At 39.6% G+C, this 144,179-nt stretch overlaps 1 protein-coding gene and 1 non-coding gene across 2 annotated transcripts; one reads left to right on the top strand and one right to left on the bottom strand.

Moving 5' to 3' along the window:
* Nucleotides 1-23,884: 23,884 nt before the first annotated feature.
* Nucleotides 23,885-139,075, top strand: LOC124775070 (E3 ubiquitin-protein ligase RNF13). The gene is given in 10 exon segments (XM_047249873.1): nt 23,885-24,142; nt 32,144-32,455; nt 67,661-67,859; nt 94,990-95,096; nt 95,098-95,170; nt 95,173-95,201; nt 109,530-109,704; nt 119,485-119,687; nt 125,827-126,121; nt 137,422-139,075. Coding segments are annotated over 9 exon segments (1,350 nt in total). The 5' UTR covers nt 23,885-24,142; nt 32,144-32,293; the 3' UTR covers nt 137,529-139,075.
* Trnat-ugu lies at nt 65,126-65,199 on the bottom strand. The gene has a single exon. It is a non-coding gene; the product is annotated as a tRNA-Thr (tRNA).
* Nucleotides 139,076-144,179: the final 5,104 nt, after the last annotated feature.

The following is a 144,179-nucleotide window of genomic DNA, read 5'->3' as shown; positions in this document are numbered from 1 at the left end:
TGAAAGCAGACGGGGAGTGGCAGATCCCGTGCGACGACAGAGGCGCAGCTGATTGAGATGCCGACGCACCTCACCAGAGGCCCCCAAAACCAGATACATAGCGCGGCCGAGGCAGCGAAGAATGCGCCCTTCGAGCCAACGCCGTGAGCCTTGATAGTGGCGATAGTAGACAACGTCGCCTGAGGCAAAAGCAGGTGCTGCTGCTGCACAGGAACCTGATGCGGCGGATGTAGCAAAGACATCAAGGTTTGATGAGGGAGGCCGTGGAGCAACTCAGCCGGCGAGCTACCATCTCGGAACTGAGAGCGATACGAGGACAAAAAGAGCAATAACGCGTCCTCCCGAGAACGCGACTCTTTCAACTTCAACATCTGATACTTGAAAGTCCTGACCAATCGTTCAGCGGCACCGTTTGACTGTGGCGAAAACGGCGCGGACGTCAGATGTTGAATACCACTGGCCTTGCAGAATGACTGAAATTCTCCGGACATGAATTGTGGGCCATTGTCGGAAACAATAGTCTGTGGAAGACCTTCAATGCAAAAGATAGCAGATAACGCTTGGATGGTGGCAGATGACGTCGTGGAAGACATCCGGACAACGAAAGGAAAATTACTGAATGAATCTACCACAACCAACCATCGAGCATTCCAGAATGGACCAGCAAAATCGATGTGTAAGCGTTGCCAAGGGCAAGTGGCTTTTGGCCATGCAAAGAATTTCCGCGGTGGTGCTGATTGTTGTTCGGCACACACCATGCAAGAAGAGCACATATTCGTAATCGTGGCATCGATTCCGAACCAAGTACAGTGCTGGCGAGCAAGTTGTTTCATTCTCACTATACCCCAATGTCCTTGGTGGAGAAGCTGTAAGACAGAGGACTGTAACGAATGTGGAACCACGACCCTGGACTGATCATTATCAGAACGCAACAGCAAAACACCATGTCGAACAAAAAGGCTCTCCTTGTGAGCAAAAAATCGGCGAACCAACGGGTCCCTGATCCGTGACTTTGACAAGGGCCATTGCATAGCAACAAAACGCAGAATGGTAGCAAGGACAGGGTCGGCAGCTGTGGCTGTAGCAACACGACCAAAATCAATCGGAAACGATTCGACCACGTCAGTGGTTTCTGAATCCACTTGTCTATAGTAAATCAGGTCCTATTAGTGAACCAGACTGTGCCTTCCAACAGTGTTTCTCGTCTATGTGAAGAATTTGGAGACATTTTTGCACCGGGTCGTGGTTGCGCTAAGTACTATAAAGCACATTTGGAACTGAAAGTAAACGCGCAACCGAAATTTTTCAGAGCGCGCAATGTTCCCCACGCATTGCATGATGAGGTCGCAAAATCATTACACGATTTGGAATCACAAGGTGTAACTGAACGTGTGCAGGCTTCTCTCTGGGCATCACCCTTAGTAATTTTGCCAAAACCTTCAGGAAAATTGAGACTTTGTGTGGACTTCAAGGCAACAGTGAATCCACAACTAGTGATTGCAACTTTTCCTTTACCCTGCCCGGAAGATATTTTTAACAAACTGTGCCCAGGTAAATATTTTTCAAAGTTGGACCTAGCAGATGCGTACTTGCAAATACCGTTGGACGATGAATCCCAGCGCGTTTTGGTGGTTAACACGCATCTTGGGTTGTATCAATTCAAACGACTGCCATTCGGGTGTGCATCCGCCCCTGCATTGTTTCAGCAATATCTACAAACTGTTTGTGCGTCGGTCCCTAATGCAGCAAATTATCTGGACGATATTGTGATCTCTGGAAAGACAGAAGAAGAACATTTGGCCAATCTCAGAACATTATTTCAGGTCTTGCGACAAAATGGTCTTCGCTTGCGGAAGGACAAATGTGTGTTTTTTGCTCGTGATTTGCCATACCTGGGACATGTACTCAATGCCCAAGGCATAATCCCAGTCCCACGCACCTTCGTGCCATACAAGTCTTGCCTTCGCCGCAGAATTTGAAGCAGCTACAGAGTGTGCTGGGAAAAATAAATTACTATAACAGATATGTGCCGCATGCCTCTTCCATTTCAGCTCTGCTTCATCGTTTACGTCGTAAAGGTGTTCCGTTCGTCTGGACGACGGAATGCGAACGCGCCTTTCGCCAGTTGAAATCGGCGTTGCTTTCCAATAATTGCCTTACGTCATTCGATCCCCAGAAGCCCCTTTTGTTGATGGTGGATGTATCGGATTTCGGGATCAGTGCTGTGCTTGCGCACAAATATGGATCGCACTATCGCCCTATTGCCTTTGCGTCCAAATTGCTCTCGTCTGTGCAAAGAAATTATTCACAGATCGAGAAAGAAGCATTGGCTCTCGTATTTGGTGTTAAAAAGTTTCATGATTTCTTGTATGGTCGTCACTTTACCGTCATCACAGACCACAAACCTTTGACATCGCTTTTTCATCCGAACAAGCCTGTACCTCCACGTACAGCGCAGAAATTCATTCGCTGGTCTAATTTCCTCTCGCAGTACCGCTACGATACCTTGTATCGGTCCACTGCTAAGCACGGAAACGCCGATGCGTTGTCCCGTTTGCCTGTTGCTGAGGATAGAGCGTTCGATTCCTCCGAACTTGCTTGCATGTCACAATATCGTCCAGATAATTTGCTGCATTAGGGACCGACGCACAAATAGTTTGTAGATATTGCTGAAACAATGCAGGGGCGGATGCACACCCGAATGGCAGTCGTTTGAATTGATACAACCCAAGATGCGTGTTAACCACCAAAACGCGCTGGGATTCATCGTCCAACGGTATTTGCAAGTACGCATCTGCTAGGTCCAACTTTGAAAAATATTTACCTGGGCACAGTTTGTTAAAAATATCTTCCGGGCAGGGTAAAGGAAAAGTTGCAATCACTAGTTGTGGATTCACTGATGCCTTGAAGTCCACACAAAGTCTCAATTTTCCTGAAGGTTTTGGCAAAATTACTAAGGGTGATGCCCAGAGAGAAGCCTGCACACGTTCAGTTACACCTTGTGATTCCAAATCGTGTAATGATTTTGCGACCTCATCATGCAATGCGTGGGGAACATTGCGCGCTCTGAAAAATTTCGGTTGCGCGTTTACTTTCAGTTCCAAATGTGCTTTATAGTACTTAGCGCAACCACGACCCGGTGCAAAAATGTCTCCAAATTCTTCACATAGACGAGAAACACTGTTGGAAGGCACAGTCTGGTTCACTAATAGGACCTGATTTACTATAGACAAGTTAAACAACTGAAATAAATCGAAACCAAACAAGTTCACTGCAGAAGAAGAACGAAGGACATAAAATGACACAAGTTTTGTTTGTCCTTTGTATGTTGCAAGAAGGCTGCACTGTCCTAACACAGGGATCTCTTGACCTGAATAGCTAGTTAACTTAACATTTGCAGCACACAATGGAGGTGTGCCCAGCAGTTTGTAAGTGTCTTGATTGATCAGTGAAACAGCAGGCCCAGTATCGAGCTGGAATGGTATCACTTTGCCGTTAATGTCCAAGTCCACAAAAAGTTTATTGTCCTGCTGACGACAAGAGCGACTGTCTGGTAAAAAATCACTTGCGACTTGACGGGAGTTCCGGCGATGTCGACGCTCACTATTTGAGGGACGAACACAGTCACTGTTAGAGAGAGTGACACTGAGCGGAGTGGAATGAACTACATGAATTTCTATGGTTGAAGTTTCACGAGCCTTGAGTATCCTTGGTTCAACCTGGCGTGAAGCAAAGGGCCTGGAATGATTTTGAGCTTCCGATCTGAGCTTTTTCTGGCAAACACTCTAAACATGTCCTGTTTTATTACAATAAAAGCAAATAGCTTGGCGTGACGGGCAATTCTCACGTGAATGTCTAGTAGCGCACCATGGGCAGGATTTGAGCACTGCATTTGCTTGCTGGCGCGGCACATGTGGCTGATAGCCTGGCGGCAGCGGCGCGGCTGGGCGCGAGGTCTGTTTACTGCTCTGTGCAGCTCGCCTGGCGAGCCGGTTAACCTGACACACAGCTGGTGAAGTTTCAAATGATTCCTGAGCAAAGTCAAGTGTGTCCTGCTGATCCAATATGTCCATCACTTGTTGAAGGGAGGGATTGACTAGTTTCAAAATCTGTTCCCTTATATGAACATCCCCCCCATGAACCATGGACCTTGCCGTTGGTGGGGAGGCTTCTGTGCCTCAGCGATACAGATAGCCGTACCGTAGGTGCAACCACAACGGAGGGGTATCTGTTGAGAGGCCAGACAAACGTGTGGTTCCTGAAGAGGGGCAGCAGCCTTTTCAGTAGTTGCAAGGGCAATAGTCTGGATGATTGATTGATCTGGCCTTGTAACAATAACCAAAACGGCCTTGCTGTGCTGGTACTGCGAACGGCTGAAAGCAAAGGGAAACTACAGCCGTAATTTTTCCCGAGGGCATGCAGCTTTACTGTAAGATTACATGATGATGGCGTCCTCTTGGGTAAAATATTCCGGAGGTAAAATAGTCCCCCATTCGGATCTCCGGGCGGGGACTGCTCAAGAGGATGTCGTTATCAGGAGAAAGAAAACTGGCATTCTACGGATCGGAGCGTGGAATGTCAGATCCCTTAATCGGGCAGGTAGGTTAGAAAATTTAAAAAAGGAAATGGATAGGTTGAAGTTAGATATAGTGGGAATTAGTGAAGTTCGGTGGCAGGAGGAACAAGACTTCTGGTCAGGTGACTACAGGGTTATAAACACAAAGTCAAATAGGGGTAATGCAGGAGTAGGTTTAATAATGAATAGGAAAATAGGAATGCGGGTAAGCTACTACAAACAGCATAGTGAACGCATTATTGTGGCCAAGATAGATGCGAAGCCCACACCTACTACAGTAGTACAAGTTTATATGCCAACTAGCTCTGCAGATGACGAAGAAATTGAAGAAATGTATGATGAAATAAAAGAAATTATTCAGATTGTGAAGGGAGACGAAAATTTAATAGTCATGGGTGACTGGAATTCGAGTGTAGGAAAAGGGAGAGAAGGAAACATAGTAGGTGAATATGGATTGGGGGACAGAAATGAAAGAGGAAGCCGCCAGCCGCCTGGTAGAATTTTGCACAGAGCACAACATAATCATAACTAACACTTGGTTTAAGAATCATGAAAGAAGGTTGTATACATGGAAGAACCCTGGAGATACTAAAAGGTATCAGATAGATTATATAATGGTAAGACAGAGATTTAGGAACCAAGTTTTAAATTGTAAGACATTTCCAGAGGCAGATGTGGACTCTGACCACAATCTATTGGTTATGACCTGTAGATTAAAACTGAAGAAACTGCAAAAAGGTGGGAATTTAAGGAGATGGGACCTGGATAAACTAAAAGAACCAGAGGTTGTACAGAGATTCAGGGAGAGCATAAGGGAGCAATTGACAGGAATGGGGGAAATAAATACAGTAGAAGAAGAATGGGTAGCTTTGAGGGATGAAGTAGTGAAAGCAGCAGAGGATCAAGTAGGTAAAAAGACGAGGGCTAGTAGAAATCCTTGGGTAACAGAAGAAATATTGAATTTAATTGATGAAAGGAGAAAATATAAAAATGCAGTAAGTGAAACAGGCAAAAAGGGATACAAACGTCTCAAAAATGAGATCGACAGGAAGTGCAAAATGGCTAAGCAGGGATGGCTAGAGGACAAATGTAAGGATGTAGAGGCCTATCTCACTAGGGGTAAGATAGATACCGCCTACAGGAAAATTAAAGAGACCTTTGGAGAGAAGAGAACGACTTGTATGAATATCAAGAGCTCAGATGGAAACCCAGTTCTAAGAAAAGAAGGGAAAGCAGAAAGGTGGAAGGAGTATATAGAGGGTCTATACAAGGGCGATGTACTTGAGGACAATATTATGGTAATGGAAGAGGATGTAGATGAAGATGAAATGGGAGATTCAATACTGCGTGAAGAGTTTGACAGAGCACTGAAAGACCTGAGTCGAAACAAGACCCCCGGAGTAGACAATATTCCATTGGAACTACTGACGGCCGTGGGAGAGCCAGTCCTGACAAAACTCTACCATCTAGTGAGCAAGATGTATGAAACAGGCGAAATACCCTCAGACTTCAAGAAGAATATAATAATTCCAATCCCAAAGAAAGCAGGTGTTGACAGATGTGAAAATTACCGAACTATCAGTTTAATAAGTCACAGCTGCAAAATACTAACACGAATTCTTTACAGACGAATGGAAAAACTAGTAGAAGCCAACCTCAGGGAAGATCAGTTTGGATTCCGTAGAAACACTGGAACACGTGAGGCAATACTGACCTTACGACTTATCTTAGAAGAAAGATTAAGGAAAGGCAAACCTACGTTTCTAGCATTTGTAGACTTAGAGAAAGCTTTTGACAATGTTGACTGGAATACTCTCTTTCAAATTCTAAAGGTGGCAGGGGTAAAATACAGGGAGCGAAAGGCTATTTACAATTTGTACAGAAAACAGATGGCAGTTATAAGAGTCGAGGGACATGAAAGAGAAGCAGTGGTTGGGAAGGGAGTAAGACAGGGTTGTAGCCTCTCCCTGATGTTGTTCAATCTGTATATTGAGCAAGCAGTAAAGGAAACAAAAGAAAAATTCGGAGTAGGTGTTAAAATTCATGGAGAAGAAATAAAAACTTTGAGGTTCGCCGATGACATTGTAATTCTGTCAGAGACAGCAAAGGACTTGGAAGAGCAGTTGAATGGAATGGACAGTGTCTTGAAAGGAGGATATAAGATGAACATCAACAAAAGCAAAACAAGGATAATGGAATGTAGTCTAATTAAGTCGGGTGATGCTGAGGGAATTAGATTTGGAAATCAGGCACTTAAAGTAGTAAATGAGTTTTGCTATTTGGGGAGCAAAATAACGGATGATGGTCGAAGTAGAGAGGATATAAAATGTAGGCTGGCAATGGCAAGGAAAGCGTTTCTGAAGAAGAGAAATTTGTTAACATCCAGTATTGATTTAAGTGTCAGGAAGTCATTTCTGAAAGTATTCGTATGGAGTGTAGCCATGTATGGAAGTGAAACATGGACGATAAATAGTTTGGACAAGAAGAGGATAGAAGCTTTCGAAATGTGGTGCTACAGAAGAATGCTGAAGATTAGATGGGTAGATCACATAACTAATGAGGAAGTATTGAATAGGATTGGGGAGAAGAGAAGTTTGTGGCACAACTTGACCAGAAGAAGGGATCGGTTGGTAGGACATGTTCTGAGGCATCAAGGGATCACCAATTTAGTATTGGAGGGCAGCGTGGAGGGTAAAAATCGTAGAGGGAGACCAAGAGACGAATACACTAAGCAGATTCAGAAGGATGTAGGTTGCAGTAGGTACTGGGAGATGAAGGTGCTTGCACAGGATAGAGTAGCATGGAGAGCTGCATCAAACCAGTCTCAGGACTGAAGACCACAACAACAACAACATATGAACATCAGAAACGTTCTGTGCAATTGCATCACATACCATAGTATCTGAATAAGGTAGTCCACACTGACACACAAAAGCACAATCCCTAGTAAGGCCTTGCAAGGTTGCAACCCACTCCCGGTTAGTCTGACCTGCCGTACGTTTTGTACGAAAGAAGGTATACTGTTCCGCAACTACATTGTCTGAGTCTTTGAAATATGCATCTAATGCAGACAACATTTCTTCGTAGGACAGAGTTGCTACGTCGTGTCGGGGAAATAATTTGACTATCAAACGGTACGTGTTCACCCCGACTGATGATAACAAAAAAGGCTGCCGCTCGTTACTTTGAATTCTGTAGGCAGCGAGATGGAATCAAAATTGGAGTGACCATTCCGTCCAGCTATCCAGCGCAGCAGCAAAAGGTCTAAAAGTCGGTGCAACAGCGTGTTGTGGCTGCGTTAGCGGTGCAGCGGCGGCTGCCGCATCGTTTTGCGTTGAACGTTGACCCTGGACGAGCTGTCCAAGGGCCTGTGTCTGCTGATTCTGTAAGCGATAAAATTCGGACAGTACATCTGGAGATTGTGTCGAAGCCATTACACAAGTAAATCAGGGCAGTTTAGAGAAGAACGCGGTTTTGCCTCGTCGCCAATGTTGTGGTTGGCAAGAGAGCCAACACCGTTTTACTAAAGGAGGCCGAAATGTACGCGTTTTAGCTCACGGAGGCTGGCGTCATGTCTGGAACATGACAAGGAAATTAGAATTTAGAAAAACGGACGTAGCTGGTGGAATACTTATCTTTAATCCATTAATGATGAATGTCGGTCTTGACGGTACATGATTCACAATATCAATAGTAACTGATAATGGTGCCTGCTAGGTCGTAGCAAATGATGTAGCTGAAGGCTATGCTAAACTATTATCTCGGCAAATGAGAACGTAAGTAGGCAGTGAACCATCGCTAGCCAAGTCGGTTGTACAACTGGGGCGAGTGCTAGGAAGTCTCTCTAGACCTGCCATGTGGCGGCGCTCAGTCTGCAATCCACTGATAGTGGCGACACGCAGGTCCGACGTATACTACCAGACTGCTGCCGATTTAAAGGCTACCACCTAGCAAGTGTGGTATCTGGCGGTGACGCCACAGTCTTCTACTGTCATCGACTAGGATGAACTTGTCATCCTTCACGAGTTCATGTGTCTCCCCCGTCCTCCCCCCACCTACCCATGCAGTCTGAGAGAGAGAGAGAGAGCAACAAAGAGCTAAAAAAGAGAAAAAAGAGAGAAAGATACAGAAAGAGAAGAGAAGAGAGAGAGGCAAGAGATAGGCAGTGAATCTATGCACAGCATCTATTTACAGGGAACATGTGATTAAGAGTTTTAAAAATTCGGAAATTCGGGAATTAATGGAACAGAAGTGTGACTTGGAGTGTTATGCCTTCTTGTTTCTTTTTTTGTCACAATTTACAATAAAAGTACGATACAACACGACATTGTGCATCGTTTCGTCATTCTATAACAGATAAATGTTGTGTAGGTTTTGCTCACTATGCAACTGAAGTTAAATCTTCTACTTTGTGCAAAAATTTTAAATTTCTGAGGCTGCATTCAGGCTCACACACTCAGATATTTTCGGTAAATATTTGATCTCTCTTTATTCTTTTCCTAGCTAGTAAGATATAGTAGTGCCACAAGTTACTACTACAAACATCTTTATTTGAAACTATAGGTTTCGTTTTACCATCACTGTCATTCTTCTTACAATCAGTACATTTGTTGTTCTATGCTCCTTGAAATTTCACCAAAGTCCATTTTTTGTGAATAGTACCTTCTGTGCACTTTGGCGTTTTTATTAGGAACAAGCGTATTTCAGTCGTGATATAGACCTTCACTTCTTGTTGAAAGACACAGTGAGTAATCCACAAGATGCCATTATTATAAACATGAACATAACTCAGTCTGCCTGCACTTTTTCATTGCAGAACCATTGATTCGTATTTTATGTCGTTTGGTATAGGGATAGCTTGATTCCAAAGAAAGAAAATAGGCTACTCAAACAAATTAAATTATTAGGCAGAGGTGATAATAGTTGATGATAGTGAATCAAGACAGAAAAAATCTTTTTTCGCAATAAGAGCTATGTCAGACTGGAAAGTACAAAACTGTAGATCTCAAACAGATCTGCACAAAAGTCCATGAGAGGATATGCTTAACTTTTACGGTTCACCCATAAGAATTTTCGACTTTTAATTGGAGCTGGTGCAGTGTGTAGAGATTTTTGAGACCTATGTTACAATATGACATCAAATTATGTATTACATACTGATGAGGCTGTTTGTTGCTGTAGGCAAACTCATTACTTTATATAACAAAATACCTTCAAAAGACTCAACCTTTCATGAAACCCATGTCATGACAACTCTGATTAAAGTAAACTTGAAATAAATAAAACAATCTGCATTGAAATCTATGCATTAGTGTTGGTGCTATGATTCCATAGACACACAAAGATGTATAACATCTGATTTCAGGCAATGGGGCATGCTGTATTTCACCATTATTTACCATCATAACAATACTAGTGATATGCAAATGAAGCTTTGAGTATAAACTAAATGAATATATAAACAGACACTATTAATAATTGACAGACATAGCTAATTGAATACATAAATAAATAGACACTATTAATAAACGATAGAGGAATTTCATAAATGTTTTCAGGAGACATCCGGTTTATGTAACTGTGTATAGTTGTGCTTTGAACAGACCAAAAGATACAATTCTCAGATGCAGTCTGTAGAAGAGTATTACCGTCTGTCAATGTTCATACCTCCTGTAAATTATGAAGTCTGAACAACACAATTTTACTTATGAACGATATATTTTCTCAAGATACAGTTCTACTTCATAACTTGAAATGAAGTTCGGAGAAATTGTATATATAAACAACAATATTTCATAAATACTAAAGAATAACTATTTACAGTGAACGCTAAAGCATTTTTGCTTTTATCACAACACTTCCTCCCAAAGGAAAAATAAAAAATCAGCTAGATAAATAAATAACGAGTTACTGCTTGACTTCCTGCACACCTGTCTCTACATGAAGCAAATAAAGCGAACTCGCTCAGGTGGCTTTGTTAGGAGATTAGCCAAATGGTTTTTGCCATCTATACATTCCAATATAATTTCACCAGTCAGCAATTTTTCACGAACATAAAAGTGGTGGATCTCTATATGTTTTGATTGATGATGATATTCGGGATTTTTTGCTAGTTTTGATTTACTGATATTGTCATTATAAAGTGATGGAGGTTGTCACAGCATTTCAACTAATTCTCATAATAAAATACATGACCAAATTAATTCTTTTGCTCCATCACTTGCTACAATAATTTCTGCTTCAGTTGTAGATGTGAATACAATCTTCTGCAACTGACTTGTGCATGATATTGCCCCACCAGAGCATACAGCCAGTTGTTGAATGTCTTGTCCGCTTGTCCCCAGCGAAATCAGCGTCACAGTAAATTCTCAAATTTTCTTGTCTATCATAGACAATACCATAATGAAATGTATCTTTCAAAATTACTCGATTCCAGTCCTCAGTGGTTGGTTTTTACATACCGTGAGCCATCTTATTCACTGTGAAAGCTATCTCTGGACAAGTTGCTATTGAGAGTGCAAAAGAGGTCTAAATGCCACGTGATAGGGAACAGAGGGAGAAACTACTTTATCTTGATCATTTTCTTCATATCCAATGGGAGTTTAAATCGTTTTGGATTCTGCCATTCAAAATCATTCCAATATTTGCTTTGTGTACTTTTCTTGACTTATCTCAATCTCTCTATCTGCATTTTGCTTTATTTTTATGCCAAAGGAATTGTCATAAGTATCAAATTTATGTTATGAAGTTACAGAAAGCTGTAACTTCTTCTTTGTTATTGGCAACAGTTAGACCATCATCAGTGTAAATTGCTACATAAAGTCCGTTTCCATAGTACATATGATAAAACATACAAGGACCAGCAGCACTGTTTTGAAAACCCGCTTTATTCATGACTCCCAAAAAATGTGCGGAAGTAAAAAAAGGAAGGAGATGGCACTATAGACTTACGCTGTAAGCTTTTTTTAAGCCAGAGTGGATGGGGCCTGCCGCCATCTTAAATAGCTAAAAACATTACCAGATTACTGTTTCCAATTGCTTTTTGTTCATTATTTCTGTCATGTGCACACAACAGCTGTTTTAAATACCAAAAATTACAGTGCTTACATGAATAACATACTGTAAGGAAGGCAAAGTTGAATATTTTTCTGTTCCTGAATGCGTATTTGCTCTAGTAACACAACACATTTGGCCTCACTAATGTAACTTGTTGTTCTTGAGAAGGACGTGAAGTGAAAGGCATGCTTTCGTAATCCATTTAATTCCACATCTACTGTATTTTTATCGATAGTGAATGAAGATGAACTCCAAAACCAATATTTGTTTGCTTACTGGTACTGCTTCTTGACTGTTTCACTTTCAGCTTTCAACTAGTATGTACAACATTTTTAATGTTAACAGTTGTAAAAAGCTTACCTTTGTGTTGTTTGTCCTGGGAGTACACAACATTACATTAGAACTACTGATAGCCTTGGGAGAGCCAGCCTTGACAAAACTCTACCATCTGGTGAGCAAGATGTATGAGACAGGTGAAATACCCTCAGACTTCAAGAAGAATATAATAATTCCAATCCCAAAGAAAGCAGATGTTGACAGATGTGAAAATTACCAAACTATCAGTTTAATAAGCCATGGGTGCAAAATACTAACACGAATTCCTTACAGATGAATGGAGAAACTGGTAGAAGCCGATCGTGGGAAAGATCAGTTTGGATTCCATAGAAATATTGGAACACGTGAGGCAATACTGACCCCACGACTCATCTTAGAAAATAGATTAAGGAAAGGCAAATGTACATTTCTAGCATTTGTAGACTTAGAGAAAACTTTTGATAACGCTGACTGGTATACTCTCTTTCAAATTTTGGAGGTGGCAGGGGTAAAATACATGGAGCGAAAGGCTATTTACAATTTGTACAGAAACCAAGTGGCAGTTATAAGAGTCGAGGGGCATGAAAGTGAAGCAGTGGTTGGGAAAGGAGTGAGACAGGGTTGTAGCCTATCCCCAATGTTATTCAATCTGTATATTGAGCAAGCAGTAAAGGAAACAAAAGAAAAATTCGGAGTAGGAATTAAAATCCATGGAGAAGAAATAAAAACTTGGAGGTACTCCGATGACATTGTAATTCTGTCAGAGACAGCAAAGGACCTGGAAAAGCAGCTGAACGGAATGGACAGTGTCTTGAAAGGAGGATATAAGATGAATATCAACAAAAGCAAAACGAGGATAATGGAATGTAGCCGAATTAAATCGGGTGATGCTGAGGGAATTAGATTATGAAGTGAGATTATTAAAGTAGTAATTGAGTTTTGCTGTTTGGGGAGTAGAATAACTGATGATGGTCGAAGTAGAGAGGATATAAAATGTAGACTGGCAATGGGAAGGAAAGCGTTTCTGAAGAAGAGAAATTAGTTAACATCGGGATTAGATTTAAGTGTCAGGAAGTCGTTTCTGAAAGTATTTGTGTGGGGTGTAGACATGTATGAAAGTGAAGTGTGGACAATAAATACCTTAGATAAGAGGAGAATAGTTGCTTTCGAAATGTGGTGCTACAGAAGAATGCTGAAGATTAGATGGGTTGATCACACAACTAATGAGGAGGTATTGAATAGAATTGGGGAAAAGAGAAATTTGTGGCACAACTTGACTAGAAGAAGGTATCGCTCTTGGTATGATATAGTCTGAGACATCAAGGGATCACCCATTTAGTATTGGAGGGCAGTGTGAAGGTAAAAATCATAGAGGGAGACCAAGAGATGAATACACTAAACAGATTCAGAAGGATGTAGGTTGCAGTAGTTACTGGGAGATGAAGAAACTTGCACAGCATAGAATAGTATGGAGAGATGCGTCAAGGCAGTCTATGGACTGAAAATCACAGCAACAACAACATTCATATATTTTAATATATTATTCTACAAGCAAAACTAAAGAAGAAATCTCATATAAACATAGGTCCGCAAATTTTTACTTATGGAGCTACATTTAATAAAAATTTGGCCTGAAATTTAGTAACTTCGCTAATATGAAGCCATCGCAAAACTGGATAAGGTTAAAGTAAAACACGATTTCCACTTATTCTGTTATAATTGGTCTGGTCAATCTAATAAAACATGTCCCAGATGTGTATCTGCAGTAGTTTTCCAGAACATCAAGAGAAGCAAAGATTATTATACAAGTAAATTTGTTTACTTTCCATTAAGAATGTAGAAACGTTATATCATTGTTGGCAACCGTTAGTGACTTGTTTCAGTCTCTTTATTACCTTCCAACGAGTTAGTTTTCTGTATTGTTCGGTGAAGGAACATATTCGTTCGTATTATGAGTGGAATAGACGAAATTGAGAACAATCCTGTGAAACGGTAATGAGCAGCTAAATGCATTGAACTCGGTGGAGACATTTTTGAATATTTATTGTGAATGTATTGTGAAATTGTATGTACACTGTACAACTTCCTTAACAATGAGCTTTGTTTTTTCCAGTTTAACATGAATTCACGTTTACTATGGTATTAATAAAAGTAGACTATCTTTCATATTCATACAGTTTCATTTAACTTTATTACCACCACTTTTCCAAATTTAAATTCTCTACAACTTCTGTTGAAAACTTTGTGCAATTGTGTGGAATTTAAAAAACAAATTGGGCCAAGTAGTTAATAAATTAAAAATTTTGCGAAATTACAACTTTGCTTCTCTGGTTGTTCTGGATGACTATTGGAGATATACGTCTGGGGCATGTTTTATTAGATTCACCAGACCAATAACAATAAAATAAATTGTGCTTTACTTTAACCTCGTACAGTTTTGTTATGGCTTCATATTACAAAGTTGCTAAATCTCAGGCAAAATCTTTTATAAGCTATAACTCTGTAACTAAACATTTGCGGTCCTATGTTTATATGAACTTTTTTCTTTAGCTTTACTCGTAGAATAACATATTAAAATATTTGCATATCTTTGTGAATCACCCTGTACAGTACATATATGATCTATAGACACACCACACTTCCAAGATTTTAGATAGTGATTGTATACTTTGATCTAGGAATTTCAAAAAAGTAATTTTTCACACTCTGGAGTTATTTTCTGCATATAATTCGCAATTCGTACAGTACATTGTCTCTTTAAGTCATAAAGTTTATGTCGCTTGCTATTTGCATTACATATGAAGATCATTGACGTAGTCATCTACGAACATTGTGGGAAAGATGTAGGGGTTCCCAAATATTGCACACACACACACACACACACACACACACACACACACACACACACACACACACACACACACACACACACACACACTGCTACAGCAAATGAAACAGATTGTTGTTCTTGTAGTTCCAGAAGCTGTGAAAGTATGTCTGCAGAACAGCGTTTTGACTTTTTTCGATAACAAATAAAAACACATTTATTTATTTATTCATCCATAAACAAATTTCTTTGTATGGATTTCGTCATTATACATACATACATACCTTATTTTGTCACATAAGATAATGAAATATGAGCTATATATAATAAATTCATAATATATATATATATATATATATATATATATATATATATATATATATATATATATGTAGCAGGTGTTCAACAAGACAGTATAAATTTCACAATTTAATAAACCATGGAATAATGTAGATAGAGAGGTAAAAATTGACTCACATGCTTGGAATGACATGGGGTTTATTAGAACGAAAAAAAAAACGAAGTTCACAAAATGTCCATCAGGTGGCGCTGGACAGCAAAACGTCAGTGACTGTGCATGACAATCGTGTATAAAAGGAGCTGTAATGAGATAGAGAATCAGATGCGCCAGCAGTCACAGCATGTTAACATTATCTGAAAAGGCGCTTTTAGTGAAGCTGTATTATCAGAATGGGGAATGTGCTAGTTCAGCGTTACGATCCTATCGCCATAGGAAGGGGATTCAAAGGGGTAAAGGTCCGTTGACAAATGCAGCTTTGGCGAGAATGATTTCGAAGTTCGAAGGCAAAGGTTGTTTAGACGATAGTCCCCGTAGCGGCCGACCGAGCACAAGGCGTAATGCTGCTGAGACAGTTCAGGGAGAAATGGTGACTGTAGCGGGTTCGACTATGCACGGGGAAGTCAGCACTCATGCAGTTGCACGTCCCACCGGCATTCCATACACTACTGTTTGGTTGGTACTTAGGTGTACCCTCCAATGCTATAAGGTACAAAATCCATCGGCATCATGAACTGTTACCTCGCGATTTAGTGAAGCGGAGGGCATTTGCGGTGTGGGCGTTTCAAAAGATGGCGGAAGATGACGACTGGTTGAGTAACGTGTTGTGGACCGACGAAGCTCATTTCACGCTCCGAGGGTCTGTCAACGCCCACAACTATAGAATTTGGGCTACCGAAAATCCTAGAGCTGCCGTGGAAACTCCATTGCACGACGAGAAAGTCATGGTATGGGTTGTATTTAGCACATCTACTGGTATCGGGCCTTTTTTCTTCGAGGAAATGCGTGATTCTAGTTTTGTAACTGCTACCGTGACGGGTGAGAAGTATGCCGATATGTTACAGAATCGCATCATCCCCAGCCTGGCTGAAAAACACCTGCTGGAACATACGGTTTTTATGCAAGATAGCACTCCAGCCCATATTGCTAGACGCATGAAAGATCTCTTACACGCGTCATTTGCTGATGATCGTGTGCTCAGCCGCCACTTTCGTCATGCTTGGCCTCCCAGGTCCCCAGACCTCAGTCCATGCGATTGTTGGCATTGAGGTTACCTGAAGTTGCAAGTGTATTGTGATCGACCGCCATCTCTAGGGATGCTGAAAGACAACATCCGACGTCAATGCCTCACCATAACTCCGGACATGCTTTACAGTGCTGTTCACAACATTATTCCTCGACTACAGCTATTGTTGAGGAATGATGCTGGACATATTGAGCATATCCTGTAAAGAACATCATCTTTGCTTTGCCTTTCTTTGTTATGCTAATTATTGCTATTCTGATCAGATGAAGAGCCATCTGTCGGGCATCTTTTGCACTTTTGTATTTTTTTGGTTCTAATAAAACCCCATGTCATTCCAAGCATGTGTGTCAATTTGTACCTCTCTATCTACATTATTCCATGATTTATTTAGTTTTCAAATTTATACTAACTTTCTGATCACTTGATATATTACACACACAATTTATCATTGACTTACATAATGCAGAAGAACCTGCTTGAATCAAAAGAAATAGATCACAAGACTCCTCTAATACTTGAATGGGTAAATTGCAATCTAGAATGTCCACTTTATAATTGATTAACCTGATTATTTATTTATGCCAATTTTATGCTGCATGAATTCTCTAATCGAGTAAAAACTATTTTTTAATAAATATTCTTTAAGGAATGCTTTAAATTTACAGAGTTCCTTTGTGTTTTTTATTTCTTTTGGCAATTTACTGTATATCTTGACACCTTGGTAAAACATAGTGGTTTGGGTTTTAATTTTATTCATTCTGTCTAGGTACAAGCAATTACTGGTTTGGTGATCATGTATGCAGCTGTTTGCTAGATATTGCTCAATATTTTTGTGAACAAAAACTGTAGTTTGGAAGATATATTCACTTTGGATTGTCAGAATACCCCATTTTTGAAACAGCTCACTGCAGTGTGCTCTTTTGTAAATCTTGCTCATTATTCTGATAGCTCGTCTTTGCAGTCTCAACACATATTTCACATTTTGGGCATTTGCACCCCAGAATGTTATGCTGTAACTTATTATAGAATGTATGTGTGCAAAGTTTGTCATTCTCTGGCATGAACTATTGCACACAGTGACTAATATTCGTAAGGCATAGCATGCTGTGTTAATTTTTTTCCCAAGCATCCTAATATGTTCATCCCATTTTAATTGTTGATCAACATACATGCCCAAAAGTTTTGTGATGGCTACACACTATGTGGTTTCATTTTGGAACTCAACCTGTTTAAATTTGGCTCCCGAGACCGGATTTCGTAAACCGATTTCTGAGTACCGCTTCTTGGTGGGAACGTTAACACTACAAAATCGATTCTGGATATTCGCTTCTAGTTGCTTGTTTTCTAGTTCCTCAATCGATTTTCGCTCCCGTATCAACGCAACCGGTTTTGAAGCCTATTTGTATTGCCTTGTTTTCAGAATATTCGGTTGCTATGGACTTATCGTGCAGTGAAGGAGATGCAGAAATATTAAACTGAGAGTCAAGCCGACTACTTATAACATTTAAGGAATGACGGTTCTGTTAACTAAACTGGTTCAACTGTTTTCTAGGCGCCATATTTAACGGGACTAGAAAATCAGCTTCAGACCTTAATATGTAAGCACTGCAGTAAAAAGCTGTTTACGAAATTCGGTTTTCTCCTTTGGAAGACATTTCGCATGTAGGCGTAGTGTCTGAAATTGAATAGAGCACAGCACCAACTACTGCACAGTAACTGCAACAGAGTGTTCATGCTTCGAAGTATAGCCACCAGGGAGCAGTGATGGAAAGAAAGTAACAAACTAAAACCAAGTTGAACATTTTGTGGCATGACAAAAGTTGCGCCACTGAAACTGAGAGTTCATATATGCGACTGCATTATACCATAACTTGTGGTGACACATTTGTTGCGTATATGAACCGAACTTAAAGGTCTATCCGTATGCAGCAATCTTTCTGTGCAAATTTTAGTGTATGCAGTAGACGGCTTCAAATGTGCTAGGTTCACACGATACAAGTTCCAATCTACTTGTAACCTCCCCCCTCACTTATCGACATTAAAGACAGTGAAAAATTAAACCGTGTGTACCTAATGGAAATTTGGGAAAAGCAATCGTCACCGAAGTTAATCTATCGGTAAAGAGGGAGGAAAGGGTTACATCTAAATGAAAGGAAAAATGCAAATGAAACTGGTGGAAATCAATTTTGAAAAGGGGTAAAGTTAATAAAGAAAGTAAATGTGCGGCCGTTACGTTAACAATTAACTAGCGGTAATTAGATATTTGAGATTTGGGGAAAATCACGGTCGCCAGTCCTAAGGACAATTACTATAGTAACTGAAAAAGAAAGGTTATTACACATATAATTAGCACTAGAAGCGTGGCAACTGAAGGTTGACACGTGTAGTGTGAAAACTGAAAGTTTGTCAGAAGTAATAAATTTCGCTACACTCTGACTTAATTTAGCAAAAGAATTAATAAAACCGGAAAATCGAAAATTAATTTAGTGACTGAAGTTAATAGTGAGCTTTCTTTCTGAAGCACATCGAAATCCAGTAAAATACGGTTAGTCTTGGACTACCTCAACAATCATTTAAAGCAACTTGACTCTACGCAATTTAGAAACAAGATATTTAACTTTGAACTTGAATTAAATGATTCTGAACTATTAACAATAGTAAAATTTAGTACGTACCAAGCTGAGCTGCAGTCACAGGTAAGCTAAAATATGCTAACAAAACTTGCACTCTAAATTTGTGCTCGTGTAACCTAAATATTGTAGCCAGCTACTGAACTTTGAAATTAAAGCAGTGAAATCTAATCATATTATTTTAATGCTGGCGTTTGAATTTCAACGACACTCGGGTTCATTTCGGAAAAGGAAGGGACCCTGCTTGGCAATGCAATTGGGACAATGAGCAACAAAGGTTCATGCTAAGTTGCTGTAATTTTGCGAGGCAAATGGAACAATTTGAAAAGCTGAGGTCTGCCATACAGTTCTGAAACTTTACGTGCTTTTAGTCTTCCTTGTTGGTTGATTGAAGGTTTGAAGCCGTCGATCGAGGAGGTGGCGACAGTCACTCATTGTCGGCCGTTGCTGTTGCAGAAGCTGGATGTTGGCGCGCCTTCTTCTCGACACGGTCACCAGGCGAAACGGGCTCTTGATGTGCGCCAGCTAATGCTTCCCGTCCGCGACACCATGTCAGAAACTATCATCGCGAGTCGAGCGCAATTATATGCTGCCAAACCCCGAAAGCGCGGCAACTCGCGGGAGCGTCACACAACACCTGCTCCACTCGCTACTCCCGCCAGACTCTCACTGCCCCGCCCGCGCTCCACGCGGCAGAGTTCACACTCTCAAAGATCCTACACACTTTGATTCTTCACACGACCTATCGACGTAATCGTTCGATAGCAGTTTTCCCTAGGCAAGACCCAGCGTAAAAATACAAATGATATTTACGAAACAAACCAATTATACATCGACATGAGTGCATAAATATATATATACAAACAGTAAAACAATTACAATATATAAAGAGACAGAAATGTCATATCTTGAGGTAACAAAACAAGGAAAAAAAATAGTACAATAGATGGAAATATGAGGATATGCATTTCCGGCGTTACATACTGCTCACTCACCATCGGTCGATACAGAAAAAAAGTTTCAATGGAAAACGACTACCCCTCGTACAATAACCTCAATGTTTATTTCATTAATTAAAATTGGGGGAAATTCTATTACGGCCTGTTTTCGCAACTTGTGGCGCAAATAACAAAAACCAAACAAAACGCCCGAAACAGGGAGACAGATCAAAATGGTCTACATAATGGCTGCTTAAGCAAAGGTAATTTTCGAACATTAATTTACGTCATGAGCTGTTTGGCGAACTCGACGACTGGTGTAATTATTTGAGGATGAATTTAGAAACATATAATTATATTTTGACTTTCATAGCTCCTAATATAATACGGAAAAAAACTTGTACTCGGAGAGCAATTTCTCCACATGAGCTGCTAAGAGCGACGTTAAGATACCTGGCGATAAGAGCTACAATGATTTGGAATTTTCTGCTGCAGTTTCGAAACTAGCATGGAATGAAATCGTACCGATCACACATGAGCTGTTCATGTTGTCCTAAGGGTTGATTTCAAGAAGGCAAGTAAAGTAGTGTACCTCAATTCGTTTAAGGTACATATCATATTATTACAATTTTAGACGAGTTTGAGACTGAATAATGTTAAAAGTTATATACGTAGCCAATGAGCTACAATTCAGTTTGTTTCTAAGTCAAGTTTCCCAATTTCCTGTCTGACATTTACCAGAACTCTCGATGGGGATTCATAACGTATCTGGAATGTTTTACTCGTAGTATTGTGGTAATGAATTCTACAGTTCATCTCAAAATCACTCTTAGACTCGATTCTCACGGTGGGCAACGTCACGTCAACGTCAGTGACGTCTCACACCGTCAAAAATCCACTTGCATTCACAATGGACGGAACGTCAAGCGACGGCAAAACTTCAACCACGTTTTGGCGCGTTATTGGAAACTCGCAGAAGTGTTCACGAGAGAGGATGGCGGACATTATATTTAGTCTTGATGAACTTGCTACGATTGCAATTGCTTTAGATGACGAGGAAAGAGAGCGGAAACTGGCAAGACAATCAAAACGAACGTGGGTGAAGAAAATGATTTTGAAGAGAATGTGTGAAGGCGAATATCACACATTGTATAGAGAGCTGAAAGAAGAGGAGACGTCATTTTATAAATATTTACGAATGTCGAGAGAGTAATTTTTTAATTTGCTGCCTTTGATAAGCAGCAGCATCAAGAAAGCAGACACAAACATGCGCCATGCAATTTCTCCACGAGAAAAACTAATGCTTTGTTTGAGATGAGTCTGATGCTTCAACTTTACCAATTCCTTTGAGGGTTCCTATTCTGTACCTTTACGTATTTTATAGAACAGAATATTTATTGTAATACTGCACACTATCAACAAATTGATCTATAGGCTAAACATTCACAATTTATTGCCCCTTGTTATGCAGATCTAAATCTGCTACAGTCCATCCTGCATAAACTTTGGCACTTCAGAGAACCAACTGCACACTGTATATGAATGTGGAACATCGAACTTTTACTGCAGTTGTACTTAAATAAGCTGTATCCATCGAAATGTTGAGTGAGACTCAGTACCAGAAAGTATGTAAATAAATACTATACATAAGTAAACTACTAGCCAAAATGAATATGTGGTGTAGAATACTCATATTTGCTTCGGAATGGTAAGTATTACATATAAACATGGTCGAAATAAACTTTCACAACTCGCGAATAATTGTGAAATTGGAAAGGAGGAAGGCTCTAATCTCTGCTAAGTGTTTTCACCTCCTAATTGTGAGTACATACATAGATAAATAGATGCAGGTGCGATGTTATACATCTAAATACATTACATACAAAATAAATATAATCTGCAGTAGGCCTACAATATTCATAAAGTTATTTACCTGGGCGACCGATAACCAATCCAATTTTCTTCCATATTTCTTCTTTAAACAAAGTGTCGCTGTATTTTTTGCAGCTCATCTCATACAATTCCACATTTTGGCGAACAACTTCGATTAACTTCTCGTCGTTCATGTTTATATAAAAACACTATAACTAAAATCTCAGTAGATATTTTCGATGTGGAGAACACTGCCAGCAGAAGCAAACTCGTGCCATGCGAGCAGCCGCAAAACAGACAGAAAAGTAACAGCCAATCATAAGCAGTTCGCCAACCACGTGACCCCCACCGTCAACGTCAAACTACTCTTTCGAAGAATACCGGCCGGCAGGCAAACTGACGTTGACGCGACGTTGCCCACTGTGTGAACCTCGCCATTTGAAAGCATTGGATGAATATTTTGACGTCACGTGACCCGCGTTGACGTTAAAGTGACGTTGCCCATCGTGTGAATCGAGCCTTAATGTGGACTACTCGTTATAGTAGGAAGTAAAAGAAATGTAGAAATAACTATGTTTCTGAAGGCACTGTTCCAAAATCTTCCATTATCAGCTCAACACAATATTCTGACTGCACTTTCTTTAGAACAAATAGGGCCTACCTTTTTTGGCTACGATGTCACAACTCACATTAGATTACGGCTCAGGAGAGTACTGAGTGAAAGTGTGCCAAGTGTTCTCTGGCACCAAATCGAATAGATTTCATTTCTTTGCTTTTTTTGTCCACAATGCCTTTTTTTAATGTACCATTTGCCACTTTGTCAACCGATCCTAATTGCTCTGTTAGAGACTTACAAGCAGCAGCATTCTTATCCCTAATGCTGTAATCCCTGTATTTAATTTTCCTCAAACATGTATGAGTCCTATATATTTCGATAAACCCGGCGGTGAACCATCTTGAACGCTGACTTGTATCTACCACTGTAAAATTCACTCTTCACACAGACGATGAACGCCTGACTGAACAAACAACTGACTCAAACATATTGTAATGTCAGATCCGCTGTGATCTCCTGTCCATACGTTCCAACATGTCTGCGCGTATGTGATTTGAACCCACATCTCTCATCTGCGTAAATCTCCTGCTCACGCGCAAATGTTGACGTGTGCAGACAGAGCTTTGCGTGTGGACGGGTCTTAATCCATACGAATCTTCCTCCAGTCCTCAAATATTAATAGTTATCTTCTTGGTATGGCAGTTACCAGTATATCCCAATAAACAGTCTGCATAATTTTGCAGTGATTGCCGCTGACTTGGCTAATTGCCCAGTAAGAATGGGGGTCAGTTACGTATTGCTTAGAATATCACGGTCCTGTCAACTGGAGGTGTATTACGGCGTAAGATACGTGTGTACGCATTACTCAGCAACCTTCCAGAGTACAAAAAATGGTTCAAATGGCTCTGAGCACTATGGGACTTAACATCTATGGTCATCAGTCCCCTAGAACTACTTAAACCTAACTAACCTAAGGACATCACACAACACCCAGTCATCACGCTTCCAGAGTACATTCAAAGTCAAGTAGATAATGTAGTGGAGTTTAAGACTGGATTAAAGAACTTTGTTTTGAGTAACTTCTTCCACTCCAATGAGGAGTACCCTCACAGAAACTTAAATTTAATGTTGCTGGTTAACGTGTACCATTGTAATTCAGTAATATAATGTAATATCACCGGATTGCTCAATTAAATTAAATGTTCATCCCTGAATTGTTTCCATATCCCAGAGAGCACTCTCCGTTGGTTTCAAGAATTACGAGTAATGTAATATAATTTAATCATTTTTTGTGAGTAGCAACTCTCGGGCTTCCGCGTTAGCTCAAACAAAACGCCCGAAACAGCTCAATTCGATTACTTCGTTGATATTTTCTTAAAATACGTATGACAAATGACATTTCAGTGGCGTATTCACACTATTTTGCCATGGTAAGAATACATTTACATTTCGTGAGTAATTTCAGAACGAGAGTTCTGACAATGTATTTGTAGTACAAGTCTGATTCGATTGCAGACGATTTGCATCTAAGGGATGGTTGAGGTATTGTGTCAAATATAGTTCTGCAATGTATGATTTCAACCGTATAAGCACTGGCTACGGTCAGTCAGTCTTTCTTTGTTTAGAATTTAAATCTTTTATGTTTTTCACAAGATAGCTTGAAATTAACAAGCTCGATTAATCATACTGCTGAGTATCCAGGCGTCCATAATTAAATAACCGTCCGCAAACTACGCAGACATGCACTGCCTGCTGTGTTGTCTGTTTTGACAGGTGACAGGGGAATGGTTGCTGGGAAGTTCATACGATATAATCGACGAGGAAGCGAGTGAGTGGTATTTGTTTGCGGAAATTATGGTTTTTATTAGGCTATGTGACTAGAACTAGTACTGTATGTCAGCCAAAGACAGTCTTTATTTCGTGATCCAAGGTAGCTACGGAATTGAAATCTACGATTTGTTAGAAACGTCAAGTGATAAATGCCAATAAAGGTTTTCGGATACTTATTTAATGATATTCGTAAATAAATTGTGCCTCTGTGTCGCCAATATTGCTTTCGGTCTTTTATCGTGTTTGAAACAGCTTTAACCTTTAGGCATTTTGTTAACTTGAGGAAGCTGCGTGTAATTGTTTTGTAAAATACGATGTGCACTAATGTTGCAGTCACTTCGTATAGATGACGAACGAATTAAAAAAAAGTCTCCTACAAGGAATGTACCGTTTACCTTTACCTACACTTTTCATTTAAACTTTACTGTGGGAACAGTCATCAGACGTCTTCCGTACCGTAATAAGGTACTGTAGCGATAATGAAAGTGTTATTTTGCAGCAAGGCAGCCTTGTACCGAAAGTCTATACATACCGTGGTATACAGATAACAATTTAAAGATAATCTACACATAAATGAACAAACTAATTACTGTTACTATTGCTATTAGCTAAGGCACTGTCAAAATTTTACTTTGTCAGGAAAATAATACGTTACAGAGTCGCAGGAATGGATAGTTGAAATGTATGGCTACACTATGATTCACATTTAACACTTTCGGGAAGTATTTGTTTTCTTGAGTTTGGTCAAGTAACTTATTGTTAGCATTAAGTAAGAAGAAATTGCCGACACGGGCAAGGTGGATAAATCGCAGTGATCTGCAATGCCCCTGGACGTACTGGTTCAGAATTTACAGCCAGAAGAAATTTCAATAAATGAACTATCTAGTAAGGGCGATTAGGGCAGTGCACACATTATGCTCTATGTATTTGGCTGAGTTTGTTTCGGTACCCTATACCGTTCTCTGAAGAAATAGCATTCCATTTTTGTGATGTGGATCTTGAATTTTGATAGTCCATGTTGAGATGATAGGTAATAGGTTTATCATTCCATTTTGACTGATTTTCATATTCATCTGTAGCAGTATGAAATATCGTTCAAAAACTTGCATTACTTTAATTCAAATTGTATGTTGTTACCAAGAAAGGTGGCAGTGATTAATTCTGCTAGACTCGCATACAAAGAGAGCCAGGTTCAACTCCCCATCTGGTCATCCAAATTTAGGCTTTGTGTGGTTTTCCTAAAGCAGCTATGGTTTCTTTGAAATGGACGGGACTGATTCCTGTCCCCATATTCGTGCAATGTGACCTGATACTTCATCAAGTGCCCCTGTTGTTGACAGAAAAATAACTCAAGTCATCCTTCCTTTCTTTAAAAGTTCTCTTTAATGTACAATTCATACCTTGGAAAACAGTCACAGATAATTTCCATTGACATATCCCCATGGAAAGATGGTATATTATCTCAATATTGTGTCTTTAGGGTTATGCATGTGTGTCTTGTGTAATACAGTATTAGCAGCATCTTTATTAGCAGTATTTTTCCTCTTTGTCAGCCTCTGAGTCTTGATAAATCAAGCCAAAAACATCTTTTAGTGCATAACATCGATCATAAGTCAGCTGCCTAAATTTTTTGCTGACATGTTGAAACTCAATTGGAATGTTCATCTACAACAGTTATTACATTTTTCAGAAGGCCTTGAAACATTTTGTGACTTGTTAATTCAGTGAAGGTGAACTTCAAGTAGAACTCATTCAAAATGACTACATGAATTCTCTCTGAGCCATATTTGTAAGTTCAAAATAATTTTAATATGTGCTTATCTGTTGTGATGTGTATTTGGTATGCATTTATCAACTGTCATTGCATAAGGCAAAATATTACACAACACATGGAAGCTGTTGACTATAGAATAAAAAGAAGTAACAGATAGTCCAGGATACTGAAAAATGAAATGAGGCAATGGCATTTCCTGCCTTCACAGGCAGTGTTGTTACAACAATAGCTATAAGATTCCGTGTTGAATACACACTCACTGAATATACTCCAACATTCCCATTTAATGTATATTAACATGTTTGCTTTACTGGACTGTAATAGCTTTATCACTTTTCCATGTTTTTTTTTTTTTTTTTTTTTTTGCTCTTTAGTCATTGTTGTGTAAAATAAACATATGACATAGGTTCAAAGGTAACCTGACAGTTAAAGTAATTACTCTGTATTTGATTGCAGCCAACTGTGCTAACTAGCAGCTGAGGTAGCAGGGTAATATGAGAAAATGAAGCAGAAGGTGTGAGGAAACTACTTTTCTGATAAGTTGTTGCCATGATATATACCCTATAAATAGGCAGCGATCACATTAATATGACTGGACTGTGTGCAATCATGAAAAATAGCAAACCAAGAATGGAATTATGTGCTGCCTTTCACTTTACACTATCACCATGCAGTTGAAGTTAGTCTTGTGCTTCTTAACACTGAAGAACACCGTTTTGCTTTCTATTTTGTTTGTTACAGAAGAGATTTTCCTGCTATTTCAAATTAACTAGGCTTGTGAGAGACTATGGAATAATACCCCATTCAACAGCGAACTGCAGCGATCAGTTACAAAAATGTTGGAAGCAAACACAGGACTTACTAAAAGTTGACAAGTAAACACCATAATCTTCAGTCATTGTCACACCAAACATGGTTACCTGTCAAAATTGAACTTTCATTATCAATGGATTTGATATTATTCATTAGCTAGTAATGAAACTTTCCTTACCTGGATTTGAAAAACCACAACCCCTTTCTGAAAATGGATACTGCATTCTGGAGGCTTTGCCTGCTATGAATCATTCTCATTGGAGAGGGTGTCGTCTTTTTAAAACTTCTCATTTTCTGCACTTTACAATGGAGATTATCACTTGTGGACTTTCTCTTGTAACTTAGTGTAACAGTCTGTCTCTCTTCTTTTTGATTTAGTGCTCTCTTATCTTCATGAGTTTTAGCATTCAAATTAGTAATAGTAGTATTGGTGTACTGAATTTGTAGAAATGTGGAAACTTTGGGCCTCAAGTGCTTTGACTTTGATCCCTTCCAATCTCGGTGAACGAATAATTCTGTGCACAGCATCAGCGACATTGCCTTAGTATTGGTGCGTTGTGCTGTACAATTGTTCCTTCTTTGCAGTGAAGTAAGTCATAAAGCTAGTTTCGGTATTATTATTTTCTTCATATTACTATCATTATTGTAATCAACACTGATATCATGTTCCTCATTAGCAAGTTGTGCCCTTGTCATTATCTTCTTGCATGAGTCCTTACTTGCTTTTTATTTTGCATCACGTGCAGTTGATTATATTATCCATTATATCCAAGCACCATCTCCCATCATTCTGAGAACTTTGCAAATAATGGGGAAGTCTCTGATGCATTTCTATTGTGCATACTGCACATCTCACCACTCCAAACTTATGTAGGTTATCCTTAAAATACCCAAATTAAGGTGAATGCCAGATATATTTTTTAAAGCAAAGGGTATGACTGGTTTATTTCCCCATCATCCTTGGCCAATCAAAACTTTTGCTCCACCACTGTTGACCATGAAGTTGACAGGACCAGAGTGCGAAATCCTGCTCAGTTAGTTACATGTACTGTAAATCAGTAGCACAATTTCTATCAAAATGTTGTGAAATGGGTCAATTTACAGGCTATGTATACATGATTTGTTTGTGTGTAAGGCTGTATACCAGGCATTTGCATATTCTAAAATATCATACTGGTGCAAACTTTAAAAATTAACCCATTTCTATTTTTACCCAGATCACAAACAAAACCCAAATTTAACAACAAATTAAACTTCTTTCTGTATTGTGCTAGTGTTTAATTATTATTTACGTATGGAGTAGAAGATATTCCAGAAGATATGATTTCAGATTAGAATATTTGCCTTGTTAGTCGTTTTTTGTTATCAGAGGTATCAGTGGCTCCATTCTGAGACCCTGACAGCTTTAATAACAACTATCGGAGACAATTTTTTCTCCAAACTGATGATACTACTATTCCTGTAAAATTGCCTACTTCCTTTCTTCACTGCTCCAATTCATGAAAACTGTGGCAACAAATTTTCTTTCTGTCATACACTAATTTATGGCCCCTACTTCATTAAAGGCCATTAACTTAGTGTTGTAAGTGTGAATGAACCAGTTATGAATGGTGAAATTATAGACCCACAGGTCTCAACAGTCATTACCATGATTTGTGTTCGTTGTCAATTATTACAGCTCACAATCCTTCCTTCTTTCACATTGAAACCTTACTGAATGCTGTTATCGATTTTAAGAACACTATCGTTACAAAATTGAAATGGTTGCAGGTCAATAATGAAAAATACAGCCAAATTTAAAACAGTGACTATTTTAATGTTCTGTATAAGCTATAACACAACTTGAAACCTGTGGCTTTAACTACTATTACTCCACCTGTAAATGTGAGACAGTCCTGCATTTTTCCAAAAGACAAGCTTGAGAGAGAAGTGTCATATGTATTCAGTGATATTTTGTGCAGATTAGACACTTGTGGGACAGGCATTGACCCAGCTTTTCCTGAATGACAGTCCAATACCTGGACCAATATGCTACCTCATTCTTTATTTTGTTTGCATATAGTAATAACAATATATACCACACATATATCTAAAAGACTATGAATAACTTACATCGTAAACAAATTACATACATCTGCTTTAAATAGTTGCTGCTTATAGAATTTAATACAAAAAAGGAAGAGAAACAAAATCAACAGAAACTTTCTTGTATAAAAACACAAGTAAAAGCGGTATATTCACTGTCTTGATATAAATAAACTCAACAAATTTCGTAAGATGGTAGTTTCATTTCATTTCTAAATTACTTTTCCTGTAGTAAATCATATCTGAAATGTATGCGTTGTAGTGGATCTTCCTCGTGGTGTAAAACAGCAGCCTACAATACAGTGTGAAGAGAGTACATGATGTACAAGCATCTGTGTGTATGTCCTTGCAAACCAACCGCTTGACTAATATATTATATGACTGAGTGTTCTGAGGAGTAATGGGATCAGACATCAGCTCACCAAGAAAACTAAGGAATAGTCTACCACAGGGATCAGCTATTTCTCTATGTCTCTTCAGCTTGTACATAGCAGGCATGCTAAAAACATCAGGAAAGTTGGGTGATGCCTATGACTGCATCAACATGCAGCGCGGTGTAGTTTAATCGAACAGTCAGAAGAAATTCTAATGACAGGCGTCAACATAGTGGAAAAGTACTTTCGCAAATGGAGACACCAAACAAATCCAACTAAAATGGGGTGTCCTGTTTCTGCTTGAAAAATAAACTTGCAGAAGAAAATCAACAATCAGTATACTTATTCATAATAAAACACCAAAGTCTTGTGATAGAACTCTTATCTTTCAGAGAGCAACTAATAGGAAGAGCCAGAGAATGGAAAATAAGAAACAGCAGCAAAAAGCCATGAGAGAACATGTGAAGTATAGGCTTCCACGCTGTGCTTTTCTATGCTAGGTCTTGTCTCCTCAAACACTGATAATCCACCTACATCCATGGAAATAGGTGTCCAGCTAAATAACGCCACAAGAATGATTGCTGGGTTTATCAAATTGTCCTTCATACAATGGCTACTATTACAAAGCCACATTTTACCTTCTCAACAACATGTATTTTCTCTTGTGAACAAGCACAAAAACATCATGGATAATAGAAATCTACCAATCTATTGAGATATCAATCCTGCCATTCTCAACCTACAGTGCTCTAGACGACCTTCAGCAAAACCAGCAAGAGTTGCTGTAGATGATGTGTTCAACCATACAACCTCATGGACTGTATTGTAAAATAACAAATGCCATGTATAACCCAAGAACCACCAGGTTTTGACCTGCATTTGATGTGTTAGAAACCAACATGGCATCTGTGCATGTGTTTTTGTTATACAAATGAGATCAGCAACGATTCCGACTATGTTTGGAGAACCACAAATCCCAGAACAATGCTCCACAAGATTGTATGATGGTAGATCAGGAGAGTTCCTGTTGGCGAACCCAAAGTTGGTAGATTACGTATATGAATACCTTAGATGTTAGTTTATAATATTTTATTGTGTGCTAACTGTACCTGACCATGCATTGCTGTGGCTCAGTCTGCATCAGTGGAAAAGAAAGAAAGAAAGAGAGAGCACACATTTCTAATATGTATAGGAATTGGATATAAGTCCTAATATCTCTCTCTCTCTCTCTCTCTCTCTCTCTCTCTCTCTCTCTCTCTCTCTCTCTCTCTCTCTCCATTTCCTCTTGTCCACCCTCTCATTCAACCACCTTTTCCCCCTTTGTCTGTATTCTCCTCCCTCCTCTCTCCCCCTCTCCTCCTTCCCATTTTCTATGTCCGTTTCCTCCCACCCCACTGACCATCTCTGCTTCCTCGTCCCTCCGACCTTGATTCTTTTTTTACTGTTGTTACAAATTTGTTACCCCTTTTATTACATATATACCAGATTACATTCCAGTAGGTATATAAAAACATATGAGTATTCAAATGCAATGTTGCATCAAAATTTCAAAGCCGTCCATGAAGAACTTTCGGATATTTGAGATTTTGAAGAAATGAACATTTACGTTTGTGTTTTTACAAACTGTAAATGTTACTAATTGCAAATCTCCAAAAGTTTTTGACTGAATGCTGTGATATTTTGACACAGTGTTGCATTGGAATACACATATTTTTTATATACCTATTTTTTATGAATTTAACAGTGGGAACATGTTGATACAAAAAAATCTCAAAGACACACACACACAGATATATATTAGAGGGAAACATTCCACGTGGGAAAAATATATCTAAAAACAAAGATTCTGTAACTTACCAAACGAAAGCGTTGGTATGTTGATAGGAGACAATAAAAAACCACACAAATTTCAAGCTTTCGCAACCCAAGGTTGCTTCATCAGGAAAGAGGAAAGGAGAGGGAAAGACGAAAGGATGTGGGTTTTAAAGGAGAGGGTAAGGAGTCATTCCAATGCCAGGAGTCTGCCTGTGTGTGTGTGTGTGTGTGTGTGTGTGTGTGTGTGTGTGTGTGTGTGTGCGTGTGCGTGCTTTTTTCCCCCTAAGGTCTTTCCACCCCCGGGATTGGAATGACTCCTTACCCTCTCCCTTAAAACCCACATCTTTTCGTCTTTCCCTCTTTCCTGATGAAGCAACCTTGGGTTGCGAAAGCTTGAAATTTGTGTGTGTGTTTGTGTGTTTTTTATTGTCTCCTATCAACATACCAACACTTTCGTTTGGTAAGTTACAGAAAACAGAATTCAACATTGTGTCAAAATTGCAAAGTAGTCGGTCAAGAACTTTTGGAGATACATATATTTGACATTATGTTGCAACTTTCGTATACGTATATTTTTAATGTGTAAAAAAAGCTATATGGTAAATAAATAAAATTTTCAACACCATGTTGGCTCTCATGCAATATTTGCCTGTTGTGAGCAATGCAATGTCAACTGAGCCATGTAAATGTACCTTGTCATTTGACACTGTTATCCGCCAGTCTATTTTAAACTGCCCATCCATAAATTGATTTTAATATTTTGGAAAATCTTGATTTGTTTCAGTCCTCCAGTTTATAATTTATTTTGATTCTTAAATTTTGTCAGTATTGTTTATGAAAACATGATCATTGATTGCATGTCATCATTACATCCAGCTGGGAAACTTGTGCTTACTATTCATTAACAATTTGTTTTATGTGCAACGGACATTCATGCCACCAAAGTAAACATCTCACCTTACCCAGTATAGAAGCTGACGTGAAGTAATGAAGTCTTTAAACACACTTGAAATTAATTATGTGGGACAAAGGTTAACAAATGACTGGAAATCTTATGTGCTTATTTCGCGTAATGTCTGTTTCAAGTGACATTTATAAATGTCCTAAAATAATCATGTAATTTTTCATCTGGTTTCAGATATCTTACAGCTCTGTTGAGTTAATTGCGACCCATGTATAAATCACTGCACCAGTAGAAAGGAAGATAATACGTATAACTGATTGGAAGATAAGCATTTCTGTTGAAACTTATGACTGTGTTACTAGCCATCTGACTGTTTATGTCGCCATGCGATTATTCATTTTTCCACTGGTGGTGGCTCTGATAATTGCTCTGAATAGTACATATGCAGATGTCATTGTTTACTCAGTGGATTTGCCCCCTCCGATTGCTGAATTCCGGGATCTACCTGCGCGGTTTGGAGATGGAATTCCTTCTGATGGTCTGAAGGTACTGTATTAGAGTAGATTCCTTTTTGATACATAAATCTTAGCTTGTTCCTTTTGATGTAATATTTGGTTGTGTTGTTAGTCTGTAAATTTATTTCTTCTTTAAAGTGTTTCTCTCTCATTTGAGTAGCAGTTGCTTGTGTTGGTCATTTCACTGTCCTTGATGTTTAAGGGACATGACAATATAAGATAACCACTTTTACAAGGACTTATTTTGACAGGTAAATTGTAAAGCAAGTGCAAGCATTTACACAATTCTGCATGAGAAAAGTCGCTTATGAAAAGTTGATTGTTAAGTATTGTGTACAAGGTATTCTTGGAAGACATAATTGTATACTTTTCATTAGATCTACCATCTGTTAAATGCACTGGAAAAAGTATATAATATGTGATATGGCTTGCTCTTATGGGGACATTCTTCTCAAATCAGAAACATTTTAAAAGTAAAATATCAGGGAAACAATTTGCGTACTTGGCACTAGAAATAACAAACATTGACATCCCATGGCACAAGCTTGCAAATACAGGAAAGTGAGTGCTCTCAAAATTTTAGAATGTTTTCTCTCACTGTTCAATCCTTGCCATTTAAAAAATTGAAATAAAATTATATGTGCGGCTAACAAAAAAATCCATATTCTATGATATGGATAATGTTGATTTTAATATTTAAGATTATTCATGTGATGTGAATATCAATTTTAATACTTTGATTGCAGCTGTAACTTGCTATTACTGAGAAAGTCTGTTCTACTGTATGTGGTCAGTGGGAAATAAAGCATCGGAATCCCCCCATCCCATAAAATTTTAAAGTTTGGATTTTAGCATGAGAAATATTACGTTAAAATTAAAATCTTTAAAAATGTAAAGTTTGATAATAAATTAATGTATAAATAAGTAATAGGTAAAATACTACAACACTGACATTGACATATAAATGCATTTCATGAATAAAAACAAACAAAATACAGTTTATTAATAAGACTTTTCTAATGTGAGCAAAGACTAAAAATCATAAAAATGCGTTTTTACTTCATTTTTGCAATCCATACAGAACTAAGGAAACAAAGCAATGAAATATGTGAAATTTGCAGGAGAGAATTGCAAGAATATTTACTATTTACTGAAGGAATTTTACTGACCCTACACAAAGTAGTAAGCATAAATGTGGAGTAATGATCATTGACGTATTCCTTGAAGACCAAGATAAAAACATACAAAGTGAGACAATGCTGTAAAAATTAAAAAAAAAATAAATTAGTTCTTTGTGGCACACTTTTCACTTTGGTCTCATCCATCAGTGGTCTAGTGTTACAGCACTTTTGTTGTTTTCTGTACAATAGGCCACAAATTGAGTTCTACCATCAAAGTTTTCTCCTCACATTATCTTCTCTCTTTGTCAGTAGCTTAAGTTCAAGTACCAAGTACACATCTTCAGTATGCCTGCAAAGTACTGGAATTAACTTTTAATGTGCAGCAAATAGCAACTTTTGAATTAGCATATCAATTAATTCCTCCTCCTTAAGCAGATCATCAGCATTAGAATTTGTCTCAGAGCTTCTGAATAAATTCTGTGATAGTACCAACATTCTATATGCAGTTAACTGGGATTAATAAAGTAGATTCAACAGTAAACTGTTGGTTTTTTCCCCCCGTGGACCAATGTTTGTTCACTTCAGAAATCTTTTGTCTGTTCTGTAATATTTTGACATGGTGATACCCCAGTACACGCACCTTCTTTCGTGTGACTTATCCATGTGCATAATATAATTTGTGTGTGTCCATTCCTGTATGTGAGAAAACATTTGTAAATTTCTTAACAAATTCATCTGGTTGGAATACCGTTGATGAGTTCGAAGTCTTGAAATGGCCACAGTTCATACTGATGCCTGTTGTTGTGCTAGGTACCATAACAAAAAGTTATTTATTTTTGTTACACTTTTAGCTGTAGTTGAATTTGTGGGAATGTGGGAGTAGCCAGTGATGCATGCTCCATTTACTCCATGCAGTGGCGGTAAACGTTGGATATAAGATTTTTACTCTTTGACTGTTAGTTGACTTAGTTTTTCTTTTCTGAGTTGGAAAAATAAAGTATTTTGTGCAAAGCTGGATGTGGGCTTAATTTGTTGCCTACATAATTTGTGACCCCAGAAAAAAACAAGAAAAGCTCTTGCAACTTAATATTGTGCGGCTAACAAAATTCTGCAAGCATCAAATGACAAGATACGCCGGCTAAAGCAAGAGATCGAGCTTTTGGAGTTTGCAACGCCAAAGAATGATAGCAACAGAGAATCCATGAATTTGCAAACTCTGGTAGTAGCAGCCAATCCACGAGCATACTCACATGCTGAAGATTTTTCATGCATGAATGCACTTTTATAAACTCTGCCACTATTGCAATTAAGAGCACCTCTTTTCATACCTACGCAACCAGACATACGGTTTTCAATCACGGAGAACATCTTCGAGCTACCATGCATAACCAAAGACTGCAAAAAATTCACTCTCGCAATTAGCAACCTGGATCAGAGGGCAACAGCGATAGCATACGATATGTGTCCGCTGCTCCAAAAATCGTATACCACACTTAAAACAGCGTTGATCACTCGCTGCATGAAATTACCTGGACAGCGATATTCCTGGATGATGTATCAGGAGATACGTGGGGACAGAAGTCCATCTGAATTTTGGAGACATTAACCCACTGTAGTCAACGCAAGCGTGATATCCAATGAACTGTTACTGCGCGTCTGGCGACAGCAGCTTCCTCTTCAAGGTCAACTGACATTGATTGCATATGAAGGGCAGTCTCTTGACAAGCAACTGCAAATAGCTGACAGTGCTTTCACTACTCTACAGTCAATGCTCATAGTGTCCGTAGCAGCATCATCTGCCACCTCTGCAATGGAAGCCAATGATGACTCGTTGGAATAGTTAGAAGAATCGAAGTTAAGCTGTGTAGCCACAGGTTACAGACAAAAACCAGTTATCGCTGATGGGACCAGAAAACTGCAAGACATGATGGAAAATGTGGCAACGTAGCTACGTAACTTGGAACCGCAGGTGTCCACCAGTTCCACCAGTAACAAGAAGAGATCACACTCCAAATAGGATCAAGCTCACACCGTCAATTTTTGCTGGTATCACAGACGATTTGGGCCACAAGCTGCGAGATGCACAAAACCTTGTGAGTACCCAAATGATGAGAGCAGCCCACTCTAGGCACCACAGGCTGTGGCACTCATGAACGGCGCCATATACGAATCGGGAGCCAGGTGACAGTTGCAAGCAGCAACACACACAGTCAAGATAAGGCACTTGAAGGCTTCCTGTATGATATACCTTTATGCCACTCTGCAACACCCTGGGAGTGTAAGCTAACATTGCACAGATTACAAGTGGATGATAGATTCTCAGGCCTCAACTTCCTGAGATACACTGGCTCGGAAGTGAGTACCTTGCCGGCCCCAAGTTTTGTTAAGAAGGACATGTGTGAGCCTTTGAAATTGATAGCAGTCAACAATTCAAGTATAAACATGTATGGTTATAAAGAGTGCACAATAGATATTGGTTTAACTACCCGTTACAAGTGGAATTTTGTAGTGGCAGATATTTTACAGCCGATCTTAAGGCACAGATTTCTTGTCACATTTTGCACTCGCTGTGGACTTAACTCCCTTACTACCAGATCAAAAAGGGGCATGATAAAAGGTTTTTCGGTGCTGTGTGGAAGAGGCTGTTTCCGGAGTAGTCAGTAGCTCAGCTATACAGTCTCCCCAACAACAAGCCATAAAGACTCCAGTAGTTAAGCGTAATGCAGTGCTTTATGTACACACTCCAACACTTTCCTGGATGACAAGAGACAGTGCTATATTGGGTTGCATGACTCGCATGTCTCTTCCAGTTGACTTTTACGTCGTGCGTACAGCTGATCCTCTTCTTTGGGTCATCAGCTACGTCACCCTCACCGTTTAATTCTTCTCCGAAGACTGTATCAAGTTAAAGGGAGTAACATTAACCAACTCTCTATTCTTGAAATAATGTACTCGGAGAATCTTGTCAGTTGAACAATGGTATATTTTCAACTCTCATCTCAAAATAACAATTATTCTGTACAAACTCCAGCAAGCCAACTGGTTCCAAGATAAATGTCAGAATCGACTAAACACTCATACAATTACATACGATCTATCCCATGTAGAGCCAAGACATGAAGTAAGAGTTTCTATACAATACACGCTTCATCTGTCTCTGTAACAATCCTCATGACACCACAAACCACAGAACATTATACCAACACTCTTTGACTTTTTGGTATAAATTTCAAGGCGCTGCTGGTAACCACTTGTCGGGGCTGCTCTTCTGATGCAGCTCCTGGCTTCTCATGACAGCTGTCCCTCCTGCACACACAGAAATGTGTGGTGCAGTAAAAAGGCTCTCTCATGCTCGTCATTAAAATATCAGCTGTTCGAGACGGTGGAGAGCCAAGTGTTTCTAGTATTTACCCCGAAATTTTCGAAGCACTACGTATTCCTCCACTTAGCTCGAACACGCGATATTTTACACATATTCATCATGTACATTAATATCTATCACAACACTAATTTATATTTCAATCAATATATAATATATTTCTTTTAGTCCTCATGTACTTAATACCTAGATTTTCCTTTTCTTGTTTTTGTTCATTTCGACAATAACTATACGAGCATTTCACCTGATGTTGGAGTTAGTACTTTTACATCTAGGAGTCATGTGGACAACATTTTTGATTTCCAATCACAAACTCCAGGCGACATAGACTTTTGATTGCCTCATTCTTTAGTATAACTTTCTAAACTATCTTTTCTTTAGTACTTAACTGTCTCATTTCCTACAGTAACTTGCAGTCTGGGGGAGACTCTGGAGAAAAAAAATGAATGTGTTCTTTCCGACACTCATAACTCTTAATAGCGCTGTCGATGTAAAGAATCCAAACTTACCAGAATAATCCCTATAAAATTGTGTGGCTTCTGTCACGATACTGCCGTTCCCTTTACGCACAGTACCTATACTTTACCTCCAGGTTGATGTTATGGATGCACAACCTCATTCCATTTTGGTAGGCACGCCCCTTCCTTATTCCTATATTGTATGGTACAGGTCAATCCCCTTCTTGGTGTCCCTGCCCGCACTGTATACATCAGCCTCTCTTCGGTCTGCCTTGTTCTTCATTCAGTAAAAGCTGGGTGCACCCCCCCCCCTCCCCCCACCCCCTATCCTTTGTGAGTAGACTCCTATGCTTTCAGCAGACCTCATATTTATATATAAGTCAATATATCATACCTTTCTTTATTCTATACTTGTCCCACTATCCTACAAATCATCAGAACAAATATTCGACTGATATTCCTAAATAATTATCACCATTAGTTCCTCCCTGGCTTATGCTCATTAATTCTTCCTTAGTTTCTACTCTCATTCATTTCTCACATTTCCTTGTGTGATAGAGAACAGTCTCTGTTCTTACACCTATGTATGAATATATAAGAAGTGACAAAAAGAAAAAAAGGGACGATGCAGAACTGTCATATCAACCATACATATGTGCATCTACCCAGATGTACATATGTCTTTATTCCCCTTCATCCCTTGGCAGTTCTGACATTACTTTAGGTTTCTAGCCTGTAATTTTCATGTTTGTGTCTAAGTGTAATTTTGTGTGTATGTTGCTGTATGTTTATGCAGCCTGATTCTTCAGCCTACTTATTTGAAATAAGTTGAAGGTTATAGGAAACCATGGAGAATGAGGAGGACTTCAGCGATAGAAGTATATGCATATGGAAAGAGGGAAAGATAGACCGGTACTCAGATGAGAAGTAAGAAAGGAAAAAATAGAGATGGTTGCTAAGATCGAAGGAGAAAAAGAAGACAGGAAAACCCTTCCCATCCCCCTTCCCCAGGATCCCTACTTCACTGGTACTTGAATGAGAAGCTGGAGGAGGTATGATGTTAAGTGTCTCCTGCAGAATGGACATTCTCACCTTCACTTCTGAATCCCCTGAAGAAAAATCTTAGCAACTCCTACAGAACAGCAAATGGTGAAGAATCAGTCACACTTGTTTGCAAGGGTCGTCTGAAAGGTGTGTGTGTGTGTGTGTGTGTGTGTGTGTGTGTGTGTGTGTGTGTGTGTGCGCGGTGTTAGTCATGTCTTTATCTACACTACCCACCCCTTTAAAGATCAATACAAACCCTCCCATCTACATCACATCTCATAAAAGGTATAAATGTTCTACAAAAATAGAAAATTATACGCTCCGATGAGGTAGTTATTTCATTAGTCACCTCACATTATATTATTCTTAAATATAATATTCTATGCTGTTCATTCCATCTTAAATTCACTCTGTTTACATAATACCATCATATTATACCTTCTACCAGAATATTATTCTGTTCGTTCCATTTTATTTTTAGAGATCACTGTTTATTTGTGATTCTCTTAAATTAGTCACAATCTTGTAGTCATATTCGGTCACTTAAATACTAATATGATAGGATAGTTTAAGAGGTTATGAATAGATTACAGAATAATTGAAGATTTGAAGGGGATTCGGTGTAGGAAAACTAATGTGGAAGTAACACTGAAAACAACTTGGGAACTGACGGTCGTCACTCCACCCATTAACACAGAATGTTAACGGCCCTGAGGAATATACAACTTTAGGTCCTTGATGTTGTATTATCTCTTTTCTGATCCAGTTATAGGATCTACTAAAAATAGTGTCTAGGGATGGATTACTGTTAATGAAAGGTCTGCCATATTTCCGAAAAAATTTGTGTGTCTCTTTCTTCAGGGCTGAGCTAGAAGATGCTGCTTTACAAGAACTAGATACTCAACTTTATATTGTGGTTTGATAGCCTTCTCATTATGTTTGCTCACTCGTTGTTGTGCTCTAAGTATGTTCTTACAGACTATTTCCTGTTTAAGTTGAAAGTTGTGTACAGGTTGCTCCGGCCACACAAAACATCTAATAAGGGGTTCTCCTACAAAGGGTTTACCTATTACTTCCACAGGTGTTAGTCCAGTTGATATATGTGGTAATTCATTTAAAATAAGTTCTAAGTCTTTAACTTTCATCGTCCATGACGTATGTTTCTCGTGGCAGTAGGTGCGGCAAAGTTTTCCCATTTCTTTCATAACCCTCTCACACGGATTCGAAGGTGGGTTATAGTTGGATATTAATATTTGATGAATATCTTCCCAAACTAAAAATTCCTTAAACTCTTTACTAATAAACTGAGGACCATTATCAGTGAGAAACCGCCTTGGTTTTCCTACCTCCACAAAATATTGTTGTGTGCAGTGAATTACAGTTGGTGTATTTGCTTTCTTAATAGGGTATAACTTAACATACTTAGCACCACACTCTATGAGGACAAAAATATAAGCAAATCCTCCTTTTCCTTTTGGAATTGGTCCAAAGAAATTTGTAGCTGTTAGGTCATGTAACGCTTTTGGGAATAATTGGATACATTTTGTATTTAATGTGATTGATACTCTCTCTCACCTTTTGACAAATTTCACAAGTTTTAATGACAAATGCTATTCTATGTCCCCGCTTTTTAAAGTAATAGAACGTATTCATATTACCAATACATTTGTTTATACCAGTGTGTCAATACCCCGTATGAAGGTACCACACTAACTTGTCTTCTACTAAATTCGGTATGCATAAACACCAATGTTGGGTTGTCTTACTGTCTCTCCAAAACAAATTATGTCCTATAATCTTCCACTTTCCATCTTGATTAGGAGGCAATGACTTCCTAACACACATAGCAAACATATCTGTAAAATAAGGATCACGTTATTTGTTATTTTCTGAGCCAATTCTTTCACCTTGTTAAGTGGATATTCCAGCATTAAAAAATTAATCGCAAAAATTACGCCAGGTCCTTCCGTAAGCTTTAGTTCTTTCATGCCTACTGGTAGTCGAGACAAAGTGTCGGGTATAATATTATCGGAATCCTTTATATACTGTATTTTAATGCCATATTCTGGAAGAATCTACTATGTAGTAATAGACTATTCATTAAAAATGACAGAGCTTGGTGATCTGTATAGAATTTTTGTATACTCCATACTATGGCCAACAATTCTTTTTCTGTGGATGTATAATTCAATTCATGCTTGTTGAGACTCTGGCTAGCAGAAGCTATTGACCTATGGTCTATACTTTCCAAACCCCATTCGCCTTGGAAAATTTCTGTGACTATACCATAGTCTGATGCATCGGTTGAAATCTTGAATGGTTCACTCTTCACCGGATGCTGCAATATCGGTGATTCTGATAGTGCCCGCTTTACACTTTCAAATGCATTATGTGCCTCTTATCCCAACTCCGTGGTATTCCCTTCTGTAATAAACGCAAAAGTCGAGGGTCGTTTAACTCTTGACTTTGTATATAGCGTTTATAATACCCTGCAATTCCAAGAAATCCCTTCAATTGTCTTACGTTTCTGGGTGGGCCTCTATATGTTCTGGCTCAGGCTTAATTCCTTGTAAAGCTACAATATGTCCCAAGAATTTTAGCTCTTGCCTCGCAAAGTGTGATGTAGACAGTTTGATTGTAATACCTTTTTCTTTAACTCTTATTAGGGTCTTCCTCAAGGTCAAGCAATGCTCATCCCAAGTGGGTGAGATTATCAGTATATCATCTACATATATGATGAAATCCTTTAATAATTCTCTTCCTAACTCTTCATCCAGTGGGTGTATAAATACTGATACCGAGATATTTAGTCCAAATGGTAACACATTAAAATGATAGGATTTCCCATCAAATAGAAATGCAGTATATTTCTGTGAATCTGGATGTAACTGGATTTGCCAGTACCCAGCAGTCAGGTCCATCGAGCTAAAATACTGAGCTTTCTCAAATTTTGACAATAACTCATCATGTTAATAGGTCTATCTCTTTCAGTTTTTATATGTTTGTTTAGGGTGCGTGTGTCCAGTAATAACCGCACACCTCCTGTAGACTTTTTCACTACTACTAAAGGATTATGTATTACACTCATACTGCGTTCTATTATTTTATTGTCTATCATTTTATCTATCTCCTCCTTAACTGTTTCCTTTAAGCTTATCGGTATTGGGTAAGGTTTAAAACAGAATGGAGTATTATCTTTGATCTTAAATTTACATACATAATCAATAATACTACCTAGGCTATCGGAAAACACCATTTCATATTCTAGTAGAATCTTGGGTAAATCTGACTTTTGGTCATTTGTTAATGTTTGGGATTCGCAAACTTTGTTTTGTATGTCCACCCAGTGCAATGTATGACTTAAGTTTTCAACCTCTGGTGACAATTGTGTGGTCGCTGTTAATTTCAAATATTGAGCCTCTGTCATTTGTTTACTCATATTGTTGTCTGTCACAAACGGTACACAACACTAATAATCTACTTTTTCACAATAAAGCAAATTTTCCTCAAAATTTAACATGGCGTTAAAGTCTGATAGCCAGTCCAGGCCAAATAACACATCCCTGTTAATATTTTCTACTACCAGAAGTGTTTGATGGAGTGTAATACCGCCAATATTACAAATTACTTGGGCTTCATATCTGACAACCTTACTTTTAGTTCCAGTTGTACCGACTATATATACTCCTGTTACTTGTAGTATAGGTAAGTCATGCTTAGTTTTTAATGTGTTAAAGAAACCCTGAGAAATAAGTGACACTTTACTACCCAAATCTATAAAGATGTTAACTTCAAGATATTCTATTCTTCCAATTATAATTGGTCATGGATTAATGTTGTTATCGGTATGTTCTTCCAGTAACAACCATTCTTTGGTAGGTACTTTATGCATAAAAGTAACATATTTATTATAATTTAGGACCCCTAGTGTAATTCTACTACCTAGGCTCCGGGCCTGGTCCAGATCGCACTACCTTTTCCTCACTATTTGCAAGCACAGGTTGGTTACCAAATTGAGGTATGATGTTACTACTGTGGACTCTATTATTACTCAGTACAATCCTGCGACATAGCTGGGCCTATAGTTGAAGATGGATGTTTCTTTTGAAAATTTTCGTTACCATCATACCTCCTATGCTCACGTACTCTTGCTAAATTTGCCTTATATCTCTTAAATTACCACTACTATAATTATTTCTTTGGTAATTTTGTCTTTCATTTTGATGTATGCTCTCATTTCGGTTCGTATTTATGGCATCAAGTGCATCTACAAAGGATAATAATTCTTCTACCGTTTTCCATCCACTACACAATATATCCTTTCTGGCATAAATTGGTAAACGTCTTATAAGAATCCTAACGAACCCTTCTTCTTCCATGGGCTTATCTAAGTACTCCACCCTCATCAAATGCCAATCAAAATATTTTCTCATTGCACCCCAGGAACTATTGTAATATTTTGGGTCCCACAGATCCGATAGAAGTTTCTCCTGGGCAGTGGCTGACCAATACTTTTCTTTGAACTTTCTTCTGAAAGTCTGCCCAAGACGAAAAGTATTCCACTCTGAGGGTGCTCCCAAAAGATACCCCATGGCAAATTCAATCTTTTTTGTTTCTTCCCAAGACTTGGGTAATGCCTGGTTAAATCGCTTCAGGAAGTGAGTTGGGTGTACCTCCCCATCTGGTTTAAACTTAGGGAATTGCCTTGATAACCAGGAATTTGCTCCCCATTGTAGATCGGTTGTGACTTCACTGGTTAACACTACATTAGTAGAAGTCTTTCTGTTCCCTACTTGGTCCTGCATAAATTTGAATTCTTTCCATAACAACATTTCTCTTAGGGTCATAAAGTTCGCAGGATAGCTTTGTATACACGTTGTCAGAGTTTACTTTTGTTGCAACTTTTTTATTATCTCCTCTACCTGCTCCTCCGGACCGCTTATATTTATAGTGTATGAAGTTGCTAGTTTTCCCTTAAAATTTCTTTCCACATCATCAACTCGAGTGTTGATGCCTGTAATTTGCGACTGAACAATAGGGATCAGCTGTTTGTCCACCCTATCTTTTAAAGTATGCAGCCTTTGTTTTACCACGTCAAATGTAACATTACACACACTCTGAAATGATCCACATTTTTCACTGAATTCAGACTCTATATTGTTACAATTGTCTTCAATGTCAAATTCTAATTTCTGAGCCAACTTCTGAAATTGATCATCCTGATTTTGGCTCAGGTCATTAAACATTTGATTCATCTGGACAATTAAGGAATTACTTAATTCATCCTCTAAATCTAATCACAAATTCTCCACTTTTTCATTTAATACATCAAACTTAGAATCTAAAGCTTCACCCTGTGCTTCTAATCTTTCACTTAAAGTAGTACTTATTTCATTTCTCAAAGAGGCAATTTAAGTAGTTTAAGTTACACTCTGTGCTTCTTATTTTTCAATTGAAGTAGCACTCTGTGCTTCTAACTTAGCATCTAATCGAGTTAGAGCTTCACTCTGGGCTTTAATTAAATTTACTAATTCAGACAAATCAGGCCCTCCATTAGCAATTCTCATAGCCATGGCAGGTTCTGACATCTCTCCAACTGCTTGTATACTGTCCATGCTTCTATAGACTTTAGTCCTTGTGAGCATCTAATACAAATTTCATTTATACCAATTACACAATGAAAGTTCACCCCACAGTATTTTGTAATACTTCTTACTAGAGTAATAAAGTTTTTATTTCACACTCACCTGGCTTAGAATTCGAGGCTGTGTCAGTGAGCAGGTGTAGAATCAACACCGGTGAATAGCACAGGCGCCGGCAGTGTTGAACATTGGTTATGGTGTCAGTGAAAGGACATGAAGTCAGCAACGGTGAACGGCAGCCATTGCAGTCTGCAACGGTGTTGGGTTACTGTGTCGACGGCTGGTTACTGCGTCGGCGTCGTTGGCTGGTTACTGCTTCGATGTCAGAGGCTGGTTACTGTGTCGGCGTCAGCTGGTTACTGTGTGTGTGTGTGTGTGTGTGTGTGTGTGGGGGGGGGGGGGGGGGGAGAATTGCTTCCACCTCACACCCAAATCTATGTAATCGAACAATTCTCTATGCCTTCCTTTGTTTGGTGCTTATTAACTTTTCACCCTTTTTTCCTTTTAGGCAGAATCCAATTCTGCGTAACAGTTTCTTTGTCTTGTTATGCCTGGTTGCTGTGGCAACTCGAATATCTTCTTCCTGTTTTTGGCTTACAATTTCCCTTTTTCTTTGAGTCCTGGCACTTGGTCGCCACATTCTAATGCTTTCTTGGATAACGAGACAGTGCTGTGTTGGGTTGCATGACTCGCATGTCTCTTCCAGTTGACTCATACGTTGTGCGTGTAGCCAATCCTCTTCTTTGGGTCATCAGCTACATCACTCTCACTCTTTAATTCTTCTCCGAAGACTGCATCAAGTTAAAGGGAGTAATATTAATCAACTCTCTATTCTTGAAATAAATTGTGTACTTGTAGACTTTTGTCAGTAAAACAACAATATGGTTTCAACTCTCATCCCAAAGTAACAATTATCCTGTACAAACTCCAGCACACCAACTGGTTCCAAGATAAATGTCAGAATCGACTAAACACTCTTACAATTACATACGTTCTACCTCATGTAGAGCCAAGACATGAAGTAAGTCTATATGCAATACATGCTTCATCTGTCTGTCTGGCTCTGTAACAATCCTCATGACACCACAAGCCACAGAAAATTATACAAACACTCTTTGACTTTTAGATATAAATTCCAAGGCACTGCTGGTAACCACTTGTCTGGGCCGCTCGTCTGACATAGCTCCTGGCTTCTCATGACAGCTGTCCCTCCTGCACACACGGATATGTGTGCCACAGTAAAAGGCTCTCCCACCATCATCATTAAAATGTCGGGTGTTCGAGACAGTGGAGAGCCAATTGTTTCTAGAATTTACCCCGAAATTCTCAAAGCATTACAACACCATCCCAGGTCCACCAGTATCAAGATGCATCCACAGATTAATCCCAGACTGGAGACAAAAGCGATATTTGAGGAGATGCTCCAGGCTGGGGTAATTAGGAGGTCTTGACAGTTCTTAGGTGTCCCCTCTCCGCCTAGTTCGCAAGAAAGATGGCGTATGGTGTTCCTGTGGTGACTACTGCCGATTGAATATGAGAACAATCTTGGACAAGTACCCCATACCAAACACTCGAGAGTTTACCTACGTTCTAGCGGGTGCAAAAGTATCCTCAGTACTGGATTGTTGTAAGGCATACAATCAGATTCCTGTGGCACCAGCTGACGTGGCAAAGACGGCAGTGATCACACCCTTTGGGATTTTCAAATTTCTGTTTATGCCATTCCGACTCAAAAATGCGGCCCGATCCGGGCAAAGATTCATTGATGAAGTGCTCCTTTCTGTTATGCATATCTGGATGATATTTTGGTATTCTCAGAGGATATGCAGTCACATGATAAATATATTCAGGAGGTATGGCAGAGGCTCGATACATCTGGAGTAGTGTTAAATGAACGCAAATGCGTCAAGGGCAAAGTTTTCACGGCCATATAGTCTCAGCCGACGTATACAACCATTACCGAAGAAGATCGACATGCTGCGCAACCTACCCAAACCTACAGACTACAAACAACTTAGGCGTTATCTTGGTATGGTAAATTTTTACCAGGGTCATGTACCAATTACCAGCGAGATGCAGGCACTGCTTACGAATGCAGTGGCTGGCAAGAATACCACAGGAAAGCGAAAGCTGCAATAGACACCAGAAATGACCAAAGCTTTTTGGCAACTTACAAAGAAGCTTAGAGGATGCAGTGTTACTCGCGTACCCCATACCTGCAGCACCATTGAGTATTGTAGTAGATGCCAGGCAGATTGCAATTGGTGCAGCCTTGCAACAAAATGTCGATGGACATTGGTAACCTGTTAGTTTCTTCTCAAAGAAGCTGCAACTCCAACAGACCAAATGGAGTGCATATGACAGAGAGTTGTTGGCAATATATGAAAGCATCAGATATTTCTGTCTGTATGTTGAAGCCAGGCCAGCAACAATTTTCACTGATCATAAACCTATAGTGTCAGCTTTCAGCAACATCAGCGATAAGTGCTCACTGAGGCAATTCTGGCACTTAGAGTTTGTCAGTCAGTTCACCATGGATGTAAGGCACATCAGAGGTGTGGAGAATCTGGTTGCAGGTTACTTTTCTTGTGTTTGTGGTGTGACCAGCACAGTAAACTATGAAGAACTTGTGACATTACAGGAAGTGGATCTGGATCTACAGAAGTTATTGATGGACCACACAACAGGGTTACACTTACAGATGATACTCATGCCAGGAAGAAGGCTTAAGTTGTGGTGCAATATATCATGGCAGAAGCTGCGCCCATACATTCCACAACAGTTTTGTAAGGCGGCATGTGACAGTGTTCATGGCCTGGCACACCCAAGGGCAAATGCCACGATCAAGTTCTGACAGCACATTTCATCTGGCCATCAGTTAAAAAGAACGCCAGAGAATAGACTCGTGGATGCCTACAATGTCAGCACTGCAAAGTAGGACAACACATTCATGCGGAAATTGGGAATTTCACAGGATCACCACCAAGATTTGCCCATTTCCATCTGGACTTAGTGGGTCCGCTCCCAGTTTTGGGTGGCTATAAATACTTGCTATCAGTGGTAGACAGATGCACGAGATGGGCGGAGGCCATTACGATCACCGACATAGCAGCAGAAACGGTTGCAGAGGCTTTTGTCTCTCAATGGCTCGCTCGCTTTGGGTGAACCCTTCATACCACAACAGATCGAGGCCACCAGTTTGAGTCTAGTCTGTTCAACAAGCTTGCTAATTTGTGTGTGTTCCTGCACCACCAATACAACAAGCTACCATCCAGTGAGTAATGGTATGGTGGAGAGGTGGCACAGGACATTGGCGGCAGCTCTCATGTGCCAGAGAAGCTAGACAGAAGCATTACCATTGGTTCTCCTTGGATTATGGAACGCATACAAGATGGACATCGGTGCCTCAGTGGTGGAATTGGTGTATGGGGAACCATTGAGAATCCCAGCAGATTACCTAATGACTGCCGCATCACCAATGCCAACAAACCTCTCATCACTGATATGTGACATCCGTGAGCGTGAGGAAACAATGAGAAGGCCTACGGTATCTAGACATGGCGAGCGACCAGTTTTTGTGCATAAGGCAATGGCAGAATGTATACATGTCATGTTCTGCATAGATTCAGAGTGCCACTACAACCTCCATATACTGGACCTTATCAAATAGTACAACGCAACACCCATACTATGGACAGTTCACAGAATGACAAAGCCGTTAAGAGTGTCCATAGAGAGAGTAAAACTAATGTGGATCTTACCAGAACTGGAGTATAATGACAATCAACAGGATGAGGAGGACCAATGTTTGGAACTCACTATGCATGATATGGCAGAAGAACCCATAGCAAGAGGACATGAAACCACAATGCAACAGCCCACCCGGGTGCTCTGTGCTTTAAGGGGGAGGGGGAGGGGGTGTAGTTGAGTTAGATTTTCTTTTCTGAGTTGGAAAAATAAAGTATTTTGTGAAAAGCTGTATGTGGGTTTAATTTGTTGCCTACAAATTTATTTAAATACTGCAACAGCTGAATTTTTTACCAGCCCCTGATGCCTAGGTATTTGTGCCTTCATGTCTCAGATCTTATTTTCGAGCTTACCATGTCTAATGTGAAACTCTTGTATAAGCACTCTATGTCTTTTTCCTTTTCACTTTTGTAGTTTGCAATCCGTTTCTGATTAATTTCTCAATTATTTTGTTCTAGTTTTTTGATTAATTAGCCTGAGAATTTAAAATGATGAATCATTATTTGAACTATCCATTTCCAGTTCACAGCTGCTTACTGGATTGGTGAACTTTCTGGACTACTAGAGCAGTTTTGTTGATACCATTACCTTGAGTATTTTTTTTTATTGCAGCAGTTATCATCCCATTTTCCATACACTAATAGTAAGACAGTGGTGTTACTAACAGTTTCATTCAAGTTTATTACACTGAAATTCGTGTGTTGATGTTTCTTCTCACTATAGCCATGTTTTGCTGCTCAGTTCTGTTTATTTCTTGTCAGTGATGAATTTGAAACTAGCTTATTTGCATTTTTCCACCACACTCGCTGTATTAATGCTGCAATTGTGAATCAAATATCTCCAAAGATTGTGCTCGATCTCAAAGTCCTTTTATGGTCGCCTCATTGTGAGTTGCTATCTCTTTGTAAGTAGCTGCTTCATGTTTTGTGATGAGGATAATGATTCCTATTAACAAATCTATGATGTAACAGATTTGGGTTTATTATTTCTGCACATCATATTTATTTTCACGAAGACCAGAGACCATGTAAAATGGTCATGTGACTTAAATTTTACTTGACTTTTACCCAAAAAATGATAAATTTAGCACAGTAGCACAAATCATTTGCACTTTTTCAGTCATCAGTGTTCCTGCTCCATTTGTCATCTCTGTTCATTAAACCAACAACATCTGCACACGTGACAGTCACGTGTTTGGTGGAGAAAGTATTCAGTGCTGATTGTCCTGAACAATAGATGGGTATTTTGACAGAATCATGACGAAAATGTCAAAGTTGAAATCATGAGGTGAGAATTTATTCCTTAGAGTCTGATAACTGCAGTTCTCAGATTAGCTCATTTAGTTTATGTTGAGTGAGTTTACATGGGATTCTCAGATGTTTACTAAACACAAAGTAGTTGTTTGGTGATCTGGGTTGTGCAGTGCTTACATCTGTACTCATTACAGTATCTGCATTGTAATCACTGGAATTGTGGTTGTGTGAGAAGATAAGAATGATGGGTACAGGTCAGTTGTGGAGCATAGGTTGAACAGGAGATGGAAACTAATATTTTTCTTGCTGGCAAGTAGCATTTGTGAGGTATTATGGGGCTCAAGTTATGGGTTGTAACTAAACCAACTACATCACTAATGATCTTTCACCTTGATATTGTTCTTGAGCACTTTTACCTTATTGAAGATTTACAGTCACCTTCTTGTGTTTTCTTTGTGCAGTGAACCTGCTATGGCATGGCACTAATTGTGTTGTGGGACTTCTTCACTGCCTGGAGAGGGTTGAACAGTGTAAGAAAGCTCACATCTACTCCACCTCACTATGAAATGACATAACTGCCTTCTTAGGGAACTCTTCCGTATTTAGTTATATATGAGAATAACATTTACAATGTTAGGTGACAAATCATTAATTATACATAATAATGTATTTGAAGTGAGTGTCAGAACACAACTTAAGAGAATGACATGTCTCTTCAACTTCTTTCAACTGTGTGTGTTTATTTTTCCCATTCCCCAGCTTTTCCATTGACAGGAGAGGTGGTCGTTCTGTGTATTCCAAAACACCGTCAAGCTGTGACGCCAAATTATAAACGCAATCCCCACAGCAGGTGGAGACTCTTGACAGCATTGTGCCTTGCCGATGTCCTATGCTCAAGCTTTTCCCATTGTCTCAAGTTTTTCCCACTGTCTCTGCACAAACCAAAATCAAAGCATGCTCGGTGGGAAATTTCTACATGCTAAGCATCGAAACAATGGTTTTTCGTGAACATCTTTCATCTGATTTCGAGGAAGAGGTGGAACAGCCCTGTTGCACCACAGATCCCTTCCACCACCCCCCTTCCCCCTTCCACCACCACTAAGATCAAACGTTGGACAAAATAACTTACTTGACTAATTTGAGACTATTTATAATCTTCAGCTAATGATAAATTGTTTAAGTTACTAAATTAATGTCTCGTGAGGCTGAATTCAGTGTAATCTCTCCATATAGCAGAACACGTATGATCATTCATCTTAAGTCAGTCAGGTTTATGATTATTAGTTCCAACAACAGATTCGTCTCTTTTGATTATGTCTTTAGTACTTATCTATGCTTAAAGTGTCTTTTTACAAAGTTCATTTTTCTGCCCTCTCTACTGTAGCCATCTAACTACTTCATAATTTCATTGTTAGATTTTCACAGCAGAAAGTACACACATAAGAGATTTGTTCTAACTAGGCCCAATCATTAGTTCACTACTTTTGCTCAAAGCCCATTGGCTTTACACAGTTTTTAAGCCATCTTATATAACTGCACCAGGTTCTCAAATTTATTGAGATCTAAAATCTTTAAGTATTTATTTGCCATAAGGAATTATTCACTGACATTTCACTCTATGCTACTTTCCACAACTTTAAATCTCCATTTGCTGCAAGTCAGCGTGTAAGGGAATGAAAATTCAAAGAATCATTCATTGCCCAGGTAAGTCGTTTGCTTTTGATTGCTTTGGATAATACATCATGAGTGTGACTAACAGTCACATTACAGCTTCTTACCTCTGCAAGAACTGCACCCTCACCTTGTCCTTTGGGCAGATACTGTGTACATACATTATCACCTTAGTGCTGTGGGTGTCCCTTTCCATTACCCCTATACACAAAAGAAATGGTACAGGTCATTTCTTCTATGTACTCACCTGACCTAGGCATAGGCCAGCCCTTTTTCGGATCCGCCTATCCTTTACTCTCCAATATATACATAACAAGGTGCAGGTTGTTCCTTGTATGGAGACACGTAGGCATAAATTAGACCATCCCTTCTCTGGGTTCATACATCCTTTTACTCTCTCATACATACATAAAATTGAGCCTACCTCATCGTAAAAATTTGAAATAGTATGGACAGCTTATGACCCTTGCTTCTGTAACTTTCAGTGAAGGAGTTTCAACCTCATCCTAATGACTTTATCCAGCTATTTCAAATGGCAAATGGATATTTCCTGACTCCTTGATAACATTCTTTTACAATGTTGTGTGTTATCATAATATAAATGATCCCCACATTTATGTTGCGTTTAAAAAAAATGTTATCTTTGTTGTTATGTCTTATATCTGTTGGCTCTACCAGTGAAAACTGTTTGTAATTACCACTATTTGGCACAAATAAAAGAATGATTTTAGCGATAGAAGCATATGAATCTGGAAAGAGGCAAGATAGAATCTGTACTCCAGCTGGAGGAGAAAGAAAGAAAATATAAAAGTAAGTATGTTAGGACCAAAGAAATAAAGGCTATTAGATCCCCAAAGACAGGTTCTCATACCACCAACCACCCCTTCCCTGATCAGTTCTTCACCAAAATGTTGGAGTATGAAGTGTGGTTGGCATGCCCCAGAGAACGGACTTGTCCCAGTTTCACCTGTACATGCCCTGAAAATTTATCCTAGCAACATCCTTGTGGGTATCTAGTAGAGATTGGCTTCCCACATGTCAGTCATCAGTAGTAATTAGTCTTTTAATTGTCAGCCTGTAAGTCTGGTTGTTCACAGCACTTCGTCACTGTGAAACATATGTTTTGGATCATATGTAACTCTGTACATAACAGCTTACAGCACCTACCTGACAGATTATCTAACATCCCATATAAAAGATATAACAACAAATGAAAGCTAAAAAATCCTAATTACAAAACATGCAGATTACTTTTCACATACATATAGCTCATACTCATTATTTAATAATGTATATTCTTAATGCTTGAATAACAGGCTTCTCATGTTGCTTTAATTCTGTGAGATAGTGTAGTAAAAGAGGTGTACATTATAGACCCTAGGGTAGTAGAAGAGGAAGATGTTGCTCCATGGAAAACTAAATGTGAAATAATGAAGCAATTAACTCAGAACCTGATGGTCATCAACCTGTTCATTCAGCCGAGCTAGCAGATTATCCTGAGGGTTTAAATTTCTTTATCACATCAACATTATAAAATCCTCTTTTTTGCCCAGTTCTGGGATCCATCAAAAACACTGCTTTAGGATGTGGAACACCCACTCTTTCATTTGGTCCACAATATCTTGGAAAAATTTACTCGACTCTTTCTTTATGTTTATACTTTGATGATAATTCTTAACTAGTAGTAATTCATTTATATTAAATAAAGATATATTCACCTTTTGTTGTATTTGTTTACCTCTAATTTTGTCTGTCTAAGTAGACTGCCATCTACCATCTTCCGCAGTTTGTCTAATTCTACCTTTTTTATAGGTGGCCATTTGCATAATTTTAATATGAGATCTCCAACAAATTCGTATCTATAACTTCAACAGGCTATAGTCCTGTAGACACATGTGGTAGTTTGTTTGTTGATGACCACTTGAAACTTGGAAATCATTTGAGCCCAAGTTATATTTCTCAGAACAATATTTACTATACAGTTGTTCTATTTCTGTCATTATCCATTTACAGGGGTTTGACTGAGGATGATATTTTGAAATAGTCACATGTTTGATGCCTTCCCATGCTAGAAATTTTTTGCAACGGTTACTGGTGAATTCCAAAATAAAGCACCTTCACCTACCACCCACATAGACTTTTCTTCTTGTTGCTTTTCTTCAAAATATGGATCTATCTTTACATCTTATTGTATTTGAACAGGTAACCTTCTTACTTCATCATTAGTATTACTTAGAGCTAAGAAGTTGATGGAAAAAATAACTCCTGGTCCTCCAGTTCTCATTGTCTCATTCATGCTTAACGGTAGTCGTGACAAAGCATCTGGTTCTTATCTTCTGAACCGTTTACATAGTTAATGTCTGTTTAATATTCCTGAGGGAATAATACCCATTGTATTAGTTGGCTACGTAGTAACTTACTTTCCATAATGAAAGCTGTAACCTGATGATCTGTATGTTGATCTTAAGCATCCCAAATTAACATGTGAAGCTTTTGCATGCTCCATAGAATTGCTAACAACTCTTTGTCTGTAACTATATAATTGAGCTCATATTTATTTAAACTTCTGCTAGCAAAGGCTATGGTATTATGTTCCCCTGTCTCTGGATTCCATTCGCTATTGAACAGTTCACAAGCAACACCATATTTGGAAGCATCTGTTGCTAATTTAAATACTTTGTTAAGTACAGGGTGGTTTAATATGGGTGCTCCTGCTAGAGCATGCTTAATGTTTTGAAAAGCCTCCAGTGTCCCTTCATTCCATATTCTTTTGGCTTTAAGTTTTAAAAACAGTAGTCTGGGATTGTTCATAGGCTATACATAGTGATGGTAATACCAGGGTAACCCTAGGAAAGATCATAATTAATTTACAGTTTTTGTTCTGGACAGTCTTTAAATCATTCTTATTCCCACTGGATGTGGTATTATTTCCTGAATCCTGAATAAATGTCTTAAAAATATGAGTTCTTCACTTCCAAAATGTGATTTTGATAACTTAATTGTAATGCCTTTTTCATAAATCTTACGTTAAGTTTTCGTTAACGAAATACAGTGTTCTTCACATGTCTTGGACATTAATAAAATGTCATCTAAGTGAATAATTAACTCTTTGTAGTAACTCTTCACCTAAAGTGTCCTCTAGTGCTCATACAAATACTTAGACTGAAACCACAGCCCACATAGAATGGGAGCAATTTTCTACAATGCACTACCCTGTGTACTCAAGAAAGCAAATCTAAATATGCTAAAGAGTAGACTGAAGCAATTATTAATAGAGAAGTGTTGTTACTCTATAGAGGACTTTAAGTTGTAGTGCCATCTTGGAAAACATTGTATATAGACAATGTCTCTGATCTATCAGTGGTATGAAAGAATGTAATTATACACTGTATTATGTGTACTGTACTATTATAAATATTAGGTAAATTGTGTTACACTACAGAGGAATCTACTTGTAGTGCCCTTTTGAAAAATAGTGTGTAAACACATGTGTCTTATCCATATGATGTCATGAAAGAATGTAAATATTTTACTGTATATGTGTAATGTGAGCTAAATCTTCCTGACAATATCCAAAAACTTTTTGTTATATGGACAGAAAATAAATAAATAAATAAATAAATAAATTCAATCAAAAGGGCAATAATCAAAATTGATATGACTCACTATCAAACAAAAATTCTGTAAACTTCCATGAATTCTCATGTAGTTTTGCATGCCAGTAATCGGCAGTCAAATCCATTGACCTAAAATATGTCCCTTGCTCAAACGTAGCTAGTAATTCATCTATACATATAGATCTATCTCCTTGTTTATGCTTCTAATACCAAGAACACACTATCTATAGCTTCCTTTACCACAAGTAAGCAATTGTTATGTATGCCCAAACTTCTTTCTGTTTCACTATTTTCTGTCGTTTTGTTTATTTTCTCATTTACAGTAGGTCTTAAACTTATTGGAATAGGATACTGATCGCAAAAGAACAATTCACTGTCTTTTATATAAAATTGACAGACTGATCACTCCTGGTTTGTTGGAAAACTTACCAATACTTCAGAAAGATATTATACAAATTGTACCTTTTTCCTTCAGTCAGTAGAGTGGATTAGCTATGTAAGCCTTAATCTGACTAATTTTTTTAACTTAATTCATCAAAATCCATTGCTGTATCCTCATTGCTCATTACCTGTGCAGTAGCAACAAAATTCATTTTATCTGATAATATGCTTGTGTAATGTCTTACATGAAACTACGTAGCTGGAATCTCCATTGTTTGAGTATAATATCCGTACATCAAAGTCTAATTTCACTTTATATGTTAACAACCAATATGTAACCTTATTTACATATAAGAGTAACCTTGTCTTTTCCTTAATTAGCTTTTCTGTGTTTCCTGTTATTCCAGCAATATAGACTCCTGTCATGGGACAAGTACTCTTATTTGTAATTGTTTCCATGACATCTTGAGGTACCAAACAAATATCATTTCATGAATCCATGTTAATATCTTCATTTTTTCCACAATTTCCTACTAGTGAAGGTTTTGTCTGTTCTTCTTCTACAACCTTATCTTCTTCCAGCACCCATTCCCTTGTAGGAAGAGTCTGTGTAAAAGCATATAATTTTTTAGTATATGGGCCTATGACTGTGGTGTTATATCCTGGATTATGGCCCATGTTCGAGGATGTTACCCATTTTCTGTTACTATAAAAGGATAACTAATCCTTTCAGTGCTTTGTTTAAGAAAAGATGTTTTACTGTATTGTCAATGGTATTTGTGTTACTGGCTGCAAATTCCTGTGAATTATTATTTATTTGGATATTTCTCATTTTGTTACCTCCATTGTTGTCTCTTATCTATATGACGAAAGTTACTCCCCTTTTTCTTTTAAAACTTCGACAGATAATGATTTCCTTTGCTGTTTTTTACATGTTGATTTTCTCCTTGAGTGAAATCTCCCCTTTCATTATTTAGTGTACCTAGGCCTTCTATAAAGTTAACAGATTCTCTACATTAGTCCATCCCGTATACAATATTTCTTTCTGTACAAACTAATGAAATCTTGTAACCAGGACCTGTACTAAATATTTTTCCTCTACTGGGTTGTCCAAATATTTAGATAGTCAAATGCCACTCAATATCTCTTATAGCTATCCCATGTACTGTTATAATACTTATAATCTAGTAATTCCAGTTTTCATTTTTCATGTGTGCTCAGTGGCCAGTACTTTTTTATAAATTTGCCCTGGAAATCAACTCAAGATTTAAATTCTCCAGAAAGAGCAGTTCCCCATTCCACTGTGTCAGTGACTCAATGTAAAATCTATTTTCTTGGAATCTTCTCACTTCTTTGGTAGAGATTGAGAGAATATTCTTAAGAAATATATCTGATATACCTCACCATGTGGTTTAACGTTTGGATATTGCTTTGACCAATTCATCCCATGTCCCGTGTGCAATTCTTCTGTCAGATCATTTTATAATCCAGTGGTCTCTTTTCTAAGTTCCTGCTTTGTATTTTCTAACACTTCCCATAATTTTTGAAACTCCACTTTTGAAACACCTTCCAGTTTTCTACTGTATCACCAACAGAATTAGATGTTACACTAACAGAATTCCTGTAGTTGTCCTTCCAAACTAGTCAAAGCATTTACGTCACTACTTACATCAACCAATTCTGCACGACATTCTAATGCTTCTACCCGGTCTTGTGTATATGAGATTTGATCATTTAATGTCTTAAATCTGTTATTTACCTCTTTCAGCTGCTCTTTTGCCTCATTTTTACTAAATCACGTTATTTTACTATTTGTCTGCAACTCCTTGGGTAAACTAAGGTCATGCCCATGTTGGAAATTTTACTTAAGAGTATTCTTTTGTAGCTAATGCCTACCTTGTGTTTGTAAATTTGTAGTACTACTTGTTATTTCCTTCATTTGGGTTTTCGTACTGTATTATGATTCTTCTAGTTTCTTAAGATGTCTGACAGACTGCTATTCATTCTGCATATAGTGACAGTGGTACAGTGATAACACTACAGATACTTAAGAACACTGAAATCTTGTGATTTTGTTTTGATACCAGCACAAAAAAATCAGTAGAACTTATATCAACAACAACAAAATTTAGTTTGGAATCAGTTACAGCTCACTTAATCAGGCCCACTGCACACTGCTGCTAAATTGAGCACGGACAAAGTAATCTCGCAATCAGCCGTTGTACAGTTATCACATAGTTGCTCGACCAACTGCCATGTGTGAAGCAAAGCCGTGCAGCTGTTATGTTGGTAAGCTGCCGCAGAGTCATTCTTGGAGATTATTGCTTCACAGGTAGCCCTGGAATCAGCACACCGAAATCTTCTGATTTGCCGATGTAATATTTCTTGAGTAGCGTGTCAACAGTTATTTCAACATGTAAATAATTCTTGTTTTGACCCGGTTGCTATGGTCAGCTAATCTTATTTACTTCTTCTCTTCCTTGTACTCATATTTGACATTTGTAACATCAGGTGACAAACCTATTATTCCCCAGAACAACATATCTGAAGTGAATCTTAGAACGGAACATAAGAAAATGACATTTCTCCTAAACCTCTTTACTTTCAACTGCCCCCCCCCCCCCCCCCCCCCCCGCCCGCCCCGCCTTCCCTGCCCTCCAGCATTTGGATTGACATTGATGTTGCCAAAGTACAAACGCAACCCACACAGCAGGTTGACCCTCTTGACAATGGCACATGTTGCTGATACCCTGTGCTCATGGTTTTCCCATTGTCTCTGTACAAACCAGAATCAGCAGTGTAAGGAAAGGATGGATTGCAGCAGAGCTGGTAAACGATGTGGCTACTTTCACAGGTGGCCCAGCCTCTGATGAGGTATGATAAGCCTGTCAGAGGACTGGAATAGGAAGTGCCGAGTGGGTGGATTGGGCGGGTCTTGCACCTGGGTCTGATCCTTGTCACAAGGGATTGGGATTAGGAATGGCATAGGATGGACTAAGATGTGAAGGTTGCTTGGATGGCAGTAAGTAGCAATCCATCTTTTCCTTAAGTTGTCGATATTCCAACCTGGAGTTGCTATTGTTTCATCAAACCAAAATCAAAATGTGCACAATGCTAACTACCTAAACAATGCTTTTACACAAACTTCATTCATCTGATTGTGAGGAAGGGGTGGAACAACCTGTTACATCACAGTTGCTAATTGCCAGCCACAACAAGCAGCCACTACCCAGTGATGTTGAGCATTTACCTCAAAGAAATATTATTGGATAAGCACGCCTCTGTAACTCAGTGGTTAAGTACCAAACTGCAAATCCAAAGGTCTTGGGTTTGATCTCTTGTCATGTACAACTTCTTTAATCTCTGCCAATGTTTTTTGATGTGAAAAATGCTGAGTTGCACCATTGTTTGGAATCCCCTGTGGCCAGGGAAGTCAGTTCAAGGATTGGAAGAAGGTAGTTGCATGTAGGACCATGTTTAGTAAAGTTCTATGGTGTTCAAAACAATCTTCAGATTGATAACTGCTTTATTTTTTTTTTAACCAAAGTGTCTTCTGCCAGCAGGCCAACAAGCCATATATTGAAGATCATATCCTTTCTTGATTTGCACATTTTGAAAGATCTCCTTTGTGATTTCAGTCACATTTTCCCACGTGTATCGCAAACATATACATATCATAAACACATTTATGTAGCATCTTGCTCAAAAAGATGGGGAAAATTATCACAATGTAATGCTTAAGCAACCATTGTAGTAAATATATGTATCAAACTAACAACAGTTTGTAAATAATATGAAGAAATTCTGGTGAAAGAGACCACTATGACAGTACATGAAATAACAAATCACCGTAGCAATCTACTACAAAAGGCAATAAAATTGTAATGAAAATTGTTAACCATATATTTTGCTTCTGAAATACCTCTGAAACATACTACAGGCTGAAAACTATATTATAGTGGATAGTCACAATACTGATATTGCTGCTTATTTAACTGAAGGTGGCTGCTTTTTTAGAAATGTGATGCTGTATTCCATTGCATTTTAGATGTCCATTTTGGATGTCCACTGAACAGACTTGAACAGTGAATAATTAATGCGTTTTTTTCATTCTTATCAACATTTTGGTTTAATTGAACAAATTATGATCTTTTACAGATTGGACACTACATTGAACATAACTCTACACAGCAAAAACTGAACTCAACTTATGGCAACCAGTGCCACAGCAGCATTGATATATTTATAACAGTAAATATTTTATGCACTGTCCAGTCACATTAATGTGACCACCTGTCAAAAGCCTGAATAACCGCCTTTTGCAGTGCAGACCTCTGTGAGACATGTAGGAAGAGAGTCAAGTGAGTTTCTGGAAGATATTGGTAGGAATGTTGAGCCATGCTGTCGAGGCCAGTGTGGTAGGTTTCTCAGTTGAGGATCCGTGGGTCGAACAGCCTGATCGATATGGTCCCACAGACTGTTGATTGGGTTCAAATCTGAGGAGTTTTGTGGCCAGGGGAGACCAGTAAACTCATTCTGATGCTCTTCAAACTATGCGTGTACACTACAAACTGTGTGACACGTTGCATTGCCCTTTTGGCAGATGCCATCGTGCCAAGGAAATCAAACTGCATGTATGGGTGGACATGTTTCCAAAGGATAAATGCGTACTTGTGTTGATCCACTTGTGCATTCCATAATGATGATATCACCCATGAAATGTCGTAAAAATATTCCTCAGACCATAATGCACCCTCCTCTGGAGTGGATCCTTCCAAAGATGCTGCAGGGTGTTTGCTTTCAGATATTTCTTTCCAGTGTAGCATAAAATGTGAAGTAACTGAAAAATGTGAAGTAACCTGTCACAGTTCAGTGGAGATTCAGTTGCGGTATTGGTCTGTAAATTCTGACCTTCATCATCAACGAACCACAGTCATTGTGGGTGCATGAAACAGGCCACTGCTGTGGAGGCCCATGCGCAGCAACGTTTGCTGAACAGTCATTGAGGGGACACTGTTGGTAGCATGTCTGTTTGCCCATACACATCCCTGTGGCTGTCATTCAACCCTGGCGCACCACAGTCACCTCGGTGCCGGTTTTGGATAGTGTCATTTTGCCATCCCCACTATACTTTAACCATGGTGGCACACGAACAGCTACCAGACTTGCTGTTTCAGAAATGCTTCCATCCTTTGCCCAAAAGCAAATGATTGTGCCCTTTTGGACATCAGACAATCACTCCATTTTTGCATGACAACAGTGACTGCACTGTTATCTGCATCTCTCCACTGCTACCACTGCCACCTGTCTTCTCTGAGAGGATAATGCACATTGCCAGTGAACACAGGTGGTGGTCACATTAATGTGACTGGACCATGTAGAACATAGCTTAAGTTAATACATAATTAAATTAAAATGAAAATTTATCATGGAACGAGAAACTGAGTACATTATTTTGTTTTACGGAACGACGCAAAATAGTTGATTTTATAAATATTTTGATAAAACTTGATATTTTAATACAAACTTCAACAAATATGATTTTCTAAACGATTTTAAATAATACTGAATATCATACTAATTATAGAATTACAAATATTATTTTCGTATTTTGTAGATATCAGATAGAAGTTATGTTTCAAACAACAGGAAATCCAGGATGGAATAACAACAGTATTATGGAAAGTAAATATTACTACTCACCATATAGAGGAGATGTTGAGTTGCAGACAGACACAACAAAAGGACTGCCACAGATGTTGAACTTTTGGCCTAAAGGCCTCTTTCTAAAGTGGAGAACACACACACATTCGGGCAAGCACAACTGTCACATACATGACCACTGTCTGTGGCACTGAGGTCAGACCACAAGCAACTGCACCTGATGGGTGGTGGGGTAAAAGGGCAGTTGGAGCATGCAGAGGGAGGGATAGCAGGGTAGGAATAGGAAAAGGCAAAGTGCTGCTTGTGGTAACTTGTGTGAGCATGCAGGGACATGGTGGAGACGGGTAGGGCTGCTAGGTGTGGTTGGAAGGTTTGAGGAGGGTTGGGGAAAGGGGGGGGGGGGGAGTGATGGGAGCGGAAAAGTAGAGAAGAAGAGGAGGGAAAAAATAAAAACACTAATGGGTGCATTGGTGGAATAGAGGCTGTGTAGCACTAGAGAAGGAGCAGGGAGTAACGAAGATTGAGATCTGGGGTGGGGGGGTTATGGGAATGTAGGGTATTTTGCAGGGAGAGTTCCCACCTATGCAGTTCCAAAAAGTTGGTGTTCATAGGAAGGATCCAGATGCCACAGGCTCTGAAGCAGTCATTAAAATGAGGAACATTGTGTTGGGCTGCGTGCTCAGTGACTCGGTGGTCCAGCTGTCTCCTGGCCACAGTTTGTCAGCAGCCATTCATGTGGACAGACATTTTGTTGGCATGATGCCAACGTAGAGTGCAGCACAGTGGTTGCAGTTTAGTTTGTAGATCATGTGACTGTTTTCACATGTACCCTGCCTTTCATAGGATAGGTGATGCTTGTAACCAGACTGAACTAGGAGGTTGGGGGAATGTATATAGAGCAGGTCTTGCTTCTAGGCATATTGCAGGGATATGGACCACGAGGCAAGGGGTTGGGAGTGCGGGGGTGGAGAAGGTGTGTCTGTCTATGACTACATCTCTTCTGTTTGGTGAGTAGCAGTAATTGCTTTTCATAGTTACACATCTCTGAGTGACTAGCTTTTTCTGATATAGTGAAATATACTGTCTTTTTTGAGACATTGATTTTACATGATATTAGTTCTGCAGAAACAGTGGAAAAAGCATTCTTTTCTTAAACACATGTAACAACATACAATAACAACGTACAACAGATGACAAAAATCTAAACTGTATTAGTGAAGCACTCTCTAGTACAGAGAGCATCACTGTTGGTAGTTAGTCAGTTTCATGTTCCATGGATCATTTTCTTAATAAATGATGATGATTTGGTGTCAGTCATTTCATTTTCACATCACAAATTATCTTATAATGGCTACATGCTGATCATTTGCAAGTGGTTTTTTACATGAGTTATCATGTAACAAATATCCAATGTGCCTGCTTCAATTTATGTTTCTGCAGAGATGATGCGAGAAGTGCGAGCACTGGACATCAGCAAGGTGTGACGGTAGCAAGAGACTATTCACTCTGGAGATGGCATTTATATTTTGGTGTTGAGGCTTGATGGTGTTTTGGAAGGTGGGAAGAAGTGCTTCTGCTGACAACGTAAACTCCCAGAAACAGTCGGTAGAAGCTGTGGAGAAATGTCATTCTCTTAAGCACTGTTCTGAAATTCACTTAGGCTATTTTGTTCTACATAATGAGGGTTTTGTCACCGAATATTGTAAATATTGAACATGAGAACAACCAAACACAAAAGAGTTCTCTAAAAAGCATTTATATCATTTTGTAGTGAGTTGGTGTAAATGTGAGCTCTCCTACAGCCCTCAACTCTCTGAAGATGGAAACAAAGTCCCACTGCACAATTGATAGCAGTTCCACTGAATCAGCAACACACTAGAATGTGACCGTAAATCTTCAATAAGGCTTTAGTGCTCATGAACAACATTGAGGTAACAGGTGAATCGAGAAGTGAGAACTTAGTTACAGCCCATAACTAGGCACCCTTTTGTATTGTTTCAAAGAGTATTTTTGCTAGATGGGACAGATAAGCAGTTTTGAGAATTCCAGTTAGGAAATTCCTGGACATACGTAATACTAGTATGCTGGATGTAGAATAATTATGGGCAAAGTTTAAATGAATTGTAAATCACACCCTGGTGAAGTATATGCCAAGTAAGTGGTTTAGGGCAGGAAAGAACCACTATGATTTAATAACAAAATTAGAAAATTGCTGTGGAGTCAGAGAAGTTGTACTTTCAGTTCAAAAAAGAATGTGCAGATGACAACAGAAAAGTTAGTAGAAATTAGTGCATCTGTAAAAAGCATGCAACAACTACAACCATCATACCTTAGCAAAAGATCTTACTGAGAACCTGAGAAAAGTCTGGTCCTATGTAGAATGACTAAGCATATCAAAGACATCTATCCCTGTCTCTCATTGAACATTCCACTGTGGCAGTAGAATATAGAAACAGGATAGCTGGGGGTTTTGAATGTCATCTAACAAATTATTGATGCAGTAGGATCGTACAAACATACTGTCACTTGACCCTCAAACAGGCTGTTATATGGTGGACATAGTAATAAGCACCCCTGTTGAAACTGTGAAAACGTTTTTTTCAAAAAACTTTCTTCAACCACTTTGCTTCCTCTCAAGAGGGAAGTAGTCAATTAGCTGGTTGCTATCATCCACACCAGCCTTACTTTTTCATTACGATCCAGTATACAGGCATGTTTCATCTTCTCTGTCGTTTCCCGTTTTTTTCTGGCATTTACTTTGGACACAGTCATTTTCTGTCTTGCTGTCAAAGTAAATATAATCCTAGAGTTTTTTTCATGTAACAAGCAGCAAATGGTCTCATCTGCGAAACAAAAGTTGTTTTTTTTTCCAGCTTGTGGGCAATTAGATCTTACCAATTTTTTCCGTACTATACTCTTTAAGGTTGTTTCGAAAACAAATACAAAGGATATGGCAGACAACAATTGACACCCTTTGCAATGCATGTGATCCCTTGAGGCATGGTAGGCAGCAGCAGGGGAAATGTGAATGCTGCAAAGTAAGTAACACATAATGTTGTCTGAATTCTATTCCTGCCAGTAAGAGTGTTAGGTGCTCCCATCTGTGTCTTTTTAATAAAGGACCTTTATATAGATGCCAGATGGAAGACAAACATTGCAACACATTTACACAGCTGAGAAATGCCCGCCGAAAGTCCTAAATTGCTCGCGTTTTTATAGTATAATCCATGCAGTGTAGGATTAGGCATAGAGCTAGCTATAACTAACCCCTGCAGTTCCAAAACAAAACCTTCTTCATGGATTACTACACCAGGTAACCTCTATGAAGGCTATGAAATTCACTTGCAAAGTTTTGGCGGCATGCGCATGTGCAAGCACAAGCACAAGCACACGCACACACACATATGATTATACCATTTTGTCTCATTTGATCATCTGTAAAATATTCAGTGACATTATTACAATGATTGTGATGCTCACCAGCTCACAGCCTCACATCCAACACCGTTGTCATTTTAAAGGTTTTTTTGGGCATGGTATTGCGTCCCACAGTAACTGGTATTCAGAATTACTCATTACCCCAAACTGGCTTCATTTGAGAACACCTTACTGGTCCACTACTGTTGTTCCCAATTGCTGCTGCAGTCAATCAGTGGTGTACGGTTTGGGAATCAGTGGAACACGCTCAGTGTAATTCTAAGCTCTCCCTCTAAAAAATGATTCTGGGAAATGTGGGTGCTTCATGCAGTAGCAAGGTTTGAAGCAGTTTGTACAGAACTTGTGGACCTTTGATGATCTCTCTCTGTTGTCCCATATGTGACATCCACGAGGTGTGTTAAAAAGTAATCGGAATTTTGTAATTTTGTGTGTTGTACTAGTGCAGTTTGCACGTTGTTTTGTTGTTGTTTTTGGTAAACATCTCTGAAAAGTATCACATGTCTGAAAAGTATCTGTACAGTGTTAGCCATATAAAGTTCATAGTGTTTTGTCAGTTGTAAACAAGGGTTATGTGTGTTTTGGCAGTGTAGGTGATTATTTATTTTTTACTAGCTGTTCTTGGCCACGCGTTACTGTGGCTCAGTATGGTTAAATAGAAGAGAAAGAAAACAGAAAGCACACTTTTCTTAAATATATGGGAAGTGGAAGTACACCCTAATCTCCACCCCCTCCCCCTTGTCTCTTGTCATCTCCTCCACTCCCTCTCTTTGTCCATCACCTCCTCCTCCCTTTTTCTGTCCGTCTTCTCTTCCGTCCTCCCTCTCCATCTCCTCCTGCCCTCATCTGTCTGTTCATTTCCTCCAATCTGCTTTCTATATCCATTTCCTCCTATCCTCTGTCCATCTCCCCCCCCTCCCCTTTTCCCCTTTCTCTGACCTTGAGCTTTATTTATTGTTATTGCATTTTCAGATTCTGTATTAGTATTCTAACTGTAAGCAGATAAGCCATAAATACAACTTTCCTGTTTGCTATTAATGTTTCATTATTATATATTTTTATGTATGTATGTTTACATATTATAAATATTAAAAATATAAAGCCTATGTATCTTCAAATGTAATTAGAGTATTGTGTAAAAAATACTTTTTGAGATATTTGGTAATAATGTTTCTCCTTTATATATTACATATTTGTATACGAATTATATATATGAAATTACAGTGAAATGAACACCCTTAGCTGCTTACAAGTGTTGACATACGTCAACGGGGACCGATGAAAATGTGTGCCCCAACCGGGACTCGAACCCGGGATCTCCTGCTTACATGGCAGACGCTCTATCCATCTGAGCCACCGAGGACACAGGTTTTCGCGGGAGGCGTGCCAGAGATAAATCCCTGCAGTCGCGCTATCCTCTGTGTCCTCGGTGGCTCAGATGGATAAAGTGTCTGCCATGTAAGCGGGAGATACCGGGTTCGAGTCCCGGTCGGGACACACATTTTCATCGGTCCCCATTGACGTATGTCAATGCCTGTAAGCAGCTAAGGGTGTTCATTTCACTGTAATTTCATTCTAACGAGCTGCTTGGTCATCGATGGTATCTGTTCTTTCTGACATGTCCGAAAGAACAGATACCATCTTAATAAAATTATATATATATTAAAAAATAGGCATATAAAAACGCGCATATTCGAATGCATTGTTGTGTCATAATTTCGAAGCAAACAATGAAGAACGTGCAGAGATCTAAGATTTTGAACAGACGAAATTTGCGTATTTATATACAGTTCCCCTCCATTTATTACATATATATTTATGTATTGTATGAGGCATGCCAATAGGTGCATAAATCACACGTATAATAGATTGCAATGTTGTCAAGATGTCAAAGCTATTGGTGAAGAACTTTCAGAGATTTAAGATTTTTGAACGCATGAACATTTACATTTTTATTTATATAGATGATAAATGCTCATTTGTACAGAATTGTAAATCTCTGAAAGTTCTTCACCGTTTGCTTTGAAATTCTGACACCACAATGCATTTCGAATAGGCACGTGTTTTTATATACATGCTGGAGCCCCGTGTGTGTGTGTGTGTGTGTGTGTGTGTGTGTGTGTGTGTTTTATGAACTAGATGAAGTCGACAGTGATGCAGAACTCCTGACAAGTATAATAACAGGTGACGAAATGTGGGATTATGGAGACAATGTTGAAACTGTTCAGTTGTTCCTACAGAAGAATTCTGGATCACTAAGACCAGAGGAAAACATTAACAAGTGCTGTCAAATGTGAAAGTTATGCTCACTGTGTTCTGTGATTGTAAAGGCATGGTGCATCATGAGTTCTTGCCACAAGGCTTGAACAGTCAATAAGGAATAATACTTAAAAGTACAAAGTGGTTTGCATGAAGAACTGTGGAGAGAGAGAGAGAGAGAGAGAGAGAGAGAGAGAGAGAGAGAGAGAGAGAGAAAGTTCCAAATATGTGACAAAAGAATTCACGGATTTTGCAGAATAATAATGCATCTGCATCACACTTTGTTGCTTGTGTACTCTTTTCTGTCCACGAAAAAAGAAACCTTAAAGGGCCCTTGATTCACAACCATAGATGAGATTAAAAAATGTGTTTCTGAGAGTGAAAAGGTATCTGAAAGATTGGGTTTTAGAAGCCTTTATAGGATTGGAAAAAACACCAGCAAAAATGTAGAATATCTAATCAGTAGTAGTTTGAAAGGGGTTACATTGATATAAATGAATAAATATTTTTGCAAAAAAACAAAAATTCCTGTTATTTTTTGAACACATCTTGTGCAATGTACATACACAGCAATAGCACATTTGTTGTAATTCTTGTAGCACACTCAGCTGTGGGACACGTGGGCCCACCTCAAGCCTTCCACAGTTGTTGTAGCAGTCATCAAATAGGATTATTCACTGTATTCCGAATGTCACACAATTTGCTGTTTCTGCTTCTATTTCTGGAGTCACAGCATAAAGATTGCCTGCAGTAGATGATGCCTTATAAGTGAGATCCAATGCACTGTTGCTGATACCACAATAACAGTTCACATCTTTATTCTCTCTGTCATTAACTTCATACAGATTTTGTGCTGCTACGCTGCAATGAATGTTGTTTTTCCTTAGAAATTGTCAAATGTTGCATATTCATAGAAAAACTGCTTTTCTTTGAGTTTATTGTCAGATATCTGAGATTTTGGTGTAGGCTGTGGATAGTAATGTAATTATAAGAATATAGTTTACTCTCTTTGTTCCATTGCTTTTTTATTTTAAGCTGTGTTTCTGTACAGAGGTTTCTGTTATGCTGTCATCAGCCTTTATTTTCTGGTTTGGCATGTGTAGTTTTGCATCACTGGTATTGGGTGGTAATGGTTAAAGAAAACCACATCATGCTCAAATTTTACACATTTATTATGTTTCAGCTGGTTTTGTTTCTTGGAATGTCTTCAGGTTGTTGAGTTGTGGTGAAGCTTCAACATTACATATGACAAACCAGACCGGCTATGCTGTGACTTCAGCACAACTTGGAAACCTGAAGGTGTTCAAAGAAATGAAACAGCTCGTATCACAATAAATGTGTAAAATTACAGCTGAGATGGTTTTAAGTAATCAGTAACATTAATTTCAACTGTGGGTTCAACATGATCAAGAGTATTGAATTTATTGCACCACTTGGTGTTATTGTGTATCAGAGGCTGTTCTGTGTTAAAAATACTTAAACTGGGAGAGTATCTCTGGATAAGAAAAGTAAATGTAACAACAAATCAGTTTCTCTGTGGCAAGTGAAAATTTTTTCTGATGCAGGGAATGTTGGTCCTTGCTAATCCACTAAATGCATGCTCTCCCATTGAGCCACCGCCACAGGATTCCGATGGAGATCTCCTGGCTGTATGGATGGTGCTGATCAAAAGGGGTGATTGCACCTTTGAAAGCAAAGTTAGGAATGCACAGAATGCCAACTACAGTGCTGCAATAGTCCACAATGTAAATTCTAGTATTCTCGGTGAGTATTTCACTTGGATTCTATAAGAAATGAGAGAAGTGGAAGGTGAGTAATACGGAATTTGGTGAATTATTCTACTGGCAGAAAATGTTTTACACATTTCTTTATTTAGTGAAACACAAACATTTAAGAATATTAAATGCAATAAACGAAGAATTTTACTCCTGTCGCACACTCCATCTGTGGCATTGAGTCCTGTTCTACACTACAGTAAATCCCAATTATTGTTGAATATTTGTACAATATTATGTTGCATAAGTGTTCATTGCACAGATGTTCCTTCAGTGATAGGAGCATCACTTGCTTTTAAAATGAGACATCTAAAGAACTTACTAAATTTTTCATAATAGACCAACTTTGGTTACCTGCAATCCACTTCTTTATATATACTTCTCAACAGTTCTCTGATTCTCAGTAATTTGCTCACTGAGAGGTGGAACTAAGGACTTTTCTGTTTAATAAGAAATTTTGTTTGCAACACAGCCTGGAACATAGTGTGATATTCCTCAGTGCATGGCATGGCAGTAGATACAACAGTATAAGGACCTTGGAGAATCCAGATTGAGCATGAAAACTGATCTTTGATTTGTCTCTGTACCAGCCTAGGATAGTGAAGTGGTGTGCGTATTATACCAAAATCCATTTTTAATGCAGTACGATTGAAAAGAGGCACTAAATTTCCAGAGCCAGTGGCTACAGTTTGTTACTAGTTTTGGGGGGGGACTTGGCCGCAAAATAAATGTGCAGCAGTCAAGAAGGTGCTCCATTATGAACAAGGACATGACAGTTATCTGCATAACTAAGGTAGAGGAGAAACTTGAAAATGAAGCAATATTGGATACTGAAATTGCAGAATCATCTATCCAAAACAATGCATGTAGTGTTTCAAACCAGTGTGAAATGTATAATGTACATATTAAATAAATATTATCTCAATTAAAAAATAAGTTTGATGATGGGAAGAGCTAATATATAGAGTAAGTAAAAAAATAAGCTCACAGCTCTTCCTGATGTGAAAAATAACAAATGTTGTGAATGATAAAGTTCTCAAGACACTATTTATAAAGCATATTCACAAATCTGAAAAGAACAGTGAGGGTGTGTAGCAAAAATACCACCTAGACAGTAATGTTACGAAACATTGTCATAATACAATGTCTTAATTTTCCGAGTGGTATTTTTGCTGTACTTTCACCACTACAGCCAACAAGGAGTTGAGGATTGTGTCAGATGGAATGAGACGAGTAAGGTAATGTAGAGGGAAAGAACAGTGTGGAGGGAAACAAGGCAGACAGCTGGGAAGAAACAATAGCAAGGGAAGTGGGTAGGAATGTGGTACCAATGAGACCACCCTAGTTCAGGCAGGGAAAGTTGTGGGACATCCCGTGATGGAGGAATCTGTTGTAAGAGGGGTGGGGGTGGGGGTTGGAGTTAGGGTAAAAAGAAATAGAGGAGGATTGTGCAGAAAATAGATTAAAAGAATAAAGTAGAAGGCATAGAGAGAGAGGTGGAGCTGGGTTACATGGGAGTAAGGTCAGGATGATTGAAAGATGATAGGATGTATTGCAAGGACAATTCTCATCTGTATAACTCAAAGAAGCTTGTATTGGGAGGGAGGCAGTTGTGAAACAGGTATTGAATTCAGACCTGTTGAGGTATGCTTGGCAACAAGTTATGCTATTGAGTGATCAACTTTGCTCTTGCCCACTGTCGATATTGGCCATTCATTTGAGTGAATAACTAATTGGAGCTCGTGCCTACATAAAGTTTTGTGCAGTAGTTGTGGCAAAGATTCTCCTTGTTTGCCAACACCCAGTGAACTGATGTCAGTGACACTCTCAGTCCAGTAGCTTCCATTTGTGAGTTTAAGAAGTTTAGTAGTGCAAGTTGTTTTCATTTGAATTTTAGTATTAGCGTGGATAGGGAGTATGCTTGCTGTGTGTGGATGCAGAGGGAACTGGCTGCAGTTCACAAACAGCTGAAGACACTGTTGGCCACGGTCAGCAGTCTGCTGGCTGCTGCCTGGGGTTGTAGCAGTAGCAGTAGTAGAGAAACTGGAGTCTCACATGACACACTTAAAGTGTTGCTTGTTTTGCCCATCAGCTGTGCTGAGGGGGTACTTTCCAGTATGCACACCACACAGTAACTGCTGTAAGTGGACAAGTAGCTGCCCCTTCAGCAGGGTCCTAACAGGCATGGAGGGGGGGGGGGGGGGGGGGGAGGTACTAGTTGTCAGGACCGCCAGTGTTAGCCACATTCTCGAAACCTTTAGTGAAATACTGCCCAAGTCTGAAAAGAAGTCCAAACAGTATCATACCTAGAACGGATAGGGGTACTTTGGTTTGGAACTGAATGGAGTGCCTCAAGTTCAGTGTTGCACTACACAGTGGAAGCAGCTACTCAAAAAGCAGGGTGCATGTGAAGTGCACTATTTTTATTTTTAGGCTAAGCAAAAGTCTAGTGTCCTTTGATGCACACTCAGCAGTCAATATGAATAGAGATAAATCAGATTGCCTACAAAGACACTTAAAATGTCACTGCAAATTGCTGAAACATTCATGACAAAATCCTTGAATTTACCATCCTCCAAGAAAGTGGCCGTGTTCAAATTATACAAGGAACCGGTGGAACCAAGAGCTCGATGCAATTTTAAGTAGAAAGCTCCAAAATATTTAAAGATATCTAGAATGTATATGAAAAGAAATGTTAGATATCATAGAAGGGGATGTGATCATTGAAACCAGCAAAAATATTATGTCTATCAAAGTTGAAATTGAGTCTGTGGTGAAATTTATTGGTATGCAATTAACCGGTTTAGGTGAACACAAATTAATTGTTGGATATTTTCACTGATAATCTGATTCCACTGTAGCAGTTGTAGAATTGTTCAAAGGAAGTGTACACCCAGTAGTGTGGAAGTACCCCAAGCATGCAGTATTATTTGAATGAAACTTTAGCCTACTGTGTGCAGACTGGAATGTCTGTGGATTCATTGCAGGTGGTTTGGGCAATGTTGCAAAGTATTTTTGTGCACATTTTCCAAAAACTTTCTTGAGCAGTTAGTTTGACAACCTACAAACAATGGAAATAGTTTAGATCTTGTAGCTGTGAACAGGACTGACCTCAGCAATAGTGTCAGTTCCTTGCTTAGTAGCTAAGTAGCTTAACTTGACTGTCACACAAAATTCTGTACGGAGGTCATATAGGCATCCCTAGCTTTGATAAGCACCAGAAGAGTTGAAAACAAATGAGCCACACGGTCCAGAGGACTCCTAATTTGAATTTTACGGCTTAAGCCACTTACTTAGCTTGTAGACAGAGATTAATGATCGTGAGGTCACCACAGGAACAATGTTTATGGAAGTTCATAAATATGTCAAGAAGCCCAGGAGAATCTGAAAAGAGCAGGTAAGTAGATGTTAGTATCCTACTTAGCCAATGAAACAACGGAAACTTCACATACACACATACGCAACGTAGGAAAACATAAATTGCTACTTACCACAAAGAAGACATGTTAAGTTGCAGACAGGCACAATTAAAAGACAGTTACAAAAAACTTTGGCCACACACATAATCAGAAAAAGAGAAACAGAGAAACACACACGCAAGCATACCTCACGCGTAGATGACTGCCAACTCCAGCAGCTCAGGCCAGAATGCAAATTTGGAGGGGGTGGTGAAGGGTAAGAGACAGTAGTGTACGAGTGGGGGACAGAGGAATGCTGTCCAGTGGAATGTGCAGGGAGTAGAATGAAAACAGGTGCAGCATCAGGAGGTTGTGGGGCAGGGAGGTGGGAAAAAAAGGAGTGAAAAGGAGAGGAGTGGGGAAAGGTTTGTGACTGCATTGTCAGAGTGTAGCAAACAAAGAAGCTGGGAGATGAGAATGGGATGATAAGATGGAGGGGGTTGGAAACTGTTGGATGGAGGGTGTGGGGACAGTATGTTATATCACAGGGGGGTCACTTTTGCTCTTGGCATTGCCTGTTCATTCTGGTGAACAGCTGGTTGTTAGTCATAACAATATCAAAAGCTGTATAGTTGTTGCAGCAGAGCTGGTAAATGACATGGGTCCTTTTGTAGGTGGCCCAGCCCCTAATGGGGTTGAGTTTCCTGTGCCATTTCCCCTCATACCCCCAATCCTTCCACCATCCGCAAGAACCAGCTGTGAAGGATTGCTCCCTTCATCACCCAGTACCATTCTATACTGGAAAAACTGAACTACACCCTTCACCAGGGCTTTGATTACTTATCATCATGCCCTGAAATGAGGGTCATCCTACCCAAGATCCGTCCCACCCCTCCTAAAGTGGTGTACCATCACTCACCTGACCTCTACAACATTCTAGTCCATCCCTATGCCATTCCCAATCCCAACCCCTTGCCACTAGGATTATATCTCTCTGGAAGACTCGGGTGCAAGAACTGCCAAATCCACATGCCCAGCATTTCCTATTCCAGTCCTGTCACAGGTTCATCCTACCCCATCAGGGACCAGACCACCTGTGAGAGGAGCTATGTCATTTACCACCTCTGCTACATCCGTTGCACAGCTTTTTATATTGGTATGACTACCAACCAGTTGTCTACCAAGATGAATGGCCACTGCCAAACTGTGGCCAAGAGCAAAGTAGACCACCCTATGGCACATCATGCAGCTGAGCATAACTTGCTTGATTTCCATGTCTGCTTCACTACCCGGGCCATCTGGATATTCCCCTCCACAAACAGCTTTTCTGAACTGTGCAGATGGGCGTTATCCTTTCAACACATTCTCTACTCCCATACTTATCCTGGCCTCAACCTTTGATAACATACTGCCCCACACCCTCCACCCAATAGTTTCCACCACCCTCTGTTATATTGTCTCTTCCCCATTCTTGTCTCTCAGCCTCTTTGCTTGCCACCCTCTGACAACACACTCGTTCATCTTTCCCTGGTCCTCTCCTTTTCACTCCTTTTCTCCCCACCTCCCTGCCCCACAACTGCCTGATGCCGCATCTGTTGGCACACTATGCCAGATGGTGTTCCTCTGTCCTCCCGCCCCCACCCATACACTCTTATTCCCTCCCCGTCTGTGCTTCCTCCAGATTGTTGCTGCCATACCACTTGATGTTTCCCTTCGTTGCTCTTCTCTATAGCATTAATTTTCTCATAGTCCTATCGTTTTCTTCTTTCCTTTGTTTATTCACTGACTTCCAAACTGTATATACTTCCGAGCTACACTGAATACGTGATTGTCTGTGCACAACACTGGCTTTATGGTGGCACAGGTTGTTGCAGCATCTGGTGCCCCAGATTCTTTCCTCCAGTAATTATAAATATACTTATTCTTATTGTTCCCACTTCATCCCTCATCCTGACATACCTTAGCATCTTATTTTCCACACCTCCCTGTGCTATACCAATTTTTGATCCTCTTGCTAACCCCATTCCCCACCCCCCTGTCATATCTTATCACCACACACACACACACACACACACACACACACACACACACACACACACACTTACATATTTCATCTGTTCCTTTTCCACCACGTTACTGTACATTTTTAACATATTTGTGCATATTTTTATGTAGTTTCACATAGTTTTTTACTATTTGTGTGTATTTTTGCATATCTGTGCATTCTTTTGCATACCTGTGCATGTTTGTACATGTCTTTATGTATCTGTTACATGTCTTTCCTCTTATCCAGTTTCTCTCACAACCATCAACACCTATTTTGCTCCACAGTGGACCCCTGCTCCACCTTCCTGTACCAGTTTAGAAAACTATCCCTTTCCCTGGCTAAAACACAGTCCCACATCCTATTTCTTAAATGCTGCCTAAACCATGGAATCCTCCCAAAAAGCCTAACCATAAAAATTTCTTTTTGTGGGTCCCATGCTGCCTTTCAAAATGACCTTTACCTTTTCAGATTCCACCAATCCCTGGCCCTCACAAGCCTGGAATTACAAAAACACATCTCAATGACTCAGGTACCCCAGAACCATCTATCCTTCCACTGCAAGAGGATACTTCTGTGGAATCCCTGCTCCCTACATCACATCTCTGGAATTAAGTCATTTGCTCTCCAGTGCCTGGAGAAGCATTCCAGACACCAGCTCCAATAGTTATTGAACCTGCTAACATCTTACTGCCCTCTTGGGACACCACTATCCAACCCTTATTCTACTCGCAGTGTTACTCCTTGCCTTCAGTCCTGTGCGAAGGCACTGTCTTTAGCTGTTCACATAATTTAACCATGCTGGACTTGTCAAAGACTACTCTCCTTCTCCTGATCCTTGCAATGGGAGCACTTATTTGTTGCCAGTCCCTCCAACGAAAACCTACCTAATTCCTACATTGAAACCTCCTTCTCCCAGTTCATACCACCATCCAACCATGATCCTTCCCCCCCTCCAACCTAACCACCCACTGGTCACCTTCAAGGAATTCCATGCCTCTAGCTCAACCTCACCATCCTTCCCCAGGTCTCTTCCTCAGAATACCAACCTTTTGGCAGAAGAAAGAATAGCCATGCACAACCTCAAAGCAAGTCCTGACCTAGTCATCCTACCTGAAGACAAAGGTTGTTATGAACTGCAGTGAATACGTGGCAGAAGGCCTCCACAAATTATCTGATTCCTCCACATATAAACTCTGCCACAGTGATCCCAACCCAGAAGTCCAACACAACCTCCAGTCCCCTGCTTAAAGCCCTAGGCCCTTCCCATAACCTCTCTCCTGAATCCATTTTAGTCCCCACCCCTATAACGTACCACACACCTGCTTTCTACATGCTCCCCAAAATCCACAAACCCAGCATCCTGGATTCCTCAGTGTCTGATTATTGTGCCCTGTGAAAGAATTTTGGTCCTTATTGACAAACACCTCCAACCAGTTGCCCACAATCTAGTCTCCCACATCAATGATACCAACCATTCCTTCACCAACTCCCCACCATCCCCGCCCCTTTTCTTTCTGGATCACTATTCATCATTGTTGATGTCAGCTCCCTGTAAACTAACATCTGGATGCCCATGACCTTGCTGCTATTGAACACTATTTTTCCCCAACATTCTTCAGACTCCAGACCCACTACCTCATTCCTCATACACCTTACCAACTTTATGCTAACCCACAACTACTTCTTCTTTGAATGGAAGGTATAAAAACAAATCTACAGCTCATCCATGGAAACCTGCATGTCACCTGTATGTGTTCCATCTAGAGGCGGCCTCCCTAGCCTCTCAAAATGTCAAACCCTTAGTCTGGATCAGGTTCATTGAGGATATCTTCATTATCGGGACTCAGGTTCAAGACAACCTATCTTAATTCCTTCACAGTCTCAACACATTTTCTCCCATCCGTTTCACTTGGTTCAACTCAACCCAGTGTGCCACCTTCCTAGGTGTTTGCCTCACTCTCTCTGATGGCTTCATCCACACCTCTATCCATATTAAACTCACCAACCACAAACAGTGCCTGCATTTTGACAGTTGTCATCTCTGCACAACAAAAAATCCCTACCATACAGCCTGGTCACACAGGGACAATGTATCTCCAGTGACAAGAAGTGCCTTGGTCGGTACGCTGAGGGTCTCACCAAGTCCTTCACAGACAGGCACTGTCCCCCAGACCTAGTCCACAAACAGATCTCCTGTGCAATTTCCCCTCACATCACCAAATCCTCCCACCACCCCCAAGAACAGACCACAAAAGAATGCTGTCTTCATCACCCAGTACAGGCCCTTACTGGAACAACTGAACCACATCGTTCACCAGAACTTTGGTTACCTATCATTGTGCTTTGAAATGAGGGGCATCCTACTTGAGATCCTCTCCACCCCTCCTAAAATGGTCCATCCAATCTCCACAACATCGTATCCCATCTCTATGCCACTACCAGCCCTTTGTCACAAGGATCATATCCCTGTTGAAGACCCAGGTGCAAGACCTGACCAATCCAACTACCCAGCACTATGTACTACAGTCCTGTCACAGTTTTTATTCTACCCCATCATGTCCAGCCTACCTGTGAAATGGTCATGTCGTTTACCAGCTCTGCTGCAACCATTAGCACAGCTTTTTATGTTAGTATGACTACCAACCAGCTGTCCACCAAGATGGAGGGCCACCGCCAAACTATGGCCAAGAGTGATGTTGACTACCCTGTGGTACAACATGCAGCTGAGCATGACTTGTTTGATTTCAGTGGCTATTTCAGTACCTGAGCTATCTTGATCCTCCCCTCCACCATCAGATTTTCTGAACCACGCCAGTAGGATTTTCCTTAAAACACATTCTTGTCTCCAACCAATGGCAACATACTGTCCCCACACTCTCCATCCAATAGTTTCTGCCCCCTCTGTCATATCATCTCCTCTTCATTCTCACCTCCTAGTCTCTTTGTTGCCAGTGCACTCGCCCATCTTTCTCTGCTCGTCTCCTTTTCATTCCTTTTTTCTCCACTTCCCTGCCCTGCAACCTCCTGACACCATGCCTGTTGGCATTCTAGTCCCTGCACTCTCTGACAGAAAGTGTTCCTTTGTTCCCTCACTGATGCACTACTATCGCTTACCCTTCCCTGGCCACTCCAGACTGCTGCTGCCATCCCACATTATAGTTGCATTCTGACCTGAGTTACTGGAGGTGGCAGTCATGTGTGCATGAGGTCTGCTTGCTTGTGAGTATCAGTGGTGTGTGCTTCTCTGTTTCTCTTTTGCTGATGAAGGCTGTGGACGAAATATTTGCTTAAGTGTCTTTTAAGTCTGCCTGTTGGTTGCTTAATGTAGCTTCTTCACGGTAAGTAGCAATCTGCCTTTTCCTACGTTGTTGTTATTCCTACTTAGCCAATGAATGGACGTAATTTAGTCCAATACGATGTACATAGAGGAATTATGGACGGAGTTTAAACTGACTGTGAATCATTCTGTGAAGAAGAATGTACCAAGGAAGGGGATTAATAATGAAAAAGACAAACTGTAGGTTAATATCAGAATTCAGAAAATGCTGAGGAGGCAGAGATTGTTGCACTGTCAGTTCACAAAAGAACACAGAAATGTTGACAGTCAAAGTTAGTAGAAATATCTGCATCTATAAAAACATTGGTGCTCAAAGTGTACAGCAACTTCCACTGCTATGCAGTAGCCAAAGATCTTGCTCATAATCCTAGAAAATCCTAGTGCTACATAAAATCAGTAAGTGGTTTGAAGACTTCTGTCTTGTCACTCATCGACCATTGTGGTGTAGCAATAGAAGACAGTGAAAGGTAAGCTTAAGTTTGAAATTCCATGCTTGAAAGAACCATTCACACAAGGGGGTTGTACAAATGTACCATCTTATGTCACACGAAGTCCTGTATGGAGATTGTAGAAATAGGCATCCCTAGCTTTGGCAAGTATCTGAAAGAGTTGGAAACAAGCAGGTCACCAGTTCCAGATGGACTCCCAATTCGATTTCAGAGCATTATCCCCTTACTTAGGGACTGGGAAAAAGTGCAGGTGACTCCCATGTATAAGAAGGGTAAAATAACAGGCCCACAAAATTACAGACCAATATTCTTCATGTAGAACTCTTAAGAATGTTCTGGGTTCAAATATGATACATTTTCTTGACAGAGAAAAGCTTCTGGCCACAAAATGCACAGATTTAGAAAGTATTGTGCAAAACTTAGATTACCCTTTTATAGCATGATATATTGTCACGTAAAAGAAGGTGTAAGTAGATGAATGATGAACACTAACTTCACTTGACGAAGGTTTATTCAGAACTTGCACATACAAGAGTGCAGAGCGAACTGCCTCGGGCCAGAACACATACAGTATATATACAGCTACAGAACATTCCAGTACAATGATTCTTCACATTTGTGGATGCTTCTAGAATGTACTCGAACCGAATATAGAAATTAAAATTGTACAGTCCAGGTGAGTTCTGAACTCACGACCTTCCATGCAACAGTTTAGTATCATCACCACTACAACACGGTGCTACATAGCTTCTTCTGCAACATTGCTCCCTCCTTAAGAGAACAGCATCTCGATGTTACACCGTCCTAGTCTGGGGACAAGTCATCGGTCCTGCATACTCCAACTCCCGATGACTGATTCTCGCCCTGGCGGTGATCTTCTTAGAACTTCTTTTGCTGCTATGCTCTTCATCACCTTTCAGATTGTTGCCTGTCACTGGAGCTTCGAATTTACCCTGGGTTGAAGGATCCTTATAGAGCTTCATTCGAAGGACATGGACTGTATCTCTGATCTTTCATCATTTTGTGTCGGGGTCGAAATCTTCAACTTCATAAGTAACATCAGACAACTGTCTTAAACCTTATAAAGTCCAAAGTAGTGCCTGAGTAGCTTCTCAGAGAGACCAACCTTCCGAACAGGAGTGAAGATCTAGACGAGGTCAACAGGCTGGTAGACAAAAGGGCAGTGGCTCGCATGCAGAGTCGAGCTAACTGCTGAGCTTCCTCAGCTCTGGTCAACACCTGGCCGATGTAGTCATCGTCCACGTCATCAGGACGTAACGGAAACACAGTGTCCATCATCGTAGTCGCCTCATGCCCATGCACCAGGAAAAATGGCGTAAATCCTGTGGTGTCTTGTTTGGCGGTGTTGTAGGCAAACGTCACGAAAGGTAGCACCTCATCCCTGTTGCTCTGCTCAACATTGGCGAACCTGGATAGTATGTTGGGCAAGGTCTTATTAAGGCGTTCAGTAAGCCTGTTTGTTTGCGGATGGTAGGCAGTCGTAATGTGATGAGAAATGTTGCACCAACGGTTTATCTCTTTCACAAGATTCAATTGAAAAAAAAAAAAAAATTCCGCTCGATCTGTAATTAATGACCTTGGGGCACTGTTTTTTAATAAAATGTCTTCCATGATGAATTTGGCTATCTCGGATGCTTTGGCTGTTTTCACGGCTTTTGTAATGGCATAAGATGTCAGATAAGCAGTGCAAACAATAATCCATTTGTTGCCACTCGCAGACATTGGAAATCGTCCAAGAAGGTCAATCCCAACGTGCTGGGAAGGCGTTTCTGCTGGCGGAATTGGTATGAGTCGGCCAGGTGGTTTCTGAGGAACTTCCTTTCTCCTCTATCACTCTCGACAGTGTGACACATAGTGATGGCCAGAAAAATCTCTTGCGGATTCTGTCGGATATCTAAATAAATCCTAAATGTCCAGCCTCAGGTGTGTCACGGAATTTCTGTAAAACATCTAAGCGCATGTGTTTAGGAATCACTGGTAGCCACCTCTTTCCAAACAGATCAAAGTTTTTCTTGCAAAGTAATCCATTAACTACCTTAAATTGTCCTTTCACATCCTTTGACTGGCAAGCATAATTTGAGATATCTTGGCATCCTTCTTCTGCTCAGCAGAGAGATCCTGTGGAGTGCAGCGAGACAGTCACTACCTTCATCAAAGTCTTGATGGTCTTGCACAGGGTTTCTTGAGACACAGTTGGCATCTTGGTGTTTTATTCCACTTTTGTACGCTATGGTAATATCATACTCTTATAGATGTAGTGCCCACCTGGTGAGTCGTCCTGTTGGAACCTTAAGACCTGTCAACCAACAAAGTGAATGATGGTCTGTAACAACTGTGAATGGCCTGCCATAGAGATGCTGTCGAAATTTGCACATGGCCCAGATCACAGCAAGACATTCTCTTTCTGTAGTTTCTCTCAGCTTTTGTAGGTGTCCTAGAAGAAGAAGCTATAACCTTCTCTTTTCCATCTGAAATTTGCACCAGAACAGCACTGATCCCATACCCACTGGCATCTGTGTGTAGTTCTGTAGGTGCTCTCTCATCATACAGACCAAGTACAGGGTCAGTCATCAGAGCTTTTTGCAGCACATCAAAAGAATCTTGTTGAGCACCACTCCAGATAAATTTAGTATCACATTTTAACAACTCTTGAAGTGACCTGGCTTTGATACAAGTCTTTGATGAAACAACGGTAATAAGAACATAATCCAAGGCAGCTTCTCACATCCCTAATACTTTTAGGGATAGGAAATTCCGTTATAGATCTCACCTTTTCTGGGTCTGGCCACACACCTTCGTTTGACACAAGGTGTCCAAGTATTGTGATTTATTTTCCTCCAAAGAGACAATTTCTTGGATTTAGTTTCAGTCCGCCTTGTTGGAGACACTTAAGAACGGCCCTCAGTCTTATTATATGCACATCAAATGTCTCTGAGAACACAATAATGTCATCTAAATAACAAAGACACATCGTCCACTTCAAGTGCCTTAGAAGATTATCCATCATCCGTTCAAAACTTGCTGGTGCATTACACAAACCAAACGGCATTACCTTAAACTCATACAGGCCCTCAGGAGTGATGAATGCAGTTTTCTCACGATCAGCCTCATCAACTTTGATTTGCCAGTATCCCAAGTACATGTCCGTGGTTGAGAAAAACTTAGCCCCCTTCAGACAATCTAGTGTATTGTCAGTTCGTGGAGGAGGGTAAACATCCTTTTTAGTTATCTTATTTAGCTTCCTGTGATCAGCACAAAAGTGCCAACTGCCATCATTCTTCCTGACAAGAACCACTGGTGACGACCATGGTCTTTGCGAAGGCTGAAGGATGTCATTCTTCATCATTTTTTTCTACTTCGTCATGAATTATTTGACGTTCCGTTGCTGACACATGGTATGCTCTCTGGCTTATTGGTTGATGGTCTCCAGTGCTAATCTGGCGCTTCACCCTCGATTTGTCTGATTTGCTCTTCACCTTGGATTGAAGCATTCAGAGAACGCTTGAAGAGTGGCAAGTACCTTCTCCTGTTGTTCCTTAGTGAGATCTGGTGATAGTCGAGCCAGAAGATCTTGTCTCGTAGTGGTAGTGCCAATTTTGCCCACAGACTTGGCATCGGAGGTTTCTAAGACGCTCAGCTGTTCTGCAATTAATGGCTGAGTGTTTGCTGTGCACATGCATCTTGGTAGGATCTGGGGTTTTCGGTGATAGTTAACTACCCACAATTCACCGAATCTGTTCTTAAATGAGACGATAGAGGCTGGGATGACCAAGTTTTACTTCAGTGGTATGCTTCTCTTACATTCCACTACAAGATCCATGGGTTGATGCATGGAATGACACGTGACAGTTACCTTTCTAGCACTGACTGCAGGAATGATCACTTCATCCAGCACACAGTCTCTACACGCTCGGATGCGCATCTTCCTGTCCACAGTATCTCATCTCGCCTAGCATAATCTTTCGAGTGACCACAATCTATAACTGCCTGAGAAGCTTTCAAAAAGTCCCATCCGAGAATGATGTCATGACTACACTCTTGTAAGAAGATGAATTCTGAGGGCTGTTATAACCCCTTATACTCTCACACCTTAGCCACCTTCAGCAGAGATGTTTTTCTGTCGCCGAATAAGGTTTTCTGCAACTGGCGACAGTACTTCTCCGAAATGTCTTAATATGATGCTCCAGAGTCCACAAGAGCTTGGGTTGGTCAGCCATCCATCCATAGTTTCCTATCATTTTTGTAGTGATCGACGGCCAGGGATTTTTTTTCTTCGGTCGCCTCACCTCCAAGGTAGGTCACACCCTTTAGTTTTCCAGATTGCGGCAGCTAGGTGATCGGCCGGAGCTTCTAAACGGTGATGGAGACATTGATCAGTGTGTTGGGGAGCGTCCTCTTCAGTGGCTAGCTTGCGGTGATGGTGACCTACATCATCCTGCACCCACATCATCATGTTCATCTTAGTCGGCCCGGAGTTGGCGTCGGCTAAGATTGGTCTGCTGTCTTCTGGTGCTGGCGTTGTCATATATCCGCCACCTTTCTTGACAATAGTGCACCACATGTCCCGGTCGGCCACAGTGGAAACATACTGGTTGGTTATCCTGGGTCCTCCAGATATCAGTCTTGCTTGGTGCCCAAACAGGTTCCTCATGCGGCATTGTAGCAATGTAACTCCACCTGGGTCTCGACTCTCTCTCCGTTTTAAAGGGAAATGAAGGATGAGAGATTGGGTTCAATGTGTGTTCCACCTCCTTCCTTATGACCTCTTGAAGTGTCTCAGTTTTTTCTCGCTGTGCAATCCAAGTGCCTTCTGAACTTCCTCTCTCACTATCTGACGAACACTTGCGAAATCAGTTGCTTCCTCCGTCACAGACATCGATACAATGTTTGGACGCTGCTCAAACGTCTTGTGTGTAATTCTTTTTTGATGCATTGTCTCGATACACTGCCACCATTTTATGAAGTTTTCTGTTGTCGAAACCTCTTTCGGTAGTAGGGCTTGATACATATCCTCAGCAAAACCCTTCATGAGATGTGCGACCTTATCTTCCTCCTTCATTCTAGGATCCACTATTTTGCACAGCTCCAGGACGTCTTGAAAGTAGGATGCTGTAGTTTCTCCTGGACGCTGTGCCGTGCACTTTAATTTACCTTCAGGCTTGCACTTCTGTCGTTGCGTGTCGCCGAAATACTTGCGCAGTTCCACCTGGAATACTTCCCAGCTTGTGAACTTCTCCTCATTGTTCTCATACCATTGCTTGGCAGTGCCCTCCAAGTAGAAAAATACATTAGCCAAACACACGGTGTCATCCCATTTGTTAAATTTGTCTATACGCCCATATACCTTCAGTCACTTGTTTGGATCTTTGCCATCATCACCAGAGAACCCAGAAGGATGTCTCATGTGATGGCACACAGTTGCTGTCATCGTAATGTCCTCTTCTCCTTATGTCTCCGATCATTTGCGATCGGTTGAATATGGCTCAAACTCGCATTTCTCGCCACGTAAATGGTGGCTTTGTCGTGGCCTGATGGGAGCCAATGTGTTGTCGATAAGGGGCGCTGTCACTGGGTCCAATACCCAGCATCTCCACCAGAATAATGTTGCATAGTAATAGGTGTAAGCAGTGAATGACGAACACTGACTTGACTTAACAAAGGTTTATGCAGCACTTGCACATACAGGAGCGCGGAGCGAACTCCGCCCAGAACACATACAGTATATATATATACAGCTACAGAACATTCCAGTACAATGATTTTTCACATTTTTCAATACATCTAGAATGTCCTCGAACTGAACATAGAAATTAAAATTGTACAGTCCAGGTGAGTTTTGTACTCACGACCCTCCATGGTGCTACTCAGCTTCTTCTGCGACAATATTGTGAACTATGAATGAAGAGATTCTATATTCTTAGATTTCCAGAAAGTGTTTGACATAGAGCCTACCACCACAAAATGTTAAAAAGAAGGCCAAAAGTATGGAATAAGTCCTCAGGTTTCTGACATTTGTTGATGATTTGAAGGCCTTTTAAATAATAGATACCAGTACTTTGTCCTCGCGCGTTATCCAGTGAGTGTTCATTAGACACAAAATTTACATCAAAAGTACCCCAGGAAAGTGTAGTAGGACCATTCTTGTTCTCTAAATGCATAAACAGTCTGATGTATCGGGTGAGCAGCAGTCTTCAAGTGACAGGACAGTGCCATCATTGAGTAACTCCAAGAGGATGTAGGATGACTTATACAGAATTTGTATTTAGTCTGATGATGGCGTGCTCTATGCACGGAAAAATGTAAGTGCAGATGAGTAGTAAAAATAAATTGTGTTATGTTTGAATAGGGTATAGGTGGTATACTGCCTCACACAGCCATATCGATTAAATATCTGCGCATAACGTTCACAACTGGTATGGTATGGAACAAGCACATGACGTCAGATGTAGGGAAGGCAAATGGTCATCTTTGATTTATTGGGAGGATTCTAGGAAAGTGCAGGTCACCTATAAAGGAGACTGCATACAGAATACTTCTATGATCCATTCTTGTGTACTTTTTTTGTCCTCATGAGATCGAATTAAAGGAAGATGTGAAGCATCTCAGAAGCATGTTGCTAGATTTGTTACCAGTAGGTTTCATCAAAATGTGTTACAGAAATACCATGTCAACTCCAGTGGGATTCCCTGAGGAAAGATTATTTGCTTTTCACTAAACACTTTTGAGAAAGGTTAGAGAACTGGCATATGTGACAGACTGCAGAATGCTTCTGCTGTTAACCATGAAGATTAGATAAGATAAATCGGGTCCTGTGAAGAAGCATGCATACAGATGTGTTTCCATGCCTCCATTTGTGAGTGGAACAGGAAAGGGAATTACGGGCAGTGATATGAGGAGTCATCTGCCATGCAATGTACAGTACAGTGACTTGTGGATCGCATATGTAGATGAGGAGTTGGTATATGATATGACTACTGCCACAGGTGGTTGGTTAGGGTGTCTTGCACATGGTTCTTGTACTGTACTGTTGTGGAATAACTACTGTCTAGAATGTTTCATAGATTGCGTAGGCAGTGGAATACCAATTTGGGAAAGGTGGAATGAATTGTTGGAAGCATGTTGCTCATTTCAGAATGAGGTGAAAAGTAGATGAAGGCCTAGCATTCTTGGATGATATTAGTTAATGTGGGGAGGGGGAGAAGATTTCTTAACAGCTGTGTCCATGGGGCAGTTGGAAAATTCAGAGTTGTGTTGAAATAGCATGGAAAACCTGTATGTGGACTAGGTTGGAAGATCCTCTCTGTGAATTCCTTATTATGACTTTACCTTCTCATCTCGTCCAGTAAGTCTCCCCTGACCCAGGGTTCTGGGTGACTTTTCTGAACAGTACCCCTTTCCCGAAACCTCTCCAGCCCTTTTCCTTCATCCCTCTTCCTTCCCCTTCAAATTTTCTGCCAGGAGGAGGACCCACTGGCTCTGAAAGCTTGTAAAAGTTTATTCCCCTGCTGCTACTTAGTGAGTAGATCTTTTATCTATCCCTTTACATTTTATTATGACCTTCAGTACATTGGGAATCTGCACTGCAGATGTGCCATGTCAAGGTGGTGGCACAACTGAAAGACTATTTTGTGTGGAATGTGTGGCACCTATCAAAGTGGAGACGCATTTCAGTTTTCCTCAGCCCAGTGAGCCATCTTCCTGGAGGCTGGCCTTCACCTTTCCAGTGGCTCCATAAAAACCTTTGTCCAAATGAAGCTCACAAATCATCAACAGTGCAACTTATGTTCCGTAGGCCAACAGTGTAGTACAACTCAGCAAGTGACATATTTATAAGGAATGTCCAGACTTACTGCTTTGTGATATTTAGTTTTATTAATTTGCCTTTCACTACAGATCTGTTTTGGTTAAATTTGCATTATCAAGTGACCTGTGGTATAATGCAGGTGACGTTATTTTCATTATACATTTTTAAGTTACAGAAGAACATTGCGCATGGATTGCTACTTAAGTATATATAGGGTGTGGCGTGGGAACTTCCTCATTTGAAACACATAGCACACAGAGACTGATACTCATTGTTGCATGGGTTTGAGTGCAGTCAGACGTGTGAGACTTAACATGTTTTTTTAAGAAAAGGTTAGTTTAGTAGTAGCATTCATGAAGTGGGCAACAGAGGAACATGCATTCGCCGTTGCAGCCTACTTTTTGAATGGAATGTCATCAGAACCTAGCGTGCATTCAGGAAACAGTTCAACATCGTGCCTGCAGGTCATGTTCCTGATGGGAAATCAATTGTTATGTTGGTAGACACCTTTATGAATACTAGAAGTGTGCAAAAAAAGAAACCAGGACCTTCAAGAACGACCAGAATGCCTGTAAAAATCGAGAGGATAAGGATGTCGATTTTAAATTCATCCAAACATACAGCTACCCTTGCAATTTATGAATGAATGCACAGTGAGACGAATTCTTCATGAAGAGTTGAAATTTCATATGTATAAACTGTCATGGTGCACACACTTTATCCATGATTTTGTTTCCCGAAAAAATGTGTGTGAAGCCTTGATTGATGAGCTGCCTCATAATGCCTTAGTGTTCTTCAGCGACGAGGCACATTTTCATTTGTCAGGCTGCATGAATAAACAAAATATGTGGAATTGGAGTGGCACGAAATCCCGAATACTTATTGAGCAGCCCCAGTGTACAGAACATGTGACTGTTTGGTGTGCACTATCTAAAGTTTGCATTATTGGCCCATGGTTTTTCAAAGAGAATGATAAGGCTGTGACGGTCACTTTTGAGCATTATGTTCACATGATTGAATGGTTTTTTCTTCCAGAAATTGAAGAAATTGGTGTGGGTGATGTCTGGTTCCAACAAGATGGTACCACAGCTCACATGGCATGAACATCGACAACCATGTTGCGCGAACACTTCCCCGATCATCTCATCTCTTTGAGGGGCAATCCCCAGTGGCCAGCAAGCTCACCATATTTAGCGCCATGTGACATTTTCATATCGGACTATCTCAAGTCCTTGGTGTATACCAATTGTCTGCAGACCCTGGCTGAGCTATGGAACAATATTCGTGTTACTATTGCCAACATCGACAGAGATAGGTTGGAAAAAGTGGACCAAAACTTCCGATTTCGACTCTCCAAAAGCATTGACCAGAAGGGAGGCCACCTTTCTGATATCATTTTCAAAACTTAATGGAATAAAACTTTAGATGTTACTTTTTGTAAAGAAAAAAGAATTAAATTGATGTCTCTTATACTTTCTGATTTATGAGTTTTTTAAATAAGGAAGTTCCCGCACCACATTCTGTATTATCTAGACAGTCTGACATACAAATAACATTGTTAGTAACTGTATTTTGACTGTTGTTCTATATTTGCTGAATTAAGTTGCTAATTAATAAATTGTGACAGTAATTTGACAGTTTTGCAACTATGGTGTCATTTGTTTACAAATTACAAGCCATTATACAGATTATATATACATTATTTGGCTGAGTGTATATCTGTATTTGCTATATGTCGCAGTAGTCTATGTTTATAGCAGTCGTAGCTGCTATTAATTTATAGGTGTTTATTGGCTAGATGTTTTTTATTTCATGTGAGTGCTTTTGTTTCTTCTGCTTAAAAAAAATTTGTACATTATAACATTCCCGTACATATTTTGTTGACACTCTTACATAATGTTTCCAGAGTATGTATATGAGCAGGAGTGTTAAGGTTTTCCAGTAGTATGCATCCGCTTTGGCAGTACACAGTGTTTTGAATTTATAGCTTTTCTTTTTTGAGTATCTCAGTAACATTTTTTAAATGGCAGTGATGTTTAAGATCCATCAGTTTGTTCAGTATGTCTTGTAGTTGGTTTCTTACGTGTGTATAAACTTAAAGTTCTCGAGAATGTTCATGAGAGGACCCTTTGATTCATGATAGGATCCATTGAAATTTTATGAAATACTTGCGTATGTCAGAGACTCAACACAATATGTATGAGACTTGTAATTTATGATTTTTTTTTTTTTTTTTTTTTTCGAAAAGTTAACAAAAGCATACACGTTAAAACAAAAAATGCCTACCCAATAAAAACCCATAAATTTGTAGCTCTTAAAATCATTATAAACATAAACTACTATGAACATACAGCAACCATAGATACACGTGCAACCAAATAATGTATATAACATGTGTACAACAGTGCTTATACTTTGTAAACATATGACATTGCAGCTGCAAAACTATCAAATTACTTCATAACAAATTAATCAGCACCTTAATTCAACAAATACTGAGTGACAGTCAAAATATAGTTGCCAACAATGTTATGTGTATGTCAGTCCACCTAGACAATATATATGTAAGTACTGCATGTCACTTGATAATGGCAATTTAGCCGAACCAGATCTATAGTGAAAGGGAAAGAAATAAAAAATAATATCACACAGCAACAAGGCTGGAATCTCCATATAAAACGTCAACAGTGCCTCCATGTTGATACCTGTTATCCTTGGCCACTAGGAGTCTCTCTCATATAGTCTGGCCAACCATGACTGGTCCACCTACACTATCGTGGCTGCCTTGCTAATACCTTCCATAGGCAATCATCACCAGGTGAAAAGCAGACTGCATGCTGATCTCCTATGCCACATCGTCACATGCCACTAATTCTCCAACTTCCCCCATCAACCAGCTGGGAATGGTTGCCTCCTCTCACCACCATCACCAGTTACCTGCTGTACACTGACAGTTTAACAGCATACATTTCCACTGCTTCAGCTACCTCTTATCATGCCGTAAATCCTTCCCACCTACCATGAGATGGTATTCTGTAATCCATTCAGTATACAAAATATTTTTATCCATCATTACACTGTATGTGTCCCCAACCACTTGCCACATAGAATGTGCCCCTGTGGAATATCCAGGTACAAAATCTGTCTTTTGCACCCATCTAGCACATCACATTCCAGTTGTGCCACATATATATCCTACCCTATTATAGAGTGTCATCTGAGAAATCAGCTGTGTTATAACTGGCTCTCCTGTATATTTTGCATGCACAGCTATTTATATGGCCGCAATTACCAACACTCAAATGAATGACCATCGCCAAAAATTGTGGGCAAGAGGAAAGGTAACCACCAATAGCAGAACTAGCTGCTGAGCACAACATGCTTATATTCAATAGTTGCTTCGCAGCCTGTGTCATCTCTATCTTTTTTTTTTTCCAATATCAGATTATGTAGTGGGTACTTGTCTTGCGTGACATCCTTCGATTCCCCACTCCCATCGCTGCAACCTCTGCTAACCCTGCACACATGCCTCCCACTTTACTCCATTCATTTACACTCTCATTTTTCTTCCTCTGTTTAGTCTCATGCCTCCTGGAACCAGTTAACAGCTTTCTGAACATCAGCACCAATCCTGAAGTGGTGGCCATCCAGGTGATTTTTTAGCGGTTGAAATAGGTGAAAATCGCTAGTGAGAGATCACAGCTGATGCAAGGTGCTGTGGCACAGTCCGTCGGAATTGCTGGACCAAATTAAGAGTAACCAAGGCTGCATGAAGTTGTGTGTTGCTGTGCAACAGTGTGGCACCATTTGAAAATAGTTCTGGTTGTCTCCTTTAAGCCAACTTTTGCAAACATTCCAGCATCACGAAGTTCTCTGCTTTATTTGTAACCTTCTTAATGAAAAATGCTTTTGTTTTGCTGAAGAATCTGCAGTACATTTTATGTAGAATGTTCAGTGATTCATTTTTTATGTTATCATATTGCACTTCATTTATTTCTTGCATGAATTACCTCTCCGGTCACAATTCCTCCCTCCCCCCTCCCCCCCTCCCTCTCTCCTCCTTCCCTCCCTCTCTCCCTCCCCCTTATCATTTGTGTTATTAAAATTGTTTCTCTAGTTGGCTTGTATAATGTCCTCCCATATTTTCTTTTTGCATCCACCAGCCTTTGTTACCATGCATAGTAGTAGTAGTAGTAGTAGTAGTAGTAGAAAACTGATCTGTCAGTGTGGAGTTTACTTCCCAGACATACAGTAGAAGGTATGTTTGATACTACATATACTCTTTCACTTTGATGGGTTTATCTATGTGTATTATTAGGTGGTACGTATGCTGCAGTTCAGTGTCGTACTACTGTTGGCTGTGTTGTCCCTTGTGTCTGTAGTCAAATCCCCGACAATATTTAAACTAACAATCTGTAAGTTCATGACCTGTAAGTTTAAACTGCTAGAGGACATTTTTATTTTACATAGTTACAAATCTAATGCGCAGCAGCTTTTGCGTGCATATATTGTTTCCCCTTCTGTGGTATTAAAACTTATTGCTTTGGCACATTTTGTGATACACATAGCATTTTTTCGGTTGATACTTAGCTAGAAGATATGGTAGCACCACCTTCTTTGTGTATTATTGTACAGTAGGTACTTACTTACAATTATGTGATTTTCAGTTACAAACCTCCATATGGTTTTCTTTTACTCCATATCTGCTACTAAAACTTTTGGCTTATACTCCTGTAGTATTACCTCTAGTTTATCTTTTTTTATTATTTATGTACTGAATGTACTGTTAAAGTATTCTAATTGTAGTCTTTAACTTGAATGCTCTCCCATTACTCTGTTACACTGTAATGAATATCATTTGTCTGCAGCACTAAAGCTGATCATTTCTTTTTGATGTATACTTGAATTACCAGAAAGATCTTTGGACCAGTAACTAGGAGTATACTGTGATTCTTCAGTGTCTCCTGCCATAATTCGTGACCAAAGAGTTCATGGATGAGTAACCGGATGTCATTTTCCAGTGGGCATAATATTTCAGCAAGTGACCTTGTTGCCATCATCAGATGCACAGAAGCTGATTGCCAAGGCACTGGTGCAGGGACTACATCTCCTTCACCCCCTCCTCCTGATCTAGCATTCTCTACTCAGTCAGTGCTCAGACATGTGCGTGTGTCCAGCATCTCATGTCCTCCTCCTTCCACTGCCGACTCACTCTGTCCGGGATTTATGTGCAAGGATGGGTGCTGTTAGCATCTCTGCTGTTTCTCTGCCTGCCAGTGAAGTATACTTGTGTGCTTTTTTCATATGTATGGTGCTCCAGGGTCTTTGTTTACTGACAGGATGCCTTAAAAATTCTCACTTAAAGCTCCAGGTCTCTTTGGTCTCAGGATACCACCACTAGCAGTACCTGTATTCTCTCTCATAGGTGCTGTAGATGTCAATCCATACTTACTTTCATTATCAGCAAGCAGGCTATTTGCTCTTCTGTTTAAGTTGTGAGACACATAAAAGGACAGACGGTTGGGGCTGCAGTCCACTGTTTCACATTTTGAGGTCTTGTGAGTAGTTTGACTTAAGGGCCTGGAAACTGTACACACAGAAATGGAGTGTTCTTTATTGATTATATGCACATATTTGGGTTGTGTGAGATTGTCTCTTTCCATTTAATTGCTTGCAGTGATTTGTGTAGTGTTGCCTGGCTGTGTTATTTGTAGGAAGGCTGGGCCGATTTGCTATAGAATCTATGTGCTTTCTTAATTTCTTCATTTAAACAGAAAACCTTGCAAAGCCCTGTCTTGGGGACAATTAATTGATGCTTAACTAGAACATAGAGTATTTCACATAAACAGTGAGCATCTTTATCTAGTGCATTTAGTAGGTATCATTTGATTCAGCTGTTACAAGAATACACTGGATACCAGGATCAATGCTAGTTCACCTTGAGGTCTCTCTGTTTCACAAAACTTACTGCCTCAACATACTGTCTCATAACACATAGTTTCAGCAGTACTTCTGTTGCTATTTGCCAATATAACTGTGTTGTGATTATGTTTTCTTGTTTTCCTGGAAGTTGCTTCTGCAGTGTTGTTGAATTTTTCAAGATATGAATACTGTCTTGTTGCTATTGATTTGACAAGATATTGGTTTACCATTGCTATCAACATATACAAATGCTTAGTTCTTCTTTAGTGAGCTTCCTTTTGCCTCTGTGTCTAGACTTGGTGCACTTTTTGTTTTTGGAGTCTCAACACAGAGTTTTTGCAGTTATACGTTTTCTTTGTAGGACTAAAATTTATTTTATGAACTCAAAACTTATGTTTTCTCTCTTAGCTCAAACAGTATTCCTTGTAAGTTATCGACTTCTTCAACTAAACAACTGTTATTCTTCATTTTAGTATAATGTTTATGTTTTGATTTCTGTACTTTGTCCAGTAACTAAGAAGTAAGTTCATTTCTGTCAAATTTGAGGCTCAGTTCATTTTCACGGCACCCATGACACAACCATGTTTTCTTTTACTAACATCTGTCCATCTATAGTGATGTACCATTTTGCTTTTTAATCCTAATACATCTTTTGCAGCTTGTTCTCTGCAGTAGCTATAGTTCAGATTTATCATTTCTGTTACATTTACTATACAATGTGGATGTCACACATCTGACCTCTTGATTATAATTTATCATTATTACACTGATAACTGTATCAACTTTTTTAATCATTAAAATGAGAAAATGCATTTTTTATCATACTTTTCATTGAAATTTGTGCTCATTTCTCACTTGTAATAGTTTTTAGGTTTATTAGCAGAATTACCATGCTAGGTGAATATGAACAAGAGAATTACAATGTCAACAATATTAGGAAAAGAATGGATTGCTGCTTATGTAAAGCTGATGTGTTGAGTTGCAGACAGGCACAATGATAAGACTGTTATACATTTAGCTTTCGGCCAAAGGCTTTTGCAAAAAAGTACACACACACACACACACACACACACACACACACACACACACACACAAGCAAGCACACTTCATGCACACATGTCGGTTACCACTGGCAGTTCTGACCGGAATGTGGCTGTCACATGAATAGCAATCTGGAGGGGGCAGGAAAGGGGAGGGGAAGGGAAAGTGATAGAAGGGGAGGAGGGGCAGAGCATGCAGGGACTAGATGTCAGGGGCAGCATCAGGAGGCTGTGGGGCACTGAGGTGGGGAAGACAGAGTGAAAAATGAGAGAAGTGAGGGAAGATTGGTGGGTGTGTTGGCAGGGGGTGGCATACACAGAGGGTGGACAATAGGAAGAAAGAATAGGAAGGAGGGGTTGGAAACTGTTGGATGGAGAGTGTGGGGACAGTATGTTATTGTAGGTTGAGACTGGGATGATTATGTGATTGGAGAATGTGTTGTAAGGATAACTCCAATCTGTGCAGTTCAGAAAATGTTGTGGTGGAGGGAAAGATCCGGAAGGCTCGGTTAGTGTAGCAGCCATTGAAATCAAGCCTGTTATGCTCAGCTGCATGATGTGCCACAGGGTGGTCTACTTTGCTCGTGGCCACGTTTTGGCAGTGGTCGCACATCCTGGTGGATAGCTAGTTAGTACTCATACCAGTACAAAAAGCTGATTGCAGCAGAGGTGGTAAATGACATAGCTGCTTTGACAGATGGCCTGGCCTCTGTTGGTGTAGGATAAGCCTGTGAGAGGACTGGAATAAGAGGTGTTGGGTGTATGGATTGGACAGGTCTTGCACCTGGCTCTTCCACAGGGATGTTATCCTGTGGCGAGGGGCTGGGATTGGGAGTGGCAAAGCGATGGACTAGGATGCTGTTGAGATTAGGTGTTTTAGGAGGGATGGCAAGGGATCTCTGGTAGGATGCCCCTCATTTCAGGGCATGAAGATAGTTAATCTAACCCTGGTTAAGGATGTGGGTCAGTTGTTCCAGTCAGGAGTGGTACTGGGTGATGAAGGGGGCACTCCTTTGTGGCTGATTCTTGGGAGCAGTGCAAGTGTTGGGGGTGTGAGGGGAAGTGTCACAGGAGACCTGTTTGTGGACTAAGTCTGGGGTATAGTGCCTGTCTTTGAAGGACTTGGTGAGACTCTCAGCTTCTGGGCAAGGGAGTTTCTGTCGTAGCAGATACACCATCCCCAGGTGGACAGGCTACATGGGAGAGATTTTTTGGTGTTGCAGGAATGTCAGCTGTTGAAATGCAGGTACTTTTATTGATGGGTTTAATGTGCACAGAAGTGTGGATGAGGCTATCAGAGAGGAGGTGGTCAACATCCAGGAAGGTGGCATGCTTGTTTGAGGAAGACGAGGTGAAGCAGATGGAAGAGATGATGATGTGGTTGTGTGGAGGAATGAGGATAAGATGTCTTGACCCTGAGTTCAGACCATGAAGATATCATCAGTGAACCAAAACCAGACCACATGTTTTGGATTCTGGGAGACTGGAAGGTGTGCTCTAGATGACCCCTAAATAGGTTGGTGCAGGAGGGTGCCATGCAGCTGCCCCTGGCAGTGCCTCAGATTTGTTTGTATAACTTCGCTTCAAAGGAGAACTAGTTGTGTGTTAGAATGAAGTTAGTAAGGTGTATAAGGAGTGAGGTAATAAGTTTGGAGTCTGAAGGACATTGGAAAGGTAGTGCTTAAAAGTGACAAGACCGCTTTGTTGGCATATAGGTAAGTGGTGTCAATAGTGATGAATAGGGATCCTGAAAGTAAAGAGCGGAGATGGGGGAGAGCCGGTGAAGGAAGTGGTTGGTATCTTTGATGTGGGAGGCTAGATTTCGTACAGTTGGTTAGGGGGTGTTGGTCAGTGATGACCAAAATTCATTTAATGGCAGCACAATAACCAGCTACAGTGGGACATCCAGGGACTGTTGGGTTTGTCATTTTGGGGGAATATGTAGAAGGTGTGTGTGTGTGTGTGTGTGTGTGTGTGTGTGTGTGTGTGTGTGTGTGTGTGTGTGTGTGTGTTGGGGGGGGGGTGTCAGAGAGTGAGAAGAGAAATGGGTTCAGGGGAGAGGTTCTGTGAAGGCCTAAGGCAAGGATTGGAGGTTATGATGGACTTCTGGGATGGGATCACTGTAGCAGAGTGTATTGGTGAAGGAATTGGATAATTGCCAGGGGACTTTTGCCAGGTAGTCCCTGTGATTCCTAACAACAGTGGTGGAATCTTTGTCTGCAGATAGGATGAATTGGTCAGGATTTGTTCTGAGGCTGTGTATGGCCACCCTTTTGTTCTGCTGAAAAGTTGGAGTTTGTAGGAAGGGACCTGTGGAGGGATTGTGAGGCCAGGTTGGAAGTAAGTAATTCCTGTAAGGTGGGTAGGGGGGGGGGGGGGGGGGAGGAGGATCCCAGTTTGATGGTGATTTGAACTGGTAGAGGCAAGGTTCAATGTTGGAAATAGCTTGGGTTTGGTTGGAGGGATGCTGTACATGGCACTCTTGTCATGCCACCTATAATCCCTGCACACTCCACCAGACAGTGCTCTTCTCCCCCCCCCCCCCCCCCCCCTCCCAACTGCACCTGCTATTCCTTACCCTTCGCCACCCCGCTCGAGATTGCTGCTTCAATTTAGTGTGACAGTTACATACAGGACCGAGTCGAGTTGCTGGAGATGGCGGTCATGTGTGCCTAAGGAGCTGTGTGTGTGTGTGTGTGTGTGTGTGTGTGTGTGTGTGTGTGTTCTGTTTTCTTTTACGAAGAAGGCTGCAGCTAAAAGCTAAATGTGTTTCTGTAATTTTGTTGTGCCTGTCTGCAACTCATTGTGTCGTCTTTAGGGTGAGAAGGAATCTAGCCTTTTCGTAATACCTTTGATATTAGACTTTCCATTTATAGAGAATTAGAGTGGCTTTTTAACTTATTGAAATTATTGATTAATACTGCCTTTTTCATTTAAGGCAGGCTGGTCAGTAAATTAGGAAATGTAGGCATCATAATATTTTTGCTACAAACTTTATATATCACAATGTAATTGTTAAGTAGGTGATAATTTAAGATTCTGTGTGGTAATGTGATATGCTGTTTGTGACAAAGTGTTGAAATTTCTTTTAATGCTTTCAGAGACAATGACTGCAAATCATCCTCAGGGAATCCACATTCCATCAATTTTTGTTAGTGATGCAACTGGCACATCACTGAAAAACAGATATCTTTTTAAATATGGTTATTTATATTGTCATTACTGATGACATTCCTTTCAACATAAGTGCCACTCTGCTGTTGCCTTTTGCCATTATTGTGGGCTCTGCTTCTTGATTATGCTTATCATCATGGTAAGTGAAAACACATAAATTAGTAATTATAGTGAGAGTAAAAGATCATATGGCTTGAAAAAGACGACCATTCATTATATAGAGGTGGTGTTGCCACAGTAAATAAATGCATAAACAAAGCATCGATGACTGCTAAAGTGCATCTCTCTTCAGATTACCTACGCATGTAACTCCCTATCCTTTCTCCCCCCCCCCCCCCCCCCCCCAAACACACACTCACACTCACTCTTATTCTCCTGCTGCCCTTCCTTCTGCGACACCCACTGCGCCCTACAATTACCAGATGTATAGGAAAAGAAATAAACAGAAGAGTAGAGTTGGACTGAAGTGCTTTTTGTATACATTTTCAAAACCAAGCTTAAAATTGTCTTAAAAGGAAATTTTACTATTAGTGTGTATTAGCAGTTATGACGTACAGCAGTCAAACTTGGATTTTTATACGCAAGCCATTTGAAACTGAGGGTTACACAGTAAGTGACGGAGGAGCAAGGGTGAAGGGGGGTACATTGTAGAAATTTGCTAGACAATGAAGAGTAACAAAAGAATTGGGGAACATAATTCAGTGGAAGTGGGTGGGACAAATAGTTGATTGGTGAACCACAGAGGTTCTTTTTTGGATTCCATGAGAAAGGAAAGTTAACAACCTAATGGAAGAGGAGTTGATAACGCAGGAAAATCTATAGGAACAGCACTGAAGTCTGTACGTGAACATCATCCTATTGTGTTAATAGCTGCTGTTGATAATGTTGGTCTGTAGTGTGTGCAATGTGATATCGTGGATTACATCTGTTATTTCAATGTAAAATTACTTTGCTGCTGTCCATGAATCATTCAGTTTTCCAGTCATGATGTGCTTTATACTTGATTTGCTCAAGAACAATGAGGCTATTAGGAATCTGAATAAAGCTTTCTGAATCATGTTACACATATGTCTTTGCAGTTTTAATTATGCTTCAAATCTTATTACATTTGAAATAAACCATAATTTTCAGATTGTGTGCAATGAAAGACCTAAGAATAGGCTCAGCTCAACTGCAATACTCCCCAATTTTGTCTTCAATATTTGTCTTTCATATATAATTATTAACTTAGTCATTGAACTTCACACAGTCCTGAGGATGCTGAAGCAGGAAAGGGGGTACTTGAGTGATGGAATTCCTCATCTATATTTATTCTTTTAATGTTGTGCATTTCATCCGATGCTTGAAACCTGCGAGACAGCTTAGTCCCTAAAATTCAAGATATTCTTTTCTAATTATGTCAACAAGAAGTGACAGGCCATTATTCTGGTACCTGGTCATGTGAGAGTGCAAGAGAGTGATGCACAGGTGAAGCAGACTATTGTGGAGCAGACTGTGACACAGTGAGACTTGGATGGAATTACTTTTTTGTTTAGACTGTGTTAGTGGATTAACACATCTTTCAGGGCAATGAATGAATGCTGCAATTTGCATGAAAATCTATGAGACAAGGCAGCCATTTGGACGCACATTTGATAATTTTTCTTATGCCTTGACCACACTTTTATTTTTCCACCTACCTTATGTATTTGACTTTACATCGTTTTCAAAGGCTACAAAATACAACATAAAACTGGTATCAGAAGATATGAAAATATGATACAATTTCAACATTAACAAGAGACATATTACAACAACAAGAATGTGGCTTCCTAGGTTACCAGTGTTACATCAGTTATACAAAATTGTTCATAGATACATTGTATCACATCAACGTTCTTGATTACGAGACAAGTGCAAACATCTACAAAGGGAAAATTTTGGAAGCGAAGTGGACTAAACTGCTAGGTAGCACTGGGTACGTGTACACATTGCAATTTGTTTCTGTTTACAACCACAATTTTGCTTTAATCAGAAAGCATGGAAACCATTTTACAATATCTTACAAAAAGGTATTACTTTACAAAACAATGTGTAACAGTTTTTTTTTGTAATTAATACATTGTAAGAATAAACTGACTGGTGCTGGGGCCAACTGTCTGTTAACTAAAAAGTCTCTTGTTTTTTCGCACAACTTACAGCACATAAATCCCTATCATCAGTAAAAATTCATAAATATCTGATAAACACTAAAATTATAGGGATTACTAGAGGATTGTTAGGGAATTGGTTAAAGTTGGCACACTTAAGATAACTTACATAAGAACTTCTGTATGGTTGTATGACCATAAACTGTTTTCTGTGAATAACAAACAGTGTAGATCGCCATGACGCAGGTAAAGAAGGGGGAGGGGGTAAAGGGGTTCACAATATTAGTCTTGACATATTAAAAATCCTGTAAAACTGTTTGTAATACTGTGATTACAAAAGATTGTAAAATAAGAACTGAAATAAAATAATATGAGAGCATTGTGAATGTGCTAGGGTAGCTAAATTGTATCATATTTTCATATCTTCTGATAACAGTTTTATGTTATATTTTGTAAACTTTGAAAATGATGTAAAGCCGAAACACGGATTGCTGGAAAAATAAAAGTGTGGTCAAGACCTAAGAAAAGTTACCAAAAATCAATGAATGGTTAAGGTTCTGTAGCCTATGAAAACACATTTTGCTTTCTTTCAACTGAGAATATGGAGTGAAGTTCATTTGACTTGCTTCCATACAGGAGTCACACTTTTGTGTTACGTTGTATTTTATTGATCCTGTTTCCTACAAAAGCAGCTTAGCTGTGTAAGATATTGGACAAGTCAGTTTGCAAGTATAGAGGTGAAAGTGATTTTGATGCACATTTATTTAAAATTATAAATAATACATTTCATACATTGAATATTTGTAGAGTACATTTCATGAATTTAAATGTTCTTCACTGGAGTAAAAGCAATGATGCTGTAAATAAGACTTTAAAGATTTTGGCATCTGTAATTGCTTTTATGCTTTTGGGAAGTTTGTTATAAAGTTTGACACCCATGTGGAAAGTACTGTTTTGCTACAGGGATGTGCTGATTTGGTTCATGAGTAAGTTTCTGTTTTGTCTGATAAAGTGATTATGAATATCAGTCTTTAGCAATCTACTGCCCATACCTATTACATTTTTTTTAAGGAATATAAGGGTTTTCATCTGATGTGCAAGATGTACGAGACAAAAGAAATACCCTGACTTCAAGAAGAATGTTGTAATTCTAGTTCCAAAACATTAGTTGCTGACGGGTGTGAAAATTACTGAATTATCATTTCAGTAAGCCGTGGTTGCAAAATACTAGCACAAATTCTTCACAGAAGAATGGCAAGCCAATGTACATTTATAGCATTTGCAGACTTTGAGAAAGCTTTTGACAATGTCGACTGGAATACTGTCTTTGAAATTATGAAGGTAGCAGGGGTACAATACGGAGAGCAAAGGGTTATTTACAACTTCTTCTGAAACCAAAGGCAGTTAATATAAGTCGAGGAGCATGAAAGGGAAACAGTGGTTAAGAAGAGAGTGAGGGAGGGTTGTAGCCTATCCCTCATATTATTCAATCTGTATAATGAGCAACCAATAAAGGAAACCAAAGAAAAATTTGGAATAGGAATTAAAGTTCAGGGAAAAGAAGGGGCAAAAAAGTTGAGGTTTGCTGATGACATTGTAATTCTGTCACATACAGCAAATGACTTGGAAGAGCAGTGTCTTAAAAGCAGGATATAAAATGAACATCAGCAAAAGCAAAACGAGGATAATGGAATGTAGTCGAATTAAATCGGGTGATGCTAAGGGAATCAGATTAGGGAACGAGACACTAAAAGTAGTAGATAAGTTTTGCTATTTGGGCAGCAAAATAACTGAAGATGGCTACAATAGAGAGGATATAAAATGTAGGCTGGCGATGGCAAGAAAAGCATTTCTGAAGAAGAGAAATCTGGTAGCGCTGAATATAGATTTGAGTGTTAGGAAGTGTTTTCTGGAGTTATTTGTCTGGCGTGTAGCCATGTATCGAAGTGAAACATGACGATAAACAATTTAGATAAAAAGAGAATAGAAGCTTCTGAAATGTGGTCCTTCAGAAGAATGCTGAAGATTAGTTGGGTGTTTCGCGTAACTAATGAGGAAGTATTGAATAGAATTGAGGGGGACAAGAAATTTGTGGCACAACTTGACCAAAATAAGGGATCAGTTGATAGGACACATTCTGAGACATCAAGGGATCACCAATTTAGTTTTGGAGGGAAGAGTAGGGGGTACAAATCGTAGAGAGAGACCAAGAGATGAATGCAGTAAGCAGAATCAGAAGGAAGTAGGTTGCAGTAGTTATTCGGAGATGAAGAGGCTCGAATAGGATAGAGTAGCATGGAGAGCTGCATCAAACCAAACTTCGGACTGAAGAGCACAACAACAACAACAACAACAACAACATTAACAATGGTTTCCATAAATGCTTCAGAGCATAGGAGAGAAAGTAGAGGCATTGAGTAGTTGACTAGCTCACCTGTGCACGTGCCTACATGATCCCCCCCACCCCTCCACACACACACACACACACACACACACACACACACACACACACACACACGTATGCCTACATGGCACTTGCGGGACACAACATGCCTGTGTTGCATTTTGACAGGTGAATTAGGCTGGAGTGGGAGTTGTGTTGGTTGGTATGGGTAGAGGGAGAGGGGGCAGGGGAGGGCTTGGAGGATGTCAGCCAGTTTGACAGCAAGGAATACAGGAGGGAGGGGAGGCAAGTGCTTGGGCTAGGTATTTGATGGACGGTTATCGTAGAGGTGGAGGGGACTGTCACACGCTTAAAATGACATGGGGACGTGAATCTGGAGGGGATGGCAGGATGAAGGAAGGGAAAACTTTGGTGGAGGGTGTGGGGACAGGGCGTTACCGCAGATGGAGGCTAGGACGACTGTGGGACCAAAGGATATGTTGTAGGGATCCCCCCCCCCAATCTGCACAATTCAGAAAAGCTGGTGGTGGAGGGTAGGATCCAGAGGGCTCGGATGGTGAAGCAGCCATTGAATTCAAGCATTTTATGTTGAACTACACGTTGTACCACTGGGTGGTCACCTTTGTTCTTGGCAGCGGTTTGGTCATAGCCATTCATCGTGTTGGACAGCCAGTTAGTAGTCACAACAATATAAAAAGCTTTGCAGTATTTGCAGCAGAATTTGTAGTTGACATGGCTGCTTTCACAGGTGGTCTGGCCTCAGATGGGTAAGATAAGCATGTGATGGGGTGGGAAGGACCTTGGGTAGGTTGTATCTTGTTTAAGGCATGGTGAGAAATAATCAAAGCCCTGATGAAGGATATGGTTCTGTTGTTCCAGTCCAGGATGATATTGAGTGATGAGGAGGGTGCTCTTTTGTTGCGGATTCTTGGGGGAGGTAGGAGGATTCAGATGTGAGGATATGCTATGGGAAATCTGTTTGTAGACTAGGTCTGGGGGATGAGGGAGGGTAGTGTCTGTCTTGAAGGCCTTTGTGAGCCCTTCAGCATAGTGGGCAATGGAGTTCTTATCACCGCAGATGACCCATCCACGGGTGGCTGTTTTGGGGAGGGATTTTTTGGTGTGGAAGGAATGACAGCTGTCAAAATGCAGGGACTGTTGGCAGTTAGTAGGTTTAATGTGGACAGAAGTGTGGTTGGAGCATCAAAGAGATGGGGGTCCATATCCACAAAGGTTGGTGAGGACCAGGTGAAGCAGATGGAAGGAGGGTCTTGAGGTTGTGAAGGAATGAGGATAGGATAACAGTGATACATGGTTAAGGAGGAATGCCAGAGATTCTAAGTAGAGGTTATCATAAGTCTCTAGGGTTGCATCCAGACATGATTCTGATGGCTCTGTTTTGAAAGTGCTGATAGGTGCTATAAAGTTTCCCTAAAAAGTGACCCAGTATTTAAGACAAGAATTAAAGTAGGCACGATATCCACTCTATACTCTTTTTCTCACTATCACAAGAGTTTCGTGAACAAAGGAGATTGTAGAGCTTGATCAATTTTGTGTTAAGGTATTCTACATGTTTGTTCCATTTTACATTGCTTTGCAGATGTAGTCCTAAGAATTTGTTTTCCATACTGCTACCAACTCGTTTATAGTTGTTAGAGAGTTTAGTGATTGCTGTAGTTCTTCCTTACTTTCCTGTTTTAATAAAATTGTGGTGTCATCCTCAAATATGATTGTTTTATGAGCATTCACTTTAAGCTTAAATCATTGATATACAGATGAACATAAAAGGTCGCATTACTGTTCTTTGATGTACCCCATATGTAATTAGTTTATAATCTGACATGTGTTCAGAAATAGTTTTTAGGCTGAAATTATTGTGATTGATGTTCACGGCATGCACTATACTTATAACAACAGTTAAATTCGTCACATGCTCATTGACACTGTATATTTGTTGAACTTTACGAAACCAAAGAACAACTAATGGAATTGAAGGTTCTTTTACACCTCCACAATTCTTTTTGCAACTCTCATTATCGTATCTCTGTAATCTGTAAGCGAAATTCTTTTCCTTCAGTAGAGCAACAGTTTCATTATACTGATTGCATAAGGACTGTAACATAGTGTACAAAGTTTTCTGGCATGTGATGACTTCTTGTTTTAGAGATGTGCCTTTTTCCAGTATTTATTGCTGCTGTGATGTTTGGATCACAATTAACCAATAAGCAATCTTCACCAAAAGTGTAGATAAGTGCTCTGTATACACTATGAGCAGCACAAGGAAGTAGTTTGTGATTTTCCAAAGCTTTTATCATATTGGCGCACTGGTGTGGAACAAAAACAAAATTATGCAACGTGTCTGGCGATATGCTCTACTCGGCTGTCCGTTCTTCTGTTTGTTTCATAACGTTTAGTCCTGTCTTCCTGACACACAAGAATTTAACTGGAAATAAAATATTATCGATAAGAGACTAATTTGTGTTTATGTAATGTCCTGTTAGCGTCAAGCAGTGCACCCAATTGTGCGAATCAGTTGACAAATCAACTGTCACAGCACAAGTTTTATTAATATTTTCTGTAATCACATAAGACATTTTGCAGTTTTCAGTTGCATTAGCCTGTTCTTTGACATGTCTGCTTATTGTAGAGGAATGTGGCATAACACATGAAACAATGATTTCTCCATATTTATTAATTCTTGGCCTATTTCTTTGGAATCTTCATCAGAATCAGCATTAAAAGGCCTCACATCTTTGAAACACATTGCAACTCACTTTGCTTTTATGCCATTCTATATTACTGCTGGATTTCCTGGAGGAACTGCATTTGTTTGCAGTTTCTTATAATTGTGTTTCTTTAAATCTTTCTTTACCAGCTGGAAATGATACAGTGTAGGACTGTTTATGCATGGTACATACCCAATAGACTTGCTGTTGTCATCTGCAACTGACAGAAATTTATCAAACATTGGAGACTCCAGGTCAGAATGTCAAAAATGTTAGGAAAAGGATAGATTGCTACTCACTGTAAAGATGACACATTAAGTTGCAGACAGGCACAACAAAAAGACAGTTACATGTTATAGCTTTCGGCCAAAACCTTCTTCAGCAAAGAAAAAGGAGGAAGCTTTGGCCAAAAGCTATAATGTGTAACAGTCTTTTCAGTGTGCCTGTCCACAGCTCAATGGGTCACCTTGACAATGAGTAGCAATCTGTTCTTTTCCTAATATTGTTGATGGAAATTTATTCCATATTTTGTTTTTTTAGACCCTTGCTTTTCTTCAGTGGGTATGCATTGGCTTTAGTCTTGCTTCTTACTGTATCAGCTACCTTGCACTGCATTGTTACAGACAGACATACCGTGAATTAAAAACCTGAGCAGAATGGTTGTGCATGGATAGAATCATTTAATATTTTTGGAGTCAAACGTTGGCTATGACTTGGTCAGGACTTCTATTCTTGGCTACAAAAACTGTTGCACACAGCCTATCCAGTTAGGCGGCGCTCACCCAGTCTTGCATTCTGTGCTCACTTACTGAGTCATGCAGAACTCTAGTACACTTGTAATTCATGTGAGGAGTTATTCAAGTTACAGATTTTGTGGAGCAGCCTCTTCTACTGGCATGAATTTCTTATTCCCCTTGTGATCCAGTAGATTATTCCAGGATTGCCCCTATGCAATGTGAAAGAAATGGGTTAGTGTATTGAGGAAGGTGGTAATTTTTTTGTTTAGGTCATTAATTTCAAAAACCTATGACCATTTTTCTTTGTTTAATAATTTGTTGAAGTAGTTTATATTATCCAGACTGTAGTTTCTACACATGGCTCTTAAAGACATGTTGTTAACAATATTGCCCTTTATTTTCAATCTTAATATTTGGTCAAGATGATCAATCACTGAAGCCTGCATTGAACTTTTTTTTTAAGTTGTCTATAAACTCTTTGACTAGAAAGATTGCAGCATTTATTTCAGCCTGTAAATTGAGGGATGTGGTAAGATTTCAAGCGGCTTCTCTCTTTCTACATTGTGTGAGAAAATCAAAGTTGAAGTCGCCACAGATTATGAAATCATGGTCTGTTTTAATTTTTGTTTAGCAATGACTCCAATTTATTTAATAAAAGTTCAAAATATCCAGGTGGTGATTGGTAAATTGCAACAATAATGAAGTTGAACTTTTTATTTCATAGTCCTTTTCGTTATGTAAATTGCTACCTCACCCTGCTTGCAGTAGTAGGAAAACAAAAAGATGTAATTATTTTTGTATGTTGAATGAATTCAGGTCTAATCCATTGGTCATAAATGCATAATTCTGAGATATCCTTTAGTTCCTCTGATAAGAATATGTTATTTTCATCAATCTTACTACACAGGGATTGTATATCACGATGATAAATTTTTACATTGAGTTTATTCATAACTCGGTAGTTGGGTGTCTTATTTACAGCCATTGATATCACTTTGGGTTCCTGGAAGACAACTTCTGTGTGTATGGTGTGTATGACGTATCATTTTCAGTTGTAAAATTAATTTGTATGCTGACAGGAGTGGAATCCTTGGTTTAAAGGGAGACCCATCTTAGCTAGTTTATCACTGAGGGGCCTTCATGGTCAATACTAGTTTACAAAAGATTTGCTTCGACTTGAGGCGAGACTGGATCCATCTCCATCGAGATTTTACAATAGAGACTAGTTGCCTACGTAAATGCACCATGTAGTCAGTAATACAGTCTCTTGATCTTGTACACACGATACATGCATATGCTTTTCAGTACTTGTGTGTTGTCAGAAAGCACCTCTAAATTAACATTTGTGGACTTAAGCAAAGTGTGTCAAACATTCTCCAGTGCTGGGAAACAAAACAACTGGAGAAATAAACGGGATGAAAATCAAACGTGGCCACATAGTTATTTAACGATAAGTTATTATCTACCAAACAGCCAGCTATATACTGTTGCAGGTGATGCTTTGCAATATATAAAATCCAAGGACAATCGTAACAGAACATACATTACACAGATAATTAAATAGCACCCTTTAATAATGGCACAACTTGACTGAAATACTGAGGTTGGACAAAACTATTGAAACACTGCAAGAAGTGCGTGCTTGAACATATTTGCAGATACTAGCTATGACAACTAGTTGTGCTGTTGTATTTGACCATGAATGGCAGCTGTCCTCAACACATTGCAAGTGTCAGTCGTCGTCAGAACAGTGTTTTGTGTTGTTGTTAGTGTGTTATGTCAGAGCTAAGTGAGAACAGATGCAAATTGGTGATGCTAATATGGTGGGTGCTTCCATCATGAAGGTAGCTGACATTGTCAGTCTGGGGACAATCTGTAGTGTATGGTAATTGAAGAAAACTTCACAAGCCAAGATCGCTGAAAGAGAATTTTTATTGGATAACTGGTTTTGACAGAGCTATGTTGTCATCATTGTATCTGCAAGAGGATGAACAGAAGTTGATGTTTTACAGTCATGATATTACAATTTGCTTGACAGTGATGTTACATAACCTATGGAATTATAACATAACTTATACTTTAAAATCTTTACAGTGTATTGTCCATCAGTGTTGCAAGTGCCTTCACATTGCATATGCAATTCCCACTACCATGAAGATTACTGTACATCTGCATGTCAAATAGAGAACTATTATGCACAAACACACGCTAACTATATTGCACCAATTACAAGCATCAGCTGACAGTTTGCATATAGAGCAGAGGTGCTGGATTGTTTGTTCCTTAGCTCTCCCGTGATTGTTTGTCACTGAGGGTTCTTCATGGCCGATACCTGTTTACATAAGATTTGCTTCAACAAGAGGTTGGATTGGATATGTCTACTTTGAGGTCTTACAGTAGGGACTTTTTGCCTATATGTATAATGCACCACCTAGTGGGTAATACATTCTCTCAATCTCGTACACATGACACATGCCTATGCTTTTCAATACTTGTTATCCGTTAATTTCACTTGAACATCAAGTGACATGTTCATATAATAAGTTTACTGCAGTATGATAAGCACAGGTGTTCTAAATAAATCATTAACACCCTTTTTTGTACATGCTGTTTTATTTGTATATAAGATGTAAGTGAAGAGAATAATCATGTTTCTCTTGATTTAAATCATGTCATTGGATGACAAAGAATGCTTATGATGACCCAATAAATTTTGAAAATATAATGTGTAATTCTCGGTTATTGATTTCGATATATAAAATGTATTAAACAGTTTTTGAGATCTTGTCAGGAAGGACAATATACTCCTTTTTCAACAAGAAATTATTAATAAAAACTGTTCTGTATTTTGGTGTATTTCTTGGATTTATATTATTTCCTGCATAAATTTTAAGTACAAGTCAACATCATTTTAATTCCATTTGATGAGATAGATCATGATGATCAGTGTTCTGCCCATATCCCCATTGAGTACCTAGAAACCGGATGATGTACTCAACGTAGATAAACATCATAATTCCATGGTTAAAATTATATAAAGTTGTTACTTTTTTTAACGGTGAACTGTTTGAGTATAGCATTTTTTTTTAAAAATATTGTGTAGCCATTATGGTAAGAAATTTGAAATACAACTGTGGACATTTGGATGTAAATTATAAACATGACACACAAAAATACTGACATCCTGCCTAGAGAATTCTGTTTTAAATTCTTATCTACTTTTCACATATTGTGAGCCTACTTCTTGTTCTCAAAGGTATGTTATACATATTTTATCCTACAAAATTATCGAAGGTACATGCATTAATTATACATAAAATTTCTGCTTTTCTGTGAGTTGGATTGTACAATAATGTAAATAAAAACAGTCCTTAAAAATGTCGTACCAATTACATGAAATTATGTCTATGTTTTATGCTACATATAAGATGATAAACAAGTCAACTGCCATAGTGCCACCTGGTGGACGTACTTGGTGACCATTGTGTTTACTCCACAGGTCTGTCAGTTGCAAGCTGTTTGTGAATATGACCACTTGTAACTGGCATAATATAGTAATGTTTACATTTGTATGTAGTACTTTTATATTTGGCATACTGATGTATAGTGATCTTTGTGATAGTGGGAAGTCATATGCAATGTAAGCCATTTGCAATAATGATGGACAGTATGTTGTAAAAATTTTATAGCATAAGGTGTGTTATCATTCTATAAGTTATGTAACTAGATAGTGTATCAGGCTGTAATATCATGGTCGTAAAATATTTTCCATCCAACTTATCTTCATCCTCTTGCAGATCCTATGATGACAGCATGAAACAGGTCATCCAATAAAATACATTTTATCAATCTTGGCTTTTGAAGTTTTCTTCAGTTATGATTGAAGATGTATACCACTTACAGGAAAAGCAGAAAAATATCATCTGCTAAGTCAAAATGTGGACGAATGTGCGTGTTGAGTGATAATGACAGATCTTCATTGAGGAGGATTGTGATGATAAATAACAGGACAACAGCTGCAAAAGTCACTGGTGAACTGAATATTGCGCTCGAGAACTCTGCCAGCACTAAAGTAACATGAAGGGAGCTCCATAAGTGTGGAATTGTGGGCCAAGCTGGAATTCCAAAGCCACACATCAGTGAGGCAAATGCCTGTAACGGGAAAGTGTGGTGCCAAATCCGTAAAGCCTGGACTATGCGCAATGGAAGGAAGTCATTCGGTCGGATGAGTCTTGTTTCACACTACTTCCAACTTTTGACTCAGTTTACATCCCAGGAGTGAAACACAGCAAGGATCCGATGGTTATTTGGGCAGGCATATTGTGTTATTCTATGGGCTCCATGGTTACTCTGCAAATTTCCATTACTGCCCCAGATTATGTGAGTATTTTGGCCAATCAGATCCATCTCATGGTATGATGATTGTTCCTCAAAGGTGATGCTGTGTTCCAAGATGACAAAGCCGGTATTCACACAGCTCACATTATCCAGGACTGGTTTCGAGAGACAAGGATGAGTTGTCACTCTTCCCTGGCCACCACACTCACCAGATCAAAATATTATTGACTCGTTGTGATCTACTTCGGAGAGAAGAGTGCATGATTGCCATCCACCTCCATCATTGTTACCTTAACTTGCCATTATTTTGCAGGAAGAATGGTATAAGATTCCTTTAAAAACCATACAGGGTCAGTATTTATCCATTCTGTGATGACTGGAAGCTGATTCGAGTACCAAAGTGGTTCTGACACCGTATTAAATGTGATAGTGTGTTGAGTTTTTGGTGTTTCTATATTTTTGTCCACCCTGTGTATATAAAAAGTAAAAGCAATTATGTTTTGCAAAGATGGGCCTCCAGCAGTACATTTTTATTCAGTTAGCACATTATCGGAGCAAGAAGCTAATTACTTGCAACAATCTGATTTCATTACTTATACAAAGCATACTTGTAATTACACTTATCCGAAAGTGTTGAAGTTCAAGCACTCTAATAATAATAATAATAATAATAATATAGGAATCTTGAAATAATTGATTCAGGGTAACAACAAGCTGTTCACTTGCCAGCTCATTGGTTATCATTATTTACTACGTGATCCTACTGCTTAAATTCAACAGCATCATTTGATTTAGTTAATTATCTGCCAAAACTATTCTCTTTTACTACCTTTGACTTTGGAGGCAATGGAACTATTTTGTTGCAAACACTCCTGCCATATATACCAATGGCATTGAGTGGTTTTCTGTTCAGATCCTTGTGTGCAACTATAACTGTCTGACTGCCGTGGCTCAGCCCAAGTGTAGTTCCGTGAAAGTACTTGCTCTCCTTCTATCAGCAATTTCTCGTAGATCACTGGAGCAATGAAGCATTCCAAGAAATTGAAAAAAATACAGATTATCTCAACTTTCTAGAATGGTCATCAGACAGGTGTGTGAAGTGTAAGTTAACTTACTATTATAGAATGTGGAACATGCCTATGCTCATCTTTTATGATCTTTCATGAGATGAAAGTTTTCTTTGTAGGAATCAAGATGGATTTTGCAAACAGTTATTTTGTGAAACTCAGCTTCCTCTGTTTGATCATGACTTCCAGATGGCAGTAGATATTGGAGGCCATGTTGATATTATGTCCCTTAACTTCTTTGAGCATTCAGCACACTTTTAAACTTCCACCTAATGAATGTAATACCAGAAAACTTGTTGACCAATGCCGCTGAGTTGACTGAGTAAGTTGGACACTTGTCACAGTGTAAGAGCACAATTAAAGGTTACAATACAATCACACAGTGATATGGTATGTCAAATGGTTTCTCTCTACTGTTAGAAGTCTTGTCTGATCTCTCCATACCATTAATCGTATTCCATAAAATATTTTATATTACTGTTGTACTTATAAATTGTCAATCTTGCATAATTTTTAATTTATTTCTCTCCTTTTCCGCTACTTTTCCCCACCCCTCCCCTCCTCTCCCCTGCCCTCCACCTAACTTGCAGCACTTCACTGTCCACCATCCCCACCATACTATCCCTCCCCCTCCCTGCCCCAGTCTCCTCCTTACCCCCACCCAGTTGCCACTCCCATCATGCACTGGTGCTGTTGCTTGCAGTGTGGTTTCAGTTGCCTGAGACTGCAGTTGTGTGCGTGAGTTGTGCATGAGTGTGCGTGTGTGCGTATGTGTGTCTATTGTTGATGAAGACCATGGTCCAAAAGCTTTAAGTGTGAAAGTCTTTTTGTTGCGCTTATCTGTGACAGCATCTCTGCTATATGGTGAGTAGCAACTTTCCTTGTCATAATATTGTTACATTCCATCCTACATTTTCCAATGTAATTTTACTTCCTTAATTTTTTTCTTAGTTATTTGTAGATAATAGTGTATGTTAATATGCTGCTATCTCTTAAGAGAACAGAAATAGTTTTCACTTTTACCTGAACCCTGTAACAGTGTGGTAGTTTCTGCTTTTCTTTACAGGTTGTTAGGTGTATACGAAACAGACGTCGTGAGAGACGTCACAGGCTACCGGCATCATCTCTTCGTAAAATACCCACTGCAAAGTTTCAGAAAGGTGATCCATATGAAACCTGTGCCATCTGCCTGGAGGATTACATAGAGGGTGATAAGCTTCGCATTCTGCCCTGTTCACATGGTAATTTGGTATATTCTTTTACTTTGATATTTCTAATGTATCTGGTGCTCCTCCAGGATAACATATGTGAGGATAATGACCCTATCAAATGCATTATGCTAGAATGATGGAATGCTAACACAAGCTGTAGAATGAAAGAACATAACTGCAGGAAATGCTTCTTGCACGAAAATAATAGTAAATTTTTTAAAGTTTATTATAGTATTTCACATTCTTATAACATAATCAAGCTTGTAAGAGCATTATTTGCTGTGGTCTGCTGTAGTGGCAGAAAAGTGGCTACAAATATGCTTCCTGACTTGTGGTTGCAATAGCCTGCAGAAAAGGAGAAATTAAGTACAGAAGTAGAAGAAGAAAGTAGATAGCTGCCAAATGGATCAAAACATATCATTCATGTGCGTTCACAGCCCTAAGTAGGTATCTTCACTGCCAAACAAGAAAGCATAGAAGTACTGGTGATAACCAGTGTGTAGTTTGATAAGAGCGAAATAATATAGGAAGCAAGATCTGTGGAATGAATTGTGTCAATCTTTCTGAGGCCATTACCACAAAATGAGATGAGGTATTGGCCTATATCTCCAACAGTGCTTCGCATCTAATTAAAAAAAAAAAAGTGTTTGTACTGGAATAATGCTTTTCTTTCACAGTGAACCACGGACCTTCCCACGGTGGGGTGGGTCGCATGCTTCAACGAATACATACAATCATGCCATCGTTGCAAACACATCAGAGGGGTACATGCATAGATGCCAGAGTAGCTGATATGGTTCTTTGAGAGAGGCAGAACATCCTAAATGGCCAGATCTGGCTTTGTAATTTTTTACACAGGACACTATGTAATCATTGGTTTAAGAACCATGGTTTTTTACATGGAAAAATCTGGAGACATGCGAAAGTGTCAGATAGCTTATATAATGAGAAGACACTAATTTACACAGAGCGCAATGTAATCGTTGGTTTAAAAAGCACTCTTGTCTTCACCGGCATCACGTGGACCATTGGGACCATACGACCACCGTGTCATCCTCAGCTGAGGATGCGGATAGGAGGAGCGTGTTGTCAGCACATGGCTCTCCCAGTCGTTATGATGGCTTTCTTTGACCAGAGCCACTAATAGTCAGTGAAGTAGCTCCTCAGTTGGCATCATGAGGCTGAAAGCACTCCGAAAAATGGCACCAGCGCATGGTGGCCCAGACAGTTACCCATCCAAGTGCCGCCCACATCCGACAGTGCTTCACTTCGGTGATCTGATAGGAACCGGTGTACCCTCTGCAGCAAGGCCGTTGCATTGGTTTAAGAACCATGTTTTTTTTACATGGGAAAAGCTGGAGACATTCGGAAGTTTCAGGTAGATTATATAATGAAAAGACACTAACCATGAAATCAGATTTTAAACTACCAAAAATTTCCGGTGCCAGAAGTGGACTTCGGCCGTAAGTTATATAAAGTGCAGATTAAAACTGCAGAAAGGTAGAATGATGAAATGGGACCTGGATTTATGAAAAGAAATGGTGGTTTTGGGAGTTTCAAAGGGGATGTGAGGCAACTGTAGATTGAAACAAGATAAGTGAACACAATAGAAGGCAAGTGGGTAGGTTTGGAGGTAGTGTAGGATGAAACAGGCAAAGAGAGAAGACCGAGAAAAAACTCTGAATAACCAATCAGATATTGAATGTGGGACTCACCAAAAGGCAGAAGCACTGCATCATTGATAGCTACACAAATAGCAGGTACAGAGCTTTGCTAGCTTTCGGAATACTTATCCGTTTCCAAGCTTATAGGGAAAACATTCACACATACTCACTCAAATGCACATGCCTGTGTCCCTACTTTGTGCTCAATAGACTGCCAGGTGTGTGTGTGTGTGTGTGTGTGTGTGTGTGTGTGTGTGTGTGTTTTCCCTACAAGCTTGAAGATAGATAGCAAAGCTCTGTACCATCTGTGTGTGTACCTATAGATGATGCAGCACTTACGCCTTTCGGTGAGTCATCTCCCGTATTCCTAAACAATTCATAATTCTCAACCAAAACCTTTTGTGCATTGTAGATATTGAATGTAATTGATGAAAAAACATAAAAATACAATAATTGAAGCAGGCAAAAAGGAATACCCTCAGTCTTCTAGGACCTTATAATAACCCAATTCCAAAGGAACAGCTGTGAATATTACAGACAATGACTTTAATAAGTTATGGTTGCAATATATTGATGTGAATTATTCACTGAAGAATGGAAAAACTGGTAGAAACTGATCTCTGGATTTATCAGTTTGCGTTCTGGAGAAATGTAGGAACATGGGAGACAATACCCTATGACCTACCTTGGAAGGTAGACAGATAAAATTCAATCTTACATTTATAACATTTTTAGATTTAGAGAAAGATTTTGACAATGTTGACTGGACTGCACCCTTTGAAATTCTGAAGGTAGCATGGGGTAAAACACAGTGAGCAAAATGTTGTATACACCTTGTACAAAACATAGACTGCAGTTATAATAGTTGCAGAATGTGAAAGGGAAGCAGTAATTCAGAAGGAAGTGAGACAGGGTTGCAGCCCATCCCCAGTGTTATTCAGTGTGTTCAGTAAGCAAGCAGTAAAGGAAACTGGAGAAATTTGGGATGTAAATTCAAGTTAAGACTATTTAATCTGCTGGTGATACTGCAATTCTTCCAGAGACACCAAAGATTATAAGATGATTATCGACAAAAAATAGGGTTAATGGAACATACCGGAATTAAATAAGGCGATTTTAGGGGTAGATAAACTTTGCTTTTTTGGCAGGAAAGTAACTGCTGATGGCCAAAGCAGAAAGGATATAAAATGCAAACTTGCAGAAGATACAGAAGTGACACATGGATGATGAACACTGCAGAAAGAAGAGAACGAAAGCTTTTAAATTTTGGTGCCACAGAAGAATGCTGAAGATTATGTGGGTAGTTTGGATATATAATGAAGGGGTGCTGAACTGAATTGTAGAGAAAGAAGTGTGTGGCATAACATGACTAAGGGAAGGATATGTGGGTAGATTGGATATATAATGAAGGGGTGCTGAACTGAATTGTAGAGAAAGAAGTATGTGGCATGACATGACTAAGGGAAAGAATCGATTCATGAGACACATCCCAGGGCATCAAAGACTTGTTAGTTTGATAATGGAGGGAAATGTAGAGAGTAAATTTTTGAAGAGGATTAAGACTTGACTAGAGTAAGCAGGTTTAAATAGATGTGGATTTGCTATAGATATACAGAGATGGAGAGGCTTATACACAGTGAGCTAGTGTGGAAAGCTGCTTAAAACTAGATATCACACTTATTGGATTCAATTCAGCACATGTAGATCAAAGGCTGTGGTCCAAATCCATATATTCTTCTCTTTTCACAGCTATAAGCTGTGGTGAATGAAATCAGTCTTCTTAAGGCTTCCTCATGTGAAAATGGATAGTTACCATGTACCTTTTGTCAAAATGTTGTCAGTTTCATTTTTACGAAAATGTATGTTCAGTACATTGCCTTCAAATCTTCCACAAAGTTATACTGTTATAAAATAGTTGTTAATAGATTTTTTGTTGTGACAGCTGCTAACTTAGATGTTGATTAGTAAGTGGTAAATGTCATTGCTGTTTCTACGGACATTGAAATGTTTTCACCTGCAGCCATGCATCAGAAAAGAAAGTCATTTCACTTAGTGTTCCTTACCCTATACTTTCTACTTTTTCCCATAAAAAAATCCAAAATGTGTTGAGAATGTATTGAAATTGAAGATATTAACTGTTCAAACTCTTCACATCTTGACATCTTGTGTTTGTTGATTGTTTTGCTGGTCAGTTGTTCGCCCATTGTCAAATGAATAATGAAAATGAGAAGAGTGATAACTTGACAGAATACTTACGTGTCACACCAAGCAAGGGATTGGAAGCAGTAGGTTTTCTGGCACCAAGCAGGGGATTGGAAGCAGTAGGTTTTCTGTGTGTGTGTGTGTGTGTGTGTGTGTGTGTGTGTGTGTGCACCCACACACATTTTTAAATGGTTGAAATGAATTCGCTTATGTTTCATTATAATTTTTTTCCGGTGACAGTATTTCTGCACCTATATGGCTGCTAGTGATGAACTATATTAGAGCACAAATCATACTATTAAAAGTGCCAGAAAATGCCCTCCTTGCAACAAAATAGCTTACAATAAAGTGATTAAATTAGTATTTGTGAAAGCCTTTATTAGACTACCCCATTGAGAAGCTCTTATAATAACAGTACCACTTGCAAGAATACTATTTTGAAATATTTTAGATAAAAAAGAAAATTGTTACTGAAAAGAAATTTGAATGGTTTTCTTGACATTAACAATTTTAGCACCTAATGATAAAAAAAAATAGTCTTGGAAACTATGCTTCAGGAAGCATGTGAAGTACAAAGTAAAAGTTGACAAGTACATTTTTGCGAAAAATCTTAATTCAAAATAAGAAACACAGATCAGGGTTCTTAGATAAGAGAGAAATGGCTACTTACCTAGTGTCGCAACAGAAATCACCTGACTAAGACTGATGTAAATGGAAAAAAAATCTTTCACAATTTTGGAATGTGAGATGGAGTAAATAAGGAAAAATGGAGGTGGAAAAGTAACTCTGAAGCCTGGGTTACCAAATGCATAAAATTGCTCTGTGACAACAATGATTCAAATTGTAAGCCATTAGTGTTTTCATTCAACATAATGAATTCGTTCCAGAAAGCTAAAAGAAAGATGACTTAGCAATAACACCAAAAGCTTTGTCTTGTATCTTATAAAACAAAGCCAAGTGGAATGTGACATGGCATCAGTGAAACCTGAAATAGTTAATGACAAAGAACGTAAGTTTTAATTTGGAACATATTTCATATTTTTAAGATTAAATGTGTGTGTTTGGTCAAGTGCAAGGAATTTCAGTGTTGTTTGTGAATATCCTGAACAGCAGTACAGCATGTACAACAATAATCTAAGATTTTTAATTACTGCCACTATGAGCTGTGTACAAAGTGAATGGCCTGCTCTCTGTGTAGCAGAGGGCTGAGAGATAAGCAGTGAGCAGCACCGTGTCTCTTGAAAACACTACAAATGTACTCTGGAGATTGAGATCAAGGGGAACTGGCCAAACCATGTGATGCTTTTATTTGCTATTCAGTACTTTTGTGTACGTGATGAGTCCATGTGGCTGAGTATTATCAAAAAAGGTAAAGCAGTCATCAACCCAAAGACTTGTTTGAACATCACAGTGCTGTACTACGCATGGAGATTTTTTGGCTAAGACTCACTATCAGGGGTGAGCACAGACATACAATCTAGTGAACCCGAGACTTACTTTCGGATGTTACAAAAAACTTGAGATTGAATCATAACTTTATAATACATACGTTTCACAATCATAGCATCATCATTGAAGGAGACATTAATTACCCAACAATTAATGGGGACACTTACAGTTTTGCAGTTTTGTTAGTGCTGGGCATGACAAGACAATCTTCAAAATATTACTTAATACACTTACTGAAAGCTACTTTGAACAGATAGTTCAGACTCTCACATATGATGGAAATATATTAAATTCAATAGCAACATATAGACCCAAGCCCTTCGAGGATATCCACCCTGAAACTGGCATCAGTGACCATGATGCATGTGTGGCCACAATGATTACACATGATTAAAATTTCTTTTGGTTCTGTGAGAGTTATTTTGATAAGGTTATCCTATGGTAGTTGTTGATAATTTCAAACGTTGTGCTTCTGACAGCCAAATGCCTGTCATTTGTCATCGTTCTTTCTTTCTACAGCCCTATGCTTTGCTTTATTCCTGTTGTGTGGCACTCATATTGATTTGTTTGACCCATAGGAAAGTATTACAGAAATCCTGAAAAACATGAACTGGTAGGTGCCTGAAATAGACATCAACTGTCCCCTGAAAACTTACTTGCGAAACTTCAAGAACCATTATTAAATTTGAATCTGGAAATGTACTAGAGCCTCCTATTTCTCACTCTCATAGAGGCCACAATGTGAAGATCAGCCCAATTATTTTGCAAACTGAGGCATTTAAGCAATCATTCTTCCTGTGCCCCATACTTTAATGGAATGAGAAGCAGTCCTTATATGTGGTGCAATGACAAGATCATCCTGCCAGTCACTTACCAGTGGTTTGCAAGTATAGATGTAGGTGGTCTTGTTGCCAGTAGTATGACCTTGCCTTTTTTGGACTGAAAATTGATTTCCACAGTCAGTTATTGGGTGTACCTACATTTCATGGTGACCTCTAAACCATGGTGCTACTTTACATTTTTCACATTAACAAATCATTGCCAGAGGTGCATGATGAATGACAGATGAAATCATAAAACAGACTAGGGACTGAAATCGTAGACACATACATTTGTAGTTCTACATTGTGATGGACGTAAAGCTCTGTGCATGGACTTAAAGATATGACACCCAGCAAAGAGACATTGCCTTGTCTAAAGGCATCTCTTTCACATGTGTTTGGTGAATTATAATTGTTAATCAAGATACAAATGTCACTTTGCTTGCATTTGGGCTTGCCTGCGAATTGGATATTCGTGCACTTATTAGTGTTCTTGTGTACATGTTGGTGTTAGATGTGAGCACCATTTAATATAACTATTAAAATAACACTGTTACTGAGTCATACTTACTGAGCAAATAATACATTCCATTCACCAACCAAAAAGCAGATTTTTTTTCTGTTCACCGTACCGTGTTTTTGGATAGCAGTGACAAAACTACACAATTTACATTAGACTGATAAGCAAATTATACATTCCATTCACCAACCAAAAAACAGGTTTTTTTCTATTCACCTTGTTTTTGTATAGCAGTGACAAAACTACACAGTTTACATTAGGATAATTTTGTTGATGTTAAAATTTCAGTATCCCAAACGAAGCAATGTGCCTTGTCTCTGTAATAGGCAGCCTCATAGTTCCATCTAACAAGATGTTACTCATGGGTAGCTCCTTGAAGTCAAGGTGTTATTTGTGAGCTTGTAATGTATTTGTTTATGTGGACTATTCCATCGCAGCCTTCCCTGAGGGAGCCGTGAATCATTAATAGTTCCACCTGTGCAAGGTGTAACTCACAGCTGGCATGTGGAATGTATTTGTTGCTATGGAAACAGTTGATGGGGACTAGTGGGGTCAGGAACTGTTGATTACATAGTTGTTCTGTTGTGCAATCATTGCAAATGTGATGTACTAAGGGAAAGTAAAGTGTAGAAATTTTACTTTCAGTTTTGTGTGTAGTGGCATGTGGTTTTTGAATAAATCTAGTTATTTGTCGGGAATTTTTCTTAGTGATAAAAGAAATGAAATTGCATGATGCTGTATTTATGGTCAAACATTATATTTGAAAAGAACTTTGAGTAACGTGAAAAAACATCTAGCATCCATCAATAAATTTATTAATTCACACATGAAGCGCCTAAGTAATGTGATGTGTTTTACTGGTTTCAATGCAATTCGTGGCCTACACGGAATCTATTAAATAATTAATAATTCTCTGGAACCTATTGTGTGGCTAGAACTGTTACTCGTAACTAACAATTTAGCCCATCCCTAGTCAGTGTGATTTTGCGAATAGTCCCTCCTGTGACTTGTGGTGAACAGAGTGTAAGTGGTGGTTACCTCACATACATACCACATTTATGAAGCCTTCTTTGCATAGTATTCAGTTATTGAACTGCCTGCCATTACTGAAGTATCTACACTGTTAACGAGACTCTATTCGTAATAAGTTTTCAGTTCTATTGCTTTGGGTGCATAACAGCAATATGTGTGTCTGACATATCAGATTCATTGGACACATTCATCTGGAGGGGAGTTTTGTTTAGGAAAGCTTATTATTTTTGTCCATATTAACTTAATCAGTAAATATGTTTGAAATTTCTACCTCAAGCAGACAAATTTCTTGATTCTTCTTCTCTTCACCCATAAAAGTTTTGATGATGATCCACTGTCAGTGATACCCCTATCTTTTAAACACCAAATTTGGATGGTAATGTTGCTGTTTGTCTTCTGCAGTGTTGGCAGTATCTGCTGTTGCAAAGACGGACAGCAACATGAACAACGAAATGTGGTGTTAACACTTTCAACACTGAATCCGAGCATAGCTCAGCCCATATCACAGTGCACCAGTGTAGTTCAGGCCTCAATTTTATTGGTGCGTGAGCCACCTGTCACTCGAAACCTGGATTTATTTCATATGAGAACAATATATGGACATCTCGCTACCTGTTCCTTGACAGATGCTGCCTTCTGTTGTCAATTTCTGGAATTATTTCTAAAGAAGCATTAGCAAACAGAGCAGCTTCTATTGCAATGGTTGAGCCAGTAAGTAACTGCACTGACGAAATTTTGTGCATTTACTCATTACGTTCTGCAGTTTTCTGTAATTCTGCAATTAATATGTCATGTTTGTTGAGTGAGCAAGAAATTTTGGAAGCTCAAAAGGGTGAAATTGCCTAATAACTCGGTGCATACTTGTTTTTTGGAGGGATAATTATGGTTTTTGCCATAATTATTTTGAAATTTATGATCTATCTAAGAAAGAAAGTAAAAACAAAAAATAAATTGTGAGCTTGGTCCTTTTTTAGTATGTTTTGCTCTTGAAGATACCTCAGTTGCAGATATGCCAGGTACACTTTAAATAATGGCATAAATGGCCAATCTTCTTGGCCCATTATTCCTCTAAGTGGCTGGTCTTCAAACAGCTAATTAAAGCAAAGCAAAGGGAAACCCACTGATGATGGTGTAGCAGCATCAACATGTGTATAGGCAAAGAGCAAATTAGAAACAGGATCTTCAGAACATATTTATCTTTGGACAAACTTTCTTAATGTCAACCTGTAGTTTAAATTTGTGCACAATGTACACACAACAGAAAGCCAAGTGCTTAATCACCCTGAGCTGTCTGAATTAAATCTGCCACCAGTATCCGGTGACCTACAAAAATCATTTTTATCTGCCCAGAGAAATTGCTGAATGTTATATTTTTTAATTGGTTGTTTGTGTGGAATAGTAGTATGTGACTTGTATGAGATTAATCTGAACCCGACTGTAAATTTCTATGATCCAGATCACAACTTGAATTAGTGCTGACCCAATGTTCCACATTGACTGATCCAAAAGAATTTACTCACTTCATATTAGGTCTATGTGGATTGGGGGAAGAGGAGTGTCACCTTCAGAGCCATAATGGTGTGCATGTGAATTGATTAATATAATTCACTAATATCATATGATAGTAGTACTGTATTGAAATTATGCAATATTTTAATCACCATTTGAAGCATAATACTGTGATATTTACTTGCGGATATGTGAAAAGTTTTTACTTGTATAAATAAATATTTAGTTTTGCTGTTATGCTGAAAAGGTCTTTAAATTTTAAACAACTTGTTTATGGTACCACAAGAATTTGGTGTCTGGGGGGGGGGGGGGGGGCAGATACTTACTGTGAGTAAGGCATCTAGAATATGCAATCCTTATATCTTAGATTGCACTAATTGTGTTGTGGAAAGAGGCATTTTAAGAAACCAATCAATCTTCCTGTTCTCCATACACAAGTTGAACAAGAAGACAGGAAGAGACTACAACATGGTACAATCGGAAGTACGCTCTACCACTCACTTTTCAGTGATTTGCAGATTATAGAAATAGATGTAGATTTTGCAGTTTATTTTAAACTTGGCTACTATGTGATGGTGTAAGAAATGTTGTACAGAACTTATATATTTTTCAGCATACCACAGCAAGTGCATAGACCCATGGTTAACTCGGAACAGAAGAGTGTGCCCAGTTTGTAAAAGACGTGTATTTGCTCATGATGAGCATTTGTCTGAGACAGAAAGCGACACAGACACCGATGATACCACACCTCTTCTTCGCCAGCCCTCTCATGTCACTCAAGGTGGAACCTTCACACCAGCATCATCTGATGTTGGGGTATGTGCTGTAACCGTCATATAATTATATAGTTAAACAAATGGCAGTGAATGAAATAGTTTTACCATGTGATTTGACAAGGATATATGGCATAAAACATAATAAGCTGCTGAATATTAGAAACTTGCTCAAAATAAATTATAACATATGTTAAACCCAATAACTTCTTAGCTATTAAAGTAAGATTTTTTTCTTTGGCTGTCAGAATTGATATGGACGACGCCATTTCCACAGAGCATATTGTTTCCCCCCCCCCCCCCCTCCCCCCAGTTATGCTGTGTATAAAACAGATGCACTCGAGTAATAAAGATTCTATGTGTCTAGTAGGAAGCTGCATGCAACTCGCTGCTGTTATTTAAGAAATCAAAGTAAAGTGCAGTAATAGTTGGGCAAATAACTTCAGTTAATGAATGCACTGACATGCACCGGATCTCAAGATCCCTTTTTACATCTCTTTTCTTGGATCAGAAATAAACAAACTTCAAATGGCAAAAATCAAATGTAACTTCTTAAATCAAGAAAATAAGATTAATTTTATATGTAAGATTAAGAACAATGCAAAATTAAACTTAATAAACATGACTGAAGTGATGTAGATGGAATATGAGACATTTTTCCTAATGGGTTTATCTCATTTTGCACACTGAAAGAAACTGATGTATTTGAATTATGAAGAGAAAATGGTTCATAAACCATTCAAATATACTATCAAAAAGAAATCATATAAATAAAATTATATTCAAATTTCATATTATACCTTCACCATCTTGATGAAGACTTGTACTAAAATTTTTCTTGAAGTTAAATTTTAGATATCATTATAATACAAGATCCCACAATTGATTCACCACTCGTAGTGCCAGTTTCACTTCTGGAAACAGTGTGGATCACGCAAAGTGTCATTTGCGAATTTTTGCTTATCGTGTCTATTGTTGCAAATCTTTGTCCTTTTTTTTCAACTTTGGAAATAAAAGTAAGTCTACCGGGGCCAGGTCTGAAGAGTACTGAGGAAGGGCAGCACAGTGATATTTTTTTGTGCAGTAGTTCCACATCAACACTGATGAATGTGTGGGTACATTACCGTGATGCAAGAACCATGAATTGTCTTGCGTCATTTCGAGACATTTCCTTCTAACATTTTCTCACAGGCATCGCAACACATTCTGATAGTACCATTTATTAACAGTGTGTCCTGTGGCACGGATTCATGTTGAGCTAATCCCTCAAAGTCAGAGAAAACTATCAGCATGGCTTTGACATTTGACCTGACCGCATGAGCTTGATTTGGTCTTGGAGAACCTTTTCCAACCCATTGTGAAGTTTGAACCTTGGTGCCAACATCATAACCATAGAGCCATGTGTCTCACCAGTTACGATTCTCTTAAGGAACATCTCGTTCTCATTTGCACAATCTTAAAGCTCTTCTAAGATTGTGAGGCGAAGGTCTTTCTGGTCTTGACTTATGAGCCCTGGGATGAACTTGGTATCAACACAATGCTGTATCAGGACTTCACGAAGTGATCCAACTGAAATTTTACACTCTTCTGCGGTCTCTTGAACAATCAGTTTTCGATTGGCATGCACAATTTTGTTGACATTCCTGACATGAGTGTCATCGGTAGATATTGAAGGGTGTAATTGTATCTCTGTACAGGATGCCTGGAAGTGCTGTAACAAAATTCTTTTTATCCAAATTTCATCATTCAAAAAGACAGAAATAAAAAAATTGTAATTGCAGCAGACTTTAAATATAAATGTATTAAAGAATAATGATGACACTGTAAATTTTTGAGACTTAATTCAGAAATATGCTTCTAATTTAAATTTCACTGAATGTACGAGAAGTAGTAGCTTCTCTGAAACATGTATTGACAATATTCTGACAAATTATCAGTTTGAGGCTGGAAGTAAGTTCTGTTTGGATTTAGGCATATCAGATCGTTCAGCACTGCTCTCAGAGGGAAACCAAAATATGTGAAAACATGTTTTAAAAGGAACTTTAGCAAAGAGAATTTAAATATGTTTTCTAACAAACTGAGAACTATAAACTGGTATCTAGATAGTGGCGTGTCAAGTGAAAAAAAAATTCAAAACATTCCTAGATGTTTTCAACGAAACTTTTCCCCCTTGAGCCTGGCGACAAAGAGTGGCCAATAAAATAAATTGGATTACACCAGGAATAAAATTTTCTAGTGCCAGGAAAATACTGCTTCACAATGAGTTAAAACCTTCTAAAAAAAAAAAAAGAAAGAGAGCGAGAGTGCTGACTTTGTGGAGTATGTAAAGAGATATAAGAAGACATTCAAAAAAGTTGTACAGGCAGTAAAAAGGAGGCTAACAACCTGTATATTAGTAAACATGAAAATAAATCAAAGGCAATTTTGAGTGTTGTCAAATCTGAGTTGGGAGTAAAGAACAAGTGCCAAGAAATTGTCCAAATTAAAATTAAAAATGATATAATAATAGATCCTTTTCAAATGTCAAACTGTTTCAATGATTTTTTTTTTCATAAATGTGGCAAAATCAGAAGCAGATATCACAGCTCAACAGGACAAGGTAGATGTCGACTTTGTAAATATAAAACAATATGCAAGACTTAAAACATTCAAAAGAATTATCCCAAAAGATGTAAAAGATGCTATAGTGTCTTTAAAACACAAGAAATCAGCTGGGTAGGATGGAATTCCAAGCACTGTGGTCAAGGCTGTTTATAACATCATTTCTCATCCATTGGCTAAAATTACACTACTGGTCATTAAAATTGCTACACTAAGAAGAAATGCAGGTGATAAACGGGTATTCATTGGTATTATACTAGAACTGACATGTGATTACATTTTCACACAATTTGGGTGCATAGATCCTGAAAAATCAGTACCCAGAACAACCACCTCTGGCTGTAATAACAGCCTTGATACACCTGGGCATTGAGTCAAACAGAGCTTGGATGGCGTGTACAGGTACAGCTGCCCATGCAGCTTCAACACGATACCACAGTTTATCAAGAGTAGTGACTGGCGTATTATGATGAGCCAGTTGCTCGGCCACCATTGACCAGACGTTTTCAATTGGTGAGAGCTCTGGAGAATGTGCTGGCGAGGGCAGCAGTCGAACATTTTCTGTATGCAGAAAGGCCCGTACAGGATCTGCAAGATGCGGTCGTGCATTACCCTGCTGAAATGTGTAGGGTTTCGCAAGGATCGAATGAAGGGTAGAGCCACAGGTCGTAACACATCTGAAATGTAACGTCCACTGTTTAAAGTGCTGTCATTGCGAACAAGAAGTGACTGAGACATGTAACTAATGGCACCCCATACCATCACGCTGGGTGATATGCCAGTATGTCAATGATGAATACACACTTCCAATGTGCGTTCACCACGATGACGCCAAACACGGATGCGACCATCATGATGCTGTAAACAGAACCTGGATTCATCCGAAAAAATGACGTTTTGCCATTCGTGCACCCAGTTTCGTCATTGAGTACACCATCGCAGGCTCTCCTGTCTGTGATGCAGCATCAAGGGCAACTGCAGCCATGGTCTCCGAGCTTGATAGTCTCTGCTGCTGTAAACGTCGTCGAACTGTTCATGCAGATGGTTGTTGTCTTGCAAACATCCCCATCTGTTGACTCAGCGATCAAGACGTGGCTGCATGATCCGTTACAGCCATGCAGATAAGATGCCTGTCATCTCGACTGCTAGTGATACGAGGCCATTGGGATCCAGCACGGCGTTCCGTATTACCCTCCTGAACCCACCGATTCCATATTCTGCTAACAGTCATTGGATCTCGACCAACGCTAGCAGCAATGTCACGATACGATAAACCGCAATGGCGATAGACTACAATCCGACCTTTATCTAAGTCGGAAACATGATGGTACGCATTTCTCCTCCTTACACGAGGCATCACAACAACGTTCCACCAGGCAACGCCGGTCAGCTGCTGTTTGTGTATGACAAATCGCTTGGAAACTTTCCTCATGTCAGCACGTTGTAGGTGTCGCCACCGGTGCCAACCTTATGTGAATGCTGTGAAAAGCTAATTATTTGCATATCACAGCATCTTCTTCCTGTAGGTTTAATTTCACGTCTGTAGCATGTCATCTTCGTGGTGTAGCAATTTTAATGGCCAGTAGTGTATTAATCAGGCATTTGAGGAAAGATATTTACCAGATGTGTTAAAATATACTGAAATAAGACCATTGTTCTAGAAAGGCTCACCAGATGACATGGGAAATTAGCATCCTATTTCCCTGCTGCCAGTTTTTGGTAAGGTGAACGATTGTTGCAAAACATCTTGAAAACATTCTTATAGAAAAAGATATTTTAGTTAAAAATCAATTTGGATTTCTAAAGGGGGAAAATACAATAAATGCTACTGTGGAATTCACTGAAAAGATAAGCTCTGCTTTAGACAAGGGTAAAAAGGTCACAGGTATTTTTTGTGATTTGGCCAAAGCTTTTGACTCTGTCAATCACTTACTACTTCTACGCATGTTAGAGAGATGGATCATGGACAGGGCATTACAGTGGTTAAAATCTTATTTGCCAGAAAGAAAACAGGGAGTTATTCTAAATTAAAATGGAAAAAAATCATTCTCGGACTGGTAAAAGGTTTGTACAGGGGTCCGACAAGGCTCAATTTTAGGACCTTATCTTTTTCTGCTGTACATAAATGATTTACCTTTAAGCATTGAAGTTCACTGCGTTTTATTTGCAGATGAAACCTCGGTTTTAATTGAAAATGACAATTTAGAGCAAATTCATGATACTGTGGAAAATATAATGGGAAACCTAGAATTATGGTTTCAGCAAAATTGATTAAAACTCAATGTCACAAAAACACAGTTAGTGCATTTCATTGCTGAAACATCATCGGAATCTCCCATAAAAATAGTGCGTTGCAATCACGAAATGACTGAAGCAAGTTATGTAAAATTTTTAGGTCTAAATCTTGACAAAGATTTAAATTGGAAGGCACATGTAGACTTCTTAGCAAACAAACTAAATAGCCTAGTTTGTGCAATGAATGTCTTATCTGGTTCCACACTCATGGAAACCAGGAAGATAGTCTACCACTGATACTTTGAGACTATAATTTGATACAGAATAATTTTCTGTGGAAACTCTATGAACAGCGCAAGATCAGTTACACTTCAAAAGAGAATCATAAGAAACGTGTTTAGTCGAAAAAAGTACATCATGTCGCCCATTATTTAAAAAATTAAAAGTACTAACCATTCCTTCTCTGTACATCTATGAATTTTTTATTTTCATTTATAAAAATCAAAACTCACTTGACAATTTTCATTTCAACTTCAATTCAGTACTCATCACAGACACAGTTTCAAACTTCCCTGTCATAATTTGAAACTTTATGCTCAAACGTCATTGTACATGGGATTAAAAATTTACAATAAATTAAATCGCACAAATCTTTTAAATATGGGGTTTGACCCACTAAAAAGATTGTTATTTAATACACTAGTGGAAAAAATGTTATTCAATTGAAGAATTTATGCAGGACAGTTTGGCAATTTGAAAAGAAAGGAAACAATAAAGATTGTGTATTATATAATAAAATTTTAATACATTGTATAAATTGTATTGCAAGCTACAAAATGATGATAAGTGTTGTATATGTTCTTGTTAAATTGTTCATCTCTAAAAATTCAGAAATGCCTGCTTAAATATGTTAATTATTATAACCTTTTATTTTTTAAGTAATTTGATGTGTCTCTAGTACAAAAATCTTTGATTTGTAACTTATGTTATGAGACGAATAAACTACATTCTACACATGACCTGAATGAGGGTCATCTTAACTTCTGTCTGACTAAGCATTATAGTAGTAGCAAAAGAAATCCCACACACAATTACATTACTGTTGTCTCTGGAATAAACAGAGGGTGTACAGAGACTATTGGTAACATTTTTGCTGTTTTGCTTACCCCCTTCCCCCCCCCCCCCCCTCCTCCCTCCTGACACACACACACACACACACACACACACACACACACACACACACACACACACACTTTGGGGGAGGGGGGGGGGAGCAAGACAGAGCAATTAATGATGTAATGATGTCAAACACGAATGTATTTATATGATAATTTTATTAATTTCAGGGGAGCAGCATCACAGGTGGGAGTACAAATCGTGTTGAACAGAATGATTTGGCTGCAGATCTGTCACGGTCTGCGCCAGCAGCTTCTTTACCCCAAGGAATTGCACGTCACATTGGTAGACGACGCAGACTCTTTCATTCAGTGCAGCCTGAAGTGGCACATCAGCGGCTCCAGCCACAGCAAGATTCAGAATCTGTAACCTCAGAGTCCTCTTCTGCTTCAACAGAAACCTCATCTGATTACTGGGACAGTTTGTATGCGTCAGCCGAAGCTCCAGATGAGGCACAACAGCAAGGTAATGTGATGTTTTGTGAGAGAGGTAAGTAAACATTGGATTATAATCTGATGCTCTATTTGTTCCTGTCAAAACTGTTTTATAGCCCCTTTTAAAAAAAGAGGACAGACTAATAATTTGAAAATGAATGGGGTAAAATTTTATAAATTTCTGCATATACTAGAATAATAAACTCCAGGTTAAAGATCACAGGTGATCTTACGATGAGGACGTGGGTGTCTTTGGAAAAATTTGAAAAATGAAGATAACATTTTTGCTTCAACAAATATCACAGCATAACATCAAGAATACAATTCATCTGTATGCCCCATCTGTGTGCAAAATCAATTGGCAGCTTTCTAAAGCCAAATGGAGGCTCCACTCTTCATTGGCAACCTTTGACGAACAACATTACTGCAGTAGTGATGATCAGATAGAGTACCTTACAAATGTTATTCCTACTGGTGTAGAATGTCCCATCCCTTGAACTTCTTAGTACTGTGACATGGCCCAGTCCCCTGATGGACTAACGAATGCCTCGATGCAGGCTCGCTCGTGGAGACTTGCACTCTGTCTTTGAATGCCATCCCACGAAGGAGAACTGTATTTGTGTTATAAACAGTTGCCCTCAATGTTGTTGCTTTATCAGAGATAGCAAAAAATCTAGCGGGATCTCTTTTACTAATTCTTTTAACAGTTTTACTCCCTCTTCTGTTGTTGGAGGTACTCTACTATTTCTTTCTGGAAACAAAGTATTTCTTCTGATTCCTGGATTGACTATAACAAATGGTGTCATCATGCACCCTATCGATATTTACAGCACCTTGGGTCGATACTTTGCAGAGATAGCGAACCCCACCACCCATTACCATCTTGCCTTCCTCCTTCATAAACGAGAGGAGGCGGCTTCGGAGAAATCTCCAAGAATTGCAAATGCTACAAAACCATTTTTACAGTGAGAGAGCTCAAACATGCTCTCACCCCGTCATAGTCCTTCTCTCCAGTGCTGAACGATATTCACATTGAGATATTGCAGCACTTGACAGGAAGCACTTTCTCCTTCATACATATAATTGCATTTGGACGGATGGCATGTTTCCCAGACATTGGCTTGAGGCCACTGTAATCCCTGTATCCAAGCCTGTTAAGGTCAGACATCTTCCATCCAGCTAGTACCCAATTTCCCTCAACAGCTGTGTCTGCAAGGTGATCAAACACATGATAAATGATCAACTGATATGGTGGCTTGAGTCTCAGAATTTGCTATCAAATGTACAATGTGGATTTCGTAAGCACCACTCTCCAGTTGATCATCTCATCACTCTGTCAACCCATATTATGAACAATTTTCTGCAGAAATACCAAGCTGTAGCCGTGGTTTTTAATTCACCTTTCTGTATTCAGAAAAATTTACAGCAAATTGCTGGCAATTTAAAATCTGTCAAGCAATTGCACAGTGGAATGTTGTTGGTAAAGATACTGCTGGTAAGCAACCTCCAGAAAGTTCAGTGCCTCAGAGAATATGCAATTGTAACTGAGCTACACAGCACCTTAAACTTCAGCAGAGGTGTTGGGACATACAGAAATCTGGTGGACATCCTCAAAGAACAACTGTTGGTTGAGTGGGCTCAAGAAGGCATTGTTGGTGCACAGAATATCACAAAAATGGTGGATGGGGATTAGTAAAATCTGAATCCTTTATCCTCGCATTAAATAGTATGGAACTCCCAGAGCATATCAAGGCAGGTTTCCCTCATTTATGTGTGTGGCCCTACATCCCCAACTGAACTGTTTTAAATGCCAGCACTTTGAGCACAGCAGTTTAGGATCTAAGGGAGAAGCCACTTGCAGTAAATGTGATAAGACCACCCGTGAATGAGTCGTTTGTTCATCTCCTTTGAAGTGCGTGAATTGCTCTGGGCATCACCCTGTCTGTAGTTGAATCTCAGCATGTACCTTAAAGAACGGAAGATATGAGTACTTAAAACTATGAAGCACATCTCATGTGGTGAGGCCAAAAAGACGTATTAGGCCATGCAGCTCCCCACATTAACTACCTCCTTTGCTCCAGCTCTTAAAAAGCCTGTTCTGAAAGTCGATGCTTGATACACAAATGGAGGTTGCTGGTGTCAGCACTACTACTTGTATTTGTCAACACACTTCTGCTGCTGCATTTATTTAAAAGCTTGTATCTCTCCTCCCGCCTCCCCAAAACATCACAAAAGTCCGTGGCTGCTGGTACTGCAGGGTTCCCTACCCTTCAATTGATTCAGTCTGTTCCACTGTCAAATACTGCTACTACCACTGCCATGGTTGTGGCTCTGAATACTCCTCAGGCCAAAAAATCAAAGACCAAGTGTCAGCTGCTGGTGGAGACAGAAAACGGTCTTATGATGTCAATGTCCCTGTCTGTGAGGTCTCTCTTGATTCATCTTCACAGCTGATGGACCTTGATGTCAACCTGGGCACTCATCTCACCCCAAGGCTATCTCTTCATCCATTTCAGGATCCATTACGGGGTGGAAAGATAGGGTGAAAGTGTTACCCTTATAATAAATGGCTCCCACACTACAGTGGAACATTAATCATCAATGGGTTCAGGACACACATGGAAGAATTGAAACTCCTAGCACAGGAGCTTCCTCTCTGCGTGTGTTTGCAGGAAATGTGTTTTTAAAGCATCTGAGGCCTCTGTGCTAAGAGGCTATGTCCTCCATTGCAAGCATGATCTGTCTGGGGACAGGGCGAAGGGAGGGGCCACTTTGTTTTTCAATAATGCACACCACTCCTATGCTGTCCCTGTAGGTACTGAGATGCAAGCAGTTTCAGTTGAAATTCTTGTGTGTCAGAGGATCACTGTTAGCTCACTTTATTTACTTCCATAAGTTGCGACAGATTCTGAGGCTCTCACAGATGTTATAGGACAGCTCCCCAACCATTTCTCTTACTTGGAGACTTCAATTATCATCATGTATTGTAGTGTTCAACCTCTGCTTGCCCTTGGGGTTAGATTTTGGAGAGCACATGATGTCTCTCGAGCTGTGTATCCCCAGCACGAGTGTTCACATGTCTTTGTGCCACTACTGGAACATCCTCAGCCATTGAGCTCTTTTCCTGCTCTTCAGCCCTCGTGGACACTGTTCAGGGGAAAGTCGCTGATAACCTTCATTCTGATGACCACTTCCCACTCTGGATTCACCTACTGGTGAAGCTCTCCCTAAAAATATGCAGCCATGGATGGATGATCAGCAGAGCCAGCTGGTCATTTTTCAGCCAGCTGGCAGTGTTCAAATGTCACAACAGCATCCAGGAGTAGGTGGACCACATCACATGAATGATCCACTATACCACTGACATCTCCATCCTGAAGCCCTCCCGTCATTTTCAAAGGCAAGCTGTCCCTTGGTGGACTGATAAGTGCCATTCAGTAATCTGCGTCAGGCATGTGGCTCTGCAATTGTTCAAGTGCCATACAATGTCAGAAAACCTTGTGGCCTTTCAGTTGGTGAGGGACAAGGCTCACCATCAAGGTGAGCAAGAAAAGGTTATGGCAAGTGTTCCTGGGTCCTGTCAACTTGTTCTACACCTGAGTGATTCCCCATAAAGGCAGTTGATTACCTCTTGTCTCCAAACGACACCTGGAGAAATGGCACAGACAATGACAGAACATTTGGCACTGACTACTGCTACTGCTAGCAAGATCCAGTGCTCCGTTGTTACCATACCACTGAAGAGAGGGTTGAGTTGCACTTCTGTTCCACCAATTCAGAGTCCTGGAACTGCCCATTCTCCATGTGGACTCTAGATTTGGCACTGTCTTCCACTCATTTTACAGTACCCAGTCATGACCAAATGTGTTACGTCACCAAATGTGTTACGTCATGCTGTAGAACTTGCAAAGAGTGTCAAAGGAAATTCTCTTACAAAGTTTTAATTTGATATGGCTGACAGGCCAATTTCCCGAGTCATGGTGAGAGGCAATCTTGGTACCTCTCTTCAAATCAAGAAAGGACCAGATGTTTCCCAGCAGTTACCGGAGTGACACCTAAATGAGCTGTATAGGAAAGACTTTAGAGTGCATTGTCAGTTGTCGTCCTGTCTGGATATTAAAGGACAGGCAGCTACTTAGCCACTCACAGTGTGGATTCAGGAAATATTGGTCAACTGTTGACAACCTGACTCTGCTAGAGGTGGAAATCACCAGGCTTTCCTGCATAAAAAGCATTGTCTGGGGGTATTTTTTGCAATCAGTATGGTGTACAACACTACTTGGAGGCCCAATATTCTCAGTCAGCTACACAAATGGGGCTTTCTTGGTCAACTCCCCATCTTCATTTGATCCCTCCTCTGAAAACATCTTTTAGATACAGAGTCTATGATATGTGATAAGATAGTTTTGTCCAGGAAAATGGTGTTAATCCAGAGCAGTGTTTTAAGTGTCACACTTTTTTTCTATAGCCATTAGCTGTGTAATGTCCACAATATGGAGCCCTGTCCAATGCTCCTTATTTGTGGATGATTTTGCATTCTTCTGCTTTTCCTCCAATACTGCAGCAGCAAGTCATTAGCTGCAACTTACGGTGAATAGGTTGGAGGAATTGACTACAAACACCGGTTTTATATTTTCTGCAAGAAGTATGTTCATTTTAATCTTGTCATTGTTGTTTTAATTCACCTGACTTGCATATGTGGAACACCATTGACGCTTTTAAAAACTGTGAGGTTTCTGGGCCACATTTTTTACTCCAGACTCCACCTAAAAGACCTGAGGCCAAGCGCCCAGAAGGCACTGAACATCTTGAAGTGTCTAAGCCACAGGTCCTGGGGAATGGACAGGGCACATCTGCTGCAGTTTATAGGACCTTTGTGCAGTTGTGGCTGACTGTGGTGCACAGTGTGTGGGTCAGTGAGGCCTCCTCACCTGAAGATCGTTGATGCTGCACACCATGAGGGGATCAGGCTGGCCACAGGCACTTACAAGACCAGCCCCATACCTAGTCTCTGTGCTAAAACTGGTGAATGGCCACTTACCATCCATCGGCAACTCATGATTTTGCTTCAGGCATTAAGTTCCAAGCTATTCCAACTTCCCCAGCATACCATACCTTTGCTTGGCCAGCTATGGAGTGCCTCTCTACTGATCGTCCACAGGCAATGAGGCTGTTTGGGATCTGTGCAGAGTGTATGTGGTCCCTTGGTGTGTGGCACGTACGGGCTCATATCTGGTTACTACAGAGACCCAGGGAGGTTTTAGATTTAGTGCAGTATAGGGTGATTGATCTCCTTTTTATGTTTTTAATTCAATATTTTCTGACATTTTAAATGAGCGCCACAACTTTGTAGCTGTATTCACGGATGGGTCTAAACAGATGGATTCCATTGGCTGCTCTGTTGTTTTCCCTGACTGTGTTCTTAAGATTCAGTTGCCTCCAGATTTCAGTGTCTTCGATGCTGAATTATCTGCGATCCTGAGGGTCTGAATTATCTACGATCCTGAGGGTGCTGTAGCAGATGAGATGTGCCGTGCCTGCTAAATTCCTCATGTGTTCTAACTCCGTGAGTGCCCTTCACTTTCTGCAATGCATGTATCCAGCCGATAAAGTAGTAATGATATTCAGAATGCCCCTCTGTACTTACAGAGGCAAGGGAAAAGAGGTAGGTTTCTGCTGGGTGCCTGGGCATACGGATATTGTGGGGAATGAAAGGCCATATGTAGTAGCCAAGGAGATGTTTTGTGACTCTCAGTTAGTTGAGTGTGCCATCCCCCTGCACAGTATTGCCTCACTGTTACAGTACAGTGTCATGCGTCAGTAGGAAGAAGAGTTTCTGGAAGTGACAGACAGTAAATTGTGTCTAGTAAAGTGTGTACCTACTTCCAGGCATGCAGGCAGGATTAGGTCCTCCTTACTCATCTTCGAATAAGCCACATTCCTGGGACACACACCTTCTTGCTCCGGCAAGAGGACTCTCCAGTTGTGGCGCTTATAATGTATGGATTACTGTGCACCACATTTTACTAGACTGTATTCTCTTTTGAGACCAGAGGGCTGTGGCAGATTTGCTGACACTTCTGCCCTCTACTTTACTTGACATTCATCCAAATGTTGTTAGAACTTTAAGATGTGTAATATGTCCAATTTGTTCTGTAAAATTCTAGGGTGATGTTCTGAATGTATTAACAGTGTGACTAGCTCACGCTTTTTTTAAAAACTGGTTAGACAGTCATATTTCCCTGTGCTGTTTATTTTAGCTCCTCTGTCATTTACATTATGTTTTAATCCCAAGTTTAGCTTTGTTACCCTTTCTCCATTGTCTTATGATGTGAGAGATGGAGTGATTGTGTCTGTCAGCACGAGTGAGATGGGGGTGAGCGAGGTTTACTCCTCACAATGTTTAAAAAATTTTAGCCCTTTTATACACACACACACACACACACACACACACACACACACACACACACACACACACACAGAGAGAGAGAGAGAGAGAGAGAGAGAGAGAGAGAGAGAGAGAGAGAGAGAGGGGGGGGCCAGGAAGAATTGCATTTCATGGTGGAAAGGTATGGAACAGGGTCAGTGACTGATGTCTGTCTGTTGTCGTGTGGCAGTGTGTCATACTGCAAAAACTGTCTGAAGGCTGGTTGATGTTTGATGCCCCAGATAGTTGGCATGCAGAATCAGTAGTATGGAAGTGGCTGCTTCTGCTTAGTCGCTGAACTGGCAAGGATTTCTACTGGCGGTGATGGCCAGATTCCTGGTGCTCTGTCTTGGCACCGGCTGTGTCTTACCACATTACAGTAAAAGTGTAAAACACCTGTCTAACGTGGTTACACTCTGTATACTGCAATTGTTTTTATACTGCTAACTGTTGTGTTAGTGAAGTGCGTGTGGGAACAGAGACTTGGTGAAAGTTAGTGATTGTAGTCTAGCACATCACATATGGCATTCAGGAACATGTTTTGTAATATTCCAAAGAACCTAACTGCTATTGTCAAAGACTTCTGAGTTCTTATTTAAACAGCATATAAAGTTCCTTTCACCTCTGCAGGCGTAAATGCAGTCATGATAAAAACACAGTAACAGGCAATGGTCAAAGAATGTGTCTAGAATTTGATGCTTTACAGTCTGACCACAGTACTGTATGCATGCAATACATGCAGTGACATTCTTAAAAGAATATATGAAACTGCATACATTGTTCTCTATGGAACTGCATACATTGTTCTTCACCCAGAAAAAATTCGTGATAAAAATTGAGAATATTGCTTGGAGTATGATGAGAGTGATATCCGTACATAAACTGTACTGTCAGCTTGGAATAAAAATAAGTGAGGATATAGTTATAAACATCCTTTTATACACTGATAATATTTCTGTTATACAAAAAAGAGAAAGTGCCTTTCAGTGGTATGTTTAAAAATTAGAACAGGTCAAAAAAGAGTACAACCTAGAAATATTAGATCCCAGGTATAATATGACTGCTTTCGCAGCTAAATACTCTACTTGATCAGTTATTATTACCCACAACACTATCTTTGAACAGATGTCTCACTCTTGTTAGTGAGGGACTGACAGCAGTTACGACTAGGTCAGAGGTGGAGAAATAAAAGTACTGGTCTTTGAATGTGTATGTGGGATCATCATCAGAACACTATTGTGGTACTGCTTCTGACATGGGAGTGTTACAGAAGGACATGTAAACTACCCAGACAGTGAGAATAACTTTGCTAAGAAACTTCAAAGGATGCTCTTGATTTGATGAATGACTAATCATAAGTACAGAATTAATTCTTAAAACTGGAACAAAAATAAAAGAAAATTGCAAGATCATACCAACAGAATTGATGAGAGGACCTCACACAGTGAAACAGGAGTACAGATCTCTTAAGCACCACAAGACATTGGGAAGAATGGGAGCACCTTCTGGATGAAGCCAGAACACACATTTTGTTTACATGTTGAAGTGAAGAAGAAACTGTGGAAGTTGTATCCAGGAGGAAGCTACGATGCAGTCATTGTCAGATAGACTGACCCAATGTGATGTTGCTAACAATAATGTTCAACAAAATCCTCATCTGCAGTTTCCCTACTGTATAACACTGTGTTTTTCATTTTGATTGTAGTTTGTCTCTTATATTAAAAAAAAGAATGTGCTAAATATGAATATAAACTAGCAATAGGTGATATTTGAAATTACATGTGATAGAACCAGTCACAAAGTATTATTCACATGACCTCATAATGACATAAGAGATATTATTCTGCCACTTTAGTAATATATAAAATGAAAAATCTTTGTGAATTTGGATATAAATCCAAATACTTTTTCTGCAAGTGTTGGCTCTGTTGCTCGATCAAGTTTATGAGGTCACTAGCTAATTTACTCTCAGTTGCTTCCTAAATAATTAACATTTTTCCAATATCTGGAACCCCCTCTCCTCCACCAGAGAAAGCAGTTATTACTCACAAACGAATAGAGCAATCTCCATTTTGAGTTTCGAGGGAAAAAACATCCATATTAAACACAAGGTCATTAATAACAATTTCAAGATGGCTAATAAATGCAGGAGGACAATGTATGTATAGTAAGAGCCTGTATGTATCAAGCAACCAGTTTCAGGCACATGACATCCCCAACTGGAAGGGGAGGACAGTATGTAAATCTAGGCTAGCCCAGACAATAACCTTCCACCTTGCAGAAGGAGAATTTTGCATTACAAATAGGTAGCAGTAAACCAAATGAGCAAAATTGTAGGCATGGCTCAATCAGCCTGGTAAGCATTCAGCCTAATGTAATTCACTACCACTTCACATATTTTTTTGCTTTACACAAACTACTTGGCCACAAGTAAGGTATGTTTAGATTAAGATGCCCAGGTTGTCTGTCATAAAGCACAACATGAAGAGAGTGGAGACTTCTTAGTTCTACAGTACATATATATCATCTTGGACACTGAGCAAAAAGAACTGGACAAAGTCAGTGGTTTCTTGACTGAACTTTTTGTATCTAAAAGCTGAGCATATTCTTTTGAATGATTAGAGCACAATTAGTCAGCAAATTGTCTTCAGCCAGTAAATACAATAAAAATCAGAATTTGAAAGCATAGCCAGTGAAACTTGAGTTCCCTCCACACGTATGAAATGTTCAAACAGTTGAGGCCCAGATGCAACCAGAAACTTAAACTCTCAGTAGGTGGTACTACGCCAACAAAAAATCATAATATGGCATATGCAAAAAAAATACAAAACGCCCGCACGTGCCCACCAATGTGCACGTGCACGTGTATACACACACACACACACACACACACACACACACACACACACACACACACCATAAATAACTAATGCTACCACACAACCAAAGGAAGTAGTACTGATCCCCCTGTTGTTTGATCAGGGAGAGAGCAAAATTTACGTGACAACCTCTACCTCTATTTATTAGGTCACTTGCTTATTCTCAATTGCATTGTGAATAACATAATCCCAAGTGCTGGAAGTGTCTTCCAGAATCTCTTTGTTGTTACATTCCATAGGATTATTGGTACCAAGGTAATGTTCTTCAACAGCAGATTTTTTTCAGCTGTGCATGTGGTGCGTATGCGTTTTACACCAACCCTCCTTGATCCTGATAATTTGACCAATGTATGACATGCCACAACTACAAGGGGTGTGGTAGGTGCCCACCTTATGCAAACCAAGATCATCCTCTACAGACCCTAAATGGAGCCTAATGTTAGGTAATGGTAAAAAAAAAAACACACTTCACATCAGGTTTCCACAGAATACAACCAACTGTAAAATGGCTGTAGACTTAAGTGCCACCTCATTATTTTCATCACTCACCTGATCGACAGTTGTTCTATAGCACAACATGTCTGATTTGTCTTTCAGTATAACCATTCTGGCAAAGGTGACTGTGAGGTGGGCTAACTCAGTAGGCAGATTTCCTAGGTTTGAAATGACTTATGTTCTGTAAACCAATGTATCGTGTTGAGCCACATAGTTAAAACTAACAGTCAACTTGCAAATCTGCTTGAGTTGGCTTTCTATAAATGGCATGCACTAATACATCACCAACCTCAATCTTGACCAACACGTCAGGAAAGGAAGGCACTCACCCTCTTCCACCTCCTTAGTGAAGTGATATTTGGGTAGATTGAAACCATAAATACTAAAAAGCCATTTAAATTCTTGTTGCCATGAGGCCAAACAACAAAAATTTTATCCCCATATCTAAAAAAGCATACAGGTTTCAGTGCCATCTACTCCAGCACACGTCTTGAACTCTTCCGTAAACAAATTGGCAGTAATAAGGGACAAAGGGCTCCCGATGGCTGTGTGGTTACCCTAGTTTTGTGTGTGTGTGTGTGTGGGGGGGGGGGGGGGGGGGGCCCTCTGCAGCTTGTGTTCTAGTGGTTAGCTGGTTAGCATTCCTGACTGGGTTGAACATTTTCTTCACTCAGGCACTAGAAGTTTATGTTGTCCTAATCATTTTATCCCATCTTCATTGGCCCACAAGTCATCAAAATGGTGTCAAGTAGAGGACCTGCACCTAGCAACTGAACAGCTCCAGATGGAGTCTCCCATCCAGCAATGCCATATGATCATTTTTTGAGTTTTGTCTTTCTGCACATGCCACATTATGGTTCTTGGCCAGCAGAGCCCCACGTACCAAGGGTTTAAATTTCCTTGTGCAACACTCACACATTGCATTTGTGCCTTGAAATATTGGCTGATGTCGAAGATGGCCCCCAGCAATGTTCTCGTAAGTTACTTGAACACAGTCAGTGAAAATTCACAAGATTAAACACAATGTAAAGAAGTTTCATTGAGAGTAAAATCAGGAGTTGGATGAGAGCAAGAGAAAGATAGGAAGTTTCTTTTTAACAGGGAAATAAATTTCTCAGAGAGAGCTGCTCCAGAGAGAAAGAGATTCTCCCTCCAAACTTAACATACAGATTCTTTTCCTCTGCTTTCAATCCTCTACCTCTGGATGAAGGACAAAGCTACGAGATTTCTTAATCTGCATCTACACCTCCGTATATATGTTAGTATGAGACAAAGTGTACTTCTCATATAACTGTTACACTCCTCACCTGGTCCTACTCAACCCATCAAGCCATTTTCCAAGATGTTGACCCCCATCTCTGTCGATATCAAACCTACTAACCACCAGCAATACATCTACTTTTTTGCACTCTTCCTATTTACTAATCATTTTATTTTGAAGTACAGTACCCACATTATAATTCTGTCCATTGTCTTTGCAATTATCTTTTCGTTACTTTTACCTTCCATATACTTACTTGTGTGTTGCAGGACCAACTGCAGTGCCAGCAGTTTCAGGAGAACATTCCATAAATGGTGATGGCCAAGTCCACAGCCCTGCAAGTGGTAACAGCAGGACACACGATGTTGTGGTGTGAGAATTGTTGTTCAGTAAGGGTTGATGCGTATGTAACAAGGGCACTTCCCAAGTGCATTGCAGCAGGTGCTTAGCAGAGCTGCATGCTCCTAGAAATATTCTTGTATTATTCTCTCAGATTCTGTATTATCAACATATTTCTTCCCTGTACCACTTCTCCTACCCCCGTGATGTTACAAAGATGTCAAGCTTTTGTAGATTCTGCATGAAGTTAAAAGTTCACACACAAACTACTTCCACTTTTGTGGTCTTTGCAGGGTCTGCTGTTCCTTGTGAGCATGAATATTTTCTATCAAGGAACTGTTGCATTCTCATAGATCACATGAATGATATATTATTAAGTTGATAAGCTACTGAAGATTTGTTTAAAATGTGGCTCATGTTGGGGAGAAAAACTTAGTGTTTCACACTATGGTTAAAAAAATCACTTTACAGCCACAATCACTGTTGTGGGCTACAAACAAAGTATTTTATATAACATCCATAACTAATTTATAGCTTTTGTAGTTGTGTCTCAACCTTGAAAAGCAAGGTGTTATGTGTTTGGAGTATTTCTTGGGAATAATGCATTTTCATGTAGGGGTAAAGTGAAAAATGTAGATATTAATGTGTTAATTTACTTGTTTCTTTAGTCATATAAAACTTATGTGATGATGTTTGGTAGTGATCTGACAATGCCTCATGGAAGCAAGATAATTTTTAAAAGTGAAAATGTATTTAACTTAATATATGGCCTATAATTAGTGTAAAAAAGCTAAATATTCTAAATATATTATCAGTAGGTGGGGAGGCAAAAATGAATGTGTGCTTGAAGCTGCTTTTATTGTTCTCACTATTGAAAGAGAATTTTTTTAAATTTTAGATGCACACTCATAACATTTTCCTTAATATTACCATTTATGCAACCATCAGTTTCTGTGGTCCATTAGAAGAAGCATTATCATCAAACTTTTTTCAAAGCATTGTTATTGTTAATTGATGGACGTAGCATAGTGACAACATTTGTGCTTGTAATTAACTGCATAGTACTGGTTCACTTTCAGCACCAGATTTTATTTCGTATTATGAGTCCATCGCTCCTCTCACAATGGAGTCCATGCTACAAATATACTTTTGTTACTAAGTAACTAAATTATGAATGATTTGGCAGTGATAGCTACAATCACACTTTTAAGGGTTTTCCCCTCCCTTAATGCCCTCTGATGAGAGGAGGACTTAAATTTTAAAAGCTGTATTTTAATTATCTGTGAAAAATTTGTAGATGATGCAATTTAGGTTAAGTTCTTCCATCTTCAACATGTGTTGCATTTTCAGCTAAAAATATCAGTTAACTGAGATAGTGGATCATTTCTGAGTTATGAAAAAAATTAATTGAATATTCATCGCTTTATTGAAGCTGTATATCGTGTGTAAAGAGCCCGTGTAACCACTGGTGTTTATTTTACACATGGTGCTACTACATTTGTCTGTCTTTGTATAACCCATGTTACATGTATACGTGTGTGTGTGTGTGTGTGTGTGTGTGTGTCTGGGTGGGTGGGTGGGTGGGGAGAGAGAGAGAGTGAGAGTGTGAGTGAGTCATCATTCGTACCTTTTTATAATTGTAAACCATAAATTGTGGGAACTGCTTTTAATGGTGTCTGTAGTTTCCTTGCAAACTGAGCTGTGTAATCACCTAATTGCAGCTATGGTCAGTATACAAAATATATGCAGGATTATGTACCTTTAAGGAATTCATTTTTAAAATGAGCAGTATAACTTCAGTACACTAAATCTGAATGAGACTGTGATATTATTGTTGCCATAACATGTAAGAAATATGTAAAGTGTTGTTATTTATTGTAAAAAGATTTTATAGTTCTGCAAAATAAAATATTTTTGTTTCACCAACATTTTTGCACCCTGCATTGCACTTTTTCTGATTTAACTCATCAGGTTTGATGGGACAGTATGAACCTAAACTATGTGACTGCGGATTGAGTCACTATATAGTTCACAGGAATGTGACAGAAAAATTTAAAACCACAAGTGAAGACTATAAAAATTAATAGTCCACTAAGAAAATTTACAATAAAACTCTAAACTACTACAAGGAATTCCTGTATCAGGTGTATACTCCCCAGTACAACTGGGGAAAAACCCAGGAATTTTTAAGAATTCTGGGAATTTTTCATTGTTTCAGTTTTCAGTTAATTTTTTTTATTTTTATTTTTTATTTTTTTTTTACCGGTAACAACTGACACTCTAACAAAGAATATTACTGTGGTACTTAAATCGGACAAAGGTAATGCTAGTGTTTTAATGCTACGGGAGGACTACATTAATAAGATTAATGTTTTATTAAGCAACTCAACATATCGCAAAATATGTAAGGATCCAACTACCCGAGTGGTGAGGTAAACAGCAGAACTTCTGAATCACATTTCCTTACCAAAGGAGGTAATTAAGAAACTAAAACCAAATAGTTCAGTTCCACCTAGGCTATACGGATTGCCGAAGATCCACGAGGATAATGTGCCACTACGTCCAATTGTGAGTAATATTGGAGCAGCCACTTGTGACTTAGCAAAGTATTTGGCGTCTTTGCTCAAACCAATGGTAGGAAAGTGTCCACATCACATAAAGAATTCTAGTGCAGACTTAAGTTATTGCAGATGCAAAGTTATGACTTGTTGGTCAGTTTTGACGTAGTTTCACTTTTTACAAATTTACCTCTTGGGGACTCACTACACCTTATTGGCAATAGGTTTGGAGCAGACTTTACAGCACTGTTAGAGCACACACTCTCTCCTCTACATATTTTTTATTTAACAACGAGTTTTATGAGCAATCAGACGGTGTCGCCATGGGGAGTCCTTTGTCTCTCCTGTTAGCCAATCTTTTTATGGAAGATTTTGAGGAGCGAGCACTCGCCTCAGCCACTTTTAAACCAACAGTATTTTGGCGATATGATGATGATACTTTTATAGTTTGGCCTCATGGTTTGGATCGTCTGCGAGAATTCCTACAACGTCCATACACGAAAACATAAAATTTACTATTGAGTTGGAGAAGGAGGGTTGCTTGCCATTCTTAGACGTATTGGTGCGACGTAAGAGTGATCGCACACTTGGTCATTCGGTATATAGAAAGCCCACTCTCACAGACCTTTACTTACAAGTCGCTAGTTGCCACCATCCGGCACAAACGATGGGTGTTTTGAAGACATTGATTCAGCAAGCCCACTTCATATCTGACACCGATAGTTTGCAAAGAGAACTGGAGCACCTGCAGACTGTATTTCTGAAGAATGGGTATTTGTCCCAGCAAGTGGAAAAAGTGCTGCAGAACTGTAAATGACAGAGCAAAGAAGAGGAAGAGGCCTTTGAAACGACTGCCTATTTACCATATATTGGTAATATTTCAGCGCAAATAGGCAGAATACTAAGAAAATATAAAGTGAAAGCAATCTTTTGCCCTCCTGCAAAAATTTCGTCGCTGTTGGGATCTGTCAAATACGACCTAGAGCTGCGCAAGACAGGTGTTTACAGGGTTCCATGTGAGTGTGGCAAATCTTATGTAGGGCAAACGATGCATACTGTGCAGGATCACATTGTAGAACATCAGCGGCATACTCGCCTCCTTCAGCCTTATAAGTCTGCCATCGCCGAACACTGTATTTCCACTGGTCAGGCCATGAATTACAATGAGAGAAAAATTGTGGCCCATACATCTAACTTTTGGAGTTCTATTATTAATGAATCCATGGAAATACAGCTGTCTGACAATGAGTCTCTTATTAATTGTTACGGCAGTTACCAGTTGAATTCGGCATGGAATCCAGTCATCGAAAAACTTCGTGTCCTCCGTAGCCAGCATAGTTCTGTGACTGAACCGCGGGAAGGCAATTGAATTGATATCGATGCAGCGAGTACTGCACTCACAACACCAAGTGAATCCACCACACATGTGCCAGAGGGGCCTTAAATACCAGAGCTCAGGTAGTTTTCACCAGTATCACCTGAAGATGGCCAGAAGACTGTGCACTGAAATATTGTGGCAGGAAGTTCCAAACATCCGGCAGTTCACCTGAAATTTTGTGGACCAAGAATATTACTGTACCCCCTACTGCAGGATAGTACTGCAGCAGTAAATCATAAACGAGAGAAAAATCAAAATAAAACTTAAGTTGCAAAGGAAATGCGCCATTTACAACAACAAAACACAGTGCACACACAAACATCTGCAAACAGCAAAATATGTCAAAGGCTTTAGGATGAAGATTATGCAATACTTCGTAACAACAAACTGCACCTGATGAGTGTGACATCACAACTGTTTACATTAGTTTCGTTTGAGCAGTTCCCAGCTGGCTGATGTGCATGTGCAGTTGAGTACCGTATGAGCGGTATCTTCTTCTGCTTCTGGCTACTTAAAAGTGTGGCTGTAAGCTATATCAGCTGTAGCAACAGGCCATCGTATGCCAACAGGAAAAATTTTTCTGGCGCTCCTTAGCTGCCAGATTGATGCATAGGCAGAGCAGTCCAAGTTGTACGGGGGGGGGGGGGGGGGGGGGGGGGGGGGGTAGTAGTCTCCACATGATCCCTATTAAAGTTAAGTGATATTGCTGTTTCCTCTTCGTTTGCAGTGTATTGTGTCAATGCACACAAAATGGATTTCCGTGGCCGGTGTCATGTACCTTTTGCATTTCTTGTTTTTATGTTTTAGACTTCTTCAAACGCAAACATAAAATTATGAACCCCCAGGGGGCTGACTGTCCTTTTGTGGGTACGTGTGTGGCGCACACGGGGCCCCCGAGCGATTGCAGTCTCCTTTCCTTTCAGGGCTGCAATACCATCCCTGTTCCTCTCCCTCCCTATCCTTACTCCTTTGTCCCTGCCCCCTCTTTTCCCTCTTAGTGGACTTTTTTATGTCGGCCTGGCTGTCCTCCTGGCTTTGTTTTGGTCTGTGTTATTGTTTAGTTTGCTGTTTCCATCTCCATTTCAGCGTTTTTTGGTCCCCTTGGGGTTTGACCTCCATTTCCAAAATTTTCCGTTCAGTGTGAGCCATTTGGGGATGAACTCCGTACCTAGCTTCCATGGTGCAGGTTCCTATCCCCCTTTCCTCCCCTTTCTCTTTGCACCCTGGCCCCCCTCCTGCTAGGTAACCAGCATGGTAGCTAGTCCATGTGGTGGGACTGTTAAGTACCCACTTGGCTGAGCCCCCTGAAACCACAGGGATCACACTGCTAGTACATGAGCTGTTAACGCCTCGTGTATGCCCAGGAGTCGATGCTCATAACTTTAGGGCACCAGAACTCCCGGCAATGGCTGCCATGCCAGACGGCCCTTGCTGTGGCTGGGTGGCGCCAATGGGGAGAGCCCGATTGGAGTGGGTGGTACTAGGGCAGACGCCTTGCACATGAAGTGACGAAAGCTTCACCATCCTGGCCATTCTGTGGCTGTTTCTAAGAGTGGTAGCAGATGTGACACTCCTCTTTCTGATCCTTTGGCCTTCCCCTTCCTGGCCACCCCCTGGGAGGAGGGTCAAGCTCACTGGCTTGAGTTGAAACCTTTCCCTCGGTACCTGGTTTGTACCAGGACAGATGGCGGAAGTTTTGCCATGACCAAGCCTTTGTGCAGACGATTGAAGATAAGTATGGTGAAGTGGAATCGATGAGTAAAATGTGGTCTGGTGCTTTGCTCATAAAGACATCTTCTGCTGCCCAATCTGATGCCCTGCGTGCTTGTGACTGTCTCGGTGATGTCCCAGACTCTGTCACGCCCCACCAAACCTTTAACTCGGTACAGGGCATTATTTTCCACAGAGATCTTCTTCTCCAAACTGACTAGGAGCTCCGTGCTAACCTTGAGCGGCAAGGGATTCGTTTTAACCACCGTGTGCAGTGAGGCCCTCCAAACAATCACACCGCTATGGGCGCCTTTATCCTGGCCTTCGAGGGGGATGTCCTCCTTGAGAAGGTCAAGGTAATGGTGTATCGGTGTGATGTAAAACCTTATATTCCACCACTGATGAGATGCTTTAAATGCTTGCAGTTTGGACACGTCTTCCTGCTGCACCACTGATCCCCTCTGCAGTGACTATGGGTGCCCCCTCCATGAGGGGAGTGTCTGTGCTTCCCCACCAGTGTGTGTAAATTGTCATGGACAGCATTCTACACGCTCGCCTGTATGCCCGGTGTTTGTGAAAGAAAGAAGGATTCAAGAACAAAACCTTGGATCGGCTCACCTACACTGAGGCTCGTCAAAATTATGACTGGGTCCATCCCGTGTCTATGTCTTCTACTTTTGCTTCCATTACATCCGTTCCCCTTCCTACCCCCTCCTCTTCCCAGCCCCACCCCATTCGCTCCATGCCTTCAGCCTCCTCCTCCCTCTCCCACTTACCCTCCCTGTCAGTACCCATACCCACCCCTTCGGGTGCTGCTCCCCCTCCCCCACCGGAGAAGTGCTCCCCTCTTTCGGCGGCCGCCGGTACTGCAGCTCCCTCCTGGGATTTCTCTTCCCAGCACCCCCTTGAAAAACGATCTATGACTCCACATCGGAAGCGCGATCCGCGACCGGTGGGTGCAAAGATTGCCCGGTGTAATTCCGTGCCTGCCCTCGCTGAAGTCTGCCCTTCTCTTCCTTCCCAAGAGAAGAAGCAGAAATGC

The sequence above is a fragment of the Schistocerca piceifrons genome, chromosome 2 (genome assembly GCF_021461385.2).
Source record: "Schistocerca piceifrons isolate TAMUIC-IGC-003096 chromosome 2, iqSchPice1.1, whole genome shotgun sequence".
Classification (NCBI taxonomy): Eukaryota; Metazoa; Arthropoda; class Insecta; order Orthoptera; family Acrididae; genus Schistocerca; species Schistocerca piceifrons.
This window is presented reverse-complemented; position numbering and strand designations above follow the sequence as displayed.